General features: G+C 36.8%; 10 protein-coding genes and 1 non-coding gene across 13 annotated transcripts in view; 5 read left to right on the forward strand and 6 right to left on the reverse strand.

Annotated features, from left to right (window-relative positions):
- The first annotated feature begins 17236 nt into the window (after positions 1-17236).
- Positions 17237-18397, forward strand: LOC104224724 (F-box protein At5g03970-like). The gene has a single exon (XM_009776413.1). It carries the CDS (start codon positions 17237-17239, stop codon positions 18395-18397), a length of 1161 nt encoding a protein of 386 aa, XP_009774715.1.
- Positions 18398-23904: 5507 nt separating this feature from the next.
- Positions 23905-26304, forward strand: LOC104224722 (scarecrow-like protein 30). The gene has a single exon (XM_009776411.2). The coding sequence runs from the start codon at positions 24209-24211 to the stop codon at positions 26141-26143; it is 1935 nt and encodes a 644-aa protein (XP_009774713.1). The 5' UTR covers positions 23905-24208; the 3' UTR covers positions 26144-26304.
- Positions 26305-26521: 217 nt separating this feature from the next.
- On the reverse strand, positions 26522-31082 carry LOC104224721 (ribosome production factor 2 homolog). Of its 2 annotated transcripts, none has more exons than XM_009776410.2 (7): positions 30993-31082; positions 30745-30837; positions 30451-30654; positions 27571-27816; positions 27242-27484; positions 27086-27151; positions 26522-27002 (listed from the first exon to the last, which is right to left on the reverse strand). In XM_009776410.2, the coding sequence occupies exons 2-7, from the start codon at positions 30829-30831 to the stop codon at positions 26883-26885; spliced, it is 966 nt and encodes a 321-aa protein (XP_009774712.1). In that variant the 5' UTR covers positions 30832-30837; positions 30993-31082; the 3' UTR covers positions 26522-26882. The 2 variants fall into 2 exon arrangements, with proteins under 2 accessions (XP_009774712.1, XP_070024279.1); XM_070168178.1 differs by having other exon boundaries at positions 30745-30855; positions 30993-31056.
- Positions 31083-35341: 4259 nt separating this feature from the next.
- LOC104224723 (F-box protein At5g03970-like) lies at positions 35342-36503 on the forward strand. The gene is made up of 2 exons (XM_009776412.1): positions 35342-35442; positions 35507-36503. Exons 1-2 carry the CDS (start codon positions 35342-35344, stop codon positions 36501-36503), a joined length of 1098 nt encoding a protein of 365 aa, XP_009774714.1.
- A 3014-nt stretch (positions 36504-39517) lies between these two features.
- On the reverse strand, positions 39518-48570 carry LOC104212292 (uncharacterized). Its single transcript, XM_070168182.1, has 9 exons — positions 48381-48570; positions 47393-47494; positions 47252-47297; positions 45943-46018; positions 45249-45612; positions 43419-43668; positions 41151-41393; positions 40944-41063; positions 39518-40253 (listed from the first exon to the last, which is right to left on the reverse strand). Exons 1-9 carry the CDS (start codon positions 48450-48452, stop codon positions 39811-39813), a joined length of 1716 nt encoding a protein of 571 aa, XP_070024283.1. The 5' UTR covers positions 48453-48570; the 3' UTR covers positions 39518-39810.
- Positions 48571-64731: 16161 nt separating this feature from the next.
- Positions 64732-74732, reverse strand: LOC104212295 (uncharacterized). Its single transcript, XM_009761516.2, has 3 exons — positions 74114-74732; positions 73055-73128; positions 64732-64884 (listed from the first exon to the last, which is right to left on the reverse strand). Exons 1-3 carry the CDS (start codon positions 74730-74732, stop codon positions 64732-64734), a joined length of 846 nt encoding a protein of 281 aa, XP_009759818.2.
- Positions 74733-117604: 42872 nt separating this feature from the next.
- On the forward strand, positions 117605-121700 carry LOC104212291 (exonuclease DPD1, chloroplastic/mitochondrial). 2 transcript variants are annotated; one of them, XM_009761513.2, is made up of 4 exons: positions 117605-117915; positions 119047-119686; positions 120962-121167; positions 121263-121700. In XM_009761513.2, the coding sequence occupies exons 2-4, from the start codon at positions 119109-119111 to the stop codon at positions 121490-121492; spliced, it is 1014 nt and encodes a 337-aa protein (XP_009759815.1). In that variant the 5' UTR covers positions 117605-117915; positions 119047-119108; the 3' UTR covers positions 121493-121700. The 2 variants fall into 2 exon arrangements, with proteins under 2 accessions (XP_009759815.1, XP_070024286.1); XM_070168185.1 differs by having other exon boundaries at positions 117606-117712.
- A 461-nt stretch (positions 121701-122161) lies between these two features.
- Positions 122162-122235, reverse strand: TRNAT-AGU (transfer RNA threonine (anticodon AGU)). The gene has a single exon. It is a non-coding gene; the product is annotated as a tRNA-Thr (tRNA).
- A 1276-nt stretch (positions 122236-123511) lies between these two features.
- Positions 123512-128486, reverse strand: LOC104212290 (syntaxin-43-like). Its single transcript, XM_009761512.2, has 8 exons — positions 128057-128486; positions 126231-126507; positions 125419-125508; positions 125051-125128; positions 124411-124488; positions 124259-124324; positions 124092-124172; positions 123512-123950 (listed from the first exon to the last, which is right to left on the reverse strand). The coding sequence occupies exons 1-8, from the start codon at positions 128251-128253 to the stop codon at positions 123843-123845; spliced, it is 975 nt and encodes a 324-aa protein (XP_009759814.1). The 5' UTR covers positions 128254-128486; the 3' UTR covers positions 123512-123842.
- Positions 128487-129270: 784 nt separating this feature from the next.
- LOC104212289 (protein DEHYDRATION-INDUCED 19 homolog 3) lies at positions 129271-136282 on the forward strand. The gene is made up of 5 exons (XM_009761511.2): positions 129271-129651; positions 129736-129905; positions 130565-130642; positions 132276-132532; positions 135917-136282. Exons 1-5 carry the CDS (start codon positions 129576-129578, stop codon positions 136020-136022), a joined length of 687 nt encoding a protein of 228 aa, XP_009759813.1. The 5' UTR covers positions 129271-129575; the 3' UTR covers positions 136023-136282.
- A 4812-nt stretch (positions 136283-141094) lies between these two features.
- The window catches only part of LOC138874734 (uncharacterized), an 8329-nt gene continuing 5244 nt past the window's right edge, over positions 141095-144179 (reverse strand). The window contains exons 4-5 of the mRNA XM_070153515.1: positions 141765-142210; positions 141095-141406 (exon numbers count right to left, since the gene is read on the reverse strand). Of these exons, the coding sequence (XP_070009616.1) occupies positions 141095-141406; positions 141765-142210 (758 nt within the window). The remainder of the gene's footprint in view (positions 141407-141764; positions 142211-144179) is intronic.

The raw sequence follows: 144179 nt of genomic DNA on the forward strand, positions 1-144179 counted from the left end.
ATCACGGAAGCATTTTCATTGCTTGCCACGTCTGCCGCAGATGCGAGATTGGCTAGGGTGTCTGCCTCGACATTTTCATCTCTTGGTATTTGCATAACTTTCCAGGTTTGGAATTGCGTGATCAGATCTCGTACCTTCTCTAAGTATTGTTGCATCCGTGCTTCCCTAGCTGTATAAGTCCCCAGCATTTGATTAACTACGAGCTGCGAATCACTTTTAATTACAATCTGATTAACGCTGAGTTCTCGTGCTAGTTCTAAACCTGTAATCACAGCTTCATACTCTGCTTCATTGTTAGTTATAGAATTACATTTAATGGCTTGTCGAATGGTTTCACCCGTAGGCGGTACCAAAACAATTCCTAAGCCTACACCTTTCACATTAGATGAACCATCAGTAAATAAAGTCCAAACTCCCGGATAAGACCCGTTGAACACCTATAATTCCTTTTCTGCTTCCAATTGCATTCCTTAGCTAAAACCAGCCACAAAATCTGCTAACACTTGAGATTTTATCGCGGTTCTAGGCTGGTATATGATGTCATATTCACTTAATTCTATAGCCCATTTGGCTAACCTACCTGAAAACTCATGCTTGTGTAATATATTGCGTAATGGATAAGCAGTTACTACAGCAATAGGGTGACATTGAAAATAAGGCCTTAATTTTCTAGATTCCATGATTAATGCAAGTGCAAGCTTTTCTAATTGAGGATACCGCGTCTCCGCATCTCATAAAGTTTTGCTGACATAATAAATCGGAGATTGTTTACCTTGATCTTCACGAACTAACACAGCACTTACCGCTACTTCGGAGATAGCAAGGTAGATGAGCAATCTTTCCCCAACTTTTGGTTTTGCGAGTAACGGCGGATTTGACAAGTATGTCTTCAAATTTTTGAGTGCTTGTTGACATTCTTCAGTCCAGTTGAATTGATCTTGTTTTTTAAGAGCTTCAAAGAATTTAAAGCACTTTTAGAAATAAATCTCCCCAAGGTTGCAATTCTTCCTGTCAACCTCTACACTTCTTTTTTACTTGTAAGCATGTTAGGGATTTCTTCAATGGCCTTAATCTGTGCGGGATTCACTTCAATACCACAGTTAGAAACAAGAAAACCCAAAAACTTACCTAATGCAACATCGAATGCACATTTCTCAAGATTTAATTTCATATTGAATTTTCGCAAGATCTGAAACGTATCAGACAAGTGTGATATATGATCCCCTGAATGTTGAGTTTTAACGAGCATATCGTCTATATAGACCTCCATAACTAGTCTTTGATATGTTGCACCAGTATTTTTAAGACCAAAGGGCATTACTTTATAACAGTAAGTCCTCATGTCTGTTATAAATGAATTCTTTTCTTCATTTATAGGATCCATTTTGATCTGGTTATATCCTGAATACGCATCTAAAAAGCTTTACAATCATGCCCTGCAGTAGCATCAATTAGTTGATCTATATGTGGTAATGGAAAAGAATCTTTAGGACAAACCCTGCAGTACCATTATTTTTTGGTACCACAACAGTATTGGCTAACTAGTTAGGATACTTTACCTCGCGGATAGACCCAATTTTTACTAATTTTTGGACCTCATGTTGAATCACCTGATTTTTGAAAGTTCCTTGCTTTCTCTTCTTTTGTTTGACAGGCGGATATGATGGGCCTTCATTTAATTTGTGAGTCATTACTTCTGGTGGTATTCCTATCATATCAGAATGGGACCAAGCAAAACAATCCACGTTAGTTTTCAAAAATTCAATCAACTTACCTTTCATGGCTTGGCTTAGATTGGCCTATACATAGACTTTCCTTTCAGGCCATCGTGTGGATAACAGTATAACCTCCAGTTCTTCAATTGTTGTTTTGATATTTTCGTTTTCCTGTGGTTCTTGAATGGCACCAGGCCTTGAGTCCACATTTATTCACCCTTGTTCAGTTGAGGTTCGTGTTGTGGTACCCTCAACTGGATTCTGTAACTGTTATTTTTCTTCGTTTCTCATACTTGAATCTGCTGTAGAGTTGATATTCCTGGATGTCTGTTGATCTCCACGGATTTGACATATCCCCCATGGTGATGGAAATTTAATTACTTGGTGCAAGGTCGACGGAACGGCATCCATCTCATGGATCCATGGTCTTCTGAGAATCACATTGTAAGCCATCTCCATATCTACTACATGAAACTTTGTATCTTTGACAACTCCTTCTACGAATGTAGTAAGTATTACCTCCCCTTTCGTCACGACCCTGGAATTGTCAAATCTAGACAAAGAATGCGCCTTTGGTATTAATTTATCTTCATCTTGCATCTCGCGTAGTACTCTTAGAAGAATAATGTTCATGGAACTACCTGGATCAATCAAAACTCGTTTTACATTAGTATCATGTACAAGTAGAGATATTACCAGTGCATCGTTATGTGGAGATAATATGTCATCCGCATCCGCATCATCAAACGTAATACTTTCTCCCTCTAAGACATGTCGCACTCGCTTCCCGTGGGTAATTGTGACTTTGGAAACTTTATTGGCTGTTGTGTACGTCACGTCATTGATGTCTTTACCTCTGCTTATAACATTAACGGTCCTTTTGGGAGAAGGTGGCTTAGAGGGCTCCTGCCTATTCTTCATGTATGCTTGCTTACCTCTCTCACTGAATAATTCGGTGAGATACTCTTGCTTTAATAGATGATCAACTTCCCCTTGTAGCAACCTACAGTCTGTCGTTTTATGCCCGTGATCGTTGTGAAATTCACACCAATGATCAGGATTGCGCCTGTTTGGATTCGATCTCATTTTTTTTTGCCACCGCACCTTATCACCTATGCTTCTTAAAACAGCTACGAGCTCGGAAGTGCTTACATTAAAATTATAACCGCCAAATCTTGCCTTCAAGTTTCTATCATCATCCTGTGACTCTCGCCTGTTTCGATCATTCCCAAATCTTGATGACGAGCCCGACTCTCTATTCCTCAACCTATGATCGTACCTGGGATTGTCGTATTTTGACCGTGAATATTTTCCCATTGGGCCCATATATGGTTCGTACCTGTTTTTACCGAACCTTTTTTCGGTTTCCGCCCACCTGGAACTTACCTTTTCTTCTTTTTGAGGTCGTGAAATAATATCGTCTTTTATCCTTAGCTTCGTGTTATACCTGTTGTAAACGTCATTCCACGTTATGGTAGGGAATTCACGAAGACTTTCCTTGAGTCGCCTCGTGGCTTCTGAACTTTTTTCATTCAAATTACTAGTGAAGGCTATAGCTGCCCAATTGTAAGGTACACGCAGTAACGTCATCCTTTCACACTGGAACCTATTCACGAACTCTCTAAGCAACTCTGAGTCCCCTTGGTTAATCATGAAAATATCTTCCATTCTTTTTTCGACTTTTTGAACTCCAGAGTGTGCTTTGATAAATGAATCTGCAAGCTCATCAAAAGAATTTATGGAATTTTCGGGTAAAAGAGAATACCATGTTAATTCTCCCTTACTAAGTGTTTCACCGAATTTTTTGACCAATACTGATTTAATTTCTTGTTTGGTCAAGTCGTTGCCTTTTACGCCTGTTGTGAATGCAGTCACGTGGTCTCGTGGATCAGTTGTTCCATCGTATTTTGGAATATCGGGCATTTTAAATTTCTTTGGAATTGGGAGGGGAGCAGCACTTGGCTTCCAAGGTTGTTGTGAATATTTATCCATATCTATCCCTTTGATTACGGGCGGTACTCCAGGTATTTGCTCTATATGGTCACTTTGCTCCTTGAGTTGTTTCTGCAATGTTAGTACTAAATTTTGTAAATCAGAATTGACTAAGTTACCTGGTTCTCCTTCTCGTGACTCGCTAGGGATTCCACCACTACCTGAATTAGCAAGCCCAGAACGAGGGTTCTCCAAAGTGTTATTATTTAGAGTGGGTGTTGGTGGTGCAACAGGTTATTATTTATTGACATGTTGAGCAATTAGCTTTTGCAAAGCTTCATTGATAGCTTCATCATTTTCGAATTGAGCGTTTCCATTTGCATGAGATCCATTAGGAGTGCCTTCTCGAGATCGTCGAGGGGAGCTTTGTGGAGAAGGGATTGGGATGTGATCATCCTGTGGATTCTCCTGGAGTTGTTGGTTTCCTTGGTTTCTTGGGTGTTGTCATTGATGTTCGACATTGTTGATGCAACAAAAAAAGGTTAGGATAAGAAAGAGTAGATTATCAGATTCCCGCTAACGGAACCAATTTGTTTAACCAAAAAGTGGAATTTCGGTCAAAGCTTTAGTTTAGAAAAACACGGGTTACTGATAATCAAAATGTTATAAACGAAAGTGATTTTGCTAACAATAAGATGGACAGAAGAAACAAAGTAAACCAGTATATTCAGATGATCTTTCGTGTCCTTACAAATGATCCATTATCTCCTTTTTATAACTATCTTAAAGATATACGTTTTTCCTTTGTCATAATAAGGCCATTATAGACAATTAAAGACATTAAATGCTACGTTACATAATCATTGTAATTTAATACAGATTCTCTAACGTTTTTAGTATTTACTGCTTATTAAATATTGTATCTGTACTCTCTTGTGCTGTCAGATTCATTCTCCTTAATTTTTGGGTATAAATAGGTACGAGCGTTGAGTCTTTTAAATAACTGTTCGTACCTCTACTTGTACCTTCTGCTTATATCTATTGCAACTCATGCCTCTTTGCCAATCATCACTCTTAGACCAACCTTCGTGTCATGACGCGTCATCTTCCAGTCACTTCAATATGTAAACTCGATTTTCCCAATACAAGTATGGCTTCGTTTAAGTTGGACGATAGATGGAGGGAAAGATGCCGGGGGTCTATTTGGAAACAGCCTCTCTACCCCAAGGTAGGGGTAAGGTCTGCGTACACACTACCCTCCCCAAACCCCACTGAGTGGGATTATACTGGGTTGTTGTTAAGTTTTATTTTGTGTCTCATACAACTTACACTAGTTGTATGAGACTCCTTTTTGTCTCACAAATTTGTGGACCCCAATTTTACACTTCTGGGTCCACATAAATCTGGATCCACATAACTGTAAGACAAAAAGGTTGCCTCATACAACTAGTGTCAGTTGTATGAGATACAAAATAAAAATTTTCGTTGTTGTTGTTGATAGATGGAGGTTAGGAAAGGACTGAACATTGTTGTACAAAAGTACAAACATCTTTCTCCAATACACTTTATGCTTTAATCAACCGCAGATTTATTTTTTTTGGTTGCCTGGTAACTGAACTTCATTAAAGTTGATAAAATTAGTATTTTTTGTTTTGTCAAAGGTCACCAAACTTTACCCATTGTATCAGTTAAACCACAACGTCATAAATGTATTGGGAAAAAACTGAATTTACATTGAAGGTGACGTGGCATGACACGTGGACTGGTCAAATGGTCAAAACATGATGATCAGTTAAGAGGCACGAGTGACAATAGATACGGGGAAAGGAAAGTTAAATAGGCACGAGAGGCAATTTGAATAATACACGCTTCGTACCTATTTAGGTCATTTAAAGCCAAGAGATCAGAAGGCATTGAAGACATGGATATGATGACGAAAAGGAGTTCAAATTCAATATTAATACCTAATACGTTAGAAAATTGGAATTAAATAGGAATGATTGTGTAACGTCTTATTTAATGTCATTTATTGCTCATAATTGTCTCATTAAGACAAAAGGCATAACACCTTCTCCTAGAATCAACTATAAAATGAGAAGGAATCAACATCTGTAAGGACACGAAATACGATTGAGATCTTACTGAAATACAAAACTATTTACTGCTTTACCATCATTCTCAAAAATATTTTATTTTTGTCTCCTGATTATCAGTAACCCGAATTTCTTTCTAGCTTTGACCAAAGACTCAGATTTTTGGTTAAACGAATTGGTTCAGTTACCGGGAATCTGATAATCTTTTCTTCTAAGCTACATCTTGTCCATTATTGTCACCATGTCAAACAACAACACCAACAATAACAATAAAAACACTTTGGGAAACCCTGAAAATCAAATCCATCAAAATCAAGGATATTTACATAACATTGCAGTGGTTCCCTCCCCTCAAAATTCACCACGTCAATCTCGTGAAGGCACTCCTGAATCTCGTGCTGATCAACAAGAACAATATGAACACTTTGAATTTGGTACAAATGAAGCTTTACAAAAGCTAATTGATGCACAGGTCGGCAAAGCTCTTCAGGCTCTAGTTAGTCGATTGTCTACTGCACCACCCACACCAACTCCTAATAATAATACATTGGAGAATCCCCGTTCTGGTCTTGTTAACTCTGGAAATGGAGGAACCACCAGTGAGCCACAGGAAGGGGAACCAGGTAATTCAAATAATTCCTATTTGCAAAATTTAGTACTAAACTTGCAGAAACAGATTAAGGAACAAAATGAACGTATTGAGCAAATCCCTGGAGTTCTGCCTGTAATAAAAGGAGTTGACATGGACAAATACTCACAACAACCTTGGAAGCCAAGTGCTGCTCCCCTTCCAATTCCGAAAAAATTCAAAATGCCTGACATCCCGAAATATGATGGTACTACAGAACCCACGGGGCCACGTGACTGCATTTACAACAGGCGTAAAAGGCAACGACTTGACCAAACAAGAAATTGAATTAGTACTGGTCAAGAAATTTGGAGAAACACTCACCAAGGGTGCATTAACCTGGTATTCTCTTTTATCTGAAAATTCTATAAATTCTTTTGCTGAGCTTGCAGATTCTTTTATTAAAGCACATTCGGGAGCACAAAAGGTTGAGAAAAGAATGGAAGATATTTTCAAAATCAAACAAGGAGAATTCAGAGTTGCTCAGAGACTTTGTTGATAGATTCCAGCGTGAAAGAATGACTCTACCCCGTGTGCCTGACAACTGGGCTGCAATAGCTTTTGCAAGTAATTTAAATGACAAAAGTTCTGAAGCCACGAGAAGACTCAAAGAAAACCTTTGAGAATTCCACGTGGAATGATGTTTACAACAGGTATAGTACGAAGCTGCGAATTGAAGAAGATACCATACCTAAGTTTCATCATGAAGAAAGGGGTGGTTCCAGAAGATCAGAAACCGAAAAAAGATCAGGTAAAAACAGGTACGATCCATATATGGGACCCGTAGGAAAAGACCCACGGACAAAACAAGATAGCTAGCAATATGATCAAAAATCGAGGAATAGGGACTTTGGTTCTTCATCGAAATTCAGAAATGATCGGAACAAACAAGAGTCACGAGATGATGACAGAAGTTTAAAGGCACGGTTCGGAGGATATAACTTTAATGTCACTACCTCCGAGCTCGTTGTTGTTTTGAGAAGTATGGGAGATAAGGTGTGGTGGCCAAAAGAGATGCGGTCAAATCCAAATAGACGCAATCCAGATCATTGGTGCGAATTCCACAATGATCACGGGCACAAAACTTCAGAATGTAGATTCTTGCAGAGTGAAGTGGACCATCTATTGAAGCAAGGGTACCTCACTGAGTTATTTAGTGAAAAAGGTAAACTGGCCTATATGAAAAATAGGCAGGAGCCACCAAAGCCTCCTTAACCCAAAAGAACAGTGAATGTGATAAGTGGGGGAGAAGATATTCACGACATAACCTACACAACCTCCAAAAAGGTTTCTAAAGTAACAATTACACACAGGAAACGGGTACGGCAAGTTTTAGAAAATGAAAGTATTTCATTCGATGATGCAGATACCGAAGGAGTGATAACCCCACATAATGACGCACTGGTAATATCTTTACTTATACATGATACTAATGTAAAACGAGTTTTGATTGATCCGGGGAGTTCCGTAAATATTATACTACTAAGGGTATTACGTGAAATGCAAGCTGAAGACAAAATGATACCCAAGGCGCATACCTTGTCAGGCTTCGACAATTCAAGTGTGGTAACAAAAGGAGAGGTAATTCTAACAACTTTTTGCTGCAGGTGTTGTTAAAGAAACTAAATTTCAGGTAGTTGATATGGAAATGGCCTACAATATGATCATGGGGAGGCCTTGGATCCATGATATGGATGTTGTTCCGTCAACTCTACATCAAGTTATCAAATTTCCATCACCGTGGGGGATTTGTCAAATTCGAGGGGATCAGCAAACAGCCAGGAGTATCAACGCTGTAACAGATACAAGCATCGTAAACAAAACAAAAATAGCAATTACAGGAAACAGTTGAAGGCGTCAGCAATCAAACCTCAACTGAGCGAGAGAAAACAGATTTAGACTCGAGACCTGATACAATTCAAGAACCTGAGGAGAATGAAAATATCAAGACAACAATCGAAGAACTCGAGGCTGTGATATTATTTGAGCGGTGGCCTGAACGGAAAGTCTATGTTGGAGCTAATTTAAACTCAAACAGGCGAGGTATGGTAATTGAATTTCTAAAATCTAACGTAGACTGTTTTTCTTGGTCCCATGCTGATATGACAGGGATACCACCATATGTTATGACTCACAAATTAAACGAAGATCCATATTTTACACCAATAAAGCGAAAGAAAAGAAAGCAAGGAGCTTTCAAAAACCAGGTGATTCAAGATGAGGTCCAAAAGCTATTAAAAATTGGGTCAATACGCGAGGTAAAGTATCCTAATTGGTTAGCAAACATAGTTGTTGTACCTAAAAAAACGGTAAGTGGCGGGTTTGCGTGGATTATACAGATCTTAACAAAGCCTGCCCAAAAGATTCTTTCCCTTTACCACATATAGATCAATTAATTGATGCAACTGCAGGGCATGAACTTTTAAGTTTTTTAGATGCATATTCAGGGTACAACAAAATTAAAATGGACCCTAGTGAAGAAGAAAAAACTTCTTTCATCACAGACAGGGGGACTTACTGTTATAAAGTAATGCCCTTTGGTCTCAAAAATGCTGGGGCAACCTATCAAAGGTTGGTCACAAAAATGTTCCAAGAGCATTTAGGAAAGACAATAGAGGTATATATAGGCGATATGCTCGTCAAAACTAAGCAATCTCATGATCATATTTCTCATCTATCTGTTACATTTGAAATTTTGCGAAAATTTAATATGAAACTCAACCCAGAAAAATGTGCATTTGGAGTTGCATCAGGTAAATTTTTGGGTTTTCTTGTCTCTAATCGTGGTATTGAGGTAGATCCTTCTCAGATCAAAGCAATAGAAGAAATCCCTGATATCCTTACTAATAAAAAGGAAGTTCAACGATTAACGGGAAGAATTGCAGCTTTGGGGAGATTTATTCTAAATCTTCAGAAAAGTGTTTTAAGTTTTTCTCTGCGCTCAGAAAGCAAGATCATTTTGAATGGAATGAAGATTGTCAACAAGCCCTTAGAAATTTGAAAGCTTATTTGTCAAAACCACCGTTATTGGCAAAACCAAAGGAGGGAGAAAAGCTTTTCATCTATCTGACTGTGTCAGAAGTTGCGGTAAGCGCTGTTTTAGTCCGTGAGGACCAAGGTAAACAATCTCATATCTATTATGTAAGTAAGTCCTTATTAGATGCTGAGACACGATACCCGCAACTAGAAAAGTTAGCATTAGCTTCGATCATGGCATCTAGAAAATTAAGACCTTATTTTCAATGTCATCCCATCATTGTAGTTACTGCTTTTCCGCTTCGAAATATTTTGCATAAACATGAACTGTCAAGAAGATTAGCAAAATGGGCTATAGAACTAAGTGAATACGAAATCATTTATCAACCCAGGACCGCTATAAAATCTCAAGTACTAGCTGATTTTGTGGCTGATTTTAGTCAGGGGATGCATTTAGAAGCAGAAAAAGAATTACAAGTTTTTAATGGTGCAAACCCGGGGACTTGGGTTTTATTCACTGATGGATATCTAATATAAAAGGAGCAGGTCTGGGTATAATTCTCATACCATCTACGGGTGAAATTATTAGGCAAGCTATAAAATGTCATTCTATAACTAACAATGAAGCAGAATACGAAGCTGTAATTGCAGGTTTGGAATTGGCAAGAGAACTCGGCATAACACATATTATAATCAAGAGTGGTTCTCAACTCGTGGTCAATCAAATGCTGGGGACTTATACAGCCAGGGAAACTCGAATGCAAGAATATCTCGAAAAGGTATGGGAACTAATTAAGCAATTCCAAACTTGGAAGGTAATGCAGATCCCAAGAGATGAGAATGTGGAGGCAGATGCTTTAGCTAATCTCGCATCTGCAGCTGACGTAGCAAACAACGCAAATGCTTCAGTCATACATTTATTTCATTCCGTTCTCGAACCTGATAAGAATGAGGTAAATTTTAATCATCTAACATGGGATTGGAGAAACGAAATTATTGCTTTTTTACAGCACGGAACTGTGCCTATTGACAAAGGGAAGGCTCATGCGCTTCGCAAAAAAGCCGCTCGATATTGTTTGTATCAAGGAAATCTTTATCGAAAGATGTTCGGTGGACCACTAGCACGGTGTATCGGACCCTCTCAAACAGAATATGTGATGAGGGAAGTGCACAAGGACATTGTGGAAATCACACAGGGGAAGGTCGCTGGTAAGAACGTTGATTCGAGCAAGATATTATTGTCCTAAGATGGAAGACGAGGCAAACAGTTTCGTGTCCAAATGTGATAAATGTCAAAGATACGGCAATAATATGCACAGACCAGCTGAGTTACTACACCCTGTTATAGCCCCGTGGCCCTTTATGAAATGGGGAATGGATATCGTAGGTCCACTTCCACAAGCAAAAGGTCAGGTAAAGTTTCTACTTGTACTCACAGATTATTTCACTAAATGGGTAGAAGCAGGAGCATTTAAACAGGTACGAGAGAAGGAAGTTAAAGACTTCATATGGCGAAATATAATATGCCGCTTTGGAGCACCAAAGGAGATCGTGTGTGACAATGGACCACAATTCATAGGAGCTCAAATCACAGAATTTCTTCAAAGTTGGCAGATTAAAAGGATAACGTCTACGCCATACCATCCAGTGGGTAATGGACAAGCGGAATCCACTAACAAAGTCATTATCAACAACTTGAAGAAGAGGTTACAGGATTCAAAAGGTAATTGGCCTGAGGTATTACCTGGAGTATTATGGGCTTATCGTACAACGACAAAAACAAGCACTGGAGAAACACCATTTTCAATGGTTTATGGTGCGGAAGCCTTAATTCCAGTTGAAATAGGTGAACCAAGCACACGGTACGATCGGGCAACGGAGGAATCTAATGATGAAGAGATGCGGGTCAACCTTGATTTGCTTGAAGGAAGAAGAGAAGTTGCATTGATAAGAATGGTAGCACAAAAGCAAGTAATTGAACGATATTACAATAGGAAAGCACGCCTCAGATTTTTCAAAATTGGGGACTTCGTGCTTAAAAAGGTGTTCCAATCTGCAAAGGTTGCTAATTCAGGAAAGCTAAGTCCAACGTGGGAAGGACCATACAAAGTTCGTGACATTACGGGAAAAGGAGCATACGAGTTGGAGACAATGGACGGCAAAGTTTTACCCTCACATTGGAATGTCGTCCATTTAAAGAGATATTACTTCTGAGAAAGTACCCACGGTCAGGTATCGCCATGTTAAAATTTTTCTTTTGAATTATTAATGACTTTAGATGCTAGGCAAAAACCCTAACTCGTGCCAAATGATGAGTCACAACCTACAAGGCAAAATGGAGTATTCTAAAATTCCCAGCCCAGGGTTACAATTAATCTGATGGAAATACACACGAGTTAGGCAGTCTTCATCTATAATCGCACCTCCGAGTCCCGTATATTTTTCTGTTTTAGGAAAAGGGCCAAATTGAAAGAAATAAACAAGTGCTCGAGGCTTCATACTTCACCGCTCAAATACTTGGGGGACTACATATTATACACAGATATGTGTAGAAAAACATATACGAATATCGAACAAAAGTCGGCCACAAAGAGACAAGTGTTGAGAAAAAGTTACGAAGTCTTCAGCATTCATGAGAACAACAGAGTCATCTCTCAAACTCATAAACGAAGTCACCTCTCAAACCCTTCCTAATATATAAAGATAGGGTCATGACTATGTACTGTAACAGGTTATGAAGAAAAACCTTGTTTATTTTATGTTATGTACAAATCTGTTACAAGAAAAACAGTTACGAGAAAGTTGTAGATGTATTTTAATACATGTAATAGTCAAAAACTTGTTAAAGTTCATGAATAAAAACTTGTCAAAGTTGTTTCATACAAAACATGTGTATTCCTATTTCTTTCATCGTATTATAACACCATTATGAAGTTGAGACGTCTTCTTCATTAAGTGTCGATAAAATAAAAGGGCCCTCTTTTATAAGCCTCATGTTGATAATCCATGAGAAGAATCATAAAGCATTTTCAAAGGATAAAAATGCTAAGCTATTCTATAAGTCCTAGATAAGTAGGCAAGAATAGAATATACAGAAGTACCGATAAAACTTCTTAATATAAAAGACTAAGTCAGCAAAATATTTGTTTTTTACAAATGCCCCATTATGATAACTGGGGACTTCATCAAAAGATTCCTTAAAGTTGTCAAGGGATAACACCACCAATAAATAAATAAAAAACAATAAAGTTTGAAATACATTCAACTAGTCACTAAAGGGGTTGGAACATCAGAAGTTGCAATCTCATTTTCTGGGGCAGTCACAGGCACGGTAACAACTTCTGAGGGAGCAGTAATAGGAGCGATTTCAATTGGGCCTGGAATGTTAAAATCACCGAGGGAAGCAAGAGTCACGGGAGCTTCAGCTTCCATGGACTGTGTCATAGAAGTTTCACCCTCGGGAGCCGGAATTGCAACTCAAATTGCCGCAGTAGCCACTTCTTCATTTAAAAGCTCTTCTTCCCCAGGAGTTCCAAGTGTAGGAGAAGGAGTATCAACTGGTTGTTGGCTTTTTTCAATAGTGTCTAAAACTTTGGCTAATTCAGATTGCAAATCAAAGTTTTCTTGAGTAGCTTCCATCAAAGCATCACAGCGAGATTTTAGAAAAGCCCAACTTACCTCTATGTTGAAGTTCTCCTCAAGAAGTCCATACTCCCTTTCCCACATAGCAAGATCGTTCTTCAATATCTGGTGTTCAGCTAAGTGGGAGTCAAGGGAAGCTTCAAGGGAGGCATGAGAACTCTTCAAAGCACATATCTCGTCAGAGGAGATCCTTAAGTCAGCCTGAGCTTGAGTCAAGCTTTGCACTAACTCCCCCGCATATTCTTCTTTCTTCTTCACAAGTGCTTTAAGCTCTCTGATTTCTTCACTGGCCTTTGATAATTGCTTTGAAAATGAGCACTCCAAAAGCTCCTTATCTTTTTCAAATTGGCTTGAAGAAGCCTTGGCAATTGCTAGCTCAGAAGTCAAACCACGCTTTTGCTGCTCCAGGTGATTTCTACTTTCTTGCAACTCCTCTATGGTCCCCTGAGCATTCTCAAACTGCTCCTTCCAGTTTGCTGCCTCAAGCTGGGTTTCATTGGCTATTCTTCTAGCCTCAGAGATAGCCTTCGCAGACTCTCGATCCTTCTTTTCTAGAGTGGAGATTCTTCCCGTTAACTCAGTAGTAATAAGATTAGCCTACAAGGGAAAGGCATCAAATATGAGAATATAGAGAGATATAAAAAAACTTGTAAGTTAAAAAGAGAAGTACCTTCAAGGTAGAATGAACTATGTCATTCATCAGAGTCAAGCAACTGTGGCTCTCTATCTTCTTCTTCTCAATATCTCCGATTAGAGGCTTGAGCCAAACATCAGCTGCACCAGTCTTTTTCAAAAGGCTATGATTGGCAGGAACTTCAAGGGTAACACTTCTCATAGCCATACCTCTGCGGCTAGAACCTGCCTCTGTATGCTGAACAGAGGAAAGGGGAACAATGGAAGGAGGAGTAGTAGAAGAGGTAAAAACAATGGGAGTTATGGGAATCAAAGCAGGGACAGTATGAGCAGATATGGGAACCAAAACAGGTAAGGAAACAGGAGTCGATAAAATAGGAAAAGAAATACTCATGGTTGTCAAAGGAATAGAAGAAATGGGAATAGAAGAGAAGGGAGTTTCATCAAGAATTGGTCCAAACTCTCCACTCTCAAAACCACTAACAAAGAGACGTCGAATTGATTCATTAGAGCCTCTTGGGGTGGTATCCTCATCAGAAAGGATTTGAACAGGCTCGGAGATAGAGGCTCGAGCAGGAGGATCTTCAACTTCATCTCTATCAATGACGCGTCTCCTGGCTCTTGGCCTAGCTGTCAAAGAGGTATTCTCTTCTTCTTCATTCTCAGAACTTTCTTCTACAACTTTTCTCTTTGACAGCGTGGCCCGAGTCTTTTCCAAATCAAGAGAAGCGGTTGAAGACGCTCGAATGGCAACGGCTACCTCAGCTGTCATACCCCTGATACCAAATCCTGATAAAAAGAGGGATAAAGAATTCAATATACGTCAAAGCATAAGGAAATACATACCATTGGTCTTCACTTTCCAGCCATTCAAAAGAGAAATTGATTTCCAAGTTCTCGCCTCCATAGGCGCAATCTTCAAAATTGAATCTACCCAATCACAGAAGTTAGGAACGTGTTCCACATCTCCCATGGTTGCTACAAAAAGCCAAAAAGAGACTAGATTAGAAGAGAAATCAAAATTCTTAAAAATAGGTACGGTAAGAAAAAGAAAAACTTACGTGCAAAATTCCACTTCTCAGGGAAGGGAATGTTTGTTTCACCCAACAAATCTACCGTACGAACAGCAACGTAACGACAATACCACCCTCGATCCTTGTCATCTTCGGGGTTTACTAAAACCTTCTTGCTTCTTGCAGTCAAGGTAAAAACTCCATGTCGGAATAATTTGGGGTGGTATAGGTGAATAAGATGGGAAAAGGTAAAATCAACATTGGCTTTGGTAGACAAATACCTTAAGCAAGCCACAGTTCTCCAAACAAGAGGACCTACTTGTGCTAAGCAAATTTTGAAAAAGCGGCAAAATTCAAGTATAATTGGGTCAATGGCAGGGTTAAATCCCAAAGTAAAGGGATAAGTATAGACGAAGGAGAATCCAATTCTGAAGGAAGAAATTCTCTGGTTTGGGGTAGGAATCATCACACGAAGATTATCTCTCCAATTACAATCTTTTCTAACAGTGGGAATCACAAGTTCAGTTATTAAAGAGGGATAGGTGTCAGCTTTTTCTAAATTGTTAATTTGTTCTTAGAGAGATCTTCTATCATGACCAAAAGACAAATCATTGGGTACGATTTCTTCAACTAAAGGTTCCTGAGTAGGTTCAGAAAGTTCTTTACTTTTAGAAGTAGAACCAGATGAACTACCACGAGTGGATCCTAGGCTCAAGCTCCGAAGTCTACCTCCTCTGCCTCTCCTATGTCTTATGGGGGCATTGGGGAAGTGATCCAGAATTGGAATTTTTTTAGGGTTAGGGTTTAGAGATGACATTGTTGAAAAAGGATGAACTAAAGGGGAGAAAAAGCAAAGGTGAATAGTAAATTGCTTGTTGAAGATCTATGAAGAAGAAGACAAAAGAAAGAGGGTTAAATATGTTTATAAAGACAACCGTCGAACTTAGAAGTGTAATGATGGAAAGCCTATAATAAAGGAAACCATCACTTCGTGAATAGTAGGAATGAAGAAACCTTGAAAAAAGGACGCAGAGTTGCAGAACCAATCAGAAAGTGACATATATGCAAAGCATTAATTAGAAGGGACAATTGAAGCATCAATACTGTCATGGTATTAATTACGGCAAAAATTTCCTTTTAATAAAGATCCACTTCCCAGATATTTAATTGATAAATAAATGGAAAGTGGGGGGACTATCTGTATTGGGAAAAAACTGAATTTACATTGAAGGTGACATGGCATGACACGTGGACTGGTCAAATGGTCAAAATATGATGATCAGTTAAGAGGCACGAGTGACAACAGATACGGGGAAAGGAAAGTTAAATAGGTACGAGAGGCAATTTGAATAATACACGCTCCGTACCTATTTAGGTCATTTAAAGCCAAGAGGTCAAAAGGCATTGAAGACATGGATATGATGATGAAAAGGAGTTCAAATTCAATATTAATACCCAATACGTTAGAAAATTGGTATTAAATAGGAATGATTGTGTAACGTCTTATTTAATATCATTTATTGCTCATAATTGTCTCATTAAGACAAAAGGCATAACACCTTCTCCTAGAATCAACTATAAAAGGAGAAGGACTCAACATCTGTAAGGACACGAAATACGATTGAGATCTTACTGAAATACAAAACTATTTACTGCTTTACCATCATTCTCAAAAATATTTTATTTTCGTCTCCTGATTATCAGTAACCCGAATTTCTTTCTAGCTTTGACCAAAGACTCAGATTTTTGGTTAAACAATAAACCTATTTTGTATCAATTAAAAATCATTGAATTATGTGCTAAAGTTTTTAAAAAATACAACAAACTAGAAAGTCTAATTTCAGCATAGCAATGATTAAAAACAAATTCAACTTGTCATAAGCATATTTGAAACTATAGACAATTTAAAAAATTAATTTGACTTTCTGGTGAGTTGTATCTTTTAGAAATTAACGCATCAGTAATTAACTAATTTTAATGATATAAAAAATAGTTTTGTGACTTTATTGATACAACGGATACACTCTACTGACTTTAATAATATAAAAAATAATTTTATGACATTACAGATGTCCAAGTAAAAATCACTCACTTTAATGATACAAAAATAATTTTGTGATGTTACAGTTACACCAAGTAAAATTCACTATACTTTAATGATACCAAAAAAAAATTGTGACTTTATTAGTATAACAGGTATGACCACGTATAAAATTAATTCTAATATAACATATTACTCAACTTCGAAGTCATAAACATACTTACTTAACATAAACAGACTAGAAGGAGAGAGAAGTTAGTGTAAGAATAAATAGTCTAATTAATCCTACTATTTTTGGAAGTAGTATTAACCAATTACTTCGGTTTTCTTTACATCTATTTATACCCTTCTTTTCTTTAGGGTATTCTGCGGCTCCGATTCCGACAAAAAAATTTATTCGTTTGTCTGTAAAAAATCTCATCTTTCTGATTATCTTCTGTTCTAAATTTGCTGCTTGATTTGAATTCTTCTAGCCTGAACAGTTCGAATTCTGTATGCTTCTAGACTAGAGTCCTGTTTGAGGAAATTTGAGTTTGACAGTGTTTTTTGCAAGTATTAGTAGTATGAAACGTTTATGCAAATCGTCTGATAAAGGTGCAGTCGCGCTGCCTGAGGATATCATATTCGACATACTGCATCGTTTGCCTTCAAAATCTCTAGCAAGGTTTAAATGTGTATCTAAGTGTTGGCGAAAGTGCATTCCTCAACCAAATCTAATTGGTTTCTTTTATCAAGCTCGGGACACCCTTTTACGTTCGCAAATCCGTTTCTTCTCCTCGTCATTAGATGAATCTCCGTCTTCACGACTAGTGAATAATATTACTAGTTTGGAGGAGTCAGTCAAATTTCTTGGCAAGAAGAAGAGAGAGTATATTGTCGCATCATCCAATGGTTTTCTTCTTTTCGTCAATAACCCGCGGGTTTATTATGTTTATAATCCTGTCACGAGACAGCGTTTGGCTCTTCCTAAAACTAAAATCCGGATGAAGGACGCAGCTGTTGGTTTTTTTTGTAAGGTAGATGACCCTGCTAAAGATGTCGCCTCCTTTACTATAGTTCGCTATGCATTGCCTTCTGTTTGGGGTATAAATTTCACTAGTATAACAATTGAAAGTTTCTCTTCTGAGACTAATACGTGGACGGCCAATGATATAAATCTTGATGTACCTCTTACACTCTGCCCATCTTGGGATATAAAAACATCATCAGTTGGTGTCATAGATGGAGTATTCTGTTGGTTTGATCAACGACCACAGATCACTGTTTACGATAGTGTCCACAAGTGTCCCTGGGCTTTGGCATTGCCTGAATCTGAAGAGATTGTGGCCGGCCGAGACAGTTCATGTTTTCTTGGAATATCAGGTGGGGCTTTGTATTTGGCATTGAATGATAGATTTGGGTCACCTATCACTGTATGGTACCTCGAGAGCAATATTCGTAGTCGAGATGCAGTATGGGTTAGGAAGTATGTCGCTACTAGTACTATTGTAAAGTGTCCACAGGCTTTTGGACTTGCAAGCTTACATGTTATTGAGAAGCGAAACATGGTTATTCATCCTACTGTTCCGCACATCTTTTATTTTGTTGTAAGAGGTAAAGTTATTTCGTATGACTTGGAGAGGAATATTGCAGAACTTGTGTATGATTTTGGAGAACCTTGCTGGAAAACACGATGCTACACATTATTTTCTTATGAGTGGCATCAATGGCCACGTCTTCTGTAGACTGTCAAGTAGTGTTGGCTATTACTTGTTTTGTACTTCTTCTAATAACATTTGTTGAGTGTATTATTTACTTCGAACTTATTATAAATTAGCTTTTTTATGGGCTTCCTTCTTTTTATTTCGGCTAATTAAGTTAAATCCTTGATTTTATTCTTGATTCTATCCTATCTTGAGAAATTCAAATTAGACGAGAAGAAGACACTTGGACTTCTTTTCATCATTCCTACTAATTAAGGCAAAGTATAAAGTTGGATGGAGATAAACTAGTAGGAAGGAAATGAACATTATATTATTATTGTACAAACATCTCTCCATTCATGCTTTTTTATGTTTTTCATTAACCAAGGAGGAAGTTCCTTTGATATTTGCATCTGTGTAGGGAATTTATGTTTTGGTATAGTAGCAGTGGGCAGGGTTCCAGCGGCATTATGTCAAGATGTAGAGGTTCTATAAGAAGCAGAAGACTAATTCACAAAACTCGAGTTATAAATAGGGTGTCAAATGGGTGGGTTGGGTTAATTTGCCGGTCAAAATAGGCTAAGTCAATAAATGATAGAATTTTTACCTCCTATAGCGAAGGTTGATACCTTATTTATTTTAAATAAATACCCTTTTAAAAAATTATATTTCATAGCTACCTTTTGATTTTTTATAGCTAAATATATATTTATGATCACTTCCTACTCTTAAGCCATAAAATACGCATTGTATTATTTTTCTCTCTCATTCTTTTAGAGTTTTCTCCACCCTCTCTCTCTCAACTCCAGTCTTTCTCCATTAATACAACCACAATTCTCCCAAATACAGATCGAAATGGGAATGAGAAAGAAAAATTGTGGAAAGCATTGTAATGCCAGAAAATTGTTTGGTGCTCGGATCGAAACGTGGGGGTTCTAGGGTTCTGCGTCTTCCTCTTCTCTTCAGATTATATTACCAATCTGGAATTTAGAAACAAAACTCTATATAAATCCCCGTCTTCCTCTTCTCTTCGTCGTTCTAGGGTTCTACCCAATCTGGGGTTTTCCGTCCCAATCCACAAGCGCCATTCAAATTCAATTGTAAAGAATAGGTTTTTTGAAGCGCACGTGAGGGTATTATGGTAACAAAAAAGTGACTTTTCGAGTCAGAATTGCGGCCCTCTCGACGAGACGACATTAGGGTTGTTCTTGAACAAAGATGACGGAGTTTGGGGCTGAGCAACTTGAATTTTCTGTTAATATATTTCAATGTATCTCGTTGTATTTCCATGTGTTTCATTGTATTTTAATGTATCTCGTTGTATTCCATGTATTTCATTGTATTCACTATCTCGTTGTATTCCATGGATGTATTCATATATTTTTTATTAATTAATATAATTTATGTATTCAGATATATATATGTATTCAAATTGCTCTATTTTTGTTGTATTTATCGACTGGAAAAAATATTCAGCATATTTTATCTGAAGATTGCTATGTTTTTGGGGTGTTTTTCGGTTGAGAATCTTTTTTTATAACTGGAAATACAAATTTTGTGTGTTATAATTGAGTTTGTTGAGTTATATTAGGAGTCTATTATGTTAATTGATTCACTTTCCGTTTAAAAATAACTGTAATCCCCTATTTCACGCCGTGAATACTGTCGAATACAAAAATCTGCCTATTTCACGCCTAGAAATGTTATTGTATTCATGAATACAGTAGCTTAAATACATCGAATACACTCTAAAAAACCTGAAAACATAGTTATAGGAAGTAATATAGTAAATGGTAGCTACAACTAGCTAATAACCACTAAAACATAGTGGTTTCTGAAAGATTTATCCGCTCAAAAGTTAAGATGGGCTGCGTCAAGATGGGCTAAATAGGTCATAGCCCAACCCCGCCAAACTCTTACCGAGCTTTAATTAATTTGTATTTTTTATGAATTAGTTAATTATCAAATAAGATTTTTTTAATGGTCATATGTAATATATCAAACAAAAAAAAATTATTTTAAAGATATTTTTGTAAAGTTACTCATAGATTAATTTGGGCTAAAAATCAGTCAACTTTAAATTTGTTGAGATGAGCTGTATCAAAATGGGGTGAAGTGAATAAATGGGCGGGTCCAACCTTAACGTTGGGGTCAAATTGCCACCCCTGAGTGACATGATCATCGTCATGCCAATAGCGTAATAGAGCAGGCTAATATGTAGAAGGAAAGCTGTCGCAATAGTCTCTAAAGAAAGAGAGACTTTTGTTTTAAAGGAAAACTGAAAATTACATATTTTAATGAAGGCAGAGTAAGAGATTTGATATGGATATCAATAATTCATGGAAGTGGAGTCCCGGATGATTTCGATTATTGGCACTCCTGCAATTGCTTGGCCTGTGATTTTACTGATCCAAATGGAAGCTAAGGTACTTGTAATTATTTCTATAGGTAGTCTAGTTTTGTAACGTTGCTCACCTTTGTCTCTGTCATTACGTAGATTATCGTTTCTGTAGTAGTATCATAACTTAAAAAGGAAGCTGCCACTAAATTTTTTGCCTCGAACACTCAAAATCTGGTTTTTATTCCGTACTTACTGTAATTACTATATAAGCCTAGAAAACATATTTTTCTTCTAATACCGGTAAATCTAGAATTATTACACTAGTATATAAATATTACTATTACACTATATATAAATTTATAGTACTAGTACTAGTATTTAGTTCTTTATTTAATATTAATGCTAATAATTTTTCTGTCATTTATTATTATAACCTTGTAATTTTTTATTATTATTTTAACATTGAATACATACAAGGCCTGAACCAAAATGCTTCCGCAAGGCCTGACGCTAATTCGCTAAAAGATGACGATAACAACGACATATACAATATACTACTATTAAATTGGGAAATCTCTCGTAATAAATCTCCTCGGAATAAGTGGGGCCCGCTTCAGAGATCAGTCAATGCCGCCAGGAACTTGGGGCGTACGCTTTGACTTTCACCGGCTGCTCCTTGTTCAGGTTATAAGACTTCCGTCAAGGAGCTCCCTTAGCTTCATTTTCTTGTTCATTCTACTGTTATGTTCAACCCATTTTCTTATTCTATTCTTAAATAACGCCCTCATGTTATGAGATAAATCTAATCAGCTGCTCAGTTGTCGGTCCTATAGTCTGTGGCCAAGATTTTCTTTTTTTGTCAAAAGTATTTTTTTTTTTTTTCAAAAGCACTTTTGGCCAAAAATTGAGGTGTTTGGCCAAGCTTTTGGAAGGAAAAAAAGTGTTTTTGAGGAGAAGCAGAAACAGTTTTGGAGAAGCAGAAAAAAATAGCTTCTCTCCAAAAGCACTTTTGAGAAAAATACACTTAGAAGCAGTTTTTTAAAGCTTGGCCAAACACTAATTGCTGCTCAAAAGTGTTTTTCAAACTAATTAGTCAAACACAAACTGCTTCTCAACAAAAGTACTTTTGAAAAAAATACTTTTGAAAAAAAATACTTCTCAAAATAAGCTGATTTTTGCACCTTGGCCAAACGGGCTACTAGACTGCTAGTTCAATAACCTACTCTTTTCCTTTATTTTTACTTTTCTATTACACTAAATATATATTTTTTCCTTTTACTTATCCACTATACTAAATCAAGAAAAAGACAATCTTTTTTTTCATTTACCGTTATCATTAATTATTCATCCTCCAAGACATTTGAAAATGCTATCATCATTATGAGTAAAATTATAAAAACATATACTTCAATAAAAAATTTCTTAAAAGGAGTGCAAAATCAAGATGGGCAACTAAAAATGAATGGAGGGAGTACTTCTTACTAGGAGTGCATAAAGAAAACCGACAAACCACACCAAATCGATAATTCGAGTCAAATCGAAAAAAAAAACCCGACTATGGTTTGGTTTGATTTGGTTTGGTGTTAGAAAAAAAAACTCGACTATAATTAGTTTGGTTTGGTTTTAACTAAAAAAAGTCAAACCGAAACCAAACCAACCCGACATTACATGTATACAAATTTTAAAAATATTTTATACATAAAAATAATTATTACAATGTAATTTATAAATATAATTTAAACTCTTTAATAGTTCTCTCTTTTAATGTATTATTTCAAGCTTGGACTTAGAACTTTTGAATGGTCAAATATGTTTTATAGCCCATAAAAGTTAGTAAATCAAATAAAGCTCAAAGCAACAAAATCAAATTAATAATAATGCTAACAAAAAAATTCAATTCAATACTAGAAGTGACAATAGTATTTGATATTTTTTTTTTTTAGTTTTGTATTGATTTAGATAGTGAAAATGCATAACTCACTTTTAATATCATTTAGTCATGTAATTAATACTTAGTAATTATTAGTCGTACTTATTTTAACATGACTTAGTACTTTTAGACTATGTTTATTTTTATTATGGCTTATTAATTAGCAGTACTTATCTTATGCAATTTGTTGAGTATTTTAGTATAATTATGACTCATCTCCTATTATTTTATTAAGTAACATGTTATATCGTTTTATCCTACTAGGACCTAAGAAATATTAGAGTACAAATTATAAATTTTATGCTATGAAGATTTTGTTGGAAAAAAACCCGAAAACCCCGAGAAAAATCGTGATTGAAAAATAAGACTTTTGTTGGTTTGGTTTGGTTTGGTTTATAAATTTAAAAATCCGAAACAATTGGTTTGATTTGGTAATTGAAAAATTCGAACCAACGCGGCCTATATAACACCCCTACTTCTTACTATCTCCAATCCACTTTAATTGATTTTTTGGATGTTTTCACACATATTAAGGAATCCACCTTTTAACATTATTAATAATGAAATTGACCGTATTAACCTTAATTTGTTCATTGAAAATACAACAAATGCCCGTATGCTCTTTACTCCAAGGACAACTTTGGAAAAAAGAAGTTAATTCCTTCTTGATATTTGAAAAAATCAAATATTGTGGACTAAAAAAAAAACAAAAAATCAATTAAAACGGACCGAAAGGAGTAATTTTTTCCCCTTACCATAGGAATTTGTTTAAGTTTATGAAAAACAATTACTTAAATCAATAGCATAAGAAGAAACTTTGACAAGACAATGACATAATTAATACCGGATTCTAATTACTGAATTAAATGTTAAGAAAAAATTCACATTTTGCTAAGGCATAGATCAAATAAAATGATTTTAAAAAAAACGTTATCTAACTTGCTCTCTAAGATAATTTATAAAAAGGAATAATGGGAGAGTCAAAATTCGAGAATAGTCACAAATGAAAATAGTAGAGTAGGAATTTTAGTCAAAATCTCGACAAGGAAAGTGACATTTCTTTTTTCCATGTGTAAATACAAGAGTGGAGGAGGTGACCACAGTTTGGATACTTCACCCTTGGACGGATAATGTCAAGGTGTTCCCTCGTAAGTAACCCCCACCACTCTTTCAAAAGAATACAATATATTACTACTATATTTTACAAAAGATAGAAGAAACAGAGAAAATATACTAATCATTGAGACTAAACTAATCAGGAAACCGGTTACTGGCTAGGCTAACTTACCTTAGCCATATCAAGATTTACACGAGTGGTTGTGTTCATCATCAACATCTGCTTCCTGGAACTTGCTATTTCGTGATTGAATATTCGAAGGAACGTACCCTTCTTTCCTCCTTTATATATTAAAGAGAGACTCCATTTCTTTTCTTCCAACCTCAATACTTCCATCTTCTTCTACTTCATCAGTATCGCCAAAAAGATTTCTAAGAATTTTGTTTTTGGTACAGAATTCTGGGATTGCTTTTTGTTCTTTCTTCAATCAAATATCTGAGAATTCAGTAGCTTAAAGCAATTTCCATGGAAGCCATATTCCAAGAACAACTTTTTCCTGGTGCAGATGCTTTCATTTTTAGGCACCCTTCTTCAATTCTAGTCGATCCAAGAGAAGATCATGTTGTACAAAATGGTACAATAGTTAATCGTCATAGTTTTGAAGATTACTCTCATGTCCATTCAAATGTTTCGGATCCTATTGTCCGAGACGGAGATTCTTCTCCTAAAGAGGAAGGGGAAGGAGAAGGGGACCATTCTGATGCAATGTACAAATACATAAGTCAGATGCTAATGGAAGAGGAAGATTTGGAGTATAAGCCCTGTATGTTCCACGACTGTATGGCTCTCCAAGCTGCTGAGAAATACTTCTCTGATGTCCTTCATGGATCCGATAACATTACTAATTCTCCCCAGTTTTCCGCCATTATTCCTCAGGATAAGGTTTCCTCCTCTTGTCCTGATTTCAGCAACACTTCATCTGATTCTATTGAGTCTCTTCAATGGGATCTGAATTTTGAATCCCCTGTTTCAGTGAAGAGTTTGTCTGGCTCTTTGTTGACTTCCTTTCGTTCACCTAGTGGTTTGAGGGAAAAGAAAAATCACCATCGACAAGATGATGACCAACAGAGGAGTAACAAACAGTTGGCTACATTTGCTGCTGATGAATCTGAACCATTGGAAATGTATGACAATGTGTTGTTGCTTTGTCCAAATAATCCATGTGTTCTGCCTAATGAAGTTAAAAAACCAATCAAAGTTGGAAGGCCGAGATCAGGTGGTAAGAAGCATAGCAGCAGCAAGAAGGAAATAGTGGATTTGAGAGGTCTGTTGACTCAATGTGCACAGGCAATGTCAAGCTATGATACCCGAACAGCTAATGAGTTGCTGATGCGGATAAGACAACACTCTTCGTCCCATGGGGATGGGACAGAGAGGTTGGCTCATTATCTTGCCAATGCCCTTGAAGCACGGCTGTCCAGCACAGGGACAGCGTCGTATACAGTGTTTGCATCCAGCAGGATATCAGCTGCTCACATTTTGAAAGCTTACAAGGCGTTTATCACAGCATGCCCATTCAAGTTGATGTCAAACATTTTTGCAAATAAGTATATCAAGAAGTTGATTACTGGAGGAGCACCAAGGACGATACACATAATTGATTTTGGGATTTTATATGGTTTCCAGTGGCCTTGTCTCATACAAAGTCTATCGGCCTTGAGGCGTGGGGAACCTATAAAGCTCCGAATTACTGGAGTCGAACTTCCCCAGCCTGGTTTCCGGCCAGCAGAGAGGGTTGAGGATACAGGGCGTCGCCTAAAGAAGTACTGTGACAGATTTCATGTTCCTTTCGAATTTAATGCCATAGCAAAGAAGTGGGAAAGCATCACGCTTGAAGAGCTTGCGATTGACAGGGATGAGGTGCTTGTGGTTAACAGTTTGTATAGACTAGGGAACATACCTGATGAGACAGTAGTACCAACCAGTCCAAGGGATGTTGTCTTAGATTTAATCAGGAGGATCCGTCCTGATATGTTCATCCACGGAGTGGTGAACGGGACTTACAATACTCCATTCTTTCTCACACGGTTTAGGGAGGCACTTTTTCACTTCTCTACTCTGTTTGATATGTTTGAGGCTACCATGCCCCGTGAGGATGAGGACAGAAAGCTTTTCGAGGAAGAGGTTTTTGCAAGAGATGCTATGAATGTGATAGCTTGTGAAGGAACAGAGAGGGTCGAGAGACCTGAAACGTACAAGCAGTGGCAACTTAGATGCGCGAGAGCTGGATTTAAACAGCTGCCACTTGACCAGGAGATTGTCAACTTTGTTAGCAACAAAGTGAGGCGGGAGTACCACAAGGACTTCTCAGTGGATGAAGATAGCCAATGGATGCTGCAAGGATGGAAAGGACGTGTAGTTTACGCTCTCTCTTGTTGGAAGCCTGCTGAGCAGTTGTAAAATTCTGTATTAGGCTATTTCTTTGCTTTTCCTATATATTTCACCTAAGGTTGAGCTATGGTCAACTTTAGGTCAGGGCTGCTTGATTGATTTTCTTTTTTGTTTGTAGCAGCATTGTAGAATCTGCTAATTTGGTTTCAATGCCACTGGATTATTTAGAAGCTCTGCCATTACCCACTCGATCATCGTGTTTGCAGTATCAGTCCCGTTAATAACAATGCATGTTACAAAAACACATGAAATTTTGAATGAACAGATTGTAACAGGATATCCTTACACATGCAAAAACATGCTTCGACGAAGTAACAGTCGGCAGGACTAATATTTTAGGACAATGAGTAAACATGACTACAGAAAGACCCTCCAAACAGATAGAACTAAATAACAAGCTATAGAGGAAATTTTTTCAAATAACTAGAAACACGTCAAATATACCAAATGGTGAAAATTCAAATAATGGATTTCAAACATAAGAAAAATTGAAATAGCAGTGAGAACCATCGCTCTGAGATCAGAAAGCTCCCAGTTTTGACAACAATGATCGGGCCTTTGGTTCACAGAAAGCTGGGATTAGACTAATCTGAATGCAGAAATTCTGAGAACCTGCTGTGATCATACATTCAGTGAGGTTAGATCCGGATATGCATTGTGCCTGAAGCATACAAGCAAAGGCAGACAGAACAAAATTGATTTGACTCAGCAGAGGAGCATCACACTGTAGAAGGGTTGGAATCTAAAATCACTCCGAATCCAGCTTCTGTTTCTTTTCTTCAGGCTGGTCTGTCACATGTTTCAACTTAGCTTCTCTACGCTCCCTTTTAACTCCTTTTGCTTTGTGAGGCAGTGCCACACTTCCAACCTACAGAAAGGAATAATTTTTCGCTGGTAAACAGAGTCATAGAATTTTATTTAGAAGAAAACTCAACCATACTGTATTCTTACCTTCTGATCAGGAATATAAATCTTCCCGTATTTTCCTTGAAAGGCATCTTTGACAACATTTTTCTCCTGAAAATGACAGCCAGTAACAAACATCAGTATTTTCCTGACTCAAGCTAGTCAGCTAAAGATTTGAAAAAGTGAGTTAGCCAATCAAACCTTCTTCTTTGCTTTATCAAGAGTAGTTTTCATAGCTTCTTTCTTCAAACTGTCATCAGGAAGACGATGTCGCCGAACTACTAAGTCCATGGATGGGCCAACCTCCACTAATTCTATTCTTGGAACTACTGTGCCAGATTTTTTTAACCGCAGTGCACAATGGGTCAAGAAAACCTTTTTTGGCGAAACAGCTGTACATACATATACACGATCTAACCCAGCAAGGTTCAAGTTGGTCACTACCTGCAATATTGAACCCACACGCATTAATGGTACTCCTTCCAATTCAAAGAAGCAAAGCGAATAAGCTTATTGAGAAAAGAACAAACCTCGCCATGGAATAGATCAAGCAAAACTTCTTTTAAATGCTTCAACTCTTCAACACTCTCAAATCCTTCTCCAATAAAGGTAAAAAAGGGCTTTGACCCAATTTTAGGAGCCAAATTCTTATCATATTTGAATGACTTCATGCTTTTGAACTCCTCCACTCCTACCTCTACAAGATCGTAAACATGGTGATCATAGGTTCGCCCAATAACAAGATTGTTAGGGCGCTTCTTGGAGTGAGAACCATACTGCAAAATAACCAAAGACTGTAAGTGGGTACGGAAAACAAAATATAAAGCACAAGCAAAAAGTTCTGAACATAAAAGACAGAACTATTCCTGATAAAGCAATAAACTAGAAGAGTTAAACAGTTTATACAAAGTCTTTCGTTCAACTCAAGATTTTCAAGAGTTGAAAAACACTCATCTCACTCCGAGTATCTAAATTAACAGTAGGTGTCATTCCTCATCTGCATGAAGAGTTGAAATCTACTATCAATTATAATAATGTAATAGACACTTTAACCAGAGCAATACTACTTGGAAGAGTTGGAACTATGCTATGTAGAACATGAGATATCACGTCAAGTGGAACCAATACCATGGAATGTTTACCATTGGTCTTGACCAAGAATTACTCATCAAAGCATATAATTTATTTGACTACATACAACAACAGCTAAACCTGACCCAAACAAGCTGGGATCGGCAATATGAATCCGTATTCCTTCCATTAAGTTCATCTCATATCATCATCATTACCAAAATAAAATAAAAGTGCAAGTAAAAAAAGATAAATAATAATGATAGAAGTTCTCAACCAAATCTAAAACCTATTTCCAACTAGTAAGTATCACCTATATGGATTTTCCTCTTCCACGGTGCCCCTCATCCTTAGCTAAGTCTGCACTGATTCCAAGGATTTGTAGGTCTTTTGAGACAACTTCCTTTCGTGTGATTTTATATTTATCCCTTCCCTTTTAACACCTTCCCCCACCATAGTTTCACTCTTACAGACCGGTGCATCTGTAGGTCAACACAGGACACGACCAAACCATCTCAAGCAACGTTCTCTCATTTTATCCTCAATGTATGCTACACCTTTTGGTGAATGCGGTCATTTTTTACCTTATCTAATCTTTTTGCTGCCGCACATCCATCTTAGCATTCGCGCTTCTACAAGACTCATCTAGTGGATATGTTGAACTTTAGCAGTTCTCTTGAAATGAGCCTAGATTTCTTCAATTCTAATCCGATTCAACTATCCGATTCTAGTCCTATGAGTAACATCTTCATCTATCATTTCATTCTCTTGAAATGAGCCTAGATATCTAAATTATTTGCATTTTTGGCACCACAATTCCATCTAGCCTCACCTCAACTTCGCTTTTCTCATACTGACTAAACTTGCAATGCATGTGTTAAGTCTTACTTCTACATATCTTAGAACCCTTACCCTCTAAGATGTTTCTCCATAGCTCAAGCTTTTTGTCGATACCCTCGCTAGTTTCATAATTCAATACAATGTCATCAGAATATAGCATACACCATGGAACCTCATCCTTTGTTGCATTGGTTAGCTCATCCATAACTAGGGTAAATAAGTAGGGGCCCTGCAAAACCCTGGTGTGAACCCACTGCTGTGGAAAATTCTTTGGATCTCCTGCTATTGTTTTCACACTAGTGACAACTCCTTCATACATGTCCTTTGTGACATTCATATATTTTACTACATGAGTAATATAATTTATAGACCAATTACTATCAGGAGCCACATATCAACTATAAATATCTGGAGTGACTAAAAAATGAACACAAAATACATTTTCAGTTAGGGTGCTCCAAAACTACAAAATACAGTCAGGGTGCTCTAGTTCTAGAATGTGCTATCCCTCACACTATAGAAGAAACCCCGTTAACCGAGCAACATGATACCAGACTATTGTTAATCATCTATTAAAAATTTAAAATAACATCAAGATTCAAGGCATACAGTAATATAGTTTTACCATTCCGAAATAACCCCTCACCATATCTATTAGCACCAAAAATAGTTAACTATGGTAGCACAATGAGGGATATACAGACAACCAAATACTAAGTTCAAATTTTTATTTATAATGTGTCTCAGCAAATCAAGCAGCCAAGGCAGAACCAGGATTTGGAACTTATGAGTTTAGGATTCTAGTCCTTTTAAGTTACTAGGTTCTAAATTAATAATTTGTAAATATTCAATGAGTTTCATAAGACAAATATAGAGTTTAGACAAAAATTACCGGGTCCGGACCCATAACTCAAAGGCTAGCTCCGCCCTGCAAGCAACTAACATTATTTTGGATCTTTTCTATTTTAAATAATCAAACAGTTGAAGATCAACAGTGGACTCTTCAATAGTGTTACAAGTAGCTAAAAGGACTTTGGCAGATAATGTTACCCATTTTTGTTATGAACTTATGCAAGCTACCCATTAAGCATTATGCGGTCTCTGACCCTTATCCCCTAGAAGCCAGAGGCTTAACCTGATTAAAACAATGCACTTCCATGTCAAAATGAACTTTCTTTGGCCCGAGTTAGGGGGAGATTTTCAGAATGACGCAGCAAATTCTCAACATTGCACCTATGTTTCTTCTTCTGTATTTCATTGAATATATATCTCTTGGCACAATAGCTCTTCATCGTGAAAAAAGATCTGTACTCCTTTGTTAAATATTTGGAGATGATTCATTTATGTCTAGCTTCAGAACAATCCTCAGCAAACAACATAATAATCAGGGAGCCACAGAAACAAATCCAAATTGACATGGAACAAGTTATATATCAGCACTTTTCTACCCACTGAACCAAAAAATGCCTCAAAAAGGAAAAGGGCATGTACCCACTTACCACAAAAAGGCTGCAATCTGTCTTAAGAGAGAAGAACTCCAAAGAAGCCTCTCCCCCGCTCTCAAATGGTCTAACATTATCATTCTTCCGGGTATATTTAACAGAATTATCCCTCTTCAAGTGATAAATTTCAGTCATCACCTCATTCAACACTTGGCTTGTTTTTGTACCGTGTAATATCAATGTCTTTTTCCCAGTTTCAACCTGCCACAAAATAAATAAATAAAAATTTGTCATCACAATAAAAATCCCATCTCTTTTATTGGAAGTGTGGTTTGCTAAGATAAAACTCACCAGTTTAGGAGCACGTTTTTCAAGCTCCCTTCTGATTCTTCCTTTCTGTGGGGTTTTAATTTTCCATGGGGTTTTACTTCTCATCATCCTTACCTAAACACAAATTGAAAACTAAACTAATACTATTTGTGATTAAAGCAAATTTTCAACTTTCATAACAACAATTACTATGGCTTAATCACAAATTAGTTGGAACCCTAGAAACAAAAAATAGCAAGAGAACAGTAAGAATTTAAGCTTTCACTTACCAATAGAGGAAAAGAGAAGATACGAAGAAGAATTGGTAAAGGGAAAAAGGGAAGAAACAACTACGCCTATGAAAATATTAGGGTTTTAGAATCGTTTAGGGGTTTTGGGCATAAAAATTGTGTCGTCTCATTTAACTTGTACTCATTTTTTTTTAAATTTTAATTTGTACTCATTTTTTAAATAATCTCCTTTCTCCTCCTATGAAACTTCAGTTCATTGGATGATTGTCATAAGTATGTTTATTAGATTATTTAAAAATAAATTATAAATAATTACGTAAGTTAGTAGACAATAATTTATGAATATTTCCACATAATTCTGTTATTTTCACATTTATTATTTCTAAAATTTATGATTTAGATACTGTTGGCAATCGGATTATTTTATAGTAATAATACACTATGAAAGAATAATGTGATTATTTATCTAGTATGTTAGAAAACTTTTTCAAAAACTTCAGCTTATATAGTACTGAAGTTTTTGAAAAAGCTTTTATGTCAAAACTAATGAATCCAGGACAAAAAAACTTCAGCTTATATAGTGCTGAAGTTTTTACAAATGAACTAAATAACTTCAGCATCTTCTGCTGAAGTTATTGAAAAAGCTTTATAACAAAACTAATGAATCCAGGACAAAAAAAAACTTCAGCTTATATAGTGCTAAAGTTTTTACAAATGAACTAAATAACTGCAGCATATTCTGTTGAAGTTTTTGAAAAAGCTTATCCAGGACAAAAAGAAACTTCAGCTTATTTTGTGCTGAAGTTTTTACAAATGAACTAAATAACTTCAGCATCTTCTGCTGAAAATTTGAAAAAGTTTTATGACAAAACTAATGAATCCAGGAAAAAAACTTCAGCTTATTTAGTGCTGAAGTTTTTACAAATGAACTAAATAACTTCAGCATCGTCTGCTGAAGTTTTTGCTACTTCAGGCCCGTCTACTAGAATTCTGAAGTTTGGTGTGATTGTCTTTGCTACTTCAGCCCTGTATGCTGAAGTTACGCGAAAAAGTGGGTGCACTTGCAATTATTTTTGCAAAGCGGATACAAGTTAAAACGTGGCCCAAAAAGCGGGTGTAGATGCAAATGCCCCGTTTTGGGCGGGTGTTATTTGCCTGGTTTCAATTGTGGGCCTAGTGAAAATGCCCAGGCCCAAGTTGACTAAAATACTACTGATCCAACATGGGAAATTTTCGTTTATATACCATATAGGAAACTATATTACCAAATATGTTCATAGTTTGCATATTATCCTTCTTGCTAATAGTATTTCTACAAAATATAGAACATGCATTAAATAAGGAATCATTGTATCTGTAGACTTCCTTATTTAGGCGCACTAAAATTGGGGGATTAAATATTCTTCCAGATTTTCCAAACGCAAATCATGCACATTAATCTTTTTCGTCAGTTTCGTTTCAAATTTAGCGTCTCTACATCAAACGCAATTATTCTTCTACAATTAAAAAATGAATTGATTATTCTTCTACAATTCAAAAACGAATTGATTATTCTTTCATAATTCACAAATCAAAAACGACTAAATCTTCTACAATTCTTCTACATCAAACGCAATTATGTCCAAATTTCAGTAATACAAATCAAAGGAAAAGAGAGCAGTAATTCCACCACTGACCGCTATTAAAAAACTTGAAATCTTTGAATTCAAATTTGGGTTTTCAAAAATCATTATTTGTTTGGATTGGGTATTGTTGAAAATAATTGGGAATATGGTTTGGAGTTTATATCTCAATTTTGAGGGGTTTTGGTGAAGATTAGACTTGGTTTTGACTGAATTTCAGATTGAAACTCGAAGAAGAAGAAGAAGAAGAAGAAGACGTATATTGCAGAAATTGTAGAAAAATTGTAGATAAATTGAAGAAAAATTATAGACTGATGTTTATTTATTTTTCTTTTATTCATTTACCTATTGTATGAAAGTTGAACAACATTGTATAAAAATTGTATTTAAGTGGATGTTTTAGTACTGTTTTGGTATATCAAAAATGTGAAACATACATTTCAGGGGAAGCATGTCGAGTCCAAATATGTACCCAGTTTGTAGATATTTTATAGATAAATTATAGATTATTTGTATTCTGATTGTAGATGCTTTATTTTCTGTTTTCACAAATAAAAAAATGACTAAAACTTCTACAAATCTTCTGAAGAAACGCAATTATGTCAAAAATCTCAATTATGCTACAATTGAATGAGAATTGGGATATTAAAATTTAATGTACCCAGTTTGTAGATAAATTGTAGATTATTTGTATTCTGTAGAAGCTTTGTTTTCTGTTTTCACAAATCAAAAACGACTAAAATTCTACAAATCTTCTGCAAAAAACGCAATGCGTCGAAAATTCCAATTATGCTACAATTGAATGGGAATTGGGATATTAAAATTCAATGTACCCAGTTTGTAGATATTTTATCGATAAATTGTAGATTATTTGTATTCTGATTGTAGATGCTTTGTTTTCTATTTTCATAAATCAAAAATGACTAAAACTTCTACAAATCTTCTGCAAAAAACACAATTATGTCGAAAATCCTGATTATGCTACAATTCTGTGATTCTCCTATATGCTCTTGTTACTCATTACGAAACTGCTATGCTAAATATGGAATCCAAAAAATATTACTTCAATTTTTCTTCAAGAAAAATAAATAAACAACAGTCTACAATTTTTCTACAATTTCTACAATATACGTCTTCTTCTTCTTTGAATTTCAATCTGAAATTCAGCCAAAACCAAGTCTAATCTTCATCAAAACCCCTTAAAATTGAGATATAAACTCCAAACCATATTCCCAATTATTTACAACAACACCCAATCCAAACAAATAATGATTTTTGAAAACCCAAATTTGAATTCAAAGCTTCAAAGCTTTTTAATGGCTGTCAATGGTGGAATTACTGCTCTCTTTTCCTTTCCTCTTATATTACTGAAGGAACCCGAAATCATAATCATCAAAAGTTATTGCTGTGTATGAAACTTTGAAGATTTGACTTCAATTTTGACTGGTTGTAGAAGAAAAAACCTTGATTTTGGACGTTAATGGTAGAGGGTTTCAATTGTTTTTCTGGATTTAGCAGAGGGTTTCAATTGTTTTTCTGGTTTTTCTGGTTTCTGGGTGTGTGGTGATACGTGGGTGAGAGTGTGGGGTTGGGAGAGAGAAACGTGGTGGTGGAGGAGATTTGGAGGAATATACGGTACTATAAATGTAGGAGTGATATAAGGTACAATTAATGGACAATTAAAAAATCTTATGGTATAAAATTGGTAATTAGATATACTAAATGTAATTATATCAAACCTTAAACATTGAGGGTAATATAGTTTCATATATGGCATAGGAATATAAAAATTTCATCCAATATCCATCCATTCTCATATTAAACCTACATTTGCACAAATGACCTTTCTTATGCTACTATTCGAATTTTGTTGTCATTAGTACATTAAGCCAAATTTGCCGGTAATAAAAAAAAAATGAAAAAATTACCCAAACTGTTAGTCCATAAATAATTTCAATCAAAAGTAAGCCAAAATAAAATTACTCTAACATATCTTCCACTCTCCCCCGTTTCTCTCTCTACATCCCCATCTTGCACAAGATGGGGGTTGTGATTTCCATTCAAGACTCAGCTGAGTAACATGTGAACAATACTTATGCATGTTCTATGATTTAATTCTTACAACTTATTACGGACGATTATATGTAATTATCTTTTAGGTGATCTGATACTATAAAAAAAATTTTATAACAAATGGTGTTCGAAAGTTATCTTCATCTTAAAATAGTCGTAGTGTTTGAGACAATTGATCAATTACATTTGATTAAAGAGGAAAATGTGGTTAAATCGCAGGTTGTACATCATTGACCGAAAGCTTATGTAATTTGTCTATAACTGATCAATATTAGTTACATACAGATGGAATAACGTTTCATTAGCTCTGTATCTACTCTACGGGAAGGAGGATGATTTCAAAATTTTTATTTTATAAAATAATAAAAATCATGTTTTTTCCCCAAGTTTAAATGAATGTTTCCATGTAACCTAAAATAGCTAGAAATTCTATGACTAAGTATTTGTAAAAGTTCATAGCAAAAAATGAAGGCGTCACTGAAAAAAATGCATGATAGAATAGAAAACAATAAAAGAAAGAAAGAAAGAAGAAAAAAAAATCAAAAGGAAAAGGAAAAGGAAAAGGGAGTGTTGTACGTAGGGTTAAAAATTTGAAGATTTCACTGGAGCGGCGGGTATAGTATGTCACTGTCATAACAACTGCTATATATAATGTAGCCGAAGTTAGCGAAAGTTTGAGAGGCAAGTATTAGTATGAAGCGACTACGCAAACTGTCTGGTAAAGGTGTAGTCGAAGTTACTGAGGATATCATAATCAACGTATTGTATTGTTTGCCTTCAAAATCTCTGGCAAGGTTTAAGTGTGTATCTAAGCATTGGCGAAAGTTCATTGCTGATTCATCTCTGTCTTATATGTAGTTGCCGTTCTGGACGATGGAGGCCTCAACCAAATCTAATTGGTTTCTTTTATCAGGCTCGGGATACCTATGAACGTTCGAAAATTCGTTTCTTCTTCTCGTCGAAGGAATCATCACTAGTAATTGATGGTAGTTTGGATGAGTCAGTCAATTCTCTTGGCAGGAAGAGAGTGTATATTGTCGCATCATCCAATGGTTTTCTTCTTTGCATTGACCTTACAGGGGTTTATTATGTTTATAATCCTGCTACGAGGCAGCATTTGGCTCTCCCTAAACCTCGAATGGAGACGAATGATCCAACTGTTGGATTTATTTGTAAGGTAGATGACTCTACTAAAGATGGCATCTCCTTTACTGTAGTTCGCCATTGGGATTTTCTGTCCTCTGTAACGGTTGAATTTTTCTCTTCTGAGACTAATGTCAATAACCTAAATGTTGATGCAAGACCTCTTAGACGATGGAATTATAAGACTATGAAATCCCCATCAGCTGGTGTCATCGATGGAGTATTCTGTTGGCTTTATTACTTTCAACAGATCACTGCTTATGATAGTGTCCACAAGCGTTTCTGGGGTTTGGAATTGCCTCATGATCAAGATATGGTGTTCAGAGACCGTTGTTTTCTTGGATTTTCAGGTGGGGCTTTCTATTATGCATTGAATGTTGGGACAACCATAACTGTATGGCGCCTTGAGAGCAATATTCGTAGTCGAGATGCAGTGTGGGTTAGGAAGTATGCTGCAAATTTCGCCAGTACAGTTCTACAATGTCTAGAGGCTTTTAGACTTGTAGACTCTACACCTATTGAGGTGCAGAACATGGACATTCATCCTGCTATTCCCCACATCTTTTATTTGAATGTAAGCGGTAAGGTTATTTCTTATGACTTGGAGACGAATATTGCAGAACTCGTGTATGATTTTGGAGAATATTGTTGGAGAACAGAATACTACAAATTATTTGCTTATGAGTGGCATCAATGGCCACGCCTTCTGTAGACTGTCAAGTGGTGTTGGCTACTCCTATTAATTATTTGTATTTCTTCTATTAGCACTTAATGAGTATCCTATTTACTTAGAACTGGATATAGATAACTTTTTATGGACATTCCTCCGGGGATTTGCATCTATACCTGCTTTTTTGGTCACGTTTTAATTTGTGTCCGTTTTGTAAAAAAAATTACAAGCGTACCCACTTTTTCGCGTAACTTCAACATATGGGGCTGAAGTAGCAAAGACAATCACGCAAAACTTCAGCATTCTAGTAGACGGGACTGAAGTAGCAAGTGTGCTGAAGTTTTTGTTTTGTAACTGGCGAATTTGTAACTGGTTTGTTTAAGTTTTTGTTTGTTTATAATTTCATTTGCCACACTATCTTGACCAAATTGAAAGAAAATTAGTTAGCAAGTCTTGATCATATTGATCCATCGGACATGTTTATTCCTTTTGAGATTGTCAAGCAGCTCGCGAGATCAGGCGTTAAGGTTATCTTAACGGCCAAAAACGAGAAGAGGGGAGTGGAAGCAACATCCTTGCTGAATAAACAAGGTTTTCAAATGTTATTTTCTATCAGCTTGATGTTCAAGATGCTCTGAGCATTGAATCTAAGAATTGAAAATTTAATATTATTCTTATAGATGAAGGGGATCTTATCTCTCTTGTGAGTATTATTTGTATTTAAGAATAATCGTAGCATATTATTATTCTTATCAAGATAGAACCTTTACAGCTGAGGGTGTCGGCGAAAAGGAAAAAATGGTTGAAAATTTATAGGACTCACCGGAGAAATAAGAAGAAGCAGATAGGGATGAACCTTAGTTCTGAAAAAAGAAAAGATAAAACTTTGAGGAGGAAAAGGAGGAAGAGAAAGGGGGCTGAAGTTGTTTAAAAAGTGAGTACAAGTTAAAACTTTTTAGAAAAATGGGTATAATTTAAATGGGGGCGACCAAATAGGACGCCCCGTGCAATTTTTACTTATATTTCGGCTTAATCCTTTATTTGATCCTTGACTATACTCTATCTTGAGGAGAAAAAAAAAGGCAGCCGAATGTACTAAGTTCCCGCTATGCGGCCGGACCATAAGAGTATATTATACGTGGGGTCAGAAGAAGAGTCTGGACTTCTTTAAGATCCTCTGTCTAATGCTATTAAAGTAAAAACGCCATTGTTGAATGTGAAATGTTTAATCTGCTTCTACTTTTTAGTTTTTACCTCCCCTAATAACCCGGAGAGTATAAGTGTTGGTGGGGCTAAACTATTGATGCAGTTTGTTATGCCATTTTAGAGATTTTTTGTTGACCGGTGTATCTTGCATGTAACTATTTATCCTTGAAGTACAGATCTTATGTGCCATTCCATTATTTGGTTTTCAATTGTTTATAGTTTTATACTCAAAGTTTGCATACACACAATCCCCTAGGGTAAGGTCTACGTACACACTATCCTCCCCAAATCTCACTTGTGGGACTACACTGAGTATATTGTTGTTGTACTCAAAGTTTGAATGAATAGTACATAGGAATATCCCTCTCCACGTGTGGTTGTGAGCTAGTCCAAAGAATTAGTTAACTCTTGACCTTAATCCTCAGATAATTTTGAAGCATAAAATCCAGAAGAAATTTTTTCTTCTAGTATAACTGCAACGCTGAATTCCTCTAAGATACTGCATAATGGAATTATCAGGATGCCAAATTAAGGATAAGTGGCATGACCCGCCACATCATCATGCCACGTAGGTGCCACTTGGCATATATTTTTGCCATATGGAGGGCTACATAAGTTAGGGAAAAGATCTTGGTGGAATATTCTAGAACTATGGAGAATTTCTTTGGAAATGTTCTAGATATTTATGCATTTGTATAAAGATTCTAGAGAAATATAGAGGTTTCCTTAGGAAGACCCTAGAACCCTATAGAATTGTTAGGAAAGTCCTTAGAAGAATCTAGCTGTATAGAATATTCTAGAGAAGGGACTTAGTTGTAAATATGGAAGGACTTGTAGAACAATTATTATTTACATACTAGCCCCCAGGTGATTAATATACATAGGGGCATTCATTTGTAATTCATCAACCAAGCTAAACTATTAAGCCCCCGTTTGGCCATAATTTGGCCATACATTTTGGCAAGTTTTTTTCAAAATTTTTTTGAAAACATTGTTTGTCCATAGATTAGTGATCTGTTTTTGAAAAATTTCTGAAAATATTTTTCAAGTTTCCAAAATCTAGTTTATGGTAGATTTTGGGTGAAAATCAAGTTCCTACTCACAAAACTTCAAATTTTTTTCAAATAAAATGCATGTCCAAACATAATTTCAACTTCCAAAAATTATTTTTCAAAACTACTTCAAAAATTATTTTTTCAAGTTTCAACTCAATCTATTTCCAAACGCTAGCTAAGTTCTCTCTAATACAAAAGTTTCCTTTGGCAATTCTCATGTATTCTAACATTTCTTAGCGATCACGAGTGTAGTAGGACTGACTTGGCATAGCAAGAACGTGAGTAAGTTATGCAAGATCGTGAGCGAGTTGCCAAGTGCCGCACGTGTACTTAGTTAACAACTAAGGATATGATGGCTGACTTGGCATAGCAAGAACGTGTCGTAAGTGAGTCACCAAGTGCCGCACGTGTACTTAGTTAATAACTAAGGACGTGACATAAGAGAACTTAAATTATAAGGATTGCTGTTATAATGCAGGAGTGTAGCAAAAGATGAATTACCAGCAAAATGGCCTCTTATCAAGTCCCCTGATATCCCCTGCTTCTTTAACTCTAAAAGGATCTGCACAAAATCCTTAACTAACAGTCTCGGGCATTTTTCTAACCAGTTCCCTGAAAGGACTAGGATTTCTCTTCAAAACACCAAGAAAGGAAGGATCTTTATTCCTTCCATTTCCGCTAGCAAATTTCTTTTAAATATTTGAAACACGACTCTGTGCAGCAATGTCAGAACAATATTTGGGTTTACATAAAAACTGACATGTTTGCTTATTTGTTTCAACTCTTTCGGCACACTGATAAAAACTGGCATCCTCAATGGAGTTACCAAGTATACCTTGCACTGATCAATAAGTTTGATTTTGTACTTCTTTTGCCACATATAGAAAAGACATTAATTTCAGAAAGAAAAAGGAATAACTAAATAAGGGATCCTCTTCACCTTTAACTCATCAGCTAAAGCAAGTCAACAACCAAAAAAAAAAAAGCAATGGGAAAAGAGATGACTGACTCAAAAAGATAGTACAAATTGCATATAGCCGGATGAATAATCCCATTAGCACTCAAAAATAAATTATGCTCCTTGAAATTCAATCTGAATCAGAGGAATATTGAGGCTTCAGTGTCACTACCAACTTAGACAGTGTCTCTCCCATGTCTTCCACTTCATCTTTTCCAAAACCCCAACTTTGGAGCAATGGCGCCCCAAGGGCTCCTCGGTCAATACCAAACTTACGAAGGTTTCCAAGTTTACTTTCCAAAAAGGGCAAAACAGCAGTGCTTGAACGTAATCTTGTTACCATAGGAAAGGATTGGACTTCAAGAGATCCCCTAGATGAGGAACCTGAAATTGGGGTCTCCAATAGCTCACCATGTTGGCCAACCATATTGCCAAAGATCGAAGGGAAAGGCAAGGGTATCGGAAGAGGGCAAGTAGCAACTGATAGGTGTGAGAATTTGGGCATAGTCAGTGAACTATCATATGCAGCCTGAACTGCATCCTTAACTTCATAAATTGAGGCCCTCTGGCTTCCTGAAAATTAAACGGGAAACTAAAGTTAAACAAATCAAGTATATGTGCATAAACAAGAAGGTGTAAATAGATGCACTATTAAAACAGGCTGAATAGCCCAATATGCTTTTACAGGTGGGCATTCATTCACTCTACACATTTCAGATCTACACATCTCAGATTTCCCTCAGTTTCCTCGAAGTGATCTCTCACGAGTTAAAGTTACAAACAATCTAACAAACTACTATTTTATTTGCCATTTGCTTGGTCCCAAATCTAGTCCACTATTTAGGTAGGTTTTAACTTTGACATTAGTCCACATGGAACAGTGAAGCATCTCATTCCCAAACTTTTCTTTACTGTATCCAGTCCATTATCTCTAGATCTACAACAAATGAAAAGCTTGCAAAATCATCTCACATAGCAGGGATTTGATAGTAATATTTTAATCTGTAATTACTCGTTAGCAGTTCAAACCAGGTTAATTTAATGAAATTTACATACAGCAGTATAGCCTGAACTTCACTTTAGTAAAAGCAGCAATAAAGATAGGTAATATGGCATATATTAAGCAGATGGAGTCTGTAAAGAGATGAGAAAGCCAGTATGAGAATAATCAAACGCAAGTCCCAAGCTATAAATAGGACGAGAAGGCTGAGCAGCAAATGTAAACAATATAAAAGGAAATATGCTAAAGATCACATCAAATACCAGATGTAACTGCTCCATGAATGTTCATCGTTTCCACTGCATGTAAATCTTCAACATCTTCTGCTACATCTGGAGTCAAGGGCTGCAAACTTCCGAGTAAGGATTGCTGAGCCTGGTTTACTGGGGACAAAAGAGTCTCCAACATCAGGTGTTGAGGTAATTGAAATGACTTCAGAAGAATGAAAGTGGCAGGAAAAGAAAGCATACCACTTAAAGAAGGTGCTGGCATGGCAACATCCAATACAGTTACCATGTTCTGCCTCATTTGGCCTGCTAGCATTTGTACAATTCCGTACATATCTAGAGCACCAGATGTACAGATTGATTCGGCAGAAGGCCCAGATTGTTTCATCCTAAAAGGAAGACTAAACGAGTACATCGCAGACGCATACACTGCACTGGAGTGGTAAGGCTTTTCGTCTTTAATGCAGAGAAACTGGGAAGCTCTACCTTGACAGTTACATAAATGCAAATATTAGCCACAGCAGGAACTCATATTCAGATTAGATATTAAAATATGAGAAGCATACAGAGTAAGAGGTCATACGATAAGATTCAGTTAGAGAAGTTACGACCCACACAGAAGAAACTAGAAAAGAGAAAGGTAGACAAACAAGAGACAAGTTCTTAAAGGTGAAGAAAGAGTCTACCAACTATACAACAGCCATCAGTTTTAACATCCAGCGAATGAACTGGTAAAAGAGAACATAATCACCACCTAATAATTAGCTGTTAAACATACAAGTTTAGCACCCATGTTCTCCCCAGCAATTACTGAAGTCTCCAAGTTCTTTTGAAGCACATAGGATTAGTGGAATTCTTACTTCTTTTTTAATAAAGACGCATAGTTTAGTGGAATTCAAATTTGTTAATTCTGTTTTTTTTTAAATAATCTTAACATGTTAATTCTGTTTGATGCTAAAAATTGCTGAATCTTGTTGACAAAAATCACACAACTCCTTATGAGCGAGGAAAACACAAGTTTGCTTACAGCAAGTGAAAATGTGCAAGGCACAAGCCATGATATCTTCAAAAGACTATGGGTGGACACAGAAGCGGACCTAAGCTACGGGTTGAGGGGTCACGGGACCCCATTAGCCTCGGCAAAAACTCTGTATATATCTTATATATATATCTGTACATATAGAGACGGGACCCCTCAAATATTTTATTTGTGACCCCATAAAATAGAAAGGGGAATGGCAGAGGTGGTTGTTCGGGGCGGTTTTGTTTCATCCTTTGTTGGATGACGCGGGTTCAATACCCAACTTCAGCGTCTTCTCCTCCTATCTATTTTTGTTCTTTTTTCTCCCCATTTATTTTTGTTCTTTTTTCTCCTCCTTTCTATTTATATTTGATAGCAAACTACTTTATTTTATTTTTTTATCTTTTTTTGAATTCAATTATAGTTTACTACTAATACATAATAGTCAATTTAATTAATTTTATTCCTTTTCAAATATCCCCCCCCCCTTCTAATTTTAAAAGCCTCAAATTGCACAAATTGCAACATATCGCTCCCCTTAAATCCTATCTATTTTTGTTCCTTTTTCTCCTCCTATCTATTTTTGTTCTTTTTTCTCCTCTTTTCTATTTATATTTGATAGCAAACTACTTTATTTTTTACTTTTATCTTTTTTTGAATTCAATAATAGTTTATTACTAATACATAATAGTCAATTTAATTAATTTTATTCCTTTTCAAATATTCTTAAATTTAAAAGCCTCAAATTGCAAAGTATCGTTCCACAAATAGAAAAATACAAATCATTTTGGCACAAATCTTCTTCAACAACTACTTTGACACCGTCTCGACAATGGCACCTAAGAGAGACTCTTCTTCAGTTCTTTGACTATTAACATACTCTTAATCTTAATTTCTTTAATAAGTTTTTGATAATTTAAAGTTTGAGCGCCCTTTTGATCACTGACCCCCTTTTTTAAATTAAAAAACTAGAAATTTCAAAGTATGAAACATGCATAATCAAACACCTTCCTATCCCATATCACCTATTTTGCGAAAAAAATTCTCTCCGTGTGGTGCTTTCTTTTTCTTTAGAACTTCTTGTTTATACTTGTATGATAAGTCATTATAATCATTAAGTTTTCAAAGAGTTGCACGCCGAATTTTATCGCTAGTGATAAGCATACGGTGGTGCCCCCGCCGTGCTCAAATCCTAGGTCCGCCTCTGGGTGGACATATGTGAACTCATGGGTTGGCTACTTATAAATATTAATATAACCTTTTAAGTATCTCTTTGTTGTGGCCTACGAGTCCATACAGACAAATAATCTCCTTTGGATGGACTAGCATGCAGCACGAACTTGCAACTCAATTTAGTTCAACAGCTTCATTAAAAAAAATGAATTTTAATTTAGTTCAACATAGGAATCTAGGATGCTCGAGACAACCATATTTAAGGAACTTGGGCAATTTTATTGAAAGAATCTCATTATGAGAATAGCAGTTCTTACTTCCACTCAAGGAGGGCAGACCAACAGGGATAATCAATTTACATAACTCTGATAGCCTTGAAAATGAGACTGCATCGTGAAGATTACGCGAGATAGCTTGCTTGCGGCCTTTGGAATCCATGTGCAAGCTAGGAGTACGTGCATTATATAGTAAAACGGGGACGTTCGGATACTCATCTGCAATGTTCTCCAGAAATGCTGCAGCTACACCAGAAAACCCTCCAGAGTCATCAACAACGCATTGTATCCCCTGTCAAAGAGATATTAACAAAAGATCAACTCTTGCCAACAGGAAACAAACACAAGTGCAGGTGAAATCATGTTTGATTAGGCATTTATGCATAGACACATGTCAAGCAGTAAAGGAAGATTAAACCATTTGAGTCCAAAAAGAGTGCAAGATTTAAGATCTCAGAAAGCAAGGGGGAGAATGTATAGTCACGTTCCCAACATCAAGCTGAAAAGTTGATACTCAAACTGCTATAATCAAGCATCTGAATACCAGACGAATTTATACGAGGTTATTTAGGTCAGATATAAACCAATCGGACAATAATATTGGTCTGAGATGAGCTTAAATGGAGCAACATGATCAGTGAGGATTCATCAGACTTTCAACTTGCTTGGCATCCAGGTGTAGTTGTTCATGTTGTTGATAAACCAACCTGACAACAGATAAGATATTATAGTCTGATAGTATAGTGAGGCTGCCCCCCAGGGCTTTGGTTCAATGGTAAGGACGCAACACATGAAGTGCGGACTTGTCACACATCATAGGTTCGGACCCTGACATGGACAAAAGGGTTGGTATTTAAGTTGGGAGGAGGGTAGATGAGCTGGCTCATACTCCCGTAGTTTCAAACCTGTTGATACCTCACAAAGTGGACCGACAGGAGATTTCACCAATATTAAAAAATAAAACTACTGTGAAGTTTTAGAGCACAGGACTAAAAGTAAGCGTATTGATACTCAACGAGGATAAAGTTCATTCAACATCAAAAAGAACTTACATACAAGACAAACAATGCTGCCAAACATGTAGAGAAATAGTAAATATGATCTTACTGGGAAGAATTACAACCATTAGATGGCACAAGTTTTAGGTGGTTGATCTGCCCACAAACCCAATGGTGTTTGTGAACAACAAAAAGCCAGCCAGAAGAACAATTGATCAACAATTGGCCATGGAAATTGTTCTGGAGAACTAAACCTCCAACGAAAGTCATATGCTTCAGTTGGATAGCAATTCGGGAAGCATGTTTCACTCAGGAGTCAGGACAATCTCATCAAAAGAAGCTTTCAGATTCCAAACAGATGCTATATGTGTAGGCAAGCTGCATAAACCACCAACCACCTTCTTTTGCACTGTTCAGTTGTCTATGACATTTGGTGTATGTTCTACTCTATTTTTGGGCTAAGTTGGGTCATGCCACAAAGTACCAAAGAGGCGGTTGAAGTTTGGAGCTCATGGAAAGTTGGCAAATCTATCAAGAAGATCTGAAACATGATACCAGCATGCATTTTTTGGGTAGTATGGACAGAAAGGAATCATATGTTTTGATGGTTTATCAACTTAAAATCATGCACTCAAGGCTAAATGTTTTTTGTTACTCTTTAGTGTAAACTCTCCCCTGTAAATTCCCCTGAGCTTTTTTTGGATTTTGTTAGTTCCCTGGAACTATAGTTAGCCTATTCTGGAGCTAACACTCATCTGTTGTACTTACCATCTTGCATCTTCTTGATGCCATTAACAAATTTTATTACTTCATCACAAAAAAAAAAAAAACCAGCAAGAAGAAATAGTAACCTAAATATTTCAATCATAAGTACCTGAATACGATCACATTCTTCAATGAAGAAACGAAGCCTATCATCTATTTCTTCACCGTGCTGATGTCCACAAAATGCATCCTTCCCCAGTGCATAATTATCGAAATCCTGAATATCTACCCATAATCCACTTAATTCATACAAACTCTGTGGATGATAGTGCACTTTTGAAAAGTCTGTCCAATATTGAACATCACTTTCCAAACATTCAACGATATCCTTATCTTGAATTTCTCCTTGAGAACTGTCGTTCCTATTGTCTAAAGCGGCTTTGTCCATGCTCTCCTGTTCTTCCTCACTTAAACTTTGCAAGAAGAGATTCCTTCTTAAAGGTTCAGATGCATGAGTTGCGACTCTACCCTTCCTGCACATTTGTCTGAAGACCTTCAGCATATATGAAATTAGTAAACCTTCCCCTCATCACCATCAATGTGTAAATGTCCTGTTGGCCTTTGTGTTTTTTTGATAAGTTATTTTTATAAAGGGGCCTTTTTTATAGTGATTTTGCATCTTTGGATGAACCAGCTTTTTTCTCCTTACATTTATTTCTTCTCGTTTTTCTTTTTCTTTTTCTATGTCTTTTTCCCGGGGTGGGGGGAGGGGGGAGGGGGGAGGGGGAGAACATGTCGTGCCTTACTTTGTGCCATACTATTTTAACACATGGATTGAAAGATAAACAGATTTAGAGTCTCACCATGTCATAACATCCAAGCTTTTGGCTGGGATTTGATTGTACAAAGATCCACGTGAACTCAAAGATCCAAGGGACCCTATCATGTTACCATTTGTTAGATCAATTAACTGAGTTATGGACAACTTATTCTCTAGCATAATATGAAAATATGTTGTTCTTTTCCTCTGCTTGTTGGTTTCACCAATGGGTGACAGCAGAACAATTCATAACTTAGGTAAAAATGTGATTATGCCTAGTAGACATCTTCCAGTCATGAGATGATATAATGTGCACATATATTCGTGGAGAACGAGTCAACAAATGATTAGTTGGAATGACATAAGTAAAACAGATAAGCTTTGAGGTTAAGCCTATGCAATTATAATTTGAGTATTGCAACATATGTGCTCCATACAGGGTATTACAGTAAACTTTAAGAAAGGTATTTCTGCCTCGGCCAACTCTTTGATCATAATTTGTTCATTTCAATAATTAAGAATATAACCCCTCAGATACATAAGGTGTAAGTCTGTGGAAAAAGTGTAAAGACAAGAACTAGGAAAACAGATCGAGTTCTACCAAACTTTCCAGATTTTTCCTGCTTGAAATATACTTGTCCTGATCTGTGATTCAAATTTTATAGAACATTTCTTTTTCTTTGTCCATCATTCTGTTAGCACTGTTATGATCAATATCAAAATGTAATGACTACTCCAGCAACAGTGATTTCAATGAAGAAATCCTGGCTTCAACATGCAAACAATAGTTGGATTTCAAAATAGATAATTCAACCACAGAGGTTCAACTACACAGCACATAATTGCGAGAAGAATAGAGCTCGCCTCCACTTAAATTCCACCCATCTCTGATCTTACATGAAAATTCAAATTCTAATTAAAGAAAGACTTGGAACCAGCCAAAATCATTATTGAATATGGATGCAGAAATGCTATTGAACTGCGTCAAAAATAGCTCCTCGATTATTTTGATCTTTATTACAACCATACCTACCACAAACTACAAAGCTCCTGTTTAACCTTCATATCATATATAATTTATTTTTTTAATCCGAGTCATGTCCTATATAATGTGCGTACAAGCTAACTGCTAAATATTCTAGTGTAGAAGATATGGAGGTAAGGCAACTTCCAAAGAAACCTATTTACTTACTAGCTTGAGGTCCCACATATTCTGATTACCACTAGAAGAGTAGGCAGTAACAAGAAGATTCATGCAGTTCCAAGATAACAGTATAGCATAAACCCCAAACCATGGTGCTTAAGAAAAATAGATCTTTGAGGCAACTCCACATGACAATTAGATAATATACCTTGAAAATTTACTGAGACCATTCGAGGGGTGTATGTAAGGACGCCCTACATTCCAAAAATGTGAGAGAGTAGCTCTAAGTATGTGATAGCTATATAACAAGGACATAATCCACGATAAAGTTTATGATCAGATAACTCACCTGCTGAGTTTCACCAGTACGATACAACACGTCCATATCAAGACCATGATTTCTGAATACTTGATCAGTCCCAGGGCTTTCAGCCAATCCAAGTAATTCATCCTTCAATGTTCAACATTGAGTAAGAAAATATTAGCCAACAAAATCAGTAGTGCTTAACCAACTCGCAGCCTATTACCCTGAATTTACAACCAAGAACTGGGAACATTGTTACCTACTCCAGTAGGAACTTATACTAGAAATGGAAATGTGGGAGAAAAAAAGAGGAAGAAAAATAAAAGATATCAGCAACCTGAATAAGAGAGCCTCCACTTTAAATTAAATCAGCGGATGGAGCTATGATCAAAATCCTTATCCTTTGTCAAAAATTAACTGTGGTGCTTCACAAACTACTGAAACTAGGTTTCTGACTTACTGATTTTTTAATTTAACGCATCGATTGGCAATATAATGAGCACAAGATGATCACAAAGATTAACAAAAAAAACTAGTATCATAGAGTCTTTGAAATATTTGCTTCATTTTCATCTTTTTTCTTTCTTTCTTTTTTGGGTCTAATTAGATTGTAAACTAGTAATTTCAATTAGGAGCACCCACATTTTTTTCCGCCGAGCCCCATAGCTCTAGCTAGACCTAGATATTACATGGAAGATAAATGGTTACTGCCAAAAAGCCCTCAACCACAGTGCCAAGTTTAGGGGTGGGAAAGATTGTAGCAGCCCACACAAGATTCTAATTTTTGAAATAACTCATCTTAAAATGTCATTTGATTGCTCATGGTAAGAAAAAACAATAAGTTGTATATAAAATTACTCATTTTAAAACTGCAAAAAACATAACCTCAAAGGAATTTACTACCTTAGCGTCTGTCTAAAACAAGCAAATGGGCATTCGATAAACCTACATATTTAACTAAGCGTGACAGCTAAAGAGAACTGAGCTGCTTCTTGAATTAGACACAGACAAATAGCAGTAAAAGGGGGTTTACCTGGAAGTTCCAGAAGTGAGAGCCAATAAAGTTGGCATAATTCCCCACTTGAACAGTTACGATTTCTCTCATACTCGACAAGGAACAAGACGACGTCTACAACAGTGGAACTGGACTGAGTCACCCTTATTGGCGCACGATATAGGAAAGAGAGGGAAAACGCCGCCGTCTTTGTATTTTTCCGTCAGAAACCTTGTATACTTGATAATAATGTTTACTTAAAATCAAACTAATTTACCTTTAAAGGAAACATTATGCCGGAATTGAAATAAACATATACACTACTCCTACATTTTATCATTTATTTATTTGGTATGAATATTAATATTAAACTAATATTATTACACTTTCGATTATCGTATATTAGAAAGCTATCTTTTGAGGGAAAAATATATAATTGATGAGAAATATTTAATTTTGACAATTTACATATATTGATACATATGTACATAATTTGCACTTAAATATGCTTATTGTTAGATGAAAGGAAACATTGAACACCTTAAAATATTAGTTTCATAGATCTTTTACGATTTTTTTAGCTGCAATATTGATGGTACTAATAAGTTTTGATTAGTAAATAAGAAAATTAGGACCCAAAAAAAAAGTTCAGCATAACACAAAATTGAGAAAGTATATAAAAATAATAATGAGACCTACCAATTGACATACTTTCAAGGCACTTCAGTTGTGTAGACCGCTAAAAATGGTATACTTGGTGTGAAATTTAAAGTTCAAACTAATTAACATTCCGAAGCTTTTTTATACTAAATAAAAATCTTAATAATAAATGTAAAATTACAAAATATAAAAGAAACATCTAATGGTTGAACAAACACAATTTCAAGGGTATTAGTTGATGTTATTGAATTACTTAAAACTTGAAGCAAAAGGTCTTCATTCTTATTTAAAATGAACGCTTACTGTTGATCAAAGGAGACTAGCGCTTATGCTCATTCGTAACAGTGAGAGGCATAGACTAGTGCAGAAGCGGACCTAAGCTACGGATTGAGGGGTTACGGACCTCATTAGCCTCGGCAAAAACTCTATATATATCTTATATATATATCTGTATATATAAAGACGGGACCCCTCAAATATGTTATTTGTGACCCCCATAAAATAGAAAGGGGAATGGTAGAAGTGGTTGTTTGGGGCAGTTTTGTTTCATCCTTTGTTGGATGACGCGGGTTCGATACCCAACTTCAGCGTCTTCTCCTCCTATCTGTTTTTGTTCTTTTTTCTCCCCATCTATTTTTGTTCTTTTTTCTCCTCCTTTCTATTTTTGTTTGATAGCAAACTACTTTATTTTTTATTTTTATCTTTTTTTGAATTCAATTATAGTTTACTACTAATACATAATAGTCAATTTAATTAATTTTATTCCTTTTCAAACCCCCCATCCCTCCCTCCCCCCCCTTCTAATTTTAAAAGCCTCAAATTGCACAAATTGCAACATATCGCTCCCCTTAAATCCTATCTATTTTTGTTCCTTTTTCTCCTCCTATCTATTTTTGTTCTTTTTTCTTCTCCTTTCTATTTATATTTGATAGCAAACTACTTTATTTTTTACTTTTATCTTTTTTTGAATTCAATAATAGTTTATTACTAATACATAATAGTCAATTTAATTAATTTTATTCCTTTTCAAATATTCCCCTTAAATTTAAAAGCCTCAAATTGCAAAGTATCGTTCCACAAATAGAAAAATACAAATCATTTTGGCACAAATCTTCTTCAACAATTACTTTGACATCGTCTCGACAATGGCAGCTAAGAGAGACACTTCTTCAGTTCGTTGACTATTAACATACTCTTAATCTTAATTTCTTTAATAAGTTTTTGATAATTTAAAGCTTGAGCGCCCTTTTGATCATTGACCCCCTTTTTAAAATTAAAAAACTAGAAATTTCAAAGTGTGAAACATGCATAATCAAACACCTTCCTATCCCATAGCACCTATTTTGCGGAAAAAATTCTCTCTATGTGTGGTGATTTCTTTTTCTTTAGAACTTCTTGTTTATACTTGTATGATAAGTCATTATAATCATTAAGTTTTCAAAGAGTTGCACGCCAAATTTTATCGCTAGTGATAAGCATACGGTGGTGCCCCCGTCGTGCTCAAATTCTAGGTCAGCCTCTGAACTAGTGCACAACTAAATAACTTATCGGGTTCCAGTAAAACTGAAGTAATTATATTATATGGGTCGTCTTAAACCTGGAGTTGAAATCTAAATCGTAAGCCAACATCAGATCCTCCAACTTTCTTTTTTTGCTTTCTTGCTCATATCAATGGTTAATAAAATAGTTAAGTGATAGAAACTAGGAGTCCACCAAACAATATAGAGAACTAGGTTCTCTATATGTTCCACAATAAATATGTAGTAAATAAAGGACACATGATATTTACGTGAAAAACTACTTGCTCAAGGGATTAAAAACAACTATCTACCCTAGTAGGATTTCAACTCCACTAAACCGAGCAAACTTCATATTACAACTTATTTCAACTTAGGAATTAAACTCTTAATCTCTCACCCATTATAATAACTTTATAGCCCTTTGCAATAACTCTATTACAAAACAATAAACATTGACTAACTCTAGTCAAGAAACTAAACCAAAAAATGATTGAAATCTATCCTACAAAGACACTTCTTGAAAGTAGTGTAGAATTATAAATGAAGAACAAAATGAAAAAGACTCTTAAACCTAAGGACTTAAGATATCTATAGTCTCTAGATCTGGTCTTTGAGGTTGTATCAACTTTGTTCTTGAGAAAGGTGGTGGCTAACACTTGAGAGAATATGATTTTTGATTTGCAAGTGTTGAATGAAACCTATTGCCTCATCTTGATAACGTATGAGTGAGGTCAAGAGAGATGATGCAAGGGAGTGTCCATTAGTTTGGCCTTAGCAAGCTATAGTTGTGTTGTTGTACTACTGTTAGACAGTACAGTACAACTGTCACGCCCCGATCCTGGGGGCGAGAGACTGGCACCCAATGTCTCACCTATCCTTGCGTACTAACTTGCAACTAAGGGACTCTGAACATGTGATGTCATACTTTGGCCATGGGCCACACTGCAAGATAACTGCGAATGCTGACTAAATGTCAATATATAACTGGACTGACAAGGCCATCATAACTATTACAGCTGACAAACCAACCAAATATACATACAAGGCATGCAAGCCCAACATATTGCACTAACTCACATGATATGTATACAAGCCTCTACTGATGGATATACTGTGATCAGAACAACTCCCCGACCTATTCATAACATATATACATATATATACAAGATATACATAAGGCTCTAGACCCGGAAACTCCGAAAGGCATGGAGCTTACCGATCAAGCTAAACTCATGCAACACTTATTGAGAAAGCCTACCCGTCTGTCTGTCTGACCTGCACGCATGAAGTGCAGCGCCCCCAGAAAAGGGACGTCAGTACGAAATAATGTACTAAGTATGTAAGGCAATATACTGAAAGCTGAAACTGAACTGATAATATAATAACTGCAAGTAGCTGGAAGTCAAAGATAATCTGAAGATGTGCTTACCGGCTGATACTGGCTCAACTCTCTTAATATAGTAAGTAAAATAGATGTATGGCCCTATAAGGCTCGGTATATATATAACTGCTCTGCCGTAGTAGGCTCGCTCATAGGCGCTCGGCCACACTAGGCTTTGTATCTCGACCAACTGGGCTCGCTCATAAGCGCTCGGCCATAGTAGGCTCGGTATATGTATAACTGCTCTGCCGTAGTAGGCTCGCTCATAGGCGCTCGACCATACTAGGCTCTGTATCTCGACCAACTGGGCTCGCTCATAAGCGCTCGACCACAGTAGGCTTGGTATATAACTTACCATCTGATCAGATGTTGCTCAATAGGGGCCTACCCATCGATTATAGCTCGATGGTAATGAAAATGCTTTTATACTGTATATATAAACTCTCTACTCTTTTGACTGGAAGAATGAAATAATCAAATGAATATGAAGTCCCGGTAAGTAGAATATTGTAACTAACAAAACTAGGAAATATACGTAATTTGCGAGACTAGCAAAACATACGTAAATTTAGGGATATGAATTTTTCTTTATGCTTCGTTATCAAACTTGTGTAATGACAAGATCATGCCAAAATTAAGGAAGAGCTTAGCCTTAACATACCTGGAATAGAAAAAACTCCGTATAATATTCCTGGAGAAGATTGTACCGTACTCCTTTAGAATCGCAAAATTCCGTTGCTATAACATTATGTAGTATTTGTATGAAGGATTGAAGCAATATCACGTTGCAAGATGATATAGTATTCTTTCTTGAAATGTTGATGAAGATCTGATTCTTGCCAAATTGAAATTAGAGAGGTTTTATGATTTATATTGTGTGGGCCCCACATTGGCAAGGTGACTAAGCCATAAATTGCCAAGATTTTGCAACCTTAAAGTGTTGTTTATGAGCCACTAAATTGAGCAAGAGGGGCTGCCACGTTGGGGCCTCATCTAGGACTTATCTTGGTCTTAATTTAATAATCACTAATCCCTTAATTAATTAATTAACCCTTCATTAATCAATAATCAACTAATTACCCATCTAATTAATAATTATCTCAAATTACTTAAAATACTACTCACTTTTAATATACTTTATATATCATACTGTCATGGTCATGTGGTACCTTGTATGGAACTAGTCTATAAATACCGGGTGTTATAGCTCGGACCACATTTATATATATTCCAAATTGCCAAATTTCGATAAAATTTATTTTCTTTGACTTGCTCCCCCTTTCACCTTCATGAATTTACTTATCACTTGTGAAATAGCATAATCTTTATAATCTACAAATAATATTTTCCTTGGACTGATATCAACTACCTTACGATAAATTCAACGTAAAGTACTGCAGGGTGCAAAATTATCGTAACTTATTACTGCGAAGTGTAACATCATCGTAATGTAATACTGTTAGGTGCAATACTATCGTAACTTAATACTGCGAAGCGTGACATCACCATAATGTAATACTGCAAAGCATAACATCATCGTAATATATTACTGCAGGGGGTAGAACCATCGTAATATTTTACTGCAGAGCATAACATCGACGTAATACTGCGGGGCGTAACATTATTCCCCCCTTTGGAATATTCGTCCTCAAATGTTGACTGATGCACTTATCATTTTCATAACTTATATCTTTCGAATACTTTAGAACTTCCCTTGCCATCCAGGCGACTGTTCTGTGAATGAGTCCAAAGTCCAGGGCATTCCCCCTTAGGCCTCCTTCTCACACCACAACTTGTAGTCAGAATCCTTCCAATCTCGTAACTGTTGCTACCTTTCATCATGCAGCCTGTACAATTTTGATCTTGTAAGTGTGCCTAATCTCTAGGCTTCATACGTAGAATTTGATAAAATGTCCCTTTGGGCATATATGAGTATACTGAAGTTCTTCGCTTTGTACTTTGTTGCATTCACGAATATTGCTATATCTCATCGCATAGGTCTGTTTAGCCATCCATATGAATTTACTGCCATAACTCTTACTTTAATTTATCATTGCTAAGGTCTGCTACCAAATCCTAATTTACTCTCGTTGCTTATTCCATGTGTATAAATTTAAGTCCTTTAATGTTTCCTCATTACTGCTCATCTTTAGAATGACGGTCTAATCTCGTCTCATACTTTTTCACTTTTGTCCATCCATTGTTGATTCACCTCAATATTGATCTACAATATACCACTGATAACTTGAAACTTCTTACGTAATACTTTGCCCCTAGGGCTTACGTTACCTCAAGAATATTCGAAGTGATTCCCATAATCATATTTCATAGTGTCTCAATGTGATTCACCTTATTGAGGGGGTATCCAAATCCTGTACCGTCCATGAAATCTTTTTTTTTTCAAATCATTACTCAATCGAAAGCCCAAATATCATTCTTTATCTATCACAATTACACCTTTATTCTATTACCAGGGCAGCATTCCATCTCTTCTAATTGCTATTAGTCTTAGACTCATTTGAGTTCATTCAGGCTATAGTGAGCTTTGTATAACTTAGAGAAACCACTTGCTCTTCTTGTTTTCGTGGGCTTAATCCTGATGACTTATCCATTTTCGTTACCTTCTCACTCATCCGTTCTTATCCTTACTCCTGTCTTCTAGAATCTTGTCGCTTCATCATACAATAGCTTGTGACCTACACATATCTATTTATATTACTTGCAACATTTCAACTTGCTTGCATCATATATTTTCTTATGTCATTTTGGAACATCAAGCGAGACATCACATCGTCTCTAACTCTTCTTTACTCTCTTTGTCAGGATTTTCGATACCTAGACCGTAGGCTGGAAGATATGCTAATGACGATGCCGTTATTATTCCTAGATACTGAATCCTCGTGCTTAGCCTATTATCCGAAGTATGGAGTATTCACGATCTTCTACTTTTGAGTATCTCGTACACTGTTCAGTTTCACCTTTCTTACCTTAAAATAGCCATGTTCTCAAGCACGACTTCTATAATTTTCTAGGTTCGATAATCAGACTCCTAATGTACTTCGTTGATGTAACTCTTTAGTTTCTTCTTCGTTCTAATCAGCCTTTAAGTAGGCTTAAGATATCTTCCGATCTATGGCTCATGGTATTAGTCATTACCTTTTCTTTTTATGGGCGTTATGGATTATCCATGATAGAATCTTTTAACAACTCTATCCTTTGTCCATGCCCTAGGCTCAATTCCTTTCTTTAGCTTATACTGGGATCTTCTACGGCTGTATGATTATCAATGTATATGCTACATATATAAAACTCCAAAATGTTTAAGTGCATTCATAACGTATTCTGGGTCATTAATCGAATAATTCTTTTCGTTCCATCTCAGCTTTCTAATCAATTACTGTTCCTAGCCTTTTTGCCTCCTTGTTGCATGCATACTTAGCTTATCTTAGTTCCTGCGCATGTCGAAGTTTTCGTGCAACTTCATATGATCTCGAATATTACTTTTGATTCTTGATTCTTTTTTCTTTTTTCTTTTTTACCCCCCACTCATTAGCCATGGTAGGTGCCACTTTCTTTTGGAGTGCTTCGAATATTGTTGTGGGACTATTGTTATGTGTCCATTTTCTCTTTAGGTCGTTGTGCTTACGTAAAAACCTTCTTCCTTATTTCCTCAGCTAATCTTTTGTTTTAGTATTTAGGGAGAACCCTTGACTCTCGTAAAGTTGTAAGCTTATTACGGACCTTTTTGATGTTTTTACTTGCCTATAATCATTCGTAGTTGCTTACTTCCATGCCCTTGTGCTTGTAGGGTTGCTTCTGAACTGATATTTTGACAGCCTTCCTAGTGATATTTTCTTTTATCCTGGTAACACTCATACGGTACCTTTAACTACCCCCACTCATATTTGAATATAGCTCAAGTATTATAATGATATTACTGCGAGACTAAATTCTCCATGTTGGGGTTTACTGCATTTACCTTGCATGATCTACTGATTTGTCTGTAACTCTTTGTCTAGTCATGACTAGACTCTTCCTAAATCAACTACTAACTACTCGTCGACCCATTCTCATATCCATATTCCGCGTAATCTTTCTTGGGTTATTTCCTTTGTCTTAACTTACGTCTCGCACTGGCTCCTTATTTATTAATAACAGCTCGGGCAGTAACCTTTACTTTCTCTCCATGATGTCGTGCTTGCATAATATTCTTGAATTGTAGGATATTTGTAAGATTTGGATAAGTGTCATCTCATTCTTTCATTTATCGCATTCTTCCTTTACCATTCCATAGTCAGTAGAACCACTTAATTCTATCTTAATGCCACATCATTCCATATTCCCCTCTTTAGGGGTGTACTAAGAGCTAAAGCCACGAGGATCTACCTATAGATGTTTTACCTATTCATCTTTGGCGTCTTTTTATATCATCAATGACCCTTACTCGCCTTGCGGTAATCCTTATGTACCAAGGATAACAAAATTCCTCACTCACAATGGTGGCACTTAGTGTAACAGGCACATATAATTCATTAAGCTTAACTTTGCTCACATTGCTTGCTTTAGGAAAGCGTTTTCCTGAATGACCATCCTCCCGAATTCGTCATGGATCATCTTCTGTTGTCCATTCTATTATTGCCGAAATGCGATCTGAAATTCTCATGATGCTGACTGTTACCAAATCACTTAGTCCCTAATTCATATTTAGTTTATCTTATTCATCAGCCCACACTGATTTCTATTACTCTGGGGTCTAACTTTTCCTTTTAGTAATCGCGCTAGAGTTGCGAACTTATTTCTCGAAATTAGGACATGACTGTATGGCCTATACTTTTTTGTTGCTCTAAGGCCTGTCACCCCTCGTCTCTTCCTTCACTTGACTATAGATTTTGTAATATTGTCTTCTTTTGATATACCATTGTCATCCATGTACTACATATTACTCATAATGCTTCATTAACTCTTTTCTTATTTCCCACTAACATTTATGCCTATCACTTTATTCTGTAAACTCGAACAAGACATTCTTTTGCTTTTAGCTTCCCTTTGCTCTATCCAATAGCTCTTCAAGTTGCTTAACGTTCTCGCTTTACTAGAGACGCGAACCACACTAAGGTAATATGTATCCCTTCAAGGCTTATAGTGCATGTCTTTGTAGTACTCATGCCTGGCTGCACTATTTTAAAGTGTATCATCTGGGTGTCTCACAAGAAGATCTATTAGCACATTTGTAATATCCTTCGAAAATATCAACTGACACAAACAAGTCATTCATCGTATCTTCTTATACTACTTATATTAACCCCCATAAGGCATAACTGGGATTGGTACGGCCAATTGTACATACCTCTATTACTGTTGAGGGTAACTCTTAATGCTTATATTTTTCTGCCGGAACTGTAACACTTTTATTGACTGGGCGCCTCGTACCCTTCTTCACCTTGATTCTTTTACTTTTTGAAAGCATTATCTTTTACCATAAATGTGGATAAATATTATTGCCTTAAGGTTACTTATCAAGAGGCTTACACCTTTCAGTACCCACATGATCTACTGAAGACCTCACAGTTACTCATCATAAGTATGATGCAAAGTCGAGTTCCTCTGACTCAGCTCTTCCATAGCCAAGTCTTTTACCAACCGTCTTTGTGGATGTAGGTATCGTCTTATTATGAGTAAAATAGAAGTTAGGAATTTGAATTCTTACAAATGAGCTCTACTACACGATCTAGAGTAAGAAGAAAGAGTGACAATCCTAAATGCCCTGTAGCCTCCTACTTATAAGCATGGTGCACGACACACCCATAAACAAGACTCTACTAGACACGGCTTGTAGACTCCCTAGGACAGAACTGATCTGATACCACTTTTGTCATGCCCCGATCCTAGGGGGCGAGACTGATACCCAGTGCCTCACCTATCCTTGCGTACTAACTTGCAACTAAGGGACTCTGAACATATGATGTCATACTTTGTCCATGGGCCACATTGCAAGATAACTGCGAATGCTGACTAAATGTCAATATATAACTGGACTGACAAGGCCATCATAACTATTACAGCTAACAAACCAACCAAAGAATTGCACTAACTGACAAGATATGTCCACAAGCCTCTACTGATAGATATATTGTGATCAGAACAACTCCCCAACCTACTCATAACATATATACATATATATACAATATTTACATAAGGCTCTAGACCCGGAAACTCCAAAAGGCATGGAGCTTACCGATCAAGCTGAACTCAGGCAACACTTATTGAGAAGGCCTACCCGTCTGTCTGTTTGACCTACACGCATGAAGTGCGACACCCCAGAAAAGGGACGTCAGTACGAAATAATATACAAAGTATGTAAGGCAATATACTGAAAGATGAAACTAAACTGATAATATAATAATTGCAAGTAGCTGGAAGTCAAAGATAATCTGACGATGTGCTTACCTGCTGATACTAGCTCAACTCTCTTAATATAGTAAGTAAAATAGATATATGTTCCTATAAGGATCGGTATATATATAACTGCTTTGCCATAGTAGGATCGCTCATAGGCGCTCGGCCATACTAGGCTCTGTATCTCGACCAATTGGGCTCGCTCATAAGCGCTCGACCACAGTAGGCTCGGTATATGTATAACTGATCTGTCGTAGTAGGCTCGCTCATAGGCGCTCGGCCATACTAGGCTCTGTATCTCGACCAATTGGGATCGCTCATAAGCGCTCGACCACAGTAGGCTCGGTATATAACTTATCATCTGATCAGATGTTGCCCAATAGGGGCCTGCCCATCGATTATAGCTCGATGGTAATGAAAATACTTTAATACTGTATATATAAACTCTCTACTCTCTTGACTGGAAGAATGAAATACTCAAATGAATATGAAGTCCCGATAAGTAGAATATTGTAACTAACAAAACTGGGAAAATATACGTAATTTGCGAGACTAACAAAATATACGTAAATTTAGGGATATGAATTTTTCTTTATGCTTCGTTATCAAACTTGTGTAATGACAAGATCATGACAAAATTAAGGAAGAGCTTAGCCTTAACATACCTGGAATAGGAAAAACTCCGTATAATATTCCTGGAGAAAATTGTACCGTACACCTTTAGAATCGCAAAATCCCCTTGCTATAACATTATGTAGTATTTGTATGAAGGATTGAAGCAATATCACGTTGCAAGATGAAATAGTATTATTTCTTGAAATGTTGATGAAGAACTGATTCTTGCCAAATTGAAATTAGAGAGGTTTTATGATTTATATTGTGTGGGGCCCACATTGGCAAGGTGACTAAGCCATAAATTGCCAAGATTTTGCAACCTTAAAGTGTTGTTTATGAGTCACTAAATTGAGCAAGAGGGGCTGCCACGTTGGGGCCTCATCTAGGACTTATCTTGGTCTTAATTTAATAATCACTAATCCTTTAATTAATTAATTAACCCTCCATTAATCAATAATCAACTAATTACTCATCTAATTAATAATTATCTCAAATTACTTAAAATACTACTCACTTTTAATATACTTTATACATCATACTGTCATGGTCATGTGGTACCTTGTAATGGAACTAGTCTATAAATACCGGATATTATAGCTCGGACCACATTTATATATATATATATATATATATATATATATATATTCCAAATAGCCAAACTTCGACAAAATTTATTTTCTTTGAGTTGCTCCCCCTTTCACCTTCATGAATTTACTAATCACTCGTGAAATAGCATAATCTTTATAATCTCCAAATAATCTTTTCCTTGGAATGATATCAACTACCTTATGACAAATTCAACGTAAAGTACTACATGGTACAACATTGTCGTAACTTATTACTGCAAAGTGTAACATCATCGTAATGTAATACTGCTGGGTGCAACATTGTCGTAACTTAATATTGCGAAGCGTGATATCACCGTAATGTAATATTACAAGGCATAACATCATCGTAATATATTACTGCAGAGGGTAGAACCATTGTAATATTTTACTGCAGAGCATAACATCAACGTAATAACTGCGAGGCGTAACAGCAACAGTTTTTACAGCCGTAGAGTTGACTGCACGACAATCAGAGGAACTAATCCCTATCTGTTCCCTCTGATATTCTCTTATCTAATTTCACTGAGAATTGAACCAAACATCTAATTTTCTTATCTTGTTCTCTCATGAAGTTTGTCAAATCATCAAAATAAAAGACGCATAATTTATCAATTTCTCCCTTTTTGATGATGACTAACTTGGAATTGATATTCCCCCTGAGAGTATATTCATCCTTTCAATTTTCAAGTAATATATCTACTGCTAATCGGTACAGTGCAACAGCTTTTACAACTATAGAATTAACTATACGACGGCCAAAGGAACTGATCACATCTGGTTCCTATCTGGTTCCTCGAGAACATTTGGCAAATCATCAAAATACAAAATAGCATAACTTATCAATTTTCCCCTTTTACAAACCTAGAATTGATACATGTTCCCCATATGGATTAGACCGATGAGAACCCGATTCCTTACATGTTCCCCCTATGGATCATACCGATAATCAATATGACAACATCAATGAAATGTTCCCCTTGCGAAACAGATCAATGGACCAATCTTTCACGCATAACACAACATATCCTTTGACAACCATCAATTCTGACCCCCTTGAACTTTCCCCTTTTGGCATCATTGAAAAGATTAACAGAAGAAGCACATGCAAAAAGAAGTTCAGCAACATTAACTCATATCACTTGGGCAACACAATATAAATAGCAACAAGAACAACAAATGAATATCATTGCACAAAATAGAGTAATTGCCCATAGTGGAGTAATTATAACAAAAGCACAGTAGTTTTACCAATACAGAATATGAAAATTTAAAAAACTAAAGTACCAATGTCATCAAATACAGGGATCAAAAGAAGATAGAAATTTGAGGGAATTTGGAAGGGGTGAAAGACATGGATCACTAGGCAGGAAGAAAATTAAGGCTTTGATGAGGACCTAGTTATCTACCTCTCTAGGCGAGCTGAACCATCAGTCGAGACACCGTGAATCTAACCAAGCTTCTCCACATCAAGAACAAACCCTATCCTATTCACATCCAACATCAGAGAATCATTATCAGTAACATACAAATTTGCATAGAAGTTTTTACTTCTTCTTCATAAACTTTAGGACTTGGATGAATAAAGAGGTTATATTATTTTTGGAACTCAACACTGTCAAGAAGTTCCTCTATTTTTCAGCAATATCAGAGTCAAACACTCTGCCCAACATCACATTTTGAGACTTCAGAGTCTCATTCCTCTCCAACTCCGATAACTCAACCTTTTGCTTCTTTAAGGAAACAGGCCCCTCCCTCACACTACCCTTTCTTTTTCCGAGTTGTCAGGTCTCCCTCTTCTCAATCGCTTCAGCCTTATCATTTGTTGCATCTTTCTCAGCTGACTAGAAGGATCATGTCTCTCATTCAGTTCCCCCTTTTCTAGCACATTCACCATTCCTCCATCCTTCTAGGCTTCTACAAACCCAACAACAATTTCAGCCTCACTCTCTAGAATACTAGATCTACCCCATTCCCTTTCAATTAAAGTCCCATCAAAATCTACCAAAGACTTCTTAGGATTTTGATTCAGATGGAGCTAGGATTTTGAAAGATGACAAAGTTGGGTTCACTTCTGGCATATTTAGAGAGAGGGATTCTTTTTGAGACAAGGTTGATTATGGTTTAGAAGAAAAGAATCTGTTTTGGTTGGGTGTGAAAGAATGAAATAGTTTTTTGGGGGGAAGCGGATCAGTTCAGAAAAGGTTTAACATTTTGGACTTCAAAATTAGGAGAAAGGCATGAATAAATTAATAACATGACACTTCATCAGTTTAAAAAGCATATAATTATTGAAGAGACTACTAACCCGATTCATAGGAACCAAGTCCTTGGCTGTTTTCTAAAAATTTGAGCAAAAACTCCTAGAAATGTATGTATACTTGTAATGGTGTAGAATTGAGTTAGATGCCACCAGAAAAATACTTTTTAGCATTGTACCTTTCCTTCTTTGTATAACTAATCATCAAGGGACCAGGTCCTCAGTTGAGCTTTATCAACCTCAACTCCAGACGATTTCTATCGAGGTTTCTCTGCTCAATGTTTTGGTGAAGATATCTGCTACTTGATCCTCCGTCTTGCAAAGCTTTATACAAATAAGCCCTTTCTTCAACATTGTTCCTCAAAAAGTGATGTCACACATCAATATACTTTGTCTTCTTGTGTTGTACCGGGTTTTTTTCCATGTTTAGAGCACTTGTCTAATCTTACAACAATAACACACAATCTGTAAACGCACCCAAATATTCTAGTTGTTGCTTGATCCATAGTAGTTGAGCACAACAAGATGCAATATCCACATAGTCAGCTTCAACAGTAGAAAGAGCTACAAGGTTTTATTTCTTTGTACCCCATGAGATCAAGCATGGCCCCAGAAAATATGACATTCCAGGTGTGCTTTTTCTATCCGCCAAATATCCAATACGATGAGCATCAACATATCCAACCAAGTCAAAATTATCTCCTGAAGGATAGAGGAGGACTAGGTCATACATTCCCTTAGGATACCTCATAATTATTTAGGCAGCCTTCAAGGAGATTCTCCTGGGATTGATTGGAACCTAGAACACAACCCATCACTAAAAACAGTATCAGGTTTGCTAGAAGTCAAGTACAAAAGAGATCCACTAATAACCTTATAAATAATTTAATTGACAAGAGAACCAGGTTCGTCCATGTTTGAAACATCATTGACATCAACAGAATTATGACTTCCACTCTTTTGTTCTGCATCAAGAGTACTTGCTGCACCATCAACAACCCTATGTTCAGCTTCAATCGAGGTGATAGAGGGATCAGGTTCCTTTATGCCTTTTGGAGATTCTGCTGCATCTTCTTCATCGCTTCGCTTGACTTGACCGATCAAATCTGACTTTCCATTTGCAATATCTATAGCTTCACCAGGAGCATTTGTAAATTCTCCATCTTCATCTACTTTGTTATATGACCCTTTGCCACCATTGTTAAGAATAAAACATTTGCATCTAAAGGTTCTCAAGTAAGTTAGCTTGGGTTTTCTCCCATTGAGCAGTTCATAGAGAGTCTTCTCGAGAAGGGATCAGATCATGCACTTGTTAATCAAATAATAGGTAGTGTTGACTACTTTAGCCCACGAACCAGGTCCTCCATGACCAACTTGTTCAGCAAAGAAAGACTCACATGCCCCAATCGTCTGTGCCATAACTAAGCATCATCCTCAATGGCAATTAATATGTTAGATCACCACCATCCAGTGAGTCAAGGTCTACAACATAGATGTTCTTGAACCTTTTGGCTATCAACACCACTTCACCACTTTTGAGATTGGCGATAGTGCAAGATTTGGACAAGAACTTCACTTCATTTCCCTTGTCACAAATTTGAGACACACTCAACAAGCTATATTTTAAGTCATTCACATAGTACACATTTTCAATTGTATGAGAGAGTGTTTTGCCAATTTTGCCACAAAGAATATAGCCTTTCTTGTCGTTTCCAAAAGACACGCTCATACCATGAAAGGCCTTGAGTGAGAGGGAATCATCTATTCTTCCAGTCATATGCTTAGAGCAGCCGCTATCCATGTACTCACTCTGTTCTAGTTTATGTGAACCTATTTCCTTTTTGCTCCGTTCCAAAATGAATGACCTCTTTCTAAATTTAAAAATAATTTAGCTTAAACTTACAATTCTATATTTAATAAGAAGCTTTTATAACCACACAAATACTCTGAGCCCCTTTTTAACTTGTTTATGACCCCAAATTCCAAAAGTCTCTATTTTTTCTTAAACTTCGTGCTCAGTCAAATAGGTTCACATAAATTAGAACGGATGGAGTATTATTTTTTACTGTTACCTCTCACTCCAGCCTGCACACGAAATCACTGATTAGACTTAGGAACCCAAGCCAGCTTGGGTCCCTTATAATGATAAGGTTGAATCAAACTCATTTTTGCCTATGCAGGTAGCACATATTTTCTTTTTAGGGAATCGGGTTCCTCAACGGTAGGCTTCTTTTCAATAAAAAATTTATTTTTCTGTAGAGACTAAATTTTAGCTTTACAAGAGTCCTTGTAATGACCAGTTTGACCACAATGAGTACACAACCAATTATCAACCACAGTTGTATACTTGCTATGGGGATTATATGGGACTTTAGCCGCATGGAACTCGATTCCTTGCTTGTTTCCACTATTATTTTTATACATAGACGTGATTGCATCAAAGGACCAGGTCCAGTTCAGTGACTTATTAAGATCATTTTTAGCCCTTTTCAGATCCTCCTGAAGCTGTCTATTCTTTTCTATCTCAGGAACAAGATTAATTTTATTAAGCTCGCTCTCAAGCTCAAGTTGAGCCTCACTAGCCATGTTTTTTCCCTTAGGGGTGTCCATCCATTTATTCATTTGGTTCCAATAAGGTATTTTCTCTTGTTACTTCTTTCACTTGTTTCTTAAAGTCTACAATAGAAACTACCATATCATCCCTCTCGTGTTCTATATCACCAATTTCTTCATTAGAGTATTTTTATCATTAATGAGGCTATGATAGGCATTAATCAACACATTTTCTAAGGACATCAATTTTTTTAGAGTAAGTTTTTATAATTCTTTGAACATCAAGAAAACTTACCTTATCTTCCGCATTGTTCTTATCATTATCAGATTTAGCCATGAGTGAAAAGATTGACTCATATTCTGAAGATTTATTGTCAACAACCATCATATATGCATCTCTTTAGTCATCCTCACCTTCAAATTCACTAGAGGAATCTCCCCATGCAGTCAAAGCTTGCCTCACCACATTGTCAGCAACATCTCTTCTTTTGAACTTTCTGTCAGGGACTTGGTTCATGTTAGCCGTCTTATCAGTGTTGGTTTTGTAATGATCCTACTTATGAAGAAGACAATCTTTAATAAAGTGTCTAGACTTTCCACACTTATGACAACAATTATGCCCTTTGAAATTCCTGCTGGAACTTCTTTTCTTTGGAATTCCACCATTTTTTTTGAATCACCTTTTGGAATCTTCGAGTGAGATACTCCATGTTTGATTCATCACTACTTGAGTCATTGTTGAAAGCCTTGAGAACCACGTTCTTCTCCTTTTTGGGCTTCTTCTTTCAAGATCCTTCTTTCTCTTCATCTCATAAGTTTTGAGATTTCCAATAAGCTCGTCAATAGTCAGCTTCTGCAGGTGTTTGGCTTATGTGATAGCATTAGCCTTTCTTTACCAGGAACCTGGTAGAATACTGAGTATCTTTCGGACCAGTTTGTTGGTTGCAATTATTTGACCAAGTGAATGAAGCTCATTATTATGCAGGTGAAGACGAGTATGCATCTTTTTAATGGACTCATCCTCTTTCATTTTAAAGAGTTCATACTCAGTTGTAAGCATATCTATTTTGGACTGCTCTACTTGAGTAATTCCTCCATGAGTCGTTTGAAGAGCTTCCCAGATTCCTTTGGCAGATTCACATGCCGAGATATGATTATACTCGCCTGATCCATTACCATACATAAAAATCTTCTTTGCCTTGAAATTCTTCTCAATAGATTTTTGGTCAACATCATTGTATTCTTTTCTTGTCTATGGAATAGTTCTTGTTCCCTCTCCAACAGCCTTCATAGGGATAAAGGGACCATCACAAATCACGTCCCAAAGCTCAGAGTCTTCAACCATAATGAGGTCATGCATTCTTGTTTTTCACCAACTATAGTATTGGCCATTGAATCTTGGTAGTCTGTAGGTTGATTGTCCTTCCTTGAAGTTTGGTGAAGCAGCCATGAGGATCCTTTTTAGGTGTTAAACTTTTAGAAAGAACCTGCTCGGATACCAATTAATAGAAACTAGGAGTCCACCAATATAGAGAACCATGTTCTCTATCTGTTCCAAGAGTAGATAAGAGAAAAGTAAATCAAACAGTATAGGGAACCATGTTCTCTGTCTGTTCACATAGTAAATATGCAGTTAATAAAGAACACTCGATATTTACGTAAAAAGCTCCTTGCTCAAGGGATTAAAAACCACGACCTACCCTAGTAGGATTTCAACTCCATTAAACCGAGAAAACTTCAAATTATAACTTATTTGAATCTAGAAATTAAACTCTTAATCTCTCACTCCTTACAATACTTCTATTGTAAGCCCTTTTCAATAACTCTATTACAAAGCAACAAACCTTGACTAACTGTGATGACCCGATTAGTCGTCTCATAAGTTACCGCTCCGTTTCCCCTATTTTTGCTTCTTATTTCTTTGTCTATCGGTTCTATATGTGATCGGGTTGGTTGGCTCGGGTTCGGAAAGGATTTGGTAAAGTTTGAAACACTTAGTCTCTTTTGAGGAAGCTTAAGTTGGAAAAGTCAACCGGCTATTGACTTATGTGTTAGAGGGCTCGGATGTGAGTTTTGATGGTTTGGATAGCTTTCGGGAGGTGATTTGGGACTTAGAAGCGTGATCGAAATGTATTTTGGAGGTCCAGAGTAGATTTAGGCTTGAATTGGCGAAAGTGAATTTTTGGCGTTTTTCGGTTGATAGGTGAGATTTTGAAATAGGAGTCAGAATGAAATTCCGAGAGTTGCAGTAGTTTCGTTCTATCATTTGAGATGTGTGTGCAAAATTTCAGGTCATTCGGACGTGGTTTGGTTGGGTTTTTTATCAAAAGCGTAATTTATAAGATTTTGGAATTCTTAGGCTTGAATCCGATGCAAATTTGGTGTTTTGATGTTGTTTTGAGCGTTTCAAAAGTTGGAAAAAGTTTGAATGATGTTATGGTATATGTTGGCATATTTGGTTGAGGTCCCGGGGGCCTCGGGTGAGTTTCGGGTTGTCAATCGGACATTTCTAGATGTTGAAAGTTGCAGAAAATTGATGTTCAGTGTTGCAGAGAAATGGCCTTCGCGTTCGCGAAGGGTTAGTTGAGGAGGCTGAGATTTTAGCCTTTGCGTTCGTGAGGAAGGCTCTGCATTTGCGAAGGGCTGGGAGATTATGCATCGCGTTCGCGAGAAAGGGAGCGCGTTCGCATAGAGGAAGTTGGGCAGCTGGGTTTCAGGGTGTTTTGTTTCATCGCGTTCGCGAGAGAGGGAGTGTGATCGCGAAGGGTCAAGCTGAGGAGACATCGTGTTCGTGAGTGGCTGGTCGCATTCGCGTAGAGGATTTTTTGGTCAAAGTTAATTTGTGTTTCGCGAACGCGAGGCGTTGACCGCGTTCGCGAAGAAGGAATTGAGGCATGTGCAGAATGTTTAAATAGTCATCTTGTCCGCAATTTTGGGGTTATCTTCCACCATTTTTGAGCGATTTTGGATCTTTTTGAAGATGATTGAAGAGGGATTCAAGGGAAAACACTTGGAGGTAAGATTTATGGGCTTAATACTCGATTCTAATCTGAATTCTACTTAATTAATCATGGAAATTAAGCCTAACATTGAAGAACTAGGGCTTGTAATTGGAGACCTAGAATTTGAGATTTGAGGGGTCGTTTGTGGTTAGATTTTGATGCTTTTGGTATGAATGAACTCAGGGAGTGATAAAGAGTCCATTGATGTAAATTTTATCAGAATTCGAGACGTGGGCCCGGGGGTCGGGTTTGACCAATTTCGGGATTTGTATTGTAATTTGATTTCTTTCGAGTGGGCTTTGTTCCCTTAGCATATTTTGATAGTTCTGCACTATTTTTGGTTATATTTGGAGCATCCGGAGGCCGATTCGAGGGGTAAAGGCATCGCGAGCTAGAGATTTGGACTGGGTAAAGGTGAGTAATGACTGTAAATGTTGTCCTGAGGGTATGAAACCCCGGATTGCACACTGTTGTGCTATATTGAGGTGACGCACACGCTAGATGACGAGCGTGGGGGCATGCACTATTGGAGATTGTGACTTACTCCATCCCGAATGATTGTTTTACCGTGTATTTGATTGAAAACTGTTTGTTATCATCATGTTTTGGGTTGAATGCCATATTTGGGCCTCGTGCCAACTATTTGAACTCTTAGGAGATTTTTACTAATATTTTCTCACTGTTTTAACTTTATACTTGAACTCAGTCATGCTATATTCTACTGTTTTCATAACTCAGTCATGTTTACTCCATTTTGACACTTAAATAATATTTTAAATGATATTTTGGGTTGAGCACCATAATTTACTGTTGCCCGAGTGGCTTGTGAGATTCTGACTGAGTAAGGCCGAGGGCCTATGTTGTGAGGAAATACTGATTGTGATTATGAGGCCAAGGGCCTAACTTGTTGATATGAGGCCGAGAGCCTAGTGATGATGCCACGAGATGACTTGCTATTGCGCTTGGGCCGTAAGGGGCCCCTCCAGGAGTCTGCACACCCCTATGACCGTAGGTACCCATTGTGATGTGAGATATAGCCCGATGGGCTGGTATTGTTCCATGTGTTGCCCGAGGGGTTGATTCTGTTAGTATTGTGCCCGAGGGGTGGTTCTTTATGTGTTTATCTTTCCTAATTGTCTATCATTTACTTGCTTAACTGTTAAAAAGGCATTCCAAAGAAGTTTTAACTGAACTAAGGTGACTTTACATGATTTTACTGTTTTTACTGGATTTTACTGCTTCTTTATAGCCTGTTGATGTGCCTTTACGTGTTTTCTTGTCGTCCAGTCTTCATTTATTATTATTACTCACTGAGTTGGAGTACTCACTTTACTCACTGCACCACGTGTGCAGATTCAGGCGCATCAAGTCCTGCTTGCGAGGGTTGAGAGCTTCCAACAAACTTCGGAGATTCACTAGGTAGCTGCTCGGCGTTCGCAACCTAGTGCTTCTCCCTCTATATTATTTTCTCATGTTTTAGTTATGTAATAGCTGTGTAGACTCTTTCAGACTTGTAGTTGTTATGATAGATGCTCATGACTGGTGACACCCTGATGTCGGGCTATGTTTATTCCGCAACTGTATTATTTACCTTATTTTGGGATTTTTATTATTATGTTAAAGACTTAGTTTTATTACTCAACTACTTAAAAATGAATCGGGAGTGTGTCAGCTAGCCTTGTCTTCATGAGAGGCACCATCACGACTGTGTCCGGGTTTAGGGTCGTGACACTAACTCTAATCAACCAAACCAAACAATGGTTGAAATCTGTCCTACAAAGACACTTCTTGAAAGTAGTGTAGGATTACAAATGAAGAACAAAATGACAAAGACTCAACAAACTTAAGAACTTAAGATATCTTCAATATCTGGATCTAGTCCTTGAGGTTATAGTAGCTTTGTTCTTGAGAGAGATGGTGGCTAACACTTGAGAGAATATGATTTTTGATTTGCAAGTGTTGAATGAAACCCTATGTCTCATGTTGATAATATATGAGTGAGGCCATGAGAGATGATGCAAGGGAGTGTCCTTTAGTTTGGCCTTAGTGAGCTACATTTGTGCTGTTGTACTGTTGTCAGACGGTATAGTGCAACAACTTTTATAGCTGTAGAGTTGACTGTCCGATGACTAGAGGAACTGATCCCTATTTGTTTCCTCTGTTGTTCTCTTATCTGAATTCAATGAGAGTTGAACACTAGTTACTTTGAACGCAAGAGAACTAATTGTATCAGGTTCCTAATCTGGTTTTCTCATAAAGTTTGTCAAATCATCAAAACAAAAGACGCATAACTTATCATTAAAAAATTTACATGGTGCGAAGAACGTCGACTTCTTATGTTGATCTTCTACTTTATTCCGGGGAATATATATGCGACAATAGGATACATGTATAATAATCTATAACGTTCTTAATAAAGAAACTATACTATATCCACCAGCGTCATTATTATTACATCAATTTTGCGAATAGAGTACTTTAACTTATTTATAATTACATTTCGTCTATAGCCAAACCAGAAATTGTTTAATAAATAAAGATGTCTTTATTTTATAAGAATGTAGAAAAATACCTATAATTGTTATGTACTCCCTCTGTTCACTTTTACTTGTCCACTATACTAAAAATATATTTTTACTTTTACTTGTTTATTTTTGCAAATCAAGAGAAAGACAATTTTTTCTTGTTTTCCCCTAATCATTAATTACTCATATCTAAAATTATTTTCTAAAACTTTATGAAATGCTATCATTATTAGGGGTTATGTGGCAAAATACATACTACAATTATTATTTTTAAATGGCGTGAAAAGTTCAAAGTATAAAAGTAAAAATAAACGGAGGGAATACTTTTTCGGCCGAGCAACAACCATGTATCTATATGTATGTTAAATCAAGAAAGTTTGCATTGTGGTTAAGCCAAGTGGCAGACTAATATAAAGCCACTTGGAAATTTAGGACAATATTTGTTATAGTATTTAATTTAAATTGAAATATAGGATATTCCTTTAATATAAATAGAAAGATAGTAAATAAGATTCTTTTGAATCTAAACGGAAAGAAAGTTAATTTTGAATTGATTAATTAGTTAGTTAGGAAAGCTAATCAACACATAAATGGTCCAATTCAAACGAGAGACTCAATGAGTGAGGCGAATTCTCCTAAATGAAGAGAAAGAGTTTTTTGAAATTTGAGTTCACAACAAAAACAACAGAAAAAACAAAAACGTATTTGTTACTAGTCGATATATATATATATATATATATAGTTTGCATTGTGGTTAAACCAAGTGACAGACTAATATAAAGCCACTTAGCAATTTAGGACAATATTTGGTATAGCATTTACTTTAAATTGAAAGATAGAATATTTCTTTAATATAAATAGAAAGATAGTAAATAAGATTCTTTTAAATCTAAATGGAAAGAAAGTTAAATTTGAATTGATTGATTAATTAATTAGGAAAGCTAATCAATACATAAATGGTCCAATTCAAACGATAGACTCAATGAGTGAGGCGAATTCTCCTAAATGATGAGAAAAAATTTTTTAAAATTTGAGTTCACAACAAAAACAACAGAAAAAACAAAAACATGTTTGTTACTAGTCTATATCTATCTATATATATATATATATATATATATATTAAAGTAAGAAAGTTTGCATTGTGGTTAAGTCAAGTGACAGGCTAGTATGAAGCCACTTAGCAATTTAGGACAATATTTGTTATAGTATTTACTTTAAATTGAAAGATAGGATATTTCTTTAATATAAATAGAAAGATGATAAATAAGATTCTTTGAATCTAAATAGAAAGAAAGTTAAATTTGAATTGATTGATTAATTAATTAGGAAAGCGAATCAACACATAAATGGTCCAATTCAAACGAGAGACTCAAAATTGTTCTAAATGATGAGAAAGAGTTTTTTGAAATTTGAGTTCACAACAAAAACAATAGAAAAAACAAAAACGTGTTTGTTACTAGAAATAAGACTAAAAAAATCTAGATTCGAAACCCATATTCATAATTACCGAGTTGTTGGATCAAAACTTAACTTTCGTAACTACCTTAGATGATCAATAGTGTTCACTTCTCCGTGTGCCCTAAGACGTTAATTCAATAGATTTAAGTAAAACAAATATGAAATTAATATTTATATTATATTAGTAGTGATAATAGAAGAGAGAAAATATAAATTGAAGCATCAACTTGTATGTTGATTACTAAAGGAAAATTTGCTTCGGTGATAGAGCACTTTCTTTACCAATCAGTAAACTTAATGTTCAAATCAATTTATATCTATATTTTATATATATTATACATATTAAAAAGAATAATTTGCATTGTGGCTAAGCTAAGTGGGCAGTGGCACGCTACTATAAAGTTATTTGATAATTTAGGATAATATTTATAATAATATTAATTTAATTTAAAATTAAAAGATAATATTTTTAATTAAAATGGAAAGATAGTGAATAAAATTATTTTGAATCTGAATGAAAAGAAAGAATAATAGTCTTATAATGATATAATCAACTACCTATTTTAATTAATAAGGTTTTGACCACACAAAAAAATTGAACTGAAAGATAAAAGAGGTTTTTACTTAGCTATACTATATTAGAAACTTATTTACCTATGTTTCTCTATGTTTTGTAATTTTTAATAAATATCTAGGTTTTTCTTACAAATTATGTAGATTGCTCCTTAAAAGGCTCTCGCTCATTATTAGTGGCTTCAATTAAGGGACTCAATTACATCCTTTCCTTCTTTTTTTCCTCTTCTCTTCTCTCCCCCCCCCCCCTTTTACACCAAAATACCTTAATCTATGCCAGAATCTCCATCTTCTCTCTTACCACCATTGCCAACAACTTTATATTATTAAAAAAATCATCAATTGTATTATTTTTTTGCTGGACGACTAGACAACACTGAAAATGAAAGAATATTCAGGAATTGTATGATAATTGTATCATAATTGTATTTGAATTGTATCAGATATATCAATGCTTAAAACATAATTGTATCATACTTGTATCACAATTGTATCTATATGGTACATTAGTACACAAAATAATACCTGATACAATATGCAACAACAACAAACCCAGTTTGATCCCAACAGGTGGGGTCTGGGGAGGGTAGTGTATACGCAGACTTTACCCCTACCTAATACAGGTACAAAGGTTGTTTCCAATAGACCCTCGGCTCAGGAAGGGAAATAATAAGAAGAGGAAAACAAGGAAGGAAGAAAGATGGAATATAAAAAAAAGGGAGAGATAAAGGATAAGTGGTACCAAATAATAGCAACAGGGAATACAATACACGATGCAAACAAAACCACATAACGTAATAAAAATCTAAGAATATGAAGGGACATGCATGCTACTAAGACTATGGGTGAACAACTATAAACTACCTACTAACCTTCTACCATAATCATCGACCTCCACACCCTCCTATCAAGGGTCTCCTCAGTGAGCTGAAGCTGAGTCATGTCTTGCATAATCACCTCTCTCCAATACTTCTTAGGCCTATCTCGACTTTTTCTCAAACTCTCCATGGCCAATCTCTCACACCTACTAACAGGAGCATCAATGCTTCTTCTCTTAACATGTCCAAATCATCTCAGTCTCGACTCCCGCATCTTGTCCTCCACGGAGGCTACTCCCACTCTGTCCTGGATAGCTTCAGTCTTAATCTTATCTCTCCTGGTATACCCACACATCAATCTCAGCATCCTCATCTCTGCTACTCTCATCTTCTGCACATGGGAGTTCTTGATTGGCCAACACTAAGCCCCAGACAGCATAGCCAGTCGAACCACCACTCGATAAAACTTACCTTTAAGTCTTAGCGGCACATTCCTATCACACAAAACACCGAAAGCGAGCCTCCACTTCATCCATCCTGCTCAACTGTGATGCACGATATCTTCATCAATCTCCCTGTTACCCTGGATAATCGACCCGAGATACTTAAAACTCGCCCTCTTGGGGATAACTTGAGCATCAAGCGTAACCTCTACTTCTGCATCATGGGTCCCGTAACTAAACTTGCACTCCAAGTATTTTGTCTTGGTTCTGCTCAGTTTGAACCTTTAGACTCCAAGGTCTGTCTCCAAACCTCCAACCTCACGTTAACTCCGCTACGCGTCTCGTCAATCAACAATATATCATCAACAAATTGCATGCACCAAGGCACCTCTCCTTGGATGTGAGGCGACACTACGTCCATCGCCAAGACAAATAAAATGGGCTAAGAGCCGATCCTTGGTGCAACCCCATCACCACAGGGAAATGCTCTGAGTCACCACCCACATTCCTCACCCGAGTTTTAACATCATCATACATATCCTTAATCACATTAATGTACGCTACCAGAACACCGCTAACCTACAAACACCTCCACAAGATCTCCCTCGAAACTTTATCGTATGCTTTCTCAAGGTCAATAAACACCATATGCAGATCCTTCTTCCTCTCCCTGTACTGCTCCACTAATCTCCTTATCAGATGAATCGCTTCCATAGTCAAACGCCCCGGCATGTATCCAAACTGATTCTCGGAAATAGACACACACCTTCTTACCATGGCCTCCACCACCCTCTCCCAAACCTTTATAGTGTTACTCAACAACTTGATACCCCTATAATTATTGCAATTTTGGATATCACCCTTTTTCTTGTAAAAAAAGAACCATCGTACTCCACCTCTATTCTTCGAGCATCTTCTTTGTCTTAAAAATTACATTAAACAACCCAGTGAGCCATTCCAAACCTGTCCGCCCGGCGCTCTTCCAGAATTCCACCGGGATTTTTCCTGGCCCCATCGCTCTGCCCCTGCACATTTTACGTATTGCCTCTTCCACCTCATTTACCGTAATTTGCCTATAGTACCCAAAATCCTGCCGACTCTCGGAGTGCTCCAACTCACCCAACACAATGCGTATATCCCCCTCATCATTCAATAGTTTATGGAAGTATGTCTGCCATCTTCTCCTAATAAGTGCATCGTCCATCAACACTTTTCCATCCTCGTCCTTGATGCACTTGACTTGGTCTAATTCGCGGGCTTTCCTCTCTCTCACATTGGCCAACCAGTACAACCTCTTGTCCCCGACTTTGCCCTCAAGCTCCTTGTACAAACAAGCAAACGCCGCATTCTTAGCCATCGTAACTGCTAACTTTGCCTCTTTCTTTGCCTTTCTGTAACACTCCCGATAAGTCCTTTTTTCCTCCTCGTTTGTATTCTCTACTAGCTTCAAATAAGCAGCTTTCTTAGCTTCCACATTACCTTGAACCTCTCCATTCCACCACCAGTCCCCTTTATGACCCCAAGGAGAGCCCTTCGTGACCCCTAAGACATCTCTAGCAGCTACCCTAATGCGGTGAACCATATACTAGACACGTCCCCCTTACTCATCCAGGCCCTCATAGCCAACAACTTCTCCCCTAACTCCTAAGCTTTGTCTTTGGTCAAGTTACCCCATTTGATCTTAGGTTGCCTGCACCCTGCCCTCTTCCTCCTACCCCTTTTGATCTCCAAGTCCACAACTAGGAGCCTATGTAGAGTCGTGAGATGCTCACTTGGGATGACCTTGTAGTCAATGCACAGACCTTTATCACATTTCCTGTAGAGAAGATAATCAATTTGAGTTTTACCCATTGAATTCTGGAAAGTGACCAAGTGCTCTTCCCTCTTCGGGAAACTCGAGTTAGCTATAACCAAATCAAAGCTCTAGCAAAATCCAATAGTGAATTAACTCCCTCATTCCTAACCCCAAAACCATACCTGCCATGCACATCATCATAACCTATATCACTAGCCCCAATATGGCCATTGAAATCTCCGCCAATGAACAACTTCTCTGTGTGCAGGATACTACGCATCATCTCATCCAAATCCTCCCAAAATTGCTTCTTGACCTCTTAGTCCAACCCTACCTAAGGAGCGTAAGCACTAATCCTATTTACAACCCACCAACTACCAGCTTAATACTCATCAACCTATTATTACCCTCCTAACCTCAACCATGAGCTCCCTGAGGTTCCTGTCTACTAAAATGCCTACCCTATTCTTACCCCCAGCGCTCCCTGAGTTCCAAAGTTTAAACCCGTCTACACCTCGTGTCGTAGTACCCTTCGATCTGGTCTCTTGAACATACGCTATGTTGATCTTCCTTTTATGGAGAATCTTACCTAACTCCATATACTTCCCCATCAACGTCCCAATGTTCCAAGACCCAATTCTCAGCCTAGAGGCTTTCTTACCCCCCTTCTTACCCCTGGACCCCACCCCCAGCCCCACCCGAGGACATGACCTTACTCTTATATCGTCCACTAACACCACTATAAGCAAATGTATTAGGTAGACACTAACACTAAGGACCAATAATAGAACGAAAGACAATAGGCTATGAACCCGAGAGCTAAAAACAACTCAACAGAGCGACTACGAGAACAGTAACGCGAGCAGGCACTAGAACAATGAATCTACCATGTCTACGAAACTACCCCTATGCAAACATAGAATTAAAATGAATAGATGCAACCTTAAGTTTAAAACACTAGTAGAAAAGATAGAAAAATCAATCAATCCAATCAAAGCTGTTGGCAAGGCAACAATAAATAGATGTGCGCAAATACAATTCAAGAAAGATGGAAAGTTTTGACAATTTGTTAATTTCACCGGAATATCGATAATTTGTCAATTTCACAGGAATTACACCACAAGTAAAAAAACAGAGTACTCCTCTGTTGGTGAAATAGTGAAAATGCTTACAATTTATTAATCAAAAGCAGTCTATAATTTCCAAAAATAATACTCCTATGTTTCCAGATTTCCGTTTGAAAACACAAAAAGAAAAAGGAATAAAATCATTTGAAAATATAGAAAGAATCTGAAGAGTTGCAATCTTTTATATTTAAATTTAAAAATCGACAGAGTAAAACAATCGGAAATGAAAATGGGGATTTTGAATCATTGTTTTGCTTTAGAAGAGATGATGACAAGTCAAGACTACTTTAGAACGAAAAAAGATAAAATCTTAAAAAAGACAAAATCTTGAAAAGGGTGGTGGATATGAAAAGGGAAGAGAGAGATGAGTAACAAATATGAAAGAACGTGGGTCTTTCAGAGTTCGCCGGCGATGGCGATGGTGGTGAAACTGAGTATTTGTCACGACCCGGATTTCCCACCCTCGGGAGTCGTGATGGCGCCTACTAATGGGAGCTAGGCAAGCCAAAGCTTAACTAATTGCTACACTTTCATTTTTGCTTCCTTTTAACAAACATAAGTCGATAATATGATAAAAGCGAAATTTTAAATAAATAAGCGAAAGTCAACAATTATATATCTTAAGGCTACGTTTATTACAACTTTTAAAACCTCAAATACCCCAAAACCTGGTATCACAGTGTCACAGACTATCAAAGAGTTACTACATACAAGGTCTGAAGAAATACAATACACTATTTCTGAACAAAAGGAAATGAAACAGGAAATAGAGATAGAGGGAGACGCCAGGGCTTGCGTACGCCTGCAGGTCTACCTTGGGTCTCTGGGTGGACTGAAGGAAGCACTCCAACTACTGTCCGAAAGCTGCTCCTGGATCTGCATACATTGCAGAGTGTAGTATCAGCACAACCGACCCCATGTGCTGGTAAGTGTCTAGCCTAACCTCAGTGAAGTAGTGACAAGGCTAGGACCAGACTACCAAATAAACATGTGCAGTTCATATATATATATACAGTGGAAAAGAAATACAAAAATAACCAGTCAATGTGGGAGGGGGAAACATGCTGTGGGGGAGATATTAGTTCCGAATAGAAAGACATCAAGTAAGGAAAAAAAACAACATAACTAGAATATCAACAAGGAAGCAGAAATCAACAATTGCACGACATCAACCTTCGTGCTTTTATTCTCAGCCTCACCAAAGCAGTTATATAATAAAAATGTTCACGGTATCACCCTTCGTGCTTTTACTCTCGTCCTCACCAAAACAATCATATAATCAAAATGTGCACGACATCACCTTCATGCTTTTACTCTCTTTCCTCACTATATAATCAATAGATTCTGCACGGAATCACCCTTCATGCTTTATACTCTTTCCTCACAATAACAAACAATGCACGACATCACCATTCGTGCTTTAACACTCTTCTTCACCCAAACAACAATCACAAGCAAAGGGGCAAGGGAATAAATAAAATAGTAATAGAGATCCCGACAAGGGAGCAACAGTTAAACAATTAAATCCCGGCAAGGGAACAACAATTAAACAATTAAATCCCAGCGAAGGAACAACAAATAAATCAACAATAGCCCAGCAAGGGTGACAACATATTGATCTCATCTCTTTCTTAATTTTACTTCACAATTCACTTTACAACTCGAGCCAATGCTCTAGAGGTTCGATTATCACTTATACTTTCAAATTCATTTCACAACTCGATCCAATGCTCTAAAAGTTCAATTGTCACTTATACTTTCACAATTTTGCTATACAACTTGAGCCAACGCTCCTCAATGTTCATAGGTTACAATTCTTTCCACAATCTTTATACAACAATTAGAAATCTTCACCAAGGCATGAATAATACAATGAAATAATGAAAATCACAATATAAGACTCACGGTCATGCTTGACACCAACGTATAGATACTCGTCACCATGCCTATACGTCGTACTCGACAAGAAGCAAATAGCAAATATGACACAACTCCTAATCCCTCAAGCTAAGATTAGACCAAACACTTACCTCGATGCCTCGAACACAACTCAAGTTTCAATTATAGCTTTACCCCTCAATTCCACCGCCAATTCACTCGTATATAGTCACAAGTTACTTAATTACATTAATACATGCTAAATGAATCAATTTGAATGCATAAAAATGAGTTTTATAAAGTTTTACCCAAAAGTCAAAAATCGCCCCCGGGCCAACGTGGTCAAAATCCGAGGTTTGAACCAAAACCCGATTACCCATTCCCCTACGAGCTCAAATATGTAATTTGTTTTGAAATCGAACCTCAAATCGAGGTCCAAATCCCCAATTTTTGAAAAAACCTAGGTTCTACCCAAAACACCCAATTTCCCCCATGAAAATAATTGATTTTAAGTTGAAATCATGTTAAAAGATGTTAATGATTGAAGAAAACTAGTTAAAATGACTTACAATTGATTTGGAGAAGAAAGGTTGTTTGAAAAATCGCCTCTTATGTTTTTGGGATTTTTGAAAAGTGCAAAATAACTGAAAATCTCGTCTATTTATACTCCTCTCAGACCCTCTCCATGGACCGCATAAAAAAGACTGCGACTGCGGAGCTCCACCGTGGACTGCAAGAAATCGAGAGCGGCCGCGAAGGCTTGGCCTTGCTCACCGCGGACCGCACAAATCCCACCGCGATCGCGAAGTCCCCACCGCGACCGTGAAACTTCCACCGCGGACCGCGAGACCTGGCTTCAGAGACCTGCAACTTCTCAAAAACCAAATGTCATACTAACTCAAAAATATCATATGGACCTACTCGTGTAATAAAATCATCAAAATAACATCATGAACATCAAATTAAGTCTCAAGATCAATGAAATCTTCTCCAAAACTTCTTTAAACATAAATTTTGCAATTTAAGTCCGAATCACGTCATATGACATCCGTTTTTTCACCAAATTACACAGAAATGTCTTAAATCATATATAAGACTTGTACTGTGCGCCGAAATCAAAATACGGGATCGATACCATCACGTTCTAATCAAATTCTATTTCAAATTTCTTTAAACAATTCCAGAAAATAATTTCCTTTAAAAAATCATTTCTCGGGCTTGGGACCTCGGAATTCTATTCCGGGCATACGCCCAAGTCCTATATTTTTCTATGAACCCTCTAGGACCGTCAAATCACGGGTCTGAGTCCGTTTACCTAAAACGTTAACCAGAGTCAAATTAGCTCATTTTATAATCAAAACTTATCGGTTTTCATAGATTATCATATTTAAGCTTTCCAGCTACGCGTCCGGACTGCGCACGCAAATCAAGGTGGCTCTAAATAAGGTTTTAAGGCCTCAGATACGAAAATTTCGTTTTAAAACAAGGTCATCACAGTGTTCTTTCGTTTTCGACGAGAAATGGTTCAAACCTTAGAATTCTTGAATCTTGACTATGCACTCCGCAAAGAGTTCCGCGCATTTGAGAGAAACTCCGTCTTTGTTAATATTAATAAATTAATATATAATTATCATATATTTGTGATATAAACTGTGAAATTCGTCATGAACTCACATCTGCACGATCGTAATAATATACAATTATCATACATTTGTAATACAATTCCTTCAACAATTATGATACATATACAATTATAATACAATCACGATACATTTGTTAAAAATTGTGATACAATTATGATCTCCATCTTCTTCAAGTTTCAATCACAACTCTATACTAAAAATCTAATATAATCGTATTATAATTGTATTAGCATTGTATCAAGTATTGTTTTGGGTATTGATGTATCATATACAAGTCACATACAATAAAAAACTATAGAAGAAAAAAGATTCAAAACTTACGCACAAGTTGATTCTAAAGCTATTCTGAATTTTGTCTGCATTGTATCAATAAGAAAGAGAGATTTTGGGTGATTAGTAAGAAAGAGGAAAATTGGGTTTGAAAGCTTTGAAAAAAGAAAAGGATCGACAATTTTGGGGGGATAACAATGGTTTCTATTATAGTATAGTTAGGTAAAAATCCCAAGATAAAAACAACACCCCTGTCTTAACTCATTTTAAAAATAAATATGGAGTTATTATTAATACACACTACGAGTACCGCTACTGCATTCAGCTAAAATATAAAATAAAGATAATAAATAAATGATACACAAAAGTATTATTGATAAATTTAGATATTAATTTGAGCAGTAGAATAAACAAATAGTGAATATAATTTGTATTATAAGAAAAAAATTAAATTCATCTATTAATGGGAGTTGTGGACAATAATACGAACAACTCTAAGTTATGAGTAATGCAATAAATATATAATTAAATAATTTCAGTAGTAGATGTATACATAATGATAAGACTTATTTGATCTTTGAGAAGAGAAAGTTTTTAAAATAATAATGAGCTAAGCCATATTATATAAATAAAATACACGTATTTAAAACCGTTATGATAAATAAAATTAAAATAAATAAACAATTGACATAATTCCGAGAAACAAATTAAAAAAAATTAAATATAATTTAAATTAGTATAGAGTTAATTTAAATAGAAAATTAAAGTCAAAATTCCATATAAATGAAATAATTATATAAAATTCATAGAAGAGGGAATAATATAGAAAGAGGGGGGGGGGTATAAAAATAGTGTGGGTAAATTGATACTTTTAATTAATTTAAAAACAAATCTATATCTCTTGCTCAATTAACATTTCAGCTTTGAGAATCAAGATGTGTGATGTATGTAGTGTGGAGTCGATACTTTTAAAATGATTCTCAGAAAGAGAATGGTCACATAAATACTTTTCGATTCGATTAATTTTTAAGCAACTCCAATAATGTTAGAAGGGAGTTAATCAATCACAAATTTTCACAAGAATAAAGGAACTGATGACATATATTTATGTGGGGATAATGTTTTAAACTATGAATCGACTTAGACATCGCTAAGAAATGTTAATTGTGTTGCCTTACGGTAAAATTAATTATCCAAAATTTTATAATTTATGTTATATCTCAATTGTTTGGTAGCCATACATACATTTTTTGTCTTTTTATTTTTCTATCAGTGCTAGCAGTTGCTATGCTAAAATAGATAAGAAGGGAGGATAGATTCTTATCTAATGGCTCAGGTATGGACTATGACTTTTTAGCCCGTTGTTGATATTTATGTTCTATTAAATTGTATGAGCCAATTGATCGAGCAACCGATGTGGTCGATATATATATGTATGTATGTGTGTGTTTGTGTATATATATATATATTGTCACGACCCGACCGGTCGTTTTGAGCTCTAGCGCGTCGTTCAGCAGTTTGAGGCCATGAGCAGCTTCACTTCAGGTATTATGACTTGTGCGCACGGTCGGAATTGAATTTCGGGAAGTTCAGAGTTGATTTGGAAAAAGAATTCTCATTTCTGAAGCTTTAAGTTGAAAGAATTAATTAAGGTTGGATTTTTCAGTAAACGACCTCAGAATCAGGATTCGAAGGTTTCAGCATGTTCGTATGATGATTTCGGACTTGGGCGTATGTTCAGACTGGGTTTTGGAAGACACGGGAACGTTTTGGCGCCTATTGTGGAAGTTAGCATTTTGGAAGAATCTCATAAGTTTGGGTTGATGTACATTTCAGTGTTATCAATGTCCGTTTGGGATTCCGAGTCTGGGAATAGCTCCATATGGTGATTCTGGTATTGGGAGTGCAATCGGAAGTAAATTCGGAGGTTCGTAGGTCCTTTTGGAGTCATTTGGCTAAAGATAGAAATTTGAAGGTTTTTTGGGAAGTTTGACCAGAAGTGGACTTTCTGATATCGGGGTCGGATTCCAATTCCGAAAGTTGAAGCAGGTCCGTAATGTCGAATATGACTTGTGTGCAAAATTTGAGGTCAATCGGACGTGATTTGATGGGTTTCGTCATCGAATGTAGAAGTTTGAAATTCTAAAGTTCCTTAAGCTTGGATTGGGAGTCAATTCATGATTTTAGCATTGTTTGATATGATTTGAGGCCTCGAATAAGTCCATAATGTGTTTTGGGACTAGTTGGTATGATTGGTTGGGGTCCCGTGGGCCTCCGGTGAATTCCGGGTGGTTAACGGATTGAATTGGGGTTGGAAAGAATAGCTGAAGTAGTTGATATCTGGTATAACTGCACATTCGAAGTTTTGGTTGCAGGTGCGGAGCCGCAAAAGCGGCCAAAAGGATGCAGATGCGGTGGTGAAGGGTGAAGGCTGGGACCGCAGATGCGGTCAGGTCACCGCATGAGCGGGATCGCACCTGCGGAAGAAGGAGCGCAGAAGCGGAAATGGGTTGGGAGCCCCGGACCGCAGAAGCGGCAATTAGTCCGCACCTGCGGGACCGCAAAAGCGGTCAAGAGACCGTAGGTGCAAAAAAACTGGAGGTAGTGAGCTCTCTTTAAAAATCTGGTTTTGGTTCATTTTCACCCATTTTCACTTTGGGTTGGATGATTTTGGAGCTTTCGGAAAAGAAATTTTCTTCATCTATGTCAAGGTAAGTTATTCCCACTCATTAGATGTTAAATACATGGGTTTTTTTTTGGATTTGAGCATGAAAATTTGGTAGAAACTTGGGGTTTGGGGGAAAACCTAGAAAATTGATATTCTTGAATTTTGATCACGATTTTGGACATGAAATTGAGAGTAAATTATATATCTGAGTTCGTGAGGTTATGCGTAAACTTTATCTTTGAAAAATTTCGGAATCCGGGCACGTGGGCCCGAGGGCTATTTTGTCAACTTTTCGATTGGGGCTAGGAATTGTTATAAATTGGATTGTAATGAGTAATTGAACATATATTAATGGATTTGCATAATTATTGGATAGTTTTGGAGCATTGCACACCGATTCGAGTCTTCGCAAGGGCGTGGAATGCCGGTTATGGAACTTTGGAGCGAGGTGAGTCTCCTTTCTAACCTTGTAAGAGGGAATTGTCCTCATAGGTAAGTTAATTAGTTATGTGCTCCTATTTGTGGGGGCTACGTACGCACGAGGTGACGAGAGTCCGTACGTAGCTACTATTATGCTTAAGTTCGGGTAGTTTAGGGCCCAAAAGCATGCTTTCTTGTAATAGTTGCAACCTTGTTGACAAACTTAAAATGTTTAAAACATATCGAACGTGTAAATGAATTTCTAAAAAAGGCTAGATATCATTTTTTGATTTTTAAAAGTGTCACAACCCGGATTTTCTACCCTCGGGAGTCATGATGGCGCCTACTCGTAGAAGCTAGGCAAGCCACTAAACATAAAAAAATTCTAACTCTTTCATTTTTAACCCTTTTTAACAATCTGAATTAACAGGTATCCAACATTTAGATATTAACGATAAATGAAATCGAGCGGAAGACTTAATCTAATATAATAACCAAGGCCAGTACGATAATGACAACACACATCTCTACCCGGAATCCGGTGTCACAATATCACGGACGGACTAAGATTACTACAACAAATGTCTGAAAGAAATACAATATGTCTCGGAATCTAATGAAAATAGAGTACATAATAAAGTAGACGTTGGGCTTGCGGACGCCTGCAGGACTACCTCGGGATCTCAGGCAGGACTGAAGGCAGGCTCCTCAAGTGCTACTATCCAAAAACTGCTCTGGAATCTGCACATAGTGCAGAGTGTAGCATCGTGTGATGACCCACCATGTCATCATGCCACATAGGTGCCATTTGGTATATATGAATGCCATGTGGAAGCTTACATAAGAAGAAGGCTAGCATTTGTGAGAAGATTCTAGAAAGGTATGGACATTTCCTTAGGAAAAACCTAGATCCTTATGGATTTGCTAGGAAAGTCCTTGGAATCTTCTAGGCTTGTAGAGAATTCTAGAAAAAGCCCTTATCTTGTAAATATCAAGGACTTGTGTAATAATTAATATTTACACACTAGCCCCTAGGAGACTAGTATATAAAGAGGGTCATTCATTTGTAATTTATCAAACAAATAATTCAAGTTCTCTCTAATACAAAGCTTCCTTTAAAAATTCTCTTGTGATCTTTCTTCCATTATCTTAGCGATCTTGAGTGTAGTAAGGCTGACTTGACATAGCAAGAACGTGAGCAAGTTGTGCAAGATCGTGAGCGAGCTGTCAAGTGCCGCACTTGTACTAAGTTAACAACTAAGGACGTGACAAGTGGTATCAGAGCAAAGGTTTCAACTAAGGGAATGACGAACGATGGAGAAATTAATGCTGCCAACACCCAAGCCAACGTCATCCATGATGCTGTTGGCAAGAGCGGTTGTAGCAAAAAGAGGAATGCCACCAACAAGATCCAGGAGGTGCCACCTGAGGTTGTGTCAAACGAAGGGCTTACATCCTAAGAACCATCTGCCACTGAGGCAAGCGAGGATGAAGTGGAGGTCCTTCCAGAGGACTTTTCACTCGGTAAAGAGTGGGTGATGAAGATGAACGCGGGGATGGACGCCGTGGAGATTTTTGGCCAAACGCTTGGGGAAGGTGGAAGGCACCTTTAACGTTCTTGAGGGGCACACTCTTGAAGAGATTGAGAGTATCCGAAATGACTTAGAGGGACGTACACAGACTGAAATGGAACTAAGGCAAACCATCAACCTGCAATCTTTTCCAAGTTCAAATTCTTCCGAAACTCACCCGAGCCCTCGGGGTTCCAAACCAAACATGTACACTATCTCAACAACATCATATGAACTTATCGTGCGATAAAATCGCCAAAATAACCTCTTAAACAACGAATTTAGCATAGAAATCTAAGAAAATCTTCAAAATTTTCAAAGTATGAATTTTCACAACTACGGGTCCGAATTACCTCAAACGACTTCCGTTTCTTACCAAATTTCACATACTCATCTTATTTCACATATAAGACCTGTACTGGGCTCCGGAACCAGAATACAAGCCCGATACTATCAAATTCCAAATGCATTTCGTTTCCAAAACTCATAGAAATTTCCAGAAAACAATTTTCTTTAAAAATTCATTTCTCGGGCTTGGGACCTCGGAATTCAATTCCGGTCATAGCCCAGGTCCTATATTTTCCTATGGACCCTCCGGGATCATCAAATCATGGGTCCGGGTCCGTTTACCTAAAACGTTGACCGAAGTCAAATTAATTCATTTTATAGTCAAAATTTATCATTTTTTATAAATTTTCACATATAAGCTTTCCGGCTATGCGCTCGGACTGCGCACGCAAATTGAGGTGATGTTAAAAGAGGTTTTTAAGGTCTCGGAATGCAGAATTAAATTTAAAACAAGTGATGACCAAAAGGTCATCACATTCTCCACCTCTAAAACAATCGTTCGTCCTCGAACGGACAGAAGAAGAAAGTACCTGAGTCAGGGAAAAGATGGGGATAACGGCTCAGCATATCGAACTCGGACTCCCAGGTCGATGCCTCAGCAGGCTAACCTCTCCATTGAACACGCACAGAAGAAAAACTCTTCGATCTCAGCTGACGAACCTGTCGGTCTAGAATAGCTACCGGCTCCTCCTCATAAGATAAGTCCTTGTCTAACTGGACAATGCTGAAATCTAACACGTGGGATGGATCGTCGTGATATTTCCGAAACATGGACACATGAAACACTGGATGCATGACTGATAAGCTTGGCGGCAATGCAAGTCTATAAGTCACCTCTTCCACTCGATCAAGGATCTCAAACGGGCCAATGAACCTAGGGCTAAGCTTGCCCTTCTTCCCAAATCTCATCACGCCCTTCATAGGCGACACTCGAAGCAATACTCACTCACCGACCATAAATGCTAAATCACAAACCTTGCGGTCGGCATAACTCTTTTGCCTGGACTGAGCTGTATGAAGCCTATCCTGAATGATCCTGACCTTGTCCAAGACATCCTGAACTAGATCCGTACCTAACAACCGAGCCTCTCCTGGCTCAAACCATACAACCAGAGACCGACATCGCCTACCATATAAAGCCTCATAATGAGCCATCTGGATACTCGACTGGTAGCTATTGTTGTAGGAAAACTCTGCTAATGGCAAAAAATGATCCCACGAGCCTCCAAAGTCAATGACACAAGCTCAGAGCATATCCTCCAATATCTAAATGGTCTGCTCGGACTGCATGCCCGTCTGAGGATGAAACGTTGTGCTCAACTCAATCCGTGTGCCCAACTCTCGTTGAACTGCTCTCTAGAAGCACGAGTTAAATGTGTACCTCGGTCTAAAATGATAGACACAGGCACACCATGAAGGCGAACAATCTCCCGGATATAGATCTCAGCTAACCTCTCAGAAGAATAGGAGACTGCCACATGAATGAAATGCGCTGACTTGGTCAGCCTATCAACAATAACCACACTGCGTTGAACTTCTTCCGAGTCTACGGGAGTCCAATGACGAAATCCATAGTGATCCGCTCCCACTTCCACTCGGGAAGCTCAATCCTCTGAAATGAACCACCGGGCCTCTGATGCTCGTACTTAACCTACTGACAATTCAAACACCGAGTCATATATGCAACGATATCCTTCTTCATTCTCCGCCACCAATAATGCTACCGAGAATCCTGATACATCTTCGCGCCGCCTGGATGAATAGAGTACTGGGAGTTATGGGGCCCCTCTAAAATCAACTCTCAGAGTCCATCCACATTAGGCACACAAACTCGACCTTGCAATCTCAAAACTCCATCATCACCTAAGGTAACCTGCTTGGCACCTCCGTGCTGTACCGTGTCTCTAAGGACACATAAATGGGGATCATAATACTGCCGATCACGGATACGCTCCAATAAAGAAGAACAAGCGACTGTGCAAGCTAACACATGGCTAGGCTCAGAAACATCTAACCTCAAGAACTGATTGGCCAAAGTCTGAATATCCAAAGCAAGCGGTCTCTCACTGACCGGAGTATAAGCAAGACTGCCCATACTGGCTGACTTCCTACTCAAAGCATCGGCCACCACATTGACCTTTCCCAGATGATATAAGATGGTGATATCATAGTCTTTCAACAACTACAACCACCTCCTCTGCCTCAAATTCAACTCATTTTGCTTGAACAAATACTGAAGACTCTTGTGATCCATGAATACCTCACATACCACGCCATACAGATAATGCCTCCAAATCTTCAATGCGTGAGCAATGGCTGCTGACTCCAAATCATGAACCGGGTAGTTCTTCTCATGAATCTTCAACTACCGCGAATCATAGGCAATAACCTTGCCATCCTGCATCAACACTGCACCAAGTCTAATACGAGATGCATCACAATAAACTGTATAAGGCCCTAAACCTGCGGGCAAAACCAACACATGTGCCATAGTCAGAGCTGTCTTGAGATTTTAAAAGCTCGCCTTATACTTGTCTGACCATCTGAACTGGGCACCCTTCTGGGTCAACCTGGTCATCGGGGCTACAATAGATGAGAACCCATCCACGAACCGATGATAGTAGCTTGCCAATCCCAAGAAACTCCAAATCTCTGTAGCTGATGCTAGTCTAGGCCAGTTCTTAACTACCTCAATCTTCTTCGGATCAACCTGAATACCCTCTGCTGATACAACATGACCCAGGAATGCAACTGAACTCAACCAAAACTCACACTTCGAGAACTTAGCATATAACTGACTATCCCTCAAGGTATGAAGAACCACTCTAAGATATTGCTCGTGCTCCTCAGACTATCACGAATGAATCCAAGTAGGGCCTGAACACTCGATTCATCAAATCCATAAAAGTTGCTGGGTCATTTGTCAACCCGAATGACATCACCAAGAACTCATAGTGCCCATACCGAGTACAAAAAGCTATCTTAGGGACATCAGATGCCCTAATCCTCAACCGATGGTAGCCAGATCTCAAGTCAATCTTCGAAAATACCTTGACACCCTGAAGCTGATCAAACAAATCATCAATCCTCGGCAATAGATACTTATTCTTGATTGTAGCCTTGTTCAACTGCCGGTAATCAATACACATTCTTATCGATCCGTCCTTCTTCTTAACAAACAACACCGGCGCACCCCAAAGCAAAACACTCAGCCTAATGAAACCCTTCTCAAGAAAGTCTTGCAACTGTTCCTTCAACTCTTTCAACTCAGGCGAGGCCATATGATACGACGGGATAAAAATGGGCTGAGTGCCCGGAGCCAAATCAATGCAGAAATCAATATCCCTATCGGGTGGCATACCCGACAGGTTTGAAGGGAATACCTCAGGAAACTCACAAATAATGGGCACATAATCAATAGAAGGAACCTCAACACTCGAATCACGAACATATGCCAAATAGGCCAAACACCCCTTCTCGACCATACGTCGAGCCTTCACATAAGAAATAACACTATGGGTAGAATGACCAGGAGTACCTTTCCACTCTAAACAAGGTAAACCCGATAAGGCTAAGGTTACAGGCTTGGCATAACAGTCCAAGATAGCGTGGTAAGGTGATAACCAATCCATCCCTAATTTGACATCAAAATCGACCATGTCCAAAAGAAGCAAATCTACATGAGTCTCAAGACCTCAAATCACAACTATACAAGAACGATGGACTCAATCTACCACAATAGAGTCACCCACCGGTGTAGACACATATACAAGGGCACTCAAGGAATCACTAGGCATGACCAGATACGGTGCAAAATAAGATGACATATAGGATTACGTAACCCTGGATCAAATAAAACGGAAGCATCTCTGCCATAAACCAGAACATTACCTGTGATAACTGTATCAGAAGCCTCAGCCTCAGGCCTGGCTGGAAGAGCATAACATCGGGGTTGAGCCCTACCACCTTGGACTACCTCTATGGGACAGCCTACAGCTGGCTGGTCTCCACCTCTAGTGGTCGGAGCTCCACCTCTAGCATATCTACCTCTACCTCTAGCACCTCTACCCTCACCTCTAACTGGTTGGGCAGTCTGTGGAACACCTGGTGCCTGAACCATAGCACGGGAACCCTACTGCTGCAACTGAGTACCCACCAATATCGGACAAGCCCTCCTGATATGACCATACTCACCACACTCAAAACATCCACCTAAGTGTTGTGGCTGAGGAAACTGAGACTCACCCTGGCAACATGAATGACCACCCCGAAACTTTGGAGCGGCGGTGCACTGATAGGATCTGGTGGTGCACTATAGGACTGATGATCAGAATACTGCATGTGAGAACCAAGGCCACTTGAAGCACCATGAGAAACCCTGAAGTGCTGATTGAAAGGGCCTAGGAGGATGGCCTCTACCATACAAATCCCTGCCTCCAGACGAAGAACCACTAAATCTGCCCGAATGACGGTGCCTCTTGTCCGACCCATGACCACCTCCCTGCGACAGAACCATCTCCACTCTCCTGGCCACATTAGCCGCCTCCTGGAAAAATAATCTCACTCCCAATCTCCCTAGCCATCTGAAGATGAATCGGCTGAATAAGTCCGTCAATGAACCTCCTCACCCTCTCTCTCTCTCTCGATGAGAAGTATGACAAGAGCATGACAAGCCAAGTCGATGAATCGGGTCTCATACTGGATAACAGTCATGGAACCCTGCTGAAGACGCTCAAACTTCCTCCAATAGGCCTCTCTCTAAGTGATGGGGAGAAACTTCTCCAGAAATAGCTGAGTAAATTCCTCCCAAGTCAAAGCTGGTGATTTGGCTGGTCTAGCCAAATAGAAATCCCTCCACCAAATCTTGGCGGATCCAGACAAGCGAAAAGTGGCAAAATCGACCCTATTGATCTCAACTATCCCCATGTTCCTGAGAATCTCATAACAACTATCTAGATAATCCTGGGGGATCCTTAGTAGATGCACCGCTGAAAGTAGTAGTAAAGAGCTTGGTGAACCCATCCAACCTCTACAAGGCATCGGCAGACATAACTGCTATATCACCGGTCTGAGCTACCACACCCGGCTGAATTGCTCCAACTGGCTGAACTACTGGAGTCTGAAACTGGGGAGCTACTTGCTCTAGGGTGCGAGTAGCAGGAGTCTGGGCTCCTCCTCCAGCTTGAGAGATAGACTGGTGCTACAGGAAGCAAGCTTGCCCGGGTGACACTCTCCATAAGGCCCACTAGACGAACCAGAGCATCCTGAAGTACTGAGGTAGCAATAAACCCCTCTAGAACCTGAGCTGGGCCCACCGGAACTGCTGGGCCGGAACCTCATCATCAAAGTCAACCTGAGGCTCCTCTGTGGGCGCTGCTGCCCTGGGCTAAGCTCTGCCCCTACCTCGGCCTCTAGCACCGCCTCACCCTCTACCCCTCGTGGGAGATGCTGCTGGGGGCTCGAGCTGCTGGTTAGTGGATGAGGAAATGCGTGTTCTTGCCATCTGCAAAAGAACAGAGTATAATTTCAATTAGCATTGAGAAACCAATCCACACGACAGGAAAGAATAAATGTGGAATGTTTCCTAACTCTGTAGCCTCTAGGGGATAAATGCAGACGTCTTTGTACCGATCCCTAATACTCTACTAAGCTTGTCCGTGAATTATGAGACCAAGGTAACCTAGAGCTCTGATACCAACTTGTCACGACCCAAATTTCCCACCCTCGGGAATCGTGATGGCGCCTACTCGTAGAAGCTAGGCAAGCCACTAAACATAGAAAATTTCTAACTCTTTCATTTTAACCCTTTTTAACAATCTAAATTAACAGGTATCCAACATTTAGATATTAACGATAAATGAAATCGAGCGGAAGACTTAATCTAATATAATAACCAAGGCCAGTACGATAATGACAACACACATCTCTACCCGGAATTCTGTGTCACAATATCACACACGGACTAAGATTACTACAACAAATGTCTGAAAGAAATACAACCTGTCTCGAAATCTAATGAAAACAGAGTACATATTAAAGTAGAAGAGAACGGCGGGCCTGCAGACGCTTGCAAGACTACCTCGGGATCTCTGGATGGACTAAAGGCAGGCTCCTCAAGTGCTACTGTCCAAAAACTGCTCCGGAATCTGCACATAGTGCAGAGTGTAGCATCAACACAACCGACCCCATGTGCTGGTAAGTGTCTGGCCTAACCCCGGTGAGGTAGTGACGAGGCTAGGACCAGACTCCAGATAAACCTGTGCAGTTATATAATATACAACGGAAAATAAACATGAATAAAAAATTAACATGGGAGGGGTACATGTTATGGGGGAAATATCAAATCTAGTAGAAACTTAAGAGAAATATGAGAGAACAATTCAAGATTTACAACAAAACCATAGTAACACTATTGCGGCGCGCAACCCAATCCCTATCATTTAACACTGTTGCGGCGTGCAACCCGATCTGTTTATATCACTGTTGTGGCATGCAACCCGATCCAATATAACATTATTGAGTCATGCAACCCGATCCAACATAACATTATTGCGGCGTGCAACCTGTTCCAACATAACATTGTTGCGGCATGCAACCCGTTTCATATATAGTATTATTGCGGCGTGCAACCCGATCCAACATAACGTTGTTGCAACGTGCAACCCGTTCCATATATAGTATTGTTACGGCATGCAACCCGATCCAACATAACATTTATATACTTTTAGCAACAACCATACCAAGAGTTCTGGCAAGGGACCAACAATAAGCTACACTATCCCGGCAAGGGATTCGACAGTAAAAGTAAATACATCCCGGCAAGGGAGAAACAATTATAACCAATCTTAACCCAACTTCTACTCATCTCAGTTAACACCAATACTTAATCATAAGTAATTTCTACGAAAATAAACTTAATCCTTGCTCAATATCGAGAATCATCAATGAAAGCATCTGTAGTACTATTTAAGAACACAAAATAAATTGCAATTTAAGACTCACGGTCATGCTCGACATCAACGTATAGATACTCATCACCATGCCTATACGTCGTACTCAACAAGAAGCAAATAGCAATAGGACACAACTCCTAATCCCTCAAGCTAAGATTAGACCGAACACTTACCTCGAACTTCCACGGCCAACTCAAGCCTCAAACACCGCTTTTCCTTTTGAATTCAGCTCCAAATCAATTGTATCTAGACATAATTGACTTAATAACATCAATAAATTCTAAACAATTCAATTCCAATGCTTAATTATAGTTTTCCCATCATTCTTTCCAAAAAGTCAAAAATTGGCCCCGGGCCCACTTGGTCAAAATACGAGGTTCGGACCAAAACCGATCACCCATTCACCCACGAACCTGAAATATATAATTAGTTCCAAAATTTGACCCCAAAACGATGTCTAAATCACAATTACACAAAAAGCCCAAACTCTACCCAAATTCCTAATTTTCTACCCTTAAAACATGATTTAAGCCTAGAAATCTAATGAGTGTTAATGAAAATTGAAGAAAATGAGTCTAAGATTACATACCTATGAATTAGTGGTGAAATCCTCTTTCAAAAATCGCCCAAATTTGGAGTTTGGAAGAAGAAGTTATGAAATTTTTATTAAATCCCGATTTGGCTTCTGTTTTAAAATCACTAGACATGCTTTCATTGCGTTCGCGATAGGCCTGTCACGTTCGCGAAGAGTTGGGCATAAGTGACCTTCACATTCGTGACATTGGGCTCGCATTCACGGAGCTTTGACTCCTCGAGCCTTTGCGTTTGCGGGCCAGTGGCCGCGTTCGCGTAGCACAAAATTCCCTTCTCGCTCACCAAGTTCAAAGGCCTTCGCGTTCGAAATAGCAGGTCCGCATTCGCGAAGGGAAACTCCCAAAACGCTTCGCGTTCGTGTCCTGTATCTCACGTTCGCGTAGAAGGAGATTTTCTTCAGCCTTACTAACCCTTCACATTCGCGAGAGTCCTTCCGCGAACGCGAAGAAGAACAAACCAGCACACCAGAAAACTGAAAACCTGCAATCTTTTACAAGTTCAAAACCTTCTAAAACCCATCCAAAACTCACCCGAGCCCTCGTGGCTCCAAACCAAACATGTAAACTATCTCAACAACATCATACGAACTTATCTGTGTGATAAAATCGCCAAAATAACCTCTTAAACAACAAATTTAGCATAGAAGTCTAAGAAAATCTTCAAAATTTCAAAGTAGGAATTTTCACTACTACGGGTCCGAATCACCTCAAACGACTTTTGTTTCTTACCAAATTTCACAGACTCATCTTATTTCACATATAAGACCTGTACCGGGCTCCGAAACCAGAATACGGATCTGATACTATCAAATTCAAAATGCATTTCATTTCCAAAACTCATAGAAATTTCCAGAATACAATTTTCTTTAAAAATTCATTTCTCGGGCTTGGGACCTCGGAATTCAATTTTGGGCATATACTCAATCCCATATTTTCCTATGGAACCTCCGGAACTGTCAAATCATGAGTCCGAGTCCGTTTACCCAAATCGTTGACCGAAGTCAAATTAATTTATTTTACATACAAAATTTATCATTTTCACAGATATTCACATATAATCTTTTCGGCTACGCGCCCGGACTGCACACGCAAATCGAGGTAATGCTAAAAGAGGTTTTAAGGCCTCGAAATGCAGAATTCAATTTAAAAACAAGTGATGACATTTTAGGTCATCACGAAAAGAGAAACTTGCATTTTCTTGTATATTTGCTCCTTGATGAATTATTGATTTGATTGTTTGAATGTGTTTATCTATTGTGGAATGGGCTGAACGCCTCGGTAGATTAAATAGATGCATCTATGGTTCGCACCATTCGACCCTCTGGCAGTGTATAGTTTAAATATTATTGGATCGAGCCGTACGTCCTCGGCATGATTTGCGCATGCTTGCATTGCTTGCCTTGGGAATTATAGATGTTGATATTTGCTCTCCCTGACTTAAGAATAAATGTATAAATGATGAAAAGGAATTTGGGAATTTCCTATAAAAGAAAGAATTGTTTACTCGCTTCATTCTATTGAATTACAATCCTGTTATAAAAATCCTAGATTTATTATATTATGGACGTATCACTATTGGACCACTAGTAAGTGTCGAAGTCGACCTCTTGTCTCTACTTCTTCGAGATTAGACATGATACTTACTAGGTACACGTTGTTTTCGTACTCATGCTACACTTGTTGTGCATTTTTGTTGCACAAGCACATGTATTCCGAGTGGCCTACTAGGTGTAGCAGCATGGATGATATGGGGACTAGGTGAGCTGTATTTTTCGAGGCGACCCACCGCCAGTATAGTCTCTTTTAGTGTATTGTATTTATTTTCTGTCCAATTTGTATTCCTGACAGTTATTGTACTTTATTCGATTCCTTAGTAATTGCTCATGCACTTGTGACACCGGGTTCTGGGATGTCTATGAAAGTAGTCAGTATTTTAAAATTGTTAAAGATATCACTATTTATTCAGTGGAAATTTATTTTCTTTAATGTTTAAAGGTATAAAATAAGTGATTTCAGAAATATTTAAATGAGAAGTTACTAGTTATTTATTGTTGGCTTGCTTGACAATGTTGTCCGGCGCCATCACGACCCTTAGTGAATTTTGGGTCGTGATAACATGGTATGAGAGCACTAGGTTCCCTTAGGTCTCAAGAGTCATGAGCGAGTCTAGTAGAGTCTTGTAAATCGGTACGGAGACGTCTGTACTTATCTATGAGAGGCTACAGGACTGTTAGGTGCACTTCCCTTCTTGATTCCTCATCGTGCGATTTGGTTCCTTTGAGGCTTATGCCTTTGTTTACTTCCTATTCGACCTTATGCAACGCGAAACACTTATTATAAATCAGTAATTGAGGAATTTTAATGGTACTACAGATGTGGTGCGGGATGTTTCTCCCCGCGTGATTGTTTAGGCTATTGTCATCGCCTTGTGGAAGGGTATTCTATTATTTCAGCTCAGTAGTTGTACTTCTTAGAGCGTTGAGGCTATGCACAGGTTGCTATAATGCTCATGAATGGCTATCACACGGTATTTGATGTGATGGTGGGATGTTTGTCCATATGTGGAGCAGTGTATGACTTGAAAGGAGGTCTACTCAGTGCATGATTCCGAGATTCGGTATTTCATTTCCGGTGAAGAAAAACAATTGTCCTATGAATGTCCAGATTTGGATCGATGGAGTAACGAGACTTGGTGTTTTCAATTGTGGTGGAAATTTTTATCTGTGATGCGGTGTCGTCATCCTCGATGGAATATGGTAAGGTCTCCAGTGTTATGATTTTCTGTAATTCGCCTTTGGGGATGGATATTGTGAAATAGTATTGGAGAAGCAACTGCCAACGATCGTGGTGTGTGATGGTTCAGGATCGAACTAGTGATTCTAATGGCGATGGCCCGAGAAAGATGTTTTTCGGGGAGATTTAAAGTCAGCGGTGATCTGTTGATTCAAATGCTGCAGAAATAGGGTTCAAATCAAGGCAACAACTGGGCATCAAGGGAATAAGAAGGACAAGTGGGAAGTGTCGTGCGATGGTTAAATTTCCAAGGAAGCCATGTGTAAGGAGCAAAAGTCGAATAGTTGCTTAAAGAATAGGGTTCGACCAAAGTGGCAGAGTAGTATATGGATTCGGTGGCAGGATAATTACATCCTTAAGGGAAGTTTGGAGTGATTTAGGAGCTCTAGTGGATGGTGATTGGGTTTACTGATTTAATTTGAAGTATTGGCTGTTATGCGGTGGGAGGTTGGAGATGACGGAAAGGAGTTGCTTGATATGAATAAGGATACAACATGACTTTGGATAGGCAGATATTGTCGCACATTTAGTTGATGTCCTCGAGGAGTGCATGGACTTGTGCAGCTGGTGAATGAGCATAGGCTCAGGTGGGTTATTTCCTGTGAGCAAGTCAGCGGCCGCGTGGTTGGCAAAGCTTCTGTGAAGGATTTTACTGGCTATCCGGTAAGGGGTGGAATATGTGGATGTTGATAGAGACTCAGAGTGTTCATAAAATGCTAATTGAAGGATTTCGAGGAATCTGGCAGTATAATTTCGTAAGGTCATGTCAGTAAGAAATAAAGAATCTTGGTGGGTTTCAGAGATGTGTAATAGTGACTTCAAGCTATGTGGGAGAGTCCCACCGCCTATGGTTGGATTGCATGGTCGTCTATTTGTAAGGTTTAGGATTACCAGCATATTGGTGAGTTATTTCAGCTAAAGGGAAAGAACATAAGTAGTAATTTGAGTGAAGGAATTGTTAAAGGTGTGCTATAGTTGGCCTTATTGGCTCATGTTCAGGCTTTGGAAAGATTTGGGATTTATGCTTCATACAGAGGTGATTTACAAGGGAAGTGATTCAGTCGGGTGCTTCGTGGAGATGGGTGTTCACATGAATAAGAGGCTCGGAATGTTCTATGATATTTTCAACTTGCAGTGTAGCATTCGAAGGAAAATGAGAAAAAGACTTCGGATTCATAGAGGAATTATCAGAATGGGTGTATCAGTTGAAGATGCGAATGTGCGTGCAAGGAGGGTGTGAAACAGTTCATGGGTTTGGAGATAATATGGTCTCATGGAATGGGGTTACTCAAGATGAGTGTGGATTTAGGTTGATGATGTAAGGAATGGAGCTATTATTGTCACACCTCCTTTTTCCTACACCCCCGGAAGGAGTGTATAAGGGAGTCTTTTCAATTTAAGTGACAATTGAAACGGAATTATTTATTTATTAAATTCAGAGTCGCCACTTAGGATATTTTATGGTTTCCCAAGTCACCGGTTCGAATCCCGAATCGAGGAAAAAATTGACTCTGTATTATAGTCTGCGAACACAGAAATCCGAGTAAGGAAATCTGTTAACCCGGGAGAAGGTGTTAGGCATTCCCAAGTTCCGTGGTTCTAGCACGATCGCTCAACTGTTATATTCGGTTTAACCCTCTGATTTTAAAACATTTTGAACCTATGTGGAATCTTAACTTTATAACCGCTTTTGATCATTTTAACGAAGATTGCAACGTCATTTAAAATACGTCTTGAACCACGTCACATAAATGCACCCGCGGTCCCCGACACATTTTATCCAACGTTGTTGAGATTTGGATTTGGGTCACATGAAATGCACACCCGAGTTTAAAGAAATTAATTATTAAAATAACGCGCCTAAAGCAACTACGCGTTTTTAACTTTGCGAGGGCCATGGAAAATTTGCTAAATGGCGCACCTCGAGTTCTAAGAATTTTAAAAGAAATAGTTAAGCGAGGGCCATGCAATTGTCATTTTTTTGGTATGGCACAACTCAAGTCTAATTTTAAAGGGTATTAGATTTAAGAGGGCCATAAACTATTTTATTATCTAATACGGCGCACCTCCAATGTACTTTGTGACAGTCTAACTTAAATAAAGAAAGGCCTAATGGAATTCAAAAGGGTGTTTTGTGTTAAAACTTAATCCTAGAAAATGGAATAAATAAACAAAGGGTCCGTTTCTTTTAGAACCTGAGCCCAAGAACTTGCAGTAACAAATGAACTAGTGATTTTAAAAATGATTTGTGCCAATCCTCGATAGCAGGCTCAATTCGTGAACATTTCGGCGGAAAAACAGAGACTCAAGATCGAATCCTTGTGAGTCCATATCAACTCATATAGAAGTTAGGTTTCACATTAATGCCAACTCAGAATATCCATCAACTAATACCACACTGGAATCATTTAGATTAATTTAACAAAAAGAAACTTTTGTTTCTATTTTTAAAACGGTCAGTTCCCTAACTATCATATACCAGCCACTTACATGATTTCTGATTCAACCAATTATCCAATTAACAATTTCAAAAATCGGTTTTCACATATTTTAGCATGACTCTCATCTTTAACATCGGAACAGATCATACTTGCACTTTAATTTCTGAGCTAACTTTCACACGTAAACACAAGGAATTCAAACTCATACAGACCATTTAATTGGTACTTCTAATTAAGTATAACAATGCAAATCCAAATTGCAGAATAAATAATACTTCATCATAACAACCCCCAATTTCGAGCTACAGAAAAACAAATGGCACCCTCAAGCAATCTATAGCATGTTTAACAGTCCATTCACACACGAGCTTCCATTTACAGTTACAGGGCCAAGAATCCAATCGTTCATTCCAAATGACCAAACGACCTTAAATTATTGAGCATGAGTAAACAGAATAAACATATTTGAAAGAAAAATACTGAATAATTTTAGAACAGGGGAAATTAAGGACATAAAAACAGCAGGAGCTAATAGAAGTTCAACATTAACCAATGTTTTTGTTTAAATTCCAGCTTAAATTCTCAACCCTATACACAGATTCAGTCTAGTTCTAACTTGTAGCCCCTTATTTGTTACAATGGTATGAGGAAATACCTGGAAATTGACAGAGGAAACAAAGGTGAAGAAGCAGTAGCTACAGCCGAGCAAAGACAGCAAAAAATAGCAGGAAAGAGCAACAGTTCCCAGCAAAAAACCAGCTCAATTCCAAAAAAATAATGTGTAATAATAACAAAGATCAACCAGAACTTCAGGTCAAACCCTTTCAACCCCCATCTGAATTAGAAAATGTTTCAGGGCTTGAAGACTTCAGAAATCATAAAGAGAAGAAGAAGTTTCAATGGAACAATAAAAAAACAGTACAATATTCAGAATCCCAGAATGTTCTTCTCCCTTTTCAGTATTTTCAGAATCTCCCTTCTATGTGTTTCAGAGTACCAGACTGCTGTGTATATGAACTTAGTGCCTCTCTCTCTCTCTTTCTCAAAATGTTCTGCTCTCTTAGGTCTGTATTTTTCAGCCTTTTTATGGGCATTCAATTAATGCAATCCCCATTATGAGTGCCCTTCTCTTATTTTAATTATCCCCACTAACTTGTTTTCTCTAAATTAATCAATTAGTGCCATTCCCATAATCAATTTCAGCTTTTATTTCTTTAATCATCCACTCAATTGTCCACTCAATTATACACTCAATTATACACTTAATTAGTGCAATCTTCCACTAGAAACTTCTTTAATTAGGTAAACAATTGAATTAAACTTTCAATAATCAGTCGATTATTATACACATTTAACCAAACTCAAGCTAATCCTTAATTTAACTGACTAAATTATTAAACGAGATATGATTTCCAAATTCTAAACAAACTAACCACACGAACTTATGAAACCGAGAACAAATTCACCAAACATTCTGAAAAACAAAACAACGAACAGAAGATAGTTTATACCAAAAGATTGGTCGAGTTTTCAATTGAAATCGACTAGAGAAAAGAAAAAGAGATGGGGAAAGACGAACAACAGAATAATACTAATGAAAATAAACAAAAACTAGGAAAGAACTCATCGGACAAGCTCGAACATGGATTTGACACTCTGAATCAACCCAAACTAATACCAAACGTTTGTTCTTGGTACAGAACAAGCAAGCATTATTATTTTGTGATGAAACAAGCTTGAATAAGCCCAGAAATCCAGCCAAATGATCTTTTATGCACTGGTCAGAATTTTAGGGTTCTAAGGCTCGAACTCAGATTCGATATTTGAGGAGTTTTAGATACATTCGAGGGAAACTAATGATATATTGGGCATGAGGGGGTTGTGGAGGTTATGAGTTGTCAGTTTGGGGTCGATTGGGTAAAATAGGGTTCGGGTCCGATATTTGATCTGAAATTTGAGGGATTCCAGGGATATTTGAGGGATAAGGTTTGTGGATTCGGAAAGAGGGGAGTGAAGGGATTCTATGGTGTAAAGATGGGGTGATTTGGGCCACCGAAACCGTCGTGAGGCAATTTTCGGTGGGCGGAAGGCGGCGGTTCATGGTGGCGTTACTTGGTCTCTAAAGGGATGAGAGATAGGGGGGATGAAATGGGAAGGGTCGGGTTTGGGGGGGTTTGATATATTAAATGTTTGATTTAATTAGGGTCGTTGGATGATTGGAATCCAACGGCTCTGATTAAATCGTAAATAGGAAACGGGGTCGTTTTGGTTTCATGGGGCAAGATCGGTTCAGGGGCGGGTCAGGGTCGAATACGGACGATGGGGCGAAGTTCTGGTCATTGGATGTAGATGAATGGACTGTTGAGATCTGTTGAAATCGAAACGACGTAGTTCTGTCCCTATACTACGTCGTTTCGATGGTCTCAGAGACCTGAAAGTTTGGACCGGGTATGGGGCGTGTTTTCTGGGCCTGGATATTTGGGTTTAAAGAACATCCCAAACTTTGATTTTTCATTTCTTTACTTTTCAAATTAATTCCTTCTTTTCTTGTTTTATTTTTTCAAAAATTAAAATCCTAAATTAAGTTATAAAACCAAAATTAATCTTAAAAATACTAATTCACTCTAAATTATAATTAACATGAATAATTAATACCAAATTAAAAGAAAATCGCAAAATTTGACATTAAACACTAAAATGGAAAAATATGTTATTTTTTGTGAATTTTTCATTTTTGTAAAACAACATTTTACTAAATTAACCAAAAAATGTAAAATCAAATCCTAAGTGCAGATGCTATATTTTTGTATTTTTTAATGCATTAATAAAATTAAATATGCACACAAAAGATATGCAAACAATCAGAAAAATCGCACAGTAATTCCTAGAATAACACATAATTAAAGAAAAGACCTAATTTTGGGAATTTTTTTGGAGTAATTCGTGTGAGGCAAAAATCAAGTGCTCATAATTATTATCTCTAAGGCAAGTTAAGGATGGATTAGAAGAAGTTAGATTGATTAGCCATGGTTGAATTGGCATAATGGTAGCGGTGATCAGTTCCTTCAGCATGATTAAGTTATGCATGTGATTTGTGGCGGTACATGCGAGGTTTGACGGCCGCCGTAATTAATTTTATTTGGAATTATTCAAGTATTATGGCCATGTTATGTGTAGGCGGATCCCGGAAGGGCTATGGTGGCTTAGACCACTACTTAGAGGTTTGTATATTCTATGGTTATGAGAATTCATCTGTGTGTTGCTATGTTTCTCCTGAAGCGAGTTAAGTGAAATGTTTTTTTATGATGAAGTGTCAATCTATTATTGTTTCCGAAGTTATGATAAAAATAATGTTCTATCGTATATTGGCATGTTGGGTGCAGTGAGTGGTATGGAACTTGAAGTGAGGATCAAGGTTTCAGTTCGGAGTTGACAAGGATGTCACGAGCTCGGATGAGCAAGAAAGGAGTTGGGATGTTTAAAGTAAGTTGGTAATGTCTTCAGCGTCACCTGAGATTGGTGTTTTGTGAAAGAGGCTTTGCATCCTGGTTAAGGATTCTTGATCGCTCTTCAGCGTTAGTGCAGCCGGTGGTTTGGATGCACAGGCCTATTATCTGTTACAGAAGGTTGTGGGAGCGTGCCCCACGGGAAGGTTGTATAAGTATGGCGTGTAGTCACTCGATCGATTGAAGAGTTAGGCCAAGTATGAAGATTGTAGTGATGCCGTTAAATTGAGAATTGATGCCTGAAGAGCACTCGTTTTAATGGGTTGTGGACTGTGGAGGATTATTCCGGTTATGATGGTTGTTCTTGTATGTTATGAGAAAAAAGGGGTGATTATGGACCTTTGAAAGGTTATTAGCCTGGTTCGGTGCGATCAGAATCAGCTTGAGGTTTGGATAGATTTAGATGTGAATATGGGCTCTATATTAGGCCAGATTTGTTCATTTTAGCAATGCACTCCTTATGGAAGAGTAGTCGGGGTGTTATTTCGTCGTCAGCTATTTCATGTAAAGATATATTGCGTCGTGTGAGTTGTGAGTCGGCTTGGTGAATTTATTATATGTTAAGGTTCCGCGTAGTGATGATGTTATATAAGCAGGATGGCTCTTGAGATTCAGATTGTATATCGCACCTGAGTTGTGCTTGAGTTTGTAGCTTATAGCGCTATATGTCTCCCCAGGGAATGGTATTATGTGCCTAGCGTGCTTGTGACCGATATTCAGTATTTTTGTTGTAATGAGCAATTTAGCTCGGTGTGTATCACCTTGTGTGAATTTTACATGTGGATCGGGTGGCACACCGTCATGGGTATGTTGTGTGGATTGGGTGGCACGCCGCCATGGGTATATTGCTTGGATCGGGTTGCACGCCACAACAGTGTGATGTTGAGTACAGCTCCCCATATATGTTTTTATGTGTTTTGTTTCCTATTTTTTCTGAGAAAACTCAAATTAGTTGTGTGCCCGCATCGCAGGTATGATTCGCGAGCAGGGCAATTGGATTTCCTTTTCGAAGTTCGTTTTCCTTATGTATCACGTTCGAGCTTGCAGCCTATTAGCACGTTATGGCATCATATGAGACTTTTGATCATGACCGGTGTGGCTTATTGCCTGAGCAGTTCGTACTGGGTGAGACAAGATCATTGGATTTAGGATCAGTACAATCTGATTATATGAAGTATATTAAGGAGCTAAGACCATTATTTGGTTCAAAATGAGGTGATGGTTCTTGTCAGGAGTATAGACCCAATGATTTATTAATTCAGCAGTTGGTTATGAATTTCTACACATCTCTTCCATCGTGGCGGTATTGTAAGAGTTAGAGCAAGACCTATGTATGCCATGGTGCAATGGGGGCATCAGAGTCATGAAATTTCGACTAAATTGATCAGAGAATGTTACTGTGGTCATGTGAGTAAAGTGGTGCAAGATGTGAATTCAGCTAAGGTATGCAGTCATGTTTTGGTTCTGTGTGTAGTTATTGATTCGGTGAGTGTATGTTGGAATAGGCCTGGCAGAGAATTCCGGATGTTGGAATTGGGCTCTAAGGCTTATTTTCCTAAGTGAAAAAGGGTATTTTCAGATTGATTGAGCTAGGGTGCCCAACTCAGTTGTGGTAGCACGGGTAGGTGCACGAGGTGTTAAACAGTGATTTCAGACTACTTCAGTGTAGTTCTTAGCACGTTCGAGGACGAACGTATGCTTAAGTGGGAGAGAATGTAACGAACTGACCGGTTGTTTTGAGCTCTAGCGTGTCGTTCATCAGTTTGAGGCCATAAGCAACTTCACTTTAGGTATTGTGACTTGTGCGCACGGTCGGAATTGAATTATGGGAAGTTCGGAGTTGATTTGGAAAGAGAATTCTCATTCCGGAAGCTTTAAGTTGAAAGAGTTAACTAAGGTTGGATTTTTGAGTAAACGACCTCAGAATCGGGATTCAAAGGTTCCAGCAGGTTCGTATGATGATTTCGGACTTGGGCATATATCCGGACTGGGTTTTTGAAGACCCGGGAACGTTTTGGTGCCTATTGTGGAAGTTAGCATTTTGTAAGAATTTCATAAGTTTGGGTTGAAGTGCAGTTCAGTGTTATCAATGTCTGTTTGGGTCCAAGTATAGGAATAGCTCCGTATGGTGATTTTGGTATTGGGAGCGCGATCGGAAGTGAATTCGGAGGTCCGTAGGTCCTTTTGGAGTCATTTGGCTAAAGATAAAAATATGAAGGTTTTTTTGGGGAGTTTGACCGGAAGTGAACTTTTTGATATCGGGGTCGGATTCCAATTCCAAAAGTTGGACAGGTCCGTAATGTCGAATATGACTTACGTGCAAAATTTGAGGTCAATCGGACGTGATTTGACGGGTTTCGTCATCGAATGTAGAAGTTTGAAATTCTAAAGTTCCTTAAGCTTGGATTGGGAGTCGATTAATGATTTTAGCGTTGTTTGATATGATTTGAGGCCTCGAGCAAGTCCGTAATGTGTTTTGGGACTGGTTGGGGTCCCGGGGGACTCGGGTGAATTCTGGGTGGTTAACCGATTGAATTGGGGTTGGAAAGAATAGCTGAAGCAACTGATATCTGGTATAACCGCACTTGCAAAGTTTTGGCCGCAGGTGCGGAGCCGCAGAAGCGGCCAAAAGAACGCAGATACGGTGGTGAAGGGTGAGGATGGGACCGCAGATGCGGTCAGGTCACTGCAGGAGCGAGACCGCACCTACGAAAGAAGGAGCGCAGAAGCAAAAATGGGTTGGGAGCCCCGGACCGCAGAAGTGGCAATTGGTCCGCACCTACGGGACCGCAGAAGCGGTCAAGAGACCGCAGGTGCGAAAGGACAAGAGGCAGTGAGCACTCTTTAAAAATTGAGTTTGGTTCATTTTCACTTCGGGTTGGACGATTTTGGAGCTTTCGGAAGAGAGATTTTCTTCATCTATGTCAAGGTAAGTTGTTTCCACTCATTAGACGTTAAATACATAGTTTTGTTTCGGATTTGAGCATGAAAATTTGGTAGAAACTTTGGGGGGAAACCTAGAAAATTGATATTCTTGAATTTTGACCACGATTTTGGACGTGAAATTGAGAGTAAATTATATATCTGAGTTCGTGAGGTTATGGGTAAACTTTATCTTCGAAAAATTTCGGAATCCGGGCACGCGGTCCTGAGGGCTATTTTGTCAACTTTTCGATCGGGGCTAGGAATTGTTATAAATTGGATTGTAATGAGTAATTGAACATATATTAATGGATTTGCATAATTATTGGCTAATTTTGGAGCATTGCGCACCGATTCGAGTCTTTGGAAGGGCGTGGAATGCCAGTTATGGAACTTCGGAGCGAGGTGAGTCTTCTTTCTAACCTTGTAAAAGGGAATTGTCCCCATAGGTGAGTTAATTGGTTATATGCTCCTATTTGCAGGGGCTACGTACGCACGAGGTGACGAGAGTCCGTGAGTAGCTACTATTATGCTTAAGTCCGGGTAGTTTAGGGCCCAAAAGCAAGCTTTCTTGTAATACTTGCAACCTTGTTGACAAACTTAAAATGCTTAAAACATATCGAACGTGTAAATGAATTTCTAAAAAAGGCTAGATATCATTTCTTGACTTTTAAAAGAGAAACTTGCCTTTTCCTGTATATTGGCTCCTTGATGAATTATTGATTTGATTGTTTGAATGTGTTTATCTATTGTGGAACGGGCCGAAAGCCTCAGTAGATTAAATAGATGCATCTATGGTTCGCGCCATTCGACCCTCTAGCAGTGCACAATTTAAATATTGTTGGATCGGGCCGTACGTTCTCGGTATGATTTGCGCATGCTTGCATTTCTTGCCTTGGGATTTATAGATGTTGATATTTACTCTCCCTGACTTGAGAATAAATGTATAAATGATGAAAAGGAATTTGGGAATTTCCTATAAAAGAAAGAATTGTTTACTTGCTTCATTCTATTGAATTACAATCATGTTATAAAAATCCTCGATTTATTATATTATTGACGTATCATTATTGGACCACTAGTAAGTGTCAAAGTCGACCTCTCGTCTCTACTTCTCGAGATTAGACGGGATACTTACTGGGTACACGTTGTTTTCATACTCATGCTACACTTGCTGTGCATTTTTGTTGCACAGGCACATGTATTCCTAGTGGCTTACTAGGCGTAGCTGCATGGATGATACAAGGACTATGTGAGCTGCATTTCTCGAGGCGACCCGCAGCCAGTATAGTCTCTTTCAGTATATTGTATTTACTTTCTGTCCAATTTGTATTTCGGACAGTTATTGTACTTTATTCGACTCGTTAGTAATTGCTCATGCACTTGTAACACCGGGTTCTGGGATGTCTATGGAAGTAGTCAGTATTTTGAAATTGTTAAAGATATCACTATTTATTCTGTGAAAATTTATTTTCTCTAATGTTTAAAGGTATAAAAGAAGTGATTTCAGAAATATTTAAAACGAGAAGTTACTAGTTATTTGTTGTTGGCTTGCCTGACAATGGTGTCCGACGCCATCACGACCCTTAATGGATTTTGGGTCATGATATGTATATGTGTGTGTGTGTGTGTGTGTGTGTGTCAATTAGAATTAAATAGTTTGGATAGGGTAAACAATTAGAGGAATATAATTGCACTATTTGGGATTGCTATTTACACAAAATAAAGTGAATTACAAAAACCATAAGATAAGATTCATTTAATTATGAATTATATGTAAGAACTCATCTTATTTTAGTACATGTGCATGGTAGAAGAAAAATATTTAAAGTAGGTTAATATTTATTTAATTATAATATATTAATCTTAACTATATCCCAAAGGTATCATTTAAATTGTTAAAAATAAAGTAAACTTTAATTGTGTGGTTAAAATTGAGGTGACATTAAAATCATTGAGCAAATTACAATCCAACTATTTTATAAGTTGGTAACTCCCAAAAGTGTAACGATCCGACCGGTCATTTTGAGCTTTTACACTTTGTTTGCCAGTTCTCAGGCATGACTAGCCCCGTGTGATGTATTATGACTTATGTAAATCGTCGGTTTTGATTTTCAAGGTAATCAGAATGAATTTGGAAGAACAGTTCTCGGTTTGAAGCTTAAAATTTGGAAGGTTTGACCAAGATTTGAATTGTTAGTAGATGACCTCGGATTGGAATTTTTATGATTTAGTTAGATCCTTTAGGTGATATGGTACTTAGGAGCGTGGTCAGAATTTGTTTAGGAGGTTCGTGGAAGGTTTAGGCTTGAATTTGCGAAATTGAGATTTTGGCATTTTCTGGTTGATAGGTGAGATTTTGATATAGGGGTCGGAATGGAATTCTGGAAGTTGGAATAGGTTCATTGTGTCATATGTGACGTGTGTTGAAAATTTCAGGTCATTCGGACGAGGTTTGGTAGACTTTTTGATCGAAAGCGGAATTTGGAAGTTCTTGAAATTCTTAGGCTTGAATCTGATGCACATTTGGTGTTTTAATGTTATTTTGTGCGTTCCGAAGGTTGTAACAAGTTTGAATGATGTTATGGGATATGTTGGCATGTTTGGTTGAGGTTCCGAGGGCCTCGGGTGAGTTTCAGATGGTTAAACAGATCAATTTTGGACTTTGGACTTGGCAGTTTTTGCTGGTTTTTATTGCAGACGATTTATTCTTCGCGTTCGCGGTCTGGGACTCGCGTTCGCGAAGGGTTTTCTCTGAGGCGGCAAATTTTGTCTTCGCGTTCGCGTTTTGTGCGTCGCGTTCGCGAAGTTGTGATATTGTGATTCTCCGCGTTTGCTAGACTTATGTCGCGTTCGCATAGAGGAAGAAGAGTAGTTGGGTCCCCAAGGCAATTAATCTACGCGTTCGTGTAGTAGAGGTTGATTTCGCGAAGTTTTGAGTCAGTTGTGCATCGTGTTCGCGAGAGGGTTCTCGCGTTCGCGTAGAAGGAATTCTAGTCAGTGAAGCAGTGTGCTTCGCGAACACGAGGGATATGCCGCATTCGCGATGAAGAAATATCTGGGCTGACAGATTATATTTTAAAGTCGAGGGTTTAAGTCCAATATCATAAAAGCCATTAGAGAGCTCGAGAGAAGGTGAAATTTGAGGGGATTTTCAGTGGAGCAATTGGGTAAGTATTCTTCACTCATATTTGGTTTAATTCCATAATTTAGTCTTGAATTTCATCATTTAATTTGAGGAATTAGAGTGAAAATTGGGGAAGAATGGAAGAAAAGTTTGAGGATTCTTTTGGGGATTTGAATGGGCAATTGAGGTCAGATATTGATGAGTTTGATATGGGTAGACACGTGAATGGATGAAGATTCTATTGATGTAATCTTTATCGGATTCCGAGACGTGAGCCCGAGGGCCGGGTTTGAGCAATTTCAGGGATTTTTATGTAAATTGGATATTTTTGAGTGGGCCTTGTTCCCTTAGCATATTTTAATAGTTATGTACTGATTTTGGTTAGATTTGGTGCATCCGGAGGTCGATTCGAGAGGGAAAAGCCATCGCGGGCTAAAGTTTGAACCGGATTGAGGTGAGTAATGATTGTAAATGTTGTCCTGAGGGTATGAAACCCCGGATTGCACATCATAGTGCTATATTGAGGTGATGCACACGCTAGATGACGAGCGTGGGGTCGTGCACCGTTGGGGATTGTGACTTAGTCCATCCCGAATGACTATTTTATCGCGTATTTAATTAAAAGCTATTTGATATCATCATCTTTTGGGCTGAATGCCATATTTGGGCCTTGTGCCAACTATTTGGACCCTTTTGGGGGTTTTTACTGATATTTCCTCACTGTTTTGACTTTATACTTGTACTCAGTCATGCTATATTCTATTGTTTCCATAACTCAGCCTGCTTTAACACTTAAAATGATATTTTAAATGATATTTTGGGCTGAGCATCATATTTTACTGTTGCCCGAGTGGCTTGTGAGATTCTGACTGAGTAAGGCCGAGAGCCTATGTTGTGAGGAAACACTGATTATGATTATGAGGTCGAGGGCCTGAGATTTGTACGCCATGAGGTGGCTTGTTGATATGAGGCCGAGAGCCTATGCGATTATGCCACGAGATGGCTTGATATTGCGCTTGAGCCGTAAGGGGCCTCTCCAGGAGTCTGCATACCCAGTGAGCGCGGATATCCATTGTGAGTGATATGATATAGCCCGAGGGGCTGTTGTTGTTTTATATTGTTCCCCGATGGGCTGATTACAAGTGATTGTGAGGTAGCCCGAGGGGACTGATTCTGTTGGTATTGTGCCCGAGGGGCGGTTCCTTATATGTTTACCCTTTTCTAGTTGTCTGTCTTTTACTTGCTTAACTGTTTAAAAAGGCAAATATTAAGAAGCTTAAACTGCACTTAAGTGACTTTACATATTTTCACGGTCTCATTGTTTTTACTGGCTTTTACTGCTTCTTTATAGCCTGTTGATGTGCCTTTACGTGATTTCTTATTGCTCAGTCTGCATTTATTATTATTACTCACTGAGTTGGAGTACTCACTTTGCTCCCTGCACCCTGTGTGCAAATTCAAGCGCTTCAGGTCCTGCTTGCGAGGGTTGAGAGCTTCCAGCAGATTCAGAGTTACACTAGGTGGCTGCTCAGTATTCGCAGCCTAGTACTTCTCCCTCTATCTTATTTTCTTCTGTTTTAGTTATATAATAGTTGAGTAGACTCTTTCAGACTTGTAGTATTATTATAGATGCTCATGACTGGTGACACTCCGATATCGGGCTAGGTCTATTCCGCAACTGTAGTATTCACCCTATTTAGGATTTTATTATGTTAAAGTCTTAATATTTATCATTATAATTGCTTCAAATGAATTGGAAGTGTGTCGGCTGACCTTGTCTTCACGAGAGGCGTCATCACGATCGGGTCCGGATTTAGGGTCGTGACAAAAAGTTAGAATATACTGGTTGTTAATAAATTATCATGTATATATATATATTAATTTGTCATTGTGTAATTTTAAGTTGGTAGAAGTTGATGTTGATGTGAGAAGTTATTATGTTGAGATAATAATAAAATATATTTTTATAATTTAAATTAAGATATTACTAAAAAAATTTTTAGCTATTGCTCTATATAGTATAACTTCACTCAGTTTCAATATATATGAGATAGTTTGACTTGGCACATAGTTTAAAAACGAAAAAGAAAACTTTTCAAACTTATAGTCCTAAAAGTTTTGTGGGGCCATGATATTTTTATGAGTGTAAGAACTTCTCATTATAGGTAAAATAAAAAATTTAAAGTTAAATTATTTCCAAATAAAGAAATGTGTCATTCTTTTGGAACAGACTAATAAGAAAAATATTTTATGTAAATTGAAAGGGAAGGAGTATTTATTTTTGGATCATATTGTATTTTTATTTGTTCGTATCACCAACTATATATGGGGTTATAATATTTAAGTTTATGTCAATAGTTATTTATATAATTTATTTTTTTTATTTATAGAATTTAGCAGAATTATAATATTATTCGCACATCGTGCATGTACTAATACTAGTAAGAAAAGAGAAGGAATGTTTTTCTTGTTCAGCTTTGAGAAAAGGGTAACGAACTATCTGGCATCTAAGCCAGAGATGAGGAGAGGATAAATGAGTTTCCAATTTTTCCACTAATTAAATCAATATACATTAATGGGACATTATTCAATATCAATCTCAAAAAAATAAAATTTCATAAAAGGCAATAGCCTTTTATTTTATTTTATGTTGGGTTTTAAAATAAAAAATGTCATAACAAAAGTAACATATGTACGGTTAAATCTAGAACAATTTACCACCAAGTCCGCATAATAATGAAAATAATTAAGCTTCGTTGACTTGTAAAAATACTAGTTTGTGCAAGAAAAGGGAGTACCAAGTCTTGAAAAAAAAAAAGAGGATTACCACGTTGATAAGTCCAATCTGATATATCCAAAATTTTATCTTTTTCTTTTTGTTTAAACAAAAATATCTAAAAAATTTAGGAGTATTACAAATGAGATTTTTTTGAAACCATTGCACACTACCCATAATTGTAAAAACGAAATATGTCCGAATTTAATTATGCTCGTAGGCTTTAAATGCATCCAAACGATGGGGATCTGGAAAAGCATATTCTTAAAACAAAAATCTGTTATGACTAGCTATTAAGGGTCGTTTGGTTGGAAACAGGTTAACTTATGATTACTTATTTTGGGATTAGTTATCTCATCCTTCCACGAAAATAAAAAAGATACTATAATTTCGAGATAATTAATCCCAAAATTAATTATACTATAATTTTATCTCAACCAAGCAAAGAATAAACTCAACTCAAATTTAATTCTAGGATTAATTATCCCGTATTTCTCGTACCCAACGAGCTTTGGGCCTTATTTGTTTGCACTTAATAAAGGTCTGAATCTTAATCATTCAGATCTCAGTTATTAAGTGCGTTTGTTTTTAAAGTCTGAATCTTAATTATTCAGATCTTAATCATTAAGTGTGTTTTTTTTTACTTCACAACCCCTTAATAGGTCTGAACAGGTATGTATGATTAAGATCTACTAGTCTTAGGGTACGCGCTTTGCGCGTGTACCTATATTAATAAATACACAAATTTTAAAAATTACATACATGTTATTGGATAATTTGTTTGAGTTATAAAATATAATTTAAGATTTTTTTTAAATAATAAATATTATTCCTATTTAGTTAGCTTAATAAATGAATTAATTTTATTTAGATGCCTTATTGTTATTTTGTTTGGACTTATGTCCAAACTTATGAAAATTGTTGATATTTACAATTCTTTAAATATTTATCAAATAACATAAATTAAAAATTAAATCTCTTGGTCTCTTAAAACTTTGCGAAAGAAAAAAATTGGCATTATACCTCTTAAGAATTTGATAGTGACAATGTAAAGCTTAAAGAATGAGTAATATTGAACTAATATTTTACAAGAAAAAACTTAGTATAAAAATTGTAGCAAGACGTTTTCATTTGTTAGACTGAATGCAAGAAAGAAACAAATGATAACTCATTTATAATCTAGTTGCCTTCTACAATTTTACCTTATTGATTAAAAATTATTTTTTCACCGATTTGAATCTTCTTCTTTTTTTACTATAATTATTTTTCTATATTTTATGATTTCTTTCACTGTTAATATTCTTCTTACAAAAATAAAATTTATGTAATTTAAGTGTTTTGACAATTTAACAAAAAAAATTCTTATATGATAAATTTGTAAAATAATTGAATCGGATTCGTTTACTAATTAATTAATTCAAAAACTTAATTATTTGTTCTCAACACTAAAAGAAATAACTTATTTTTTCTTAATTCAAAATTTGAATATTTGCTCATTCTAATTTTTAAATATTTGAAAATAATTATAATTTTTCCAATAAGAATTCGATTTACAAATAGTAAGAAAAACATATGTTTTGAATCTTTATGTTTTTAGAATTCGTTGCGTGCTTGACTCCTACATAATTTTGCTAACTCACGTTTTGCATAATAAAGAATCTTATAGGAATAGTTCAATACAGCTTTAATATTAATGGGCTTTACATAAGGAAAATTTTAATAATAAAATTTTTGTTGATTTTAAAATCCTAAAATTAGAAAAATAATTAAATGACTATTTTATCTAGTATAAAATTTATTTTTAAAGGGCAAAATTGACGAATGATATTTCGCTAAGGACTTTTATGCTAATATGTAGATAAAGATTTTAATGCCCTAATGAGATGTACAATTGCTCCAACTACACCAAATAGTTATGATATTTTGGGACGATTCTAATTAAATCTGTCAAAATGTTAATGTAACATTTCAATAAACGGAGAGAGAAGAAACCAAAATTAAAAATAACAATTTATTAAAAAACTTATTTTGCCTATTTTTTCGCTTTTGAATATCAAATTAGACGATAAGTAACAAAAATAGACTAAAAAGTATAAAACTTACGTATAATTTGGATTTGCCCAAAGATAAAATTTTATTATATTTAACTATTTAAGTTCAAGCATAATTTATATTATTTATAATAAAACAAAAAGGGTAAAGACATAAATAAATATGCCTGACGGGGATTTGGCTAAAGATAGAATTTATTATATTTAACTATCTTAGTTTGATACTAAATATGATTAAATTATTTTTTATCAAAATAAAATGGCCAGAGACTTGGAAAAATATTGCCTAACGTGCGGTTCTTAACATGGTTAAGAAGAAAAACTTGGAAACTTTGAAGGATTTAAGAAGAGTCCTAATATTTAGGATCTTGTACATAGTTAAAATAAGGAAGTATTTAATAAATATTATATTTTTAGTTGATTTCAAAGTTCAAATTTTTAGAAAAATAATTAAATGACTATTTTGTCTAGTATGAACTCTATCTTTAGAGGGTAAAAAAGGCGAACGACATTTCGCTAAGGGCCTTCGTGCTTTTAATATAGTATAAATAACAGAGACTTAATTTCATTAAGATGCTATCACATATTCATTATTAACTGCTGTCATCGCCTACCATTATCAACTACCACCATGCGGCCACCAGCACCATACTCAACCACCACCACCTCCTCCTCCACCACCACCTTCATCACACCACCATCATCCTCAATCATAACCGCCACCATTATTGACCATCGCCACCCACTATCCCCACCACTCCGACCACCATCATTCTACCCACAATCAACACTCATCCACCTCAACTACCACAACTGGCCACCCCATCACTATCAACAACCACAGCCGGCACTGCCCATCATTATATCCTACCACCACCCACCCACCCCCTTTCTCAGTCACAACTACTACCACCAACCCGCTATTATTAACTATCACCATCACAATCCTCAATCATAATCGCCACCACTACCAATCACTACTAGTTACTAGCATAAACCACCATCATCAACCAAAACTACCACCAACCACCGCCTCTAATCGGCATTCACCCGTTAGCCATCACCACCAACAACTATCATATTTTAAAAAATTATATATTTTATTGATAGAATATTAGATTAATTAGTATTTCATTTAAATTTTATGTTTATTAATTTTCAAATAAAGATAAATTTTATACATTCTGATGTTAAAAATCAAACAGTCTTAATTATTTAGTATTTAGATCTTAATACACATCTTAATATATTCAGATGTGCATTCAGATTCAGATGTAATACACATCTTGATATTCAGATGCGTATTCAGATTCAAATGTCTTAATCTTAAAAGAAAACAAATGAGGTTAGTGTTATTAGTAAAAAAGATTCGTAAATGAGGAGTAGAATAGCCCGGTTGGCCAAACTGCAAAAATCAGTTTATTTTGAGAAGTGCTTTTTTTCAAAAGTGCTTTTCTCAAAAGGACTTTTGGTGAGAAGCAGTTTGTGTTTGGCTAATTAGTTTGAAAAATACTTATGAGTAGCAATTAGTGTTTGGCCACGCTTTTAAAAACTGATTCTAAGTGTATTTTTCTCAAAAGTGCTTCTCAAAAAAGTGCTTTTGGAGATAAGTTATTTTTTCTACATCTCCAAAATTGCTTTTCCTCAAAAGCAATTTCTTTCCTTTTAAAAACTTGGCTAAATACCTTAATTTTTAATAAATATGCTTTTGACAAAAAAAAAGTTTGGCCAAAGAGACTAGAAGTCAGCCAAATGCCTGATCATTTTGCCATGTGATTGCTTCAGCTTTTCTCTAACTTGCTTCTAATTTCGTGCCCCGAACAAATGCCATCGGGGCGTAATCGGGACGTCAAGTCTTTGAATGACCACTGCTCTTCATCTTTTTGGCATGTCACAACATATACGATGGAATTAAGAGATTTAATTATGCAAATAATAAATTGCAAGCTGAAAACTTTTTTTTTTCCCAAACTTTAATTATGACCAGAGAGTAGTATAGAGTATTGCTTAAATCACGTATTCGAAATAAGTATCTTTTATGTCCACGAGAGTTGTACATATAAACTTTGCGTGATAATAATTTGAGTATAACTATCAATGTGAACAGTTATATTAACTAGGGTGTATATAGGTCGGGTTAGTTTGAATTTCTCAATTACCAAACTAAATCAATTGTGTTGATAAAAATTGTACGGGGTACCCTATTTGGTCGCTCCCATTTAACATATATCTATTTTTTTTTAAAGTTTTAACTTGTACCCACTTTTTAAACAATTTCAGCTCCCTTTCTCCTCCTTCGTTTTCTTCTTCTTCTTTCTTCTGCTACTATTGGTGCTGCTATGAAACTTCAGTTCATGAGATGATTGCCATAAGTATGTTTATCAGATTATTTAAAAATAAATTATAAATAATTACTTAAGTTAGTAGACAATAATTTGTGAATATTTCCACATAATTCTGTTCTTTTCACGTTTATTGTTTCCAAAATTTATGATTTAGATACTGTTGGCAATCTGATTATTTTATAGTAGTAATACATATGAAAGAATAAGGTGATTATTTATCTAGTATGTTAGAAAGCTTTTTCAAAAACTTCAGCTTATATAGTGCTGAAGTTTTTACAAATGAACTAAATAACTTCAGCATCTTCTGCTGAAGTTTTTGAAAAAGCTTATCCAGGAGAAAAAAACTTCAGTTTATTTAGTGTTGAAGTTTTTATAAATGAACTAAATAACTTCAGTATCTTCTGCTGAAGTTTTTAAAAAAACTTTATCACAAAACTAATGAATCCAGGACAAAAAAAAACTTCAGCTATTTTAGTGCTGAAGTTTTTACAAATGAACTAAATAACTTCAGCATCTTATATAGGACAAAAAAACTTCATCGTATTGCCTTTGCTACTTCAGGCCCGTCTACTAGAATGCTGAAGTTTTGCGAAAAAGTGGGTACGCTTGTATTTTTTTTTTGCAAAGGGGATACAAGTTAAAACGTGACCCAAAAAGCGGGTATAGTTGCAAATCCTCCATTGTGTTGAGTTATTAAATCTGAAGACCAAACCAAACCAATAAAAGTTGAATTTTTAAATCTCGATTTTCTCATGTTTTTCGAATTTTCGGGTGATTTCGTTTTTTTTTCATAAAGTCTTCATAGCACAAAACATAGAATTTGTGCCCCAAATATTTCTTTGATCCTAGTAAGACATAACTATATAAGATGTTTTTCAGGAAAATAACATAAAATATGAGATCAGTTATGGCATTGTACTAAATATTCAACAATTAATATAATAAACATAAAACAAATATAATTAATAAGTCATAATAAAAATATAATCTAAAATTATTAAGTTGCTAAAATAAGTACGACTAACAAGCACAAACACTATTTTTACATGATTAAACACTATAATTTTTTTTTGTATTTTATTTAAACCATGAAAAAACTTTAAAAAAAAATAAATATCCAACACTATTGTCATTCCTACTATAATTTAATTGAACGTCTTTTATTAGCATTAATATTGATTTGGTTTTGATTTTGAAATTTATTTGAGTTACTAAAATTTATGGACTATAAAACTTATTGTAGAATTCAAAAATTATAAGTTCAAGCTTGAAATAATACGTTAAGATAAAATTATGAAAAAGTTTAAGAAATATTTATAAACTACACTACAATAAATATTTTATGTATTAAATATATTAAAAACTTCTATACATATAATGTCGGGTTGGTTTGGTTTCAGTTTGACTTTTTTTAGTTAAAACCAAACTAAACCAATTATGGTCGTTTTTTTTTATTCCAACACCAAATCATAGTCGGATTTTTTTCTCAGTTTTATTCGGATTATCAGTTTGGACGGTTTGTCGGTTTTCTTTGTACACCCATAAGTTAAATTTTGGTTTCAGATTTCTTGATTAAGGCCCCGTTTACCCATTAAAAAAATCTTTTTTAAAAAAATATGTTTGTCCATTAAATTTTACAAGTTTCTGAACTTTTTCAAATATTTCAGGATTTTTTTCTGACTCACAAAACTACAATATTTTTTCAAGTGAAATGCATGTCCAAATATAGTTTCAAATTTCAAATATCATTTTTCAATTTAACTCCAAATACTACTTTTTTTCAAAAGTTACAATTTTCATTTCCAAACGCCTACTAAGTATTCAAAGAAAACTTTTAATAAGTGAGGTTATAATGTCTTTTAAATAGATTATGTTCTTATTTGGTGTAGGTATGTATATAAAATATAATTAACCATGTTTTGATATGGATATCACGTGAAATCAAGATATTCTATAATGTCTTCTCATAATTGCTGTGTAGTTAATATTAAAATAATCTTTTTAACTGTCAATAAATAAAATTAAACATGCTTTGCTGATGGCGTGATAGGCAATTACTATCCTTGTCCATGTCCATGTTAACTGTTTAGTTACCTTCTACATTGATTAAATACTTATTCATTTTATTATTAATATTTCCTTCGGTCCAAAATAAGTATTTTTTTGTTGTTTTCACACATATTAAGAAATTCACCTTTTAATATTAATTAGCAATGAAATTTACTATATTAACCTTTACTATCTCTTCACATAAACACTCCTAACACATACTACTACAACACTAATTACTCAAAGGACAATGTAGGAAAAAAATAATTAATTCATTATTGAAATCTGAAAAAATCTTTTATTTTGGACCACAAGAAAAAAGCAAAAAAATCACTTATTTTGGACCAGAGGGAGTAATAATATGTATGATTTTCACGAAATTGATGAATTTAATACATCGAACTATTCAATTTCAATTTTTGAGATGTTATTTTCTACATCAAACTATTTTTAACACTTTATTAAAATATTTGGAATTGTTATCAAAGTATCACAACAGTCAAAATAATATTCCAAAGGTACCTTCAGGGATATCCGATGAAAAAAGCTAGTAATACTATAAACTTCGTAATTCATATCACATTCGGTTGGATAGAGAGAGCAGTCACTCCATCTGTCAATTATTTTGCATTATACTTTCGAAGTTCAATTTCCCTTAAATTAAAGTTTGATCATTACTCTTTGAAATATTTTTAAAATTTAGGAATTGACAAAAAAATTCAGCTTCTATTATTTTTCAGGCAGCTTCTAAATCTTCAAATAAGATTTTAAATTATGATTTTATATAGGGTGGACATAAAATTCGAAAAACCGAAAAAAATCGGATCGGACCGAATTAATTCAGTATTTCGATATAATTTTTTAAAATCGGTTCTCATACGATTCTCGGTATTAAACTTTCCATACTTTGGTATACTGAATTATTTAAGTAAGCCATCCTGCTGGCCAACCCAAGTTATCAATTCTCTGCCCAAATCAAACTTGTTACCATTTTGTAGTTACTTTCGTGTAATTTTTGTTTTTGTGGAATTCTTCGTACTTGCAATTTGCAAAGGAGCAAACAAGAAATATGGAACTTTGGTATATATACAAATACAATTGAAATATCGAATACTAAAATTTTTTAGATCCGAACTACTAACTTTCAGATAATAATTTAAAGACAAAAAATTTACAACAGAAACGCCGACGCCGCACGTCCTCATCCTCCAAAAAATATCTGAATCTTCATATGGAAAAGTGGGCCCGGAAGCCATGGATCGGAGCTTGAGGATCCGCACTTTATGGTGCTTGCCCCCTCCTCTCTTCATTTTAACTTCACTCCAAACACACGTTATTCCCTTCTACTTGTTACAGTTTCCTCCCATTTCTCTTTAACTAATCCCTTTTTCAACCTATCCTATATATTGTGTATCTGAAAACATATGCATAGTCAAATCAATAAGCTTGTGAGTAAATGCTCGTGTTTTGTTCTTTGAATCAGTACTAGGTATGTCTTTTTCCTATCTTCTCCACTATCATGTTTTTCTTTTTAGTTTTCAATTTTCAATTTTCTCTCAACTTTTCTGGAAATGGGTCTATCTTGAATTGCAATTTTCTTGTGAAATGACGAGTTTTTACCTTCTTTTTCTCTTAAGTTTGTTAGGTGAATTTTACTTTTTGAGCTTAATTAGAATGTGATTTTGCTCATCGAATATTCTGATTGATGAATTCCTTAGATATTCAATGAAGTTAAAAACTTCTTAACATTTTCAGTTTAGCTGTAATGGTTTGTGCTCAAAGTTGTCTCTTTAAGATTTGAATGCTTTGGGTTGACATCAAATGCTTTAAAGCTAAGAACTTTTAAGCATTTTCATTTCAGCATTTATGGTTTTTGATAAAAAGTGTCTCTTTTATTAAATTTGAATGCTTTGGATTGACCTAATTTAGGTAATGATTGTTGGAGAGTTAGTTAAACGCTTCCTTTTTGTTTCCCGTTTGGATTAACTAAACCTAGTTTGAGTTTCTGGATAGTCTAATTAGCAATGTGTTATCTTTCGTGGTGGCTATAATGCATAAAAAAACTTTCCAAAATGGTATATTTTTTAGTTCATCAGGTCTTTTCCAGGCAACAACTTCCTTTATTGCGTATACAATTATGAATACTTTTCTTTTTTAAAATAGATTCTTTCATATGGAAACACTTAGAAGGTGTAACTCAAGTTTTGCTTTTCAGTAGCCTGAAGAAGATATGTTTAAAAGAGTCTCTAGGCTGAGTTATAATACTAGTTTCCTAGTTTTGGGGAATGAAATTTGGTTTTAAACCGAAACCGTCTATCATTCCAAAATGGCAATTTGGTTTTGAGTTAGAATATTATCCTTATCAAGGTTTGCACAGTTAATAGAGCTAGAGAACGTTATTGTGAAACAGTGAATCACGGTAATTGTCGCGGTTAACATGATGCTGTATGTTAGCATCAAGATGCTAAAACATAGTGCTGTATACTGTGATATCGTCTCATGCTTGCTGTGGGGATCCCTAAGGCTTATTATTATTTTTTTTAGGAATTTCTTGATTTAGAGAAGACCTTTTCATGTAATGGTTTCCCACCGCCTTATAGTTGATTACTTTTATCTGCAGGTTAAACATATCTTCTTACTTCATCAGTTTGAGCTCTCCTGTAAAGCGATTATTGGATTTAGATGAGAAGAGCTGCAATGTGCTTCTCGCTTTCACAGTTTCCTCGATGTAGTGTTCATACCCTGACTAACTCATGGTGGCAAAGTTTTCACCATATAAGTAGGATCAATAGGGGAAGCATTAGCTCCAAGGTTCTTGCCTCTGATAAACATGGGCTGGATGGTAGATATAATAGTACTGAGAATAGACAGACCCTAACTACAAAAGCCCAAGGGAAAAACAAGGCTGCTTTTAGCAGAAAAACAACTATCAGGCATGAAATATTAGATGAAACAACAACTTCTAAAGTAGACATATATAATTCAGAAGTAACTGAAATAGGATGTACTAAATATGTTGATATTCGACAGATAATTGCTGAAAACAAAGATTTGGCCAAACTTATGACTTTTATCATTTTTGATATTGAGACTACTGGGTTTAGTAGAGAACATGAAAGAATTATCGAGATTGCATTGCGGGATCTTCATGGGGGTGAAAACAGCACATTCCAGACATTAGTCAATCCTGGATGTAGTGTTCCAAATTCATATATCCATGGAATTACTACTGGTATGGTCAATCGACCTGATGTCCCCAGGTAATTTGTGATAAATATTGCTGGGTTGTTTCACATGCTTCCTCTATCTCATTGTTTCTTGACTTTTCTTCACATAATCCTATATGGGATTTACAACTTGTCTAAGTAAGAGTTCTCTTGGAAGCATACTTCTTGTCAACATCTGTTCATTACATGTATAATTCGGGTTCACTCTCCTAATGTGTTGTGCTATTGGCTTAATGGGTGGGCTTGTATGTCATAATGCATTATTTAATTTCCAGTGCTAAGGAAAAGACCTTTATTTGAGAAGTGAACTATCTGACAGATTAGTGCATACCTTGGTGAATTACTCTCTAGATGAGATTATGTACTTGCATATTTTCCCTGCTCTTAATCATGGGTGTATATGCCGATAATTTACTAATTATCAGACAAACTTATAAATGTACTAGACTTAGTGTCGTGAGAATTAAAACAGCCTTTGGCTGAATAAAAGTAGAGTAGCACGCTGGAAAATATCAATTTACTTCTATCTAGAATAGGCTACTCTATGACTCTTTTTATGATAGTGGTATTGAAGTAAGGTAATAGCTCACACCATGTTCTGCCATACCGGTATATCACCTCATATGTATTGTTTGAATCTGTGGCTATGTTGCTCGGACTCTCCGAAAATGTGACCTGATATGTGTCGGATCCTCCAAAAGTAGTGCATTTTTGAAGGATCCGACACGGGTGCGGCTACATTTTGGAGAGTCTGCGCAACATAGATCTGTGGTGTATATCCTTTCTTCCTTGCCTTGTTATGCATCATATAGTGTCTCTTTACTCTGATGAACAATCCTGGCTTAAATCATATCATCGAAATTAAACAATACCTGGTTGTGCAACTTCAATCATGAATAGCTAAGTCGTGGAATTAATTTTCTTTTTACGGAATTCTGGTCATAAGACCTAGCAAATTCGAAGTCTCAAATAAAAGTTATGTTCTCTCCTTGGAGATGTACATGCAGAACCATCTTTTGACTGAATTATACAAGAGCCAAGAAAGTCAAGTGGTATAGCAGGACTCAACTATTCACACACACATTGAATGGCCTGTCTATGTTGTGAATAGAGACTATATGTTCCCTTTACCCTTGTTTGGGAATATGTTTCTTCTTATAATGCACGTATAAAATATCCATCTTTGGCTGGTTAGCAGAGGAGCTTGTGATATTCTTTTATATAAGAACAATATATTTTTATCTGTTAGTATATCTTAATCCTGAGGTTGGAGTTATTTTGCTCTCATACTCTGCTTTTCATTTTCAGGATGGGGGACCTCATTCCCATCTTATTGCGGTATGTAGGAAGCCGCCAGAAACCTGGTGGATGTGTGGTGTTGGTGGCGCATAACGCTCGCGGTTTTGATGTTCCTTTTCTAATTAAGGAATTCAGTAGATGCTCTTTTGATATTCCCCCAAATTGGTTGTTCGTTGATACTCTTCCTTTGGCACGTGAAGTCATGAAGTCCGGAGGTCTTTCTACTTTGTCTAAATTTGTGTCTGTTTCAAAAATTCCGATTGCTTTGGAAGTTCTTATCTTGATGTTTTTACTTTCGCTTTCCAATTAGGCGCAAAGGTTCCTCCAAAAGTCTCGTTGCAAGCTCTAGGTCAACACTATGGGATCCCATTAGCTGGTTCTGCTCATAGAGCCATGGTGGATGTGCACATGTTATCAGCAGTTTTTCAACGGCTGACTTTTGACCTGAAGTTGACAATCCCTTCTCTTATTGAAGGGCATTCCTTTTGGCCATCAGAAGTAGGCAGCTCGAAGAAGAAGAAGAATACTAGGGAAACATAGAAACCATATTCAGGTAGTCCAAGTAGTCAGCTGTCAGATTCTTTTTAGGGAAGTTATTGCTGTAAACAAGTCATAGAATTAGCTCATTCTTCCATTAAATAGGCTGGTCATAATCAACTGTTGTTTATGAGCCTTGGCATTGATCTTTGCCATTCTTGTATTTAACTTCTCTTTCCCTACTCAGGAATTTGAAAAATCATGTTTCATTTGCAGCTGTCAAATGGATTTCTTTGTCTTTCATATGACTAAGTTAGGTATGAATTAGTACTCGGATTATAATCCCGGTACTATTTTGTCCGCGTACCAAACGACCCGTAAGGAACTCAAATAGAGATCGAAATGCACTAAAATCATCTCACTTTTGACTCTCTTCACTCCGTTGCTTCAATTGGAGTTCAGGACCAACGCTGATGATGATTGTGAGATGAAAAAACCACATCGTTGGGGCAACTTTTTCTATGACGGAGAGATCTTCTGAGTAAATTATGATATCCATAATCGTTGTTCGTTTATTAATTCCGAAGAGTGGAAAAAAAAAATCTAGGACTAACAATATTTGAATGTATTATGCCATCACGTTGGGTCGTGTAACAATTTTTTTTTTTGTCTGAATAACTGGACCGTCAGTTTTCACCAGAACACAAACACGGAAAAAAAATATAGAGATATTGCTCTCGTTGAGAGTCGAACTCAAGACCTCCCGCTTACTAAACGGGTGCTCTAACCAACTGAGCTACGAGAGCCTCTGATGTTAGTATTTGGTCTGTAATATATCTTCTATCACGCCGGTACACAGCCCCCCTTTTTTTTTTTTTTTTGAGATCTGACCTCTATGACTCGAGAAGCGAAAATGAATCCTTCACTCTCACTCCCACTAAAGTTTTTGCTTACTCATAAAGGCCTTTGTCTATAGTCTCTATATTAATCTTGGACTATAGACAGTTTCTGTAGTTCTTGTGAAAAATTCGTAGCATCTCTTTAGGTCTTTCTACTTGTCTAAATTGGTCTTTCTTTGAAAAAATGTTACTACTTCGGAAGTTCTAATCTGGATATTTTTTCAAATTGCATTCAGGTTCAAAGAAGAAAAAGTACCGGCTTAACATAGAAACCATACTTTGATTATCCAAATAGTCAGCTGTAACAAATTCTTTCTAGGCAAGTTATTTCTGTATACAAGTGATAGAGTAGCTGAAGAAGGTTGCTTATCAGCCTTTGCATTGATCTTTGCACTCTTGTATTAATATTCTCTTTCTTTACTCAAGAATTTGAAAATTCCAGTGTTATTTGCAGCTGCGAAATGGTTTTCTTCACTGAATCAACTAAACTTCAATACAGACTAATTGATTTCGACAGCATGAATTTTATATACCAACTTTGGTCTTCATATTCAGAGTATTCTTCATAGACAAACTATTTTGCGCTGTTTTTCAACATATGCAACATTCTTTAATATGAGCTTGGAATTGGTTATACCTTATGGAACTCACTTAGACACTGAAATGCGCTATAATCACCTCATTTTCCACTCTCTTCACTCCTTTGTTGTTTCAATTGGATCCAGAGCCAATGTTGATGATTATTGTGAGGTGAAAAAGCGACATTGTCTGAGCAACTTTTTCTAGTATGAAGAGAGATCTTCACAGGAAATTACAATATCCTCTATTGATGTTCTTTATTACTTCCCACGAGTGGAAAATAAAGGACTCAAGACTAAAATCTTTGAACATATCACGTCATCGCAGTCAATTATTCAAATGGAAAAGAATACAATCTGTATTACCATCCGTCAGGGCGAATATACAATTTTTATAGTTGGTCTAACTGTAAACGTGGTGCTCTAACCATTTGAGCTATGGGACCTTGTTTTTTTCTTTTACTTTTTTTTTGGGGGGGGTGGGTGGGTGGGGGTGGGGGTGCTGTTTCAGTAGAACAACTAAAAGTGAACATAAAAGATGCAAATTTGCTTTCATTAGAACAACTAAAAATGAACATAACAGATGCAAAACCAATCTGCAGGGGTTCATCTAAAAATGTATGGCCGCAGATATAGAACACGATATATTGCCAGGCATATAATGTCCAAAAGACATCAAAATTTTCCTAGGGTAAAGAATAGTATTATGCTCTCTAACGATAAATGCTCTATACAGGATCCCTGGAGGTCTATTGATTTCTCGAGTATACAAACCTTACCACTAACAAATACAGAAAAATTAAAGGCACTAGCACAAAAATGATATGGGCTAGCTCACCTCATTCTTCCACTTGTCACAAATGTGTCAGCGTGCCTTCATTATGTAGTATTGTGAATACAACATTATGCAAAGTTTGTAGAAAATATTTTCATGAATCAGAATAATATCTCCTTCAAAATTAGGAGGACCAGCATTATGAAGCACATGATTACTAGAGCTGTGGCACACATGACCATTCCACCTTGTTTCTGAGATCGTTCAGCCTGCAATCCAATCAAGCCCAACATAACATTACATGAAATTACTGCCCTAATCAAGAAAACATTAAATGAAATCACAAATCAGACAGTAAAGCTGGACAATCTACGAATTAGAAGGATGCAAAGGAGAAACCACAGTGAGACCTTTTGCAGTTGTTTAAGACCTTCCTCAACTGTTGATGCAACATTTTGAACGTTGTAGTCTATCCTATCTACGATAGTACCCTGTATATAGACATTAGTTAAGTACACCAATAACCTGTGCTGAAGCACAACTTGGTGAATATGAAAAAGGTGTTGTCAGTTCAAACCTGGTCTATCACCAGAACTGACAGATCTTTCATAATTTGGGCAAGTTCATTGACCGATTCAACAACCTACCATATAAGCACATGAAGGCTAAGTTAGAAAACAATGACATGCACATTTCAGATAACCACTGAGAAGCAGCAACCAATATCACCTGCTGTATTTCTCTCTCTCTTTCGACTGTGAATGCCTCGCTTTTCTTGAGCTTGGCCATCTGATGCTCATTAAATCCCTGGAAAGACATTTAGTGCAGTCACAGTTTTCTCGTGAGAAAAACTCTCCAAGGTATCTCCTAAAACCATTCTTCAAAGGAAGCAACAAATTTTAAGGATGTAAAACCCCAACGACCCTCCAGCCACAGCCATACGAAATAACGAGAGTTCCAAAATGAGAGAAGCCAATCAAACAAATATCATAAAAGATTAGGCTCTATTGCCACAAGTAACTGATGTTAAAACAACAATTAATGTTCTTTCTTTACACCTTAAGCGTTCACCTGAGATAGTACCGGGAACATTCAGTCCCCACGATACTGCTTCAGCTGGTATCAGAATTAATCAACTCATGTCTGATCACTTCCAACATAACATAAATAGTTGCCTAATTCTCATTCATATAGAGCGCATAGTGCATTTTATTGGTGATGCTCTGTTTTACTTTGCCGATCAATCATTGATATTAGCACAACGAAGTTATCAGACCATTAGATCCACATCTTCCTGATTACATTTGCAGGAGATGATCCCCAAGAGAAGTAAGAAATCAAATTTATATATATAATACAAGTTGCATACCAAGTCATCCAAATCATTATCATCCCTTCGAGAATGGCTCCCATTTAAGTTCATTTCCAAGTCAACTCCATCTGGACCCTACATGAAAAGGCAACATTTAAAGAAAGCTTGCAAGGATATATTTCAGGAATGCAAAGGAGAAAACCATCCTAGAAACACAGGCAGCATGCTGATCAACCATCCATAAAATAAGAGTATAGGCAGAATCAACAGTTTAGCTAATATACTCTAGATAACATAATTGCAGTACGTGGGATGTTATAATATAGAATTTTGATCCATGCAATCTCAACTCCAAATAAGACTTTCTCCTGCTAATACCTACTGCTAACAGATTGTGGCTCAGGCCAAAAACAACGTGTACACACCTCTTTCTGCTGCTGGAGCCGCTTCAAATAAGTAGATTGTTTTTTGCGAAGCTCCATTGAAAGGCTTTGAAGATCTGTAGCAAGAGAGCGCTGTCATAGGAATATCACATTGTAAGCACAAATACAGAATGCAATTGTTTCAATCAGAATATTGAAAATCAAGTAAAAAATGTAGTTTAAACAAACATTCGTTACTAATGAACTGGAATAGAACATTGAAAGACACCTAAACAGCCCTGCCCTTATGAAGTTCATAAAAGTAGAACACATCACATTTCTTTGTGAAGTTTCGATGTCACTCCCTCTTCCCGAATCAAGTAAACCAATGTGGCCGTAAGTTTAAGAGTAAAATATTGGCATGAATACATAATCCCAGTTCAAAAAAATTGAATATATAATTATGTTGCGTTTGGTAGGAAAACATTTAATATAATAATTTGAATGTAAGAAGTAAGGAAGTTGCGGAAAAGATGTCACATCAAGCTTTAATAATATTAAATAATGGTTCTGCCAGAAAATTGTGGGGGGGGGGGAGGCTGGCCCCTCTGACATACCCTCCCTCTGTCTATGCCATATACCCCATCCCCATTCTCCAAGTGTGAAAGTTTGGAAGAGGTTAACAAAACAAAAAAAAAACATCATCTAACAAGGTGTGAATGGAGAGATGCAACAGGATATGGTAGTCTTTCAGCAGAGCCAAAAGAAGAATTTGTTATTTTACAAACTACTTCAACAAAGGAAACAATAAGTTCAGTTTAAAGTTAAAATCCAAATTAGAAGATAACAATGGTTTAATGGTTGTGAAGGCACACCTGTACATTTTTCCTAACATTTGAATCCTCAGAAGGACCAGCTGCAGAAAGTCTTTGCAATTTCTTTTCAGATCTTTTGAGAAGACCAGTTATTTCATGGGTAAGAGCCTCAATACGACGCTGATCTTCCTTACCATCTCCAAATGATGGCATTAACGCTTTAGCATGAGCTTTGGCTAGCTCAGCCATCTTTGTTCGGACCCGTTGCACATTACCCGTGATTTCTTCCGACACATCCACCCACGCTGGCGGTAGACCTACTGTAACTGGACCATTACTGCAGCAGGGAAACAGCGTGAGATCCAGAGTAGGGGGAACTATTAAGGACATCCATAAAATCTAGGAAGTATATACTTGCTCAAAAAGATGTAGGAAGTATATAAAGAGAAAATATATGAACATTTAAGGAAGCTGCTATAGGAAACAGTTCAAAGAAGATTTAAATGAGAAGAATTTCTTTTCAAAGTTTATAATATGACAAATGATAAGGCTTCATCAAAAGTTTATATTTTAAATAGTGACTAGGTATCCCTCTTCAAATCTTTGCAGTTGTTCCTGTTGTTATAAGCTCCATACTTTCTCTATGTTTCTCTTTTCACCAAAAATTCTGCACTATGCTTTAGACATAGATAAACTTTCTTTACTCTTGCAAATCCAACTCCAACCAGAAAGCGATAGCAAGTTCAAAGTGCCATTTGCTCCTTAGAACTATCGACGAGGAATTCTAATGATCCAGGTGCTCCTTCTGTCTCAATACATGATGCCGGGGGTGTTAATGGAGGTCAAAAGAGTGTGGTAAAGCCAAAGAGAAAAAAGTTGGACTTCATAGGATTCTCAAGTATGTGCGCAACATGTTTTTCTTGAATGTTTCTTTATCTTTTGTTTTTAGCGGCATGAGTGTCCTCCAATGTAGAGATGAATTTTCATGGACGACGGTGATAATTTTCCTATTGCAGTTGCACCACATTGAGTGCAGATCGAGTTAATTATCAGAACTTCATCTGAGTAAGCTCCACCAATTATCCTCCTTCACAAATAGCTGATTAAGCAAAACTTCCTTTGAATGTATCATAAAGCAACAGTGCACTCTTCACTTCAATAAACTCTTATAGGAACAAGAATTTTGAGACATGATTAAACAATTAAACTTACACAATTTGTAACAAGAAAAGTTAGCAACTAGGACTTAGTAATGCCTAGCACTTCAATCTAGGAGCGGCAAACGGGCGGGTCGGATCGGAACGGATATGGTTCGGGTCGAAAACAGGCAATGAAAAAGCTGATAAATTATCCGACCCGATCCATATTTAATACGGATAAGAAAAGGGATTAACCGGCGGATAATATGGATAATATGGTTATCCATGACTTCTTGAATATAATCACTTTAGAATTTCTAGTCTCCCAAACTTGAGAAACCCCCAATATGAGGCTTTACAAAAGTAAAAGTTAAACCTATTGGTTATCCATTGGCTAAATGGATAATATCGTTCTTATCGATATTTGATCCATTTTAAAAAGCTCATTATCCAGCCTATTTTTTAGGGGATAATATGGATGGTTAACCGTTTTCTTTTAACCATTTTGCCACCACTAGTTCAATCCCCTATCACCAAATAGTAGAGCTTTTCCTCGGCATATATATCATAATAACAGGGATTAAACAAATAAGTTCCCAATGCTATCCGTTAAAGTTACTTCCAGATTTTGATCTAGCACAATTAGTCCCAAAACTTATAACTATGATACACGTCACTAACCAAAATAAATATTTTGGGAACAAATTCAGAGGCAATAAGTGAAAATTCAAGGGCCAGTGAGCAAACCTGGAGGTTCCGGGATCTTCTGTACTGAGAGGAGCATAGGATCTATTGGGATTGAGCAACGACGTCGTTGCCAATTCGATCACCGGCCCACTACCATGACCCGATGACGTGGACGGCGAAGAACCCGCAGGGACCCGAACACTTCTCAACGCATCTCTATACTTCCTAAACAATATCGTTCTATTTCTCGACGCCATTGACGTTTCTGCACAGAAATCAATAAAAATGCCTACAGATCACTGATTCCTCTTCTACTTAGATCTGAAATTGAAATTTGTTTGTAGACGCGTGTATCATAATCAGTCGGGGTTTGGATCCAAATTGAATTAAATTCCGGATCTTTTGATCGGAGATCGGTGAAATGAAATTTCCGGTAATGATGGAGTCGTGTTAAATTGGGAGCGAGTTGGAAGCTTCCAACTTCCAAGCTAAGTTTTGAGGAAGATGAACCAAAAATGAAGGACGAACCGGGGTGGGGTGGGGTGGGGGGTTGGAGGTGGGGTGGGACGCGCACTTTTGGTCGGGTCTGTTGATCCAGCCTTTTATGTATTTTGATTTAAAAGAAATTTTATTTTAAGTTATAAATGTAAATAAAATAGAAATAGAGAAATAAACTAAAATATTTATAATAATTTCATTGTAAGTATATGCTTAAATTTATTTTTACAATACTTAATTAACATATACATTTGATATGAATCGCTATTGATTTGCTATGAGATATTACCAATGTACGTGACATATTCATACTAATAAATTATAATACCACCCCCTAATGTAATTTTAATAACAAAATTATGCCAAATACATGTAATTCTTTGGGATATTATTTCAGGTATATTTTGATAACGATAAATAAAAATTTATATATTGTTTAATTATGAATAAAAAATAATTCGTATATATACTATTATATCTATAGATGATCTTTAATTTGCAACTATCAATTGTGTAAATGGGAAAAGAAAAAAACATTAAGATAAGTATTTATTATTAAGATGCTAGGTACACTTGTTTTCAACTTGTGTTGGTTTGCACTAAAATAAAAAAGAGCATTAAGAGAAGTATTATTATGATAGTTTGGACTTTAGTGGTATTAATAATTCAAAAGAATTACAGAAGAAATAACTTTATCTAATTGGAGGTCAAATAAATAAATAAATGAGCAATAGTAGTGTTTCTAAAAAGACAATAAAAGGTGTGTGGAAGACAAGTCTCATCTTTCTTTTTTGGTAGAATTTCACATTTTCACCTGCTAAAAAGGCCTCAGCTACCTCCTCTTCATCATCTGCTTCTTGTTCTGCGTCATCTTCATCGATTCGTCGTCGTTTCGTGTAACCAAAATCGCACTCGGTTTCCCAAATCACACACACCGACACTCCTCACAATTCACAAATCGTCAACCCAACCCAACCCTACCCTCTCTCCTAACGATTGAGTCGAATTGGTACTTGAGTTTCACTGTTTCAAATCAGAATCCAGCTTAATCCTTTAAAATTCAAAGTGAAGTAAAGCAAATATGGATGCTGATTCATGGAGTGCTCGTCTTTCTTCTGCTTCCAGGCGCTACCAATCCGCTTTTCAATCTCGATCTGGTAAGGGTTTTTTCCTTAATTTTTAGGATTATTGCTGTAAAGTTTCGATTTTTTTTGCGATTTATGTGGTTAAATTTGGTGTAGGAATGAAATGGGAAAATCTTGACGCGGAAATGTTGATGGGTTTTGAGGAAATTGAGGTGGACGACGATATAAGAGAAGAGTTCCCCTGCTGTTTTTGTTCGGAGTATTTTGATATTGTTGGTTTATGTTGTCATATTGATGATGAGCATCCTGTTGAGGCCAAGAATGGGGTATACCTCTCTTTTTGTTCAGTTATTGTGGAGTTGATCACCCTTTGCTGTTTTCCCATTGTTGAAATATTGGATATTGTGTCATTTTACGCTTAACATGTCATGATTAATGTAGAAGTTTAAAATTCTTTCAGTTATTGGAAGATAGAGTGTCGTGTTAAATATTTAGGTTTACTAGCTGACATTTTAAGCCATGATGGTATGACTTGATACAGTTGCCTTTGTTTGATGGCATTTCTTTTTTGTGTACTGGTCGCACGTTCTTGGGTGGTTCAGAAGCATTTTTTTGCCTCTGGCAATTGTTCTAGTATTTCTAAATGTCTGTGAAATCATTCTAGAGAAGTTTCTTCTATTGCTCGTGGTCGAGATTACTTTGGATGAAAACACGAATGTTTTGTTGTCCATCCAGAAGTATGTTATGGATTGCTTATATGCTAACTGTTCCTTGAGCCGGTATGTTTTTATCTCTATCATTTTTCCTCTTAGGAGTTCTGGTGCAGGGATGGGGTATAATCCATCTTAACTTGTAGATATGGTAGTTTTTCCTGTCTGGATTTTTTTCCTTCTAATTTTGCTTATTTGAGTATTATGTCAATAATATCTGTGGCATATGGAAGCTCTTTCTAAAACTAATCCTCACAGTCGGCTTCTTTGTGTAGGTGTGTCCAGTTTGCGCTATGAGGGTGGGCGTTGACATGGTTGCACACATAACCTTACAGCATGGGAATATCTTCAAAATATCCTTTATTCAGTATCTCAATATCGTTTTTGTGGTTCATTCTTGTAGTTTCCTTTTGCTGCTTCTTTTGTTTGTAAAATCAGAGGAGGTAGCAATCTCTTGTGGGAAAATTGTCACTTAACACAAGAATGTAGGAGATAAATTTCTCAATAACCTTGGGTATGCTAATCACAATTCCTAACTTTTAAAGTTCCACCAGATGTTTTCTTTTTATCGGGAAGTTCCTCCAGATGTTTAGAGCATTTCATTTAGTTTCGAGGTTTGCTGTCATAAATTGGAGTGAGGGGTCCTCCCCCAGTCGAATAATGTCAAAGTCTTCCATTTTCTCATTTTTAGAATGTGTTCAATGGAGCTACTGAATCGAGATGGTTGACTGTTTAGGTAATGCTCTGGGGGCTGTCGGCCACTCAACATAAGCTCTTAATTTGTATTCTTTTTTACAGTTTCTGTATGTCGGTTTCTTTTTGAGAGCCTTTAGGATGAGGTTCTATAGTTTGGTGCTAACCTCTGTTTTCCTCTCCTGGAAGAGTACAAAAGTATGTCCTCTGTTCTGATTCCTTCTCGGCTTTTTGGTGATGTAGTAGTATGTAACATCTGTCCTTATCTTTTGGGCACTTTAAGTTCTTTTAAACCTTCAGCAAGTTGAAAGTGAGCTACTAAATCCCTCTCACACTTTCCATAGGCATCTTCATCTCAACATATTTATCAAAGTTCACCTTCACATGCATATTTGACCTCAGCTCATATGTTGAACAACATTGTGTTTCATTCCACGTGAGTTCATTAAAACTTTTCTGAGTAGGCTTCGGAATGTGTCATTTATCATGGTCCTGGGACCCAAGGATCATTTTTTTGTTACACATAGAACATCACTCCACTGCAGATCTTGGAAAGCTGATACTCTTGCTTAGGTTGTGTAGCTTCATAGTTGTGATCAGTAGTGACAAGACTCTGGATTTTTTCTTCTTTTTTTGCAGGGTTAGAGGGTGAGGGAGGGGTGGGGATGGGTAACTGGATTAGGAGACAATAATTAAATATCAAAGAAAGAAAAAAGAAAATGTTTCCCCCTTTTTGTCGAGATGTATATAATTGAAATCAAACTGCAAACTACATGTCAATCTCCCGTTTATAGATGAATATCGAAGTTAAGAAATTTTAGGTGACCTAGGGGTTGTTGGGATCCCAAAAACATGATAAAAGGTAGATCAACATTATGTATGGAGAGTTGGTTTACTTTTAAAAATCCTGATATCATGAGAAACAGAGAAAGGAAGTAAAGTTTGCCATATGGTCTGGTTTAATATTTTCTTATTATGTCTAGTGGTAGCTTGTGGGATCATACAGAAAAGTTGGATAAAAATTGAAATACGAATTATCAAGTTCATTTGGAGTTCGATCAGTTGGTTGATATGGAAATTTGGAATAGAGTTGTAGAAACAGAGGTAAAAATTTGGGGTTAAGGAAGGGTTGAATCACGCTGGTAATGACTTCACTTCCATTTTTTGCGGAGGCCATGGTATCCATTTGCTCCTCCCGTCTTCTGCCCTTATTTGACAAAGTCTATATCCATGGGGGAGTACGACTATGAGTGACTCCAAATAGCTACTTTGAGTTCCTTGACTTGAGCTTACATGCAGCGCAAGAGGAAATCTCGCAGAGCTGGTTCTCATTCAACACTTTCCTTGTTAAGGAAGGAACTGCGAGAAGGAAATTTGCAATCTCTTTTTGGAGGGTCTTCTTGTTTAGTTTCCTCAACTAGTGCTGCACCAGACCCCTTGCTGTCATCGTTCATTTTGCCAATGGCTGATGATTTCAAGAGTGCTCAAACGCATTCTCCTGCTGAAACAATCTCAGCGAAGAAAAGCTTAATAGTAACTGCGTCTGAAAGGTATGCATTTTATCCTTGTCTATGCTCTGGTTACAGTAGCTCCTTATAAACACTTGTATAGAGCTGCTATCAACATGCATAATTAACTGCAAAATCTTTCAGAAAAGGACTTTGTACTAATTCTCCCAAAAGAACATGTCTGCTCAATTAATTATTTGTAATTGTATTGCTCCTCGGTAAAATAAATCTCTAAGTGCAAGAAGACCCAGATGTTTGAATTTTGACTTTGACACCTCACCCTTAGTGGTAGCTTTAGAAAAGAAATCAGCTATGATACTCGTGGAAAGATTGTGTGCGAACACCTCTAGCATCGGGGTGAAAGCGCTAAGGATGTGCTGTACGAATATTCTCCAGTCCCAAACTATTTGTCTTCAACCTTTTTTGACTTGGTTCTTTTGATGCAATTAATTCCACAATATTTCTTACGAAGTAGAAGAAAGATCAGGACTCCAATATTAATTTGGTTAATACAACTTGGTGTGGTACTGGGTACTAGCTTCCTTATCTTTCCTAAGCGGCCACAACTGGAACGTGCGTAGTTGCTTATCTGCTTCTGGAAACCTGAAAATAGAGGTCAACCAAGCCACATGTCGAAAGATTGTGGGCGACACCCCTAATTGGTGGGGAAAGCCCCGTGGGTGCTTGGAGTTTCCTTTTATTCCAAGCTGTTTGTCATCAAACTTTTTTGACTAGGTACAGGTATTGCAACTAGTTTCATGTTTTTGAAAAGAAGAAAGACATACAATGTAGAATTAATTTGTTAATGTAATGCATGTGCATTAGCTTCTGCTATCTTTTCTAAGCGACCACAATTGGAACTTGTGCTATTTATCATGAAGTATTTGTTCTACTGCTTTTCTTTAAATCGACCAGAACAGGAACTTGCACTGTTTTTTTAATAAAGTAAATACACTACCACTTTACTGTAAAGTCTTCATATTCATGATCCATTTGCTGCGAACATTTTCCTTGACCCTCTTTATCTTTCTTTCCTTTTATAATGCTTCATGAATATCTCCAGTATCCTTCTGTAATCTGTTCTTTACTTTAGCTTCACAAAATGAGTACATGTATTGGGATGTTATGTGCAGAGATACGCCCAACATTTTATCTTTGATGACGTTAAATGGTGCCCATATCTTGAATATGCTGTTAGGTGGAAGTGCCTCTCTTTGTGTTTGCATTTTGTGAAACATTACAGGATTGGTGGGAATATACTGTTGTTTGAGTGTGGCTGGGGAAATGGGCCATTGCAAGGCTTAAAAACATATTGAGCTATGCATGCTAAACATAAAAGGGAGACTTTTATCTCTGCAAATGTCTGTTGGAATTGTTCATTTGTTTTGCTGAGTTTATTTTATGCTCTTCCCTTGCATGAGAAAAAGGTCTTTTTGAGAAAAGATAAGAGTACATTGCTATATGCTTTTACGGTAATGAGATAAAGACAAGTTACCAATAATGTCAGCCTTTTGGCTTTTGTGACATTTAATAAGCCCCCCCTCCCCCCCCCCCCCACACACACACAACAAACAAAAACAAATTCTTGAGTTTTTTTTTTCTTTAAAGAAAAGAGCAGAGAACACTTAATCCTATACAAAATAAAAGATAGTATTTGACCAGAGTCACCACCTTCTTGGATATTCTGACATTTGAACACCCCCCAAAAATAATTTAGAAAAAGAGGTACAGAGAAAACTTAATCCTATACAAAATAAGAGATTCTTTGACAAGAGTCATCACCTCCTTGGGTATTCCCTAGAGTTCAGGTAACAGGAGATCAAAATTGTTTCATGCTTTTTTTCTGATGCAATTCATGAAGAAGTAGATTGGATTTAATCCACCAGAATATTCACATGTAGTTCCCCTGAGAATGAACTCCGACATGTGGAGCATAGGATATTCATGTGAAAATATTTTGAAGATAGTCTGCATGAAAGAACACAGAGGCAGATGGAGCTTTTTAACAATGGGTCAATTGAACGTAATATTTTCGACATAACATAAATATATATATATATGTGTGTGTGTGTGTGTGAAAAATCACTAAAATTTCAACAAATATAAAATTTTGAACCCATAATTTCAAAAGTACAATGAGTTCGGTGCTAAGAATATTCCTCCATTCCCTTATCATCTGGATTAATCGGACCATCTCAGCATATGGGGATCCGCTAGGGAATGGATTTAACTCATAAAAGGCGAACTCTAGTTTTATATGCTGACAATAACTAACCAAAGAAATTAGGATTAATCCCACTTTTTGTCCCTTTCCTTTCTTAGGGAGTAAATGGTTGAATCCATTAAGTCTAATCCTGGATCTCCCTATCTGTCTCTGAAAGAACATGTTCATGTTACCTGCAAATAACTTTTTCTTAAAAAGGATTTTTCCTCCTATGAATAGAATCTATCAATAGCTTTTCTTAGTTGCTACTGGTCTGGCTTCTTTCCTTCTGCCATATTCTTCAATCAGTGAAAAATAAAGTTTTGGTCTTACCGTCCAGTCCTAACACTATGATCATTCTGGATGTCCGATTGAAAAGAGAAAGTATGACCATTCCAATCAATCATGTCTCTTTATGTTGTCACTATTAATTCATGAATGAATTTGTTACAGCAGTTGCTTAAGTGTGTGAAATATAGGCAGCACCAATTAGTTGGGACTAGAGCTTAGTCCTGCTGGTACATTTACATTAGGCTGATTTTTTCAAGGAGTCTTTTAGATTGTTTATTAGAAAGTTGCATGTCGGTAGAAAATAAGAAACCTTAGTCGTTAGAGAACCCAACTTTGTTTCAAAACACAACTTATTTAGGAATGGAATGAAGTCCAAATGGAGTGGAAGGGACATGGAATTCATATAGCCAACCAACTAGTTTGCAATTGAGTCGTTGTTATTGTCTAAATGCTGGAATGATGATACAATTTGCAACCTGGATTTGTTTTGCTTGTGCTGAAGTATCTGGATTACTGCTTTTGAGCTGCTTCCTCTGAAGCAAGCTAAAGTTGGAAAATTTTGCGTGCATAATTTTCTCCTTCAATATGTCATGCTTGAGGGATCAGTTCTCAATTGGGATCTGCTGGACTAGCTCTTATTGGCTTCTATCAACTACTTGTGCTATGACCAGATCATGTTTACACGGAATGGAGGAACCCTTCTTCCTTTGACATTTATGATGGAACTTCTATGGTCAAATAGACGGGAGTTAGAGGTGTTATCTGTTCTAGTATAGTTTACCTTGGCGATATCTTTGTTATGAGAAAGAAACAGGAACATGAGATCTCTTTATCATGAGAATATCATCTCAGTTGTGCCTTTGGTTTAGGATCATATATATCTAGATTTGGTAGCTCGCATCTCTTATGTTGTATTTCAACGTACTTTGCAGAAAAGTTCAACCCCCATTGTCAATCAAAGATCAAGAAGAGAAGGCGAAGAGGAGTGAGTTTGTTCAAGGATTGCTATTGTCCACCATTCTGGATGATAATTTATGAAGGTTGACAAGGCTGCCGGCCCTCCAGGTTCACCAGTTTACTGATAAAGCTGTGTGGTTAGTGGTCTGTCCTAGTGCGCATGGTGGTATTATGTAATCCAACCTGTGGAATAAGATGTAGTAATCCATGTAATTTATCTTGTAGAATTTAGTTGATATGCAGCGGAGTCTTGTATCTCCTTTTTATTGCAGTTCATGCGAAGATAAAGAATACAATAAACATTCAAGTTAGTGCTTTACTACAATTTATATTTATTAAAATCAATGTCGTAAATGCTTGTATTGTAGAAGAACTGGGAAGAAAATGTACAGCAAGAACATAGATAAAATTGGGAAGGAACTAAAATACAGCAAAAACATAGATATAGGATACTGAACATCCTAGTAACTGGACGCAGATGCAAATGGAACTTCCTAGTTATAGTGCGAATCTTTTAGATAAACCTCTTGTAAGATTGAGCTCTCATTCTAAAGCCACAGTTTCCACTTTCCAAGCATGGACTTGCAAAAATAATCTAATATTTCAAATTTGGTTAAGAGCGGAGTACGTCAGCCTTATCAATTTTATTAGACCCCGCTTTCTTTAAAATTACTCCTTGTGTCTTTATACATGTGGCGTTGTTTGACTCAGTACGAAGTTTAAAAAAGATCTTTTTAAAAGTTAGTGATTTAAAACAAGCCATAGATATAAATATTTGTGCACCTATATTATTAAGGTAAACTAACAAGTTTAAAGTTAAATTGTAGAAAGTATAACATCTTTTTTTTAACAGAAAAAAAGTGTGACACATAAATTGGGACATGGAAGTATAAATTTTTCGTTCCTGTTTTTCTTGTTGTCTTTCCAAGGTGCATCTGTTAAAACCTAGAGGTTTTCTTAGGCCTCATTTGTTTGCACTTAATGGAGATCTATATCTTAATCGTTCATATTTTAGATATTAAGTGCGTTTGTTTTTAAAGTCTAAATCTTAATTATTCAGATCTTAATCATTAACTGTGTTTGTTTTTTTTAACTTCATAACCACTTAATGAGTCTGAATAGGTCTGTATGATTAAGATTTATAACAGAGACTTAATTTCATTAAGATGATATCACATATTCATTATTAACTGTCGTCACCGCCTACCATTATACAAATACCATCATGCCATCACTACCACCACCATACTCAACCACCACCTCCACCACCACGCCGCCATCATCCTCAATCATAGCTGCCATCATTATCGACCATCACCACCCATTATCCCCACCACTCCGACCACCATCATTCTCACTCACAATCAACACTCATCTACCTCAACTACCACAACTGACCATCCCATCACCATCAACAACCACAACCGGCATTGCCCATCATTATAACCTACCACCACCCACCCACTACCTTCCTCAATCATAACTATTACCATCACCTGCTATATTAAATATCACCACCACCATCTTCAATCATAATTGCTACCACTACCAATCACTACTAGCTACTAGCATGAACCACCATCATCAACCAAAACTACCACCAACCACCGACTAGACCTGTTAGCCATCACCACCAACAACTATCATATTTTAAAAGACTATATATTTTATTGATAGAATATTAGATTAGTTAGTATTTCATTTGAATTTTATGTTTATTAATTTTCAAATAAAGATAAATTTTATACATTCAGATGTTAAAAATCAAACAGTCTTAATTATTTAGTATTCGGATATTAATACACATCTTAATATATTCAAATATGTATTCAGATTCAAATGTCTTAATCTTAATACATATCTTGATATTTAAATATATATTTAGATTCAGACGTCTTAATCTTAAATAAAAAGACAAATGAGCCTTAGTCAGTTTCTCTTCATCTCCGGGGGAATTAAGAATTCTACACGGTATCAAAAGAGAAGGAGAAAAAGAAGAAAGACATGTTTGATCAAAGCATTAGATGGACACACTTAGTTTTAGCTTTTTACGATTTCTTTTAATGGAAGTTAACGTAGCAATTGTCTTTGGACTGTCACGACCCACTTTTTGAACAAGCCGGGATCGGTATCCAATAACTAAACATGATCGAACGAACCATCTGCGCTTATCAAATCTATTATAACTTCAAATGTTATATGTCACAAGGCACTACTGTAATCAAATACTTTTAATTAATTTAAATATCTAAAATAAACCAGCTTCAAAACTTTATTCGTAGTAACTACTGGAATATTGTAAAGTTATTATTAAAAATACCTGAATCTTAGCCCACCGACTGTGTCTATGATGCCTCTACTGATAAACTGACGCATTGCTCATGACATGAGATTTCCTGGCCAGTTCTCTAAGTAAACAAAAAAATAGCTAAATAATGACGACTCAAAGGAGTACTCCACGAACAAAACCGGAGCTCACCAATAGTACTGGAAGTGAGGGAAGTCCTAACCCTAGCCTGCTCACCTGCAAAACTGGTTCCTACGTCGTACCACAGACCAACATAGGTTCCGAAAAGAGAACGTTAGTACCATCTATTGTACTCAGTGAGTCTCAACGACAGGGGACTAAACATTAATAAAATATACATTACTAACAAAGATTATAAATTCATGGAAAACATAAAGCTTCTAAGAAGAATTCTAAAATAATTGCATAATAACAATTTATGAACATTCTAAAAGAAATTATTTTCTTTTTCTTTATAAAAAAATACTTCTCTTCGTACTTCGGGAATTCCAACTATCCTGACTTATTTCTGTCTTAGTTACCGTATGATCGGTACGGGTTCGATCCCAACCTGATCGTATAGGTCTAGTCCACGAGGTGCCACTCGCTTCATGGTTCTCAGCGCTCATGTACCAATACCTTAGCTTGGCTAGGCAAATTCTCAGCAACGAGACCCTCGGCTCGTGTACTCCCTACTTTGGCACAAGTATTTTCAGGAAGTCAACACCTTGGTCAGGACCCTCGGCGTGGACGATGATCCCTTCTCAGAATATAGGATACTCCCAAAAAAAAATACTTTAATAATAAATTATTCTGTGTGACCTCGCTAGGATCCAAATCAACTTCTCAACTTTCTTGACCATTCAAGTTTAAATCTTTTCTGGAACATCCTATACATACTCATACTGATATCCTTAAATGTAAAGTATGGCATAAGAATGAAATAAACATTGAAAAGAATTTCTAAAGATTCTTGCTTCTCATAAATTTTTAACATGAAAATGGCATTAAGAACAACACAAAAATCTGAAAATTTATGCACATATATCATAATAAATCATCTAAACATTTGCTAGAACAATTCTAAGTTAATAGGCACTCACTTGCTTTTGCGAGTTAAACCACTTTAGTAAAAGATTATATCAACTTACCTCAAAACTCCTTGAGCCAATACGTCCAATTTATACCTGTCAAACAAGTAATTCTACAACAACTAATGCATTTGAATTAATTTCATAAGTTTCACACCTAAACATAAAACTTACTGTTGATACAGAGGAAGAAGAGAATTAACTATTCAATTCTTACCTATTAGGATAATTGACAATAGAAAATTGTATATACTTGAGTTTAAGAATTTGTAATTTGTAATTTGTAAAAAATTCTAAGAATCTTTTCGTGGCCTCCGTGTGTAAGCAGCGCTGCCTCTGTTTCGTAGGCTTCTCAAGCCTTTTGCCCTTCTGAAACGTGAAGTACGTTTAGAATTGTACAAGCCCTTCGAATAAGGCTGTGTTCAAGAATTGTACATTTCTTGCCATTCCAGGCTTTAAGCCTTTTTTTTTTTAATATATTATTTTTCTCTTTTGTTTTGTTTTGCCTTAACTAATAATTAATGATACCCACTTTTAAATATTACTGATATTAAAATTATAAATATTCCTTTAATTGTAAATTCAATTCTTTATAAATAGAAAAGTAACTCAAAAAGTAATCACAAGGGTTTAAATCCATAATAGAAATATAATTTAAGATTTAAAAAAAATTAAATTCTATATTTAGCGAGTTTTGAAACTTCTACAGATTTGAGAAGTGTTACAATCTTCCCTCCTTAAAAACATTCGTCCTCGAATGTTGCTAGGGCCTTATTCTTAAGCTAATAATCATTCCTTAAGTCCTTGAACTTCTTAAGTTTTCTTAGCACTACTAACTTTCCCAAGGGACTCAAAATTTTGGCTCCCTAAATTTCAAAAATTTCGGCAGAGTCTCCGCTGTAAATTGGACTATCCAAAAAAAAAAAAAAATCTCTGTCACCAATACCACAACTACACCAACATCAACCAAATATACCATAACAAGCCATTCATAGGCACCATACAGTGCTCATAAACTAATAACTCACACTCCGGCAAGGAGGTACCACAATAACCAACCAAAATCTAAAGCACAACACTTCTGCAAAAAGTAACTAACTTTAATGGATTAAATATACTCTGGCATGACACTGAATTATTAAATAACTAAATATACTCTGATAGAAACTAAATTACTTCAACAACTAAGTATAATCTTGCAAGGACATAAACACATGCTAACTTGCATTTAATAAATAAAATATAAATACCAAACCAAACCTAGTTTCACATACCTTTTTCCTCAAATAAATATGGATATTTCTTCCTCATATCTTCCACGAACTCCCACGTAGCCTCATTTGAATCATGATTACTCCACAAAACTTTTACCGATGCTATATCTTTTGTTCTCAACTTTCTTACTTGCCTATCGAGAATTTCTATAGGTACCTCTTCATAAGTCAAGCCTTCTTTAATTTCTATGGTATCGACAGGTATTATATGTGACTCATCATGAATGTACTTTCTAAGCATAGACACATGAAAGACAAGATGAACAGAGGACAACTCAACGGGCAAAGCTAGCTCAGAAGCCATGTTTCCTTTCTTTTCTAGAATTTCGTAAGGTCCAATAAATCTAGGACCAAGTTTCCATTTCTTACCAAACCTCATAACTCTTTTCATTGGTAAAACTTTCAAAAACACCTTATCACCAACCATGAACTCTAATTCACGATGCCTCTTGTTAAAATAAGACTTTTAACAAGAGCCACTTTCAATCTTTCTGTGATTAGCTAAACTTTCTCTAAGGCCTCACAAACAAATTCTGAACCAATCAACGGCACCTCTACTGGTTCAAACCAACCAACTAGAGACCTACATCTTCGCCCATACAACGCTTCATAAGGAGCCATACCAATACTGACTTGATAGTTGTTATTGTAAGCAAATTCTATAAGTGGCAAGTGATCATCCCAATTACCTCCAAAACCTATAACATATGCACGCAACATATCTTTGAGTGTTTGAATGGCCCTTTCTGCCTGACCATCGGTCTGTGGATGGAAAGCGGTGCTCAAATTGACCTTGGTACCTAATCTTGGTACCTAATCTTTTTTGAAATGCTTGCCAAAAAAGCATCGTGAATTGAGGGCCTCTGTCAGATATGATTGAAACTGGAGTACTATGCAATCAGACTATTTCTTTGATGTACAACTATGCATACTGCTCTACGAAATCTATCGTCTTTACAGGTAGAAAATGCACGGACTTTGTCAGTCGATATACAATAACCCAAATTGAATCATGCTTACGGCATGTGCGAGGTAGACCTACTACGAAATCCATATTAATCATCTCCCATTTCCACTGTGGTATCTCTATATCTTGAGCTTGGCCACCGGGCCTCTAATGCTCGGGTTTGACTTGCTGGCAATTCAAACATTTAGCCACAAGATCTATTACTTGCTTCTTCATGCCTTTCCACCAATACAACTCTTTAAAGTCCAGATACATTTTTGTAGCACCTGGGTGGATAGAATACCTCGAGCTATGAGCTTCTTCCATTATGGCCTTTCTCAGACCATCTACATCAGGCACACATAATCGATCATTCAACTTCAAAACTTCTTCACTTCCTAGAGTGAAAACAATGATTTCTTTGTTTCTGACTCCTTCTTTTAACTTCACTAAGTATGGATCTTTGTCTTGCTTAGCCTTAACATGCTCAACAAGGGAGGATTGCACTGAGGCATAAGCAGTTATACCTCCTTCTTCGGTCTCATCCAATCTAATTCCGTCATTTGTCAGTTTTTGAATTTTTTGACCCAAAGATCGCCTTTGTACTGCAAGATGGGCCAAGACACCCATTGACTTCATACTAAGTGCATCTGCTACCATATTAGCTTTGCCTGAGTGATAAAGGACATTGATGTCATAATCTTTCAATAGCTCGAGCCACCTTATTTGTCTCAAATTTAATTTTTTTGCTTAAAAATGTACTGAAGGCATTTGTGATATGTAAACACTTTAGAATGCTCGCCATAAAGGCAGTGTCACCATATCTTTAATGCAAATACCACTGCTGCAAGCTCCAAGTCGTGTGTGGGGTAGTTCTTCTCATGATTCTTTAACTTCCTGGAAGCATAAGCAATAACTTTTCCATCTTGCATAAGAACACAACCGAGACCAACTCTGGAGGCATCACAATACACTGTGAACCCACCCGAACCTGTCGGCAAGGTTAACACAGGTGCAGTGGTCAACCTCTTCTTTAACTCTTAAAAACTCTGCTCACAAACGTTTGACCACTGAAACTTAACTGCTTTCTGAGTCAACTTAGTTTATGGAGCTGCAAGTGAGGAAAACCCCTTTATAAACCTTCTATAGTAGCCAGCTAACCCCAAGAAACTCCTAATTTTAGTTGGCGTTGTCGGTATTGGCCAGTTCTTGACTGCTTCGGTCTTCTGAGGGTCCACTTTTATGCCTTCACTAGATACCACGTGGCCTAAGAATGCCACTGACTACAACCAGAACTCGCATTTTGAAAACTTGGCATAAAACTCATTCTCCTTCAAGGTATGCAATGCTATCTTGAGGTATTCTGCATGATCTTCCTTGCTCTTAGAGTATACTAAAATATCGTCTATAAACACGATAATAAAGGTATCAAGGAATGGCTTGAAAACTCTGTTCATGAGGTCCATGAATGCAGCTGGAGCATTTGTCAACCCGAAGGACATCACTAGAAATTCATAGTGCCCGTAGCGAGTTCTAAAGGCTGTTTTAGATATATCCTCTTCTCTGATTCTCAACTGGTGGTACCCCGACCTCAAGTCTATCTTTGAAAAGTACTTTGCATCCTGAAGTTGATCAAATAAATCATCAATTCTTGGCAGTAGGTACTTGTTCTTAATTGTAACTTTATTCAACTGCCGATAGTTGAGCACATTCTAAGAGACCCATCCTTCTTCTTGACAAACAGGACCAGAGCACCCCACGGTGAAACACTCGGCCTGATGAAGCCCTTGTCAAGAAGGTCTTTCAACTATTCTATCAACTCATTAAGTTCTGCTGGAGCCATCCTATAAGGAGGTATAGATATGGGCTAAGTGCCTGGCATGAGATCGATGCCAAAGTCTATGATTCTTTCAGGAGGAAGTCCGGGAAGGTCATCTGGGAAAACTTCTGAAAATTCTCTAACAATTGGCACAGACTAAAGAGCTGGTGGTTCTGATTCTGGATTAATGATGTGAGTCAAATAGGTGAGAACCGATCATTCGTTGTGCCTTAAGGTAATAAATAAACTTACCTACCAGCGATGCTAAACAACGCTACCACTCTAAGACTTCGTCATTTGAAAATTGGAACCTGATTATCTTGGCACGACAATCTAACATGGCATAACAGGAAGACAACCAATCCATACCCATAATCACATCGAAATCCACCATTTCTAACTCTATGAGATCGGCCTCGGTGCTGCGACCTTGGACTAAAACTGTACAACCTCTTGTGACTTTCATTGACTCGCCAACTAGAGTAGATACTAGGAATGACTCACTAAGTTGTTCCGGTTCTAGCCCGAGGTTAATTGCAAAGTATGAAGTCACATATAAAAATATTGAACCTGGATCTATTATGGCATAAGCATTACATGAGCAGACTAGAAGTATACCTGTAATAACTTCTGCAGATGCCTCTGCACTCAGACGATCAAGTGTAGCAAACAAAAGGGGTTGTCCCCCTCCCTGAGCAACTCGATCTGCACCTCTGCCTGCCCCATGCCCGGTCTGATTATGAGAAACCACGAGCCTGAGGTAGTGCAATTATAGTAGCTGAGGAACTATAAGGACGAGTTGATCCACCACTAAAATTATG

The sequence above is a fragment of the Nicotiana sylvestris genome, chromosome 1 (assembly GCF_000393655.2).
Source record: "Nicotiana sylvestris chromosome 1, ASM39365v2, whole genome shotgun sequence".
Lineage (NCBI taxonomy): Eukaryota > Viridiplantae > Streptophyta > Magnoliopsida > Solanales > Solanaceae > Nicotiana > Nicotiana sylvestris.

Coding starts and splice junctions, on each gene's coding strand:
- LOC104224722 (XM_009776411.2), top strand. CDS start 24,209: ATGGAAGCCATATTCCAAGAACAACTTTTTCCTGGTGCAGATGCTTTC.
- LOC104212291 (XM_009761513.2), top strand. CDS start 119,109: ATGAGAAGAGCTGCAATGTGCTTCTCGCTTTCACAGTTTCCTCGATGT. Junction 119,687..120,961: donor AATCGACCTGATGTCCCCAG/GTAATTTGTGAT, acceptor TTTCATTTTCAG/GATGGGGGACCTCATTCCCA. Junction 121,168..121,262: donor TGAAGTCATGAAGTCCGGAG/GTCTTTCTACTT, acceptor CTTTCCAATTAG/GCGCAAAGGTTCCTCCAAAA.
- LOC104224723 (XM_009776412.1), top strand. CDS start 35,342: ATGAAGCGACTACGCAAACTGTCTGGTAAAGGTGTAGTCGAAGTTACT. Junction 35,443..35,506: donor CCTTCAAAATCTCTGGCAAG/GTTTAAGTGTGT, acceptor TCTTATATGTAG/TTGCCGTTCTGGACGATGGA.
- LOC104212292 (XM_070168182.1), bottom strand. CDS start 48,452: ATGAGAGAAATCGTAACTGTTCAAGTGGGGAATTATGCCAACTTTATT. Junction 47,298..47,392: donor GTACTGGTGAAACTCAGCAG/GTGAGTTATCTG, acceptor TTTGGAATGTAG/GGCGTCCTTACATACACCCC. Junction 40,254..40,943: donor TCATGGAGCAGTTACATCTG/GTATTTGATGTG, acceptor TTTAATTTTCAG/GAAGCCAGAGGGCCTCAATT.
- LOC104224721 (XM_009776410.2), bottom strand. CDS start 30,831: ATGATGAGAAGTAAAACCCCATGGAAAATTAAAACCCCACAGAAAGGA. Junction 27,152..27,241: donor TTGATAAAGCAAAGAAGAAG/GTTTGATTGGCT, acceptor TGTCATTTTCAG/GAGAAAAATGTTGTCAAAGA. Junction 27,003..27,085: donor TTTATATTCCTGATCAGAAG/GTAAGAATACAG, acceptor TCCTTTCTGTAG/GTTGGAAGTGTGGCACTGCC.
- LOC104212289 (XM_009761511.2), top strand. CDS start 129,576: ATGGATGCTGATTCATGGAGTGCTCGTCTTTCTTCTGCTTCCAGGCGC. Junction 129,906..130,564: donor CTGTTGAGGCCAAGAATGGG/GTATACCTCTCT, acceptor TTCTTTGTGTAG/GTGTGTCCAGTTTGCGCTAT. Junction 132,533..135,916: donor ATAGTAACTGCGTCTGAAAG/GTATGCATTTTA, acceptor CGTACTTTGCAG/AAAAGTTCAACCCCCATTGT.
- LOC104212295 (XM_009761516.2), bottom strand. CDS start 74,732: ATGGTTCACCGCATTAGGGTAGCTGCTAGAGATGTCTTAGGGGTCACG. Junction 73,129..74,113: donor GAAGAGCGCCGGGCGGACAG/GTTTGGAATGGC, acceptor TCTGGGGCTTAG/TGTTGGCCAATCAAGAACTC. Junction 64,885..73,054: donor ATGCTGAGATTGATGTGTGG/GTATACCAGGAG, acceptor CTTCATAAGTAG/GATCATTACAAAACCAACAC.
- LOC104212290 (XM_009761512.2), bottom strand. CDS start 128,253: ATGGCGTCGAGAAATAGAACGATATTGTTTAGGAAGTATAGAGATGCG. Junction 125,509..126,230: donor ATGTTAGGAAAAATGTACAG/GTGTGCCTTCAC, acceptor TTCCTATGACAG/CGCTCTCTTGCTACAGATCT. Junction 124,173..124,258: donor CAGTTCTGGTGATAGACCAG/GTTTGAACTGAC, acceptor GTCTATATACAG/GGTACTATCGTAGATAGGAT.
- LOC104224724 (XM_009776413.1), top strand. CDS start 17,237: ATGAAACGTTTATGCAAATCGTCTGATAAAGGTGCAGTCGCGCTGCCT.